General features: G+C 48.5%; 3 protein-coding genes and 1 non-coding gene across 8 annotated transcripts; all 4 read left to right on the forward strand.

Annotated features, from left to right (window-relative positions):
- Window positions 1-38,471: 38,471 nt before the first annotated feature.
- Window positions 38,472-50,673, forward strand: HPCAL4 (hippocalcin like 4). Its single transcript, XM_019957759.2, has 4 exons — window positions 38,472-38,852; window positions 44,689-44,858; window positions 45,002-45,217; window positions 46,543-50,673. The coding sequence occupies exons 1-4, from the start codon at window positions 38,693-38,695 to the stop codon at window positions 46,738-46,740; spliced, it is 744 nt and encodes a 247-aa protein (XP_019813318.2). The 5' UTR covers window positions 38,472-38,692; the 3' UTR covers window positions 46,741-50,673.
- A 5,027-nt stretch (window positions 50,674-55,700) lies between these two features.
- NT5C1A (5'-nucleotidase, cytosolic IA) lies at window positions 55,701-80,657 on the forward strand. Its single transcript, XM_019957760.2, has 6 exons — window positions 55,701-55,999; window positions 63,715-63,882; window positions 64,915-65,044; window positions 66,492-66,614; window positions 69,001-69,185; window positions 70,750-80,657. The coding sequence occupies exons 1-6, from the start codon at window positions 55,874-55,876 to the stop codon at window positions 71,113-71,115; spliced, it is 1,098 nt and encodes a 365-aa protein (XP_019813319.2). The 5' UTR covers window positions 55,701-55,873; the 3' UTR covers window positions 71,116-80,657.
- A 12,240-nt stretch (window positions 80,658-92,897) lies between these two features.
- Window positions 92,898-92,970, forward strand: TRNAG-CCC (transfer RNA glycine (anticodon CCC)). Its single transcript has one exon. It is a non-coding gene; the product is annotated as a tRNA-Gly (tRNA).
- Window positions 92,971-94,824: 1,854 nt separating this feature from the next.
- On the forward strand, window positions 94,825-110,404 carry HEYL (hes related family bHLH transcription factor with YRPW motif like). 5 transcript variants are annotated; one of them, XM_019957762.2, is made up of 6 exons: window positions 94,864-94,972; window positions 96,598-96,727; window positions 102,395-102,457; window positions 103,476-103,559; window positions 104,805-104,886; window positions 107,446-110,404. In XM_019957762.2, exons 2-6 carry the CDS (start codon window positions 96,671-96,673, stop codon window positions 108,117-108,119), a joined length of 960 nt encoding a protein of 319 aa, XP_019813321.2. In that variant the 5' UTR covers window positions 94,864-94,972; window positions 96,598-96,670; the 3' UTR covers window positions 108,120-110,404. The 5 variants fall into 5 exon arrangements, with proteins under 5 accessions (XP_019813320.2, XP_019813321.2, XP_019813324.2 ...); XM_019957761.2 differs by lacking the exon at window positions 96,598-96,727 and having other exon boundaries at window positions 94,825-94,972; window positions 102,391-102,457; XM_019957765.2 differs by lacking the exon at window positions 96,598-96,727 and having other exon boundaries at window positions 94,875-94,972.
- The last annotated feature ends 24,980 nt before the right edge of the window (window positions 110,405-135,384 follow it).

A 135,384-nucleotide genomic window follows, 5' to 3' on the forward strand; every position in this document is an offset into this window, starting at 1 on the left:
ATTGTCTAAGTCAGGGGTCCCCAATCCCCAGGTCACAGACCAGACCGTTCCAGAGCCTGTTAGGAACCAGACCACAGAGCAGGAGGTGAACGGCAGGAGAGCAAATCTTCACCTGCCATATTTGGGGACTGCTGGTATAAACCAATTACTGTGGCTACTCTTGAACCTGTTTCCTATTAGTACATTTGAGTACTTATCTTTAATAAATATTGTATTCTGTTTAAAAGCTAAAATGGGAATCTATATGGTCAGTCCCCAAGACACCTGGACTCAGTTACGTGCACTTATTTGGAGAGTAAATTCTTAGTGGTTCAGAATGGTTTGTGTTCCTTCAAGTTCACTTTGGGCGCAGTTTGTGTCTCTAACCCTTGTGTAACTATGGATTCCTGCATTTAAAAAGTATTCAAAGAGATAGTTGCATGTGATTTTTCTCTTTCAAGTTACCTTTTTTTCTGGAGTGAAAGTTTAGATGAGGTTAATAAGACAAAAATATTTGCCAACTATAGGGTTCAGCTTTGAAAAATGTACAATAAAATATTGTTTTAAAATTGTCCCTTGCACATGGCCCATGATGCTGCTGCTGCTGCTGCTAAGTCACTTTAGTCGTGTCCGACTCTGTGTGACCCCATAGACAGCAACCCACCAGGCTCCCCCGTCCCTGGGATTCTCCAGGCAAGAACACTGGAGTGGGTTGCCATTTCCTTCTCCAATGCATGAAAGTGAAAAGTGAAAGTGAAGTTGCTCAGTCGTGTCTGACTCTTAGTGACCCCATGGACTGCAGCCTACCAGGCTCCTCCGTCCATGGGATTTTCCAGGCAAGAGTACTGGAATGGGGTGCCATTGCCTTCTCCAAGATGGCCCATAGGCACACGTAAAGATACACAGCATCACTAATTTTCAGAGAAATACAAATCAAAACTACAGTGAGGTATCACCTCACACCAGTCAAAATGGCTCAAATAAATGCTGGGAAACGTGTGGTGAAAAGGGAACCCTCCTACACTTTTTGTGGGAATGTATATCAGTGCACCCACCATACAGGACAGTATAGAAGTTCCTTAAAAAACTAAAAACAGAGTTACCATATGATCCAACAATCCCACTCCTGGGCATATATCTGGAGAAAATTCTAATTCAAAAAGATACATGTACCACAGTGCTCATAGTAGCACTATTTAAACAGCCAAGACATGGAAGCAACCTAAATGCCCATGAACAGACAAATAAATAAAGAAGATGAACTATATACATACCCATTGGAACACTACTTAGCCATAAAAAGAATGAAGTAATGCCATTTGCATTTGTAGCAACATGGATTGGCCTAGAGATGATCATACTAAGTGAAGTAAGCCAAACAGAGAAAGATAGATATCATATGATACTTGTATGTGGAACCTAAAATATGATAGAAATGAATTTATTTATGAAACAGAAACAGATTCACAGATGTAGAAAACAAACTTATGGTTATCACAGGGGAATGGAAGGGGATAAATTAGGAGTTTGGGATTAGCAGATACAAACTACTATATATAAAATAGATAAACAACAAACCTCTTACTGTACAGCACAGGGAACTATATTCAGTATCTTGTAATACTCTATCATGGAAAGAATATGAAAAAGAATATATGTATGTGTAATGGAATCACTTTGCTATACACCAGAAAATAATACAACATTGTAAATCAACTATACTTCAATTAAAAAAACAAGCAATTGAGAGATACTGTCAAAAATGTCAACTATTGGCAATAGTTTCTTAAAGTTTCTTAGATATGCTTTTCTCACCAAAAGCATAAGCAACAGAAGAAAAATAGGTAAATTAGACTTCATCAAATTTAAAAATTATTATGCATCGAAGAACAGTATCAGGAGAGTGAAATGATAAGCCACAAAGTGAGAGAAAATGTTTGCAAATAATACATATGATGAATCTTCTATCCAGAATATGAAAAGAACTCTTACAACCCAACAGCAAAAAGGCAAATAACCCTATTAACAAATGGGCAAAGGACTTTTCTCCAAAGAGACACAAATGATCAAAAGTGCATGATCAGATCAGTGTCATTATATCACTTATATGTAGAATCTCAAATAACTGAACTCAGAAACAAAGCGTAGATTGGTATTATCAGGGGATAAGGAGTTGAGGAATGGGAAGATATTGTCAAGGGGCGCATTTTAAGATGAATAAGTCCTGAGGATTCAATGTTAATAATATGTAAAGATTACCAAGAGAGTAGATCTGTTCTCACAACAGAAAAGAAATGGTAATTATGTGACATGATGGAAGTATTAGTTAACTATGGTGGTCTTCCCTGCTGACTCAGAGGGTAAAGCATCTGCCTGCAATGCAGGAGAATTGGGTTAGATCCCTGAGTCAGGAAGATCCCCTGGAAAAGGAAATGGAACCCACACCAGTATTCTTGCCTGGAGAACCCCATGGACAGAGGAGCTTGGTAGTCTATAGTCCACGGGGTTGCAAAGAGTTGGACACGACTGAGGGACTTCACTTCATGGTGGTAATAATTTTGCCATTTATAAGTGTACTAAATCAAGACGTTGTAGACCTAAAACTTACACGATGTTATAAGTCAGTTATATCTCAGTAAAGCTGAAAAAAAATCAATGTCATTATGTCATCAGTAATTCAGTTCAGTCGCTCAGTCATGTCCGACTCTTTGTGACCCCGTGAATCACAGCACGGCAGGCCTCCCTGTCCATCACCATCTCCCGGAGTTCACTCAGACTCACATTCATCGAGTCATCCTCTGTCGTCCCCTTCTCCTCCTGCCCCCAATCCCTCCCAGCATCAGAGTCTTTTCCAATGAGTCAACTCTTCCCATGAGGTGGCCAAAGTACTGGAGTTTCAGCTTTAGCATCAGTCCTTCCAAAGAAACCCCAGGGCTGATCTCCTTCAAGATGGACTGGTTGGATCTCCTTGCATTCCAAGGGACTCTCAAGAGTCTTCTCCAACACCACAGTTCAAAAGCATCAATTCTTCGGCGCTCAGCTTTCTTCACAGTCCAACTCTCACATCCATAGGTGACCACTGGAAAAACCATAGCCTTGACTAGACAGACCTTTGTTGGCAAAGTAACGTCTCTGCTTTTGAATATGCTATCTTGGTTGGTCATAACTTTCCTTCCAAGGAGTAAGCGTCTTTTAATTTCATGGCTGCAGTCACCATCTGCAGTGATTTTGGAGCCCCCCCCACCAAAAAAAAAAGTCTGACACTGTTTCCACTGTTTCCCCATCTATTTGCCATGAAGTGATGGGACTGGATGCCATGATCTTCGTTTTCTGAATGTTGAGCTTTAAGCCAACTTTTTCACTCTCCTCTTTCACTTTCATCAACAGGTTTCTTAGTTCCTCTTCACTTTCTGCCATAAGGGTGGTGTCATCTGCATATCTGACGTTATTGATATTTCTCCTGGCAATCTTGATTCCAGCTTGTGTTTCTTCCAGCCCAGCATTTCTCATGATGTACTCTGCATAGAAGTTAAACAAGCAGGGTGACAATATACAGCCTTGACGTACTCCTTTTCCTATTTGGAACAGTCTGTTGTTCCATGCCCAGTTCTAACTGTTGCTTCCTGACCTGCATATAGCTTTCTCAAGAGGCAGGTCAGGTGGTCTGGTATTCCTATCTCTTTCAGAATTTTCCAGAGTTTATTGTGATCCACTCAGTCAAAGGCTTTGGCATAGTCAATAACACAGAAATAGATGTTTTTCTGGAACTCTCTTGCTTTTTCCATGATCCAGCAGATGTTGGCATTCTGGTTCCTCTGCCTTTTCTAAAACCAACTTGAACATCTGGAAGTTCACGGTTCACATACTGCTGAAGCCTGGCTTGGAGAATTTTGAGCATTACTTTACTAGCGTGTGAGGATAGCCATATAATGCAATGCTATTCAGCAATATAAATGGATAAAATTTGCATGCTGCAACATGGGTTAACTTCAAAACAAAATGGTAACAACCATAAAAGACCACATATTATATAAAAATACTTTTATAAAATGTCCATAAAAGGCAAACTTATAGACACTGAGAGCAGATCAGCTGGGTGCCTGGACCTGAGGGTGGCAGCAGAATTGACTGAAAATGGGCACAAGCAAACTTTTTGGGATGATGGAAATCTGCTCAAATCGGATTGTGATTTACAGAGTTGTCAAACTGTAAATTTACTAGAAATCATCAAGTTACAGATTTATAATGGGCATATTCCATGATATGTAAATTATATCTCAATAAAGTTGTTTTAAAATGAATCACATTCAACTGGTACACAAAAACTGTGGAGAAAGCCATTATGTATGGAACAACAAAATGCGAGGAAATGGAAGTTTGCATAGAAAAATCGAATTTAATTTTGAATGCTCAAAGAAACAACAAAAGATGCTGGTCTTCACTCGGAAGAAATAAAAAAGATAATGCTTGAAGGACTAAATTGTTTTCACCAGGAACTAGACACTCATTCTAAACCAATGGATCACATAATTTTGTGTTTATTATTCAGCCAATTTCTCTGATTTTTGCAGAAGAAGACTAAGTAAAACAGAAATGCTCAATAAATGTCCTTGGAGAAGGAAATGGCAACCCACTCCAGTGTTCTTGCCTGGAGAATCCCAGGGACGGGGGAGCCTGGTAGGCTGCCGTCTATGGGGTCGCACAGAGTCGGACACGACTGAAGCGACTTAGCAGTAGCAAACATATTTTGATGGAAATTTTTTGACTGTGGAGACATTTGAAAGTTACTAAATTCCAAATAAATCCATAGATAGTGTATTAGACATGGCTCTCCAGAGAAACAGAACTAACAGGATGTATTTATCCCATTTTTATTATTTTTTATAAAGTGTAAATCATATATAAATTAACCATAGGAATTGGCTCAAGTAATTGTAGAAGCCACAGCCTGCCATCTACAAACTGGAGAGCTAGGAAAGCAGGTGATATAAACCAGTTGTGCACTAGGGCCAGAGAACCAGGAGAACTGATGGCCAAGGGCCAATAGAAGACAAATGTCCCAGCTCAGGCAAAGAGCAAATTTGCCTTCTTCTACCTTTTTTATTCTATTTAGGCCATCAGTGGATTTAGGACATAGTCTATCCTTGACCTGGGAGGTAACATGGTTAGATTGTCTTTCAGAAAATCACCCAGGTTTTTGTAGAATGAAGAGGGAATGGGTGAGATGGGGGTGAGGGAGTGATGTATATGGTCTCTGCCTCCCTCCTGTTTACAGGCTTTTGCAGCCTGAAGGAAGCCAGAGGCTGCAGGGGGCAGAGAATGAGCCAGGAGGCAGGACAGAAGGGGCTGGGAGGTCCCTAGGATAGCTCTCTGGCTTTTGCTTTCACGAATAGAAGGTTGGCAGTGCCATTTACTGTGGTAAAGGAACAGATGCACAGGAAAAAGGAACAGATGCTGTTTGGGGGGGTGTGCTGAGTGTGAGATGAAGACAGGAATTTGGGAGTTTGTGAAGCTGACATCACGGAAGTGGATGAGCTCACTCAGGTGAGGGTGAGTGGAGTGAGAAGAGGAGAGGGTGCAGGATGGAGCCCTGGGATGCCAGCATTTAATGGGGGAACAGGAGGAGGGGGAGCAAGAACAAGAGCCTGCAGAAGGCCATCAGGGGAGATGGAAGGCTTGGGGCACAGGTGGCAAACCAGATGTTTGGGCAGGATTTTCTGATAGGTATCTGTAGTTAGTTGGGTCAATTCTGTTTTTTGTTCTCATTTCGTTTTGCTTGAAAGGTGCTTAACATGTTCTTCATTGAGACATAATTCACATACCATAACATCACCATTTCAAAGTGTACAATTAGTGTTTTCTGGTACGCTTACAAAGTTGTACAACCGTCACCACAGTCTAACACCACAGTCTAATTATAGGACATTTTCATCACACCTCCAAAGGTGCCCCGTACCCATTAGTGGCCACTCCCTGTTTCCCCTGCCTTCAGCCGCTGGCAACCACTAATTGACCTTCTGTCTCTGTGGGATTTGCCTATGTGGGATATTTCATATAAGTCAATCGCATAATATGTGCTCTTTTGTGAGACTGGCTTCTTTCACGTGCATAATTCTTTCAAAGCTCCTCCGTGTTGTAACATGTGTCTGTACTTCATTTCCTTTTACTGCTGCGTAAGAATCTGCTATCTGAGTATACCACATCTTATTTATCCACTCATCAGTTGAACTATGAGCTATTATAGATTACACTTTTATGAACATTCATATACGAATTTTTGTGTGAACATATATTTTCAATTCTCTTGGGCATATACCTAAGAATACAATTGCTTTATTATATGGTAAATCTGGACTACCCTGGTGGCTCAGACGGTAAAGAAACTGCATACAACACAAAAGACTGATCCCTGGGTCAGGAAGATCCCCTTGAGAAGAGATAGGCTACCCACTCCAGTATTCTTGCCTGGAGAAGTCCATGGACAGAGGAGCCTGGAAGGCTGCAGTCCATGGGGTCGCAAAGAGGCACCCATGACTGAATGACTAATATATGTACACGTGGTTACTCTATGTTCAGCTTTTAGAAGAACTCTAAGTCTTGTTGTATCACTAACCAGATACAGGACTGTGGCTGAGGTCCCTCATCTGTAAAAATGAAACAATAAAGGACATTTTTGCCGTTTCCAAAGTAATTGCACTGTTTTACACTCCCACCAGCAATGTATGAGGAGTCTAGTTTCTCGCATCCTTGCCAACACCTGTTGTATGTCTTTTTTTTACGATAGCCAAGCTGGCTAGTGTGAAGTGGTATCTTAATGTGGCTTTGACTTGTGTTTATTGGAATATTAATGATTTTGAGGATGGCCATGGTGTTTTCCTTTGTTGAGATTTGCTTGTACATATCACTAGACTTTCCCCCCACTGATTTGCTTTTCTCTTGTTGATTTAGAGATTTTCCAGCTGATTGTTTCTATACTATAGTTCCTATGCTATTTAATAACATGGTCCCATCCCTCCACTCCATCATCCTGTAGGATTGATTGTGCCCTTGCAATCATATAGTGTCTCCAATTTCTTTAGAATGATCCCGAATTAATTCTATCCTATTTAATTTCTATAGTTTAAAGAAAAATCTTTATATCTTGTATCTTGTTCTTTTTTTTCTGAATTATCTTGGATATTCTTGGATGTTTAGTCTTTCACATGAGTTTTAGAAGCTATCTATCTAGTTACATGAAAAATCCTCATACATTTTTATTGAAATAAATTGAATTTGTAGGTTTATTTTAAGGAAGAATTGACATCTTTACGACAGTGAGTACTCTTATGCATAAACATGTTATATTGCTCCATTTTAAAAATATTCTTTTTATAACTCTAGAACTATTTTGTATTTTCCTCTGTAAATGTCTAGTGCATTTTTTTATAAGCTATATTCTCAGACACATGAGAGTTTTTACTGACATTGTGGACCGTATTATTTTGCCTATCACATCTCTAGCTTCTCATTCTTATTACAATCAATATGATAATCTATTGATTTTTGTATATAAATTTTGTATCTTGTATCCCTGCTAAACTCCTCTATTAGTTCAAATAGTTTTTCTCTAGATTTTCTAAATTGACAATAATGTAACCTGAAAACAAAAACTGTTGTCTCTTCCTAAGTTTTCTTTTTTTTTTTCTGACTGCTGAGTCTTCATTGCAACACGCAGGTTCTGGGACCTTAATTCCCAGACCAGGGATCAAACCCATAGCCACTGCAGTGTAAGGCAGATTCTCAAGCACTGGACTGCCAGAGAAGGCCCTATTTCTTCCTAATTCTTATCCCTCTGATTAGTTTTGCTCATAATGTAATGATCAAAACTAATCAGAGGGATAAGAATTAGGAAGAAATAAGGCCTAGCTAATGTAAGCTAGAAAGTTGAGATGGTGATGAGTAGTAAGGTGACAGACAGCAATCCTTTCTTGTTCTTGACTCAGTGGATATCCTTCCAAACTTTCATCTTAAGTATAAACTTTAGGTTTTGGGCTCAGTTCAGTTTAGTTCAGTCGCTCAGTCGTGTCCGACTCTTTGCGACCCCATGAATCGCAGCATACCAGGCCTCCCTGTCCATCACCAGCTCCCGGACTTCACTCAGACTCACGTCCGAGTCGGTGATGCCATCCAGCCATCTCATCCTCTGTCGTCCCCTTCTCCTCTTGCCCCCAATCCCTCCCAGCATCCAGTCTTTTCCAATGAGTCAACTCTTTGCATGAGGTGGCCAAAGTACTGGAGTTTCAGCTTTAGCATCAGTCCTTCCAAAGAAACCCCAGGGCTGATCTCCTTCAAAATGGACTGGTTAGATCTCCTTGTAGTCCAAGGGACTCTCAAGAGTCTTCTCCAACATCACAGTTCAAAAGCATCAATTCTTCGGCGCTCAGCTTTCTTCACAGTCCAACTCTCACATCCATACATGACTACTGGAAAAACCATAGCCTTGACTAGACGGACCTTTGTTGGCAAAGTAATGTCTCTGCTTTTGAATATGCTGTCTAGGTTGGTCATAACTCTCCTTTTGACCTTTTAAAATTTCCTTTCTATTCTTAATTTGCTAAGCATTTTTATAAGGAATCTATGTTTCATTTTGTTGAACAGTGTTTCTGAATTTTTGAAAGGATAAATGGATTTTCTCCTTTATCAGTTAGCAAATCACAGTGATAAATTTTCTAATGTTAAATTATCCTTTGGTGAGTAAACAAAATTAATATCCATCCTGGCCTGATGCCAGCCTGCCTGACACTGACCTTGATCTTCCACAATAATGTTTCCTTGGAAACAGCAGAGTTTGAATAAAAAAGGGTTATAGTGAATACCTCCTTTGTTGTGTGCTTAAATTTAGGGGGGTTGTCAATGGGCTTACACAACCAGAATGATGTAAATTATTGATGGGAAATAGAGGCTGCAACTTCTATGAGTAGTGACCCTCACGTACCTTGGCTCTACTGTACATGACCTATGAGTAAGTGACAAAAGAACCTGTGTGCTTGGGTAGCTGCTGGGCCGCCCAGGAAGACGCCATACCTCCTGCTTTGTGTTCTAGATTAACATCTATTGTGTCTCATGAGTCTGATTGCCGTGAGACCCGAACCCACAATCACAGCAGTGGTACTGCACCTTCCATTCCAGTTGTCATGATATATGATTTTTTAAATATGTTGCCAGATTCAAATCTCTAGCGTTTTATTTTAGGGTTTTTGCAAATATATTCTTTTCATGTACTAGCATCCAAGTTTGGTTTGGCACCAGTTATAGAAGTCGACGATTCTTATCTGCAATTCCAAAATTTGAAAAGTTCTGAAAACTAGCAATAAGTATAGGGAAGGGACACATTTTCAGCAAACTCACCTGGCCACTAAACCTGATCTGAACTAATGTGAGACTATTTATAGATTTTATTTTCCCCACTTAATATGTTTTATGGTAGAAACAGTAAACATATTTGATTGTAGGGAAGTGGTCCCAACTGTGCTAAGGGAGTTAAATACAAATTACTTACTGCATCATCTTTCTAAACTTCCGAACCCTAAAAAGTTTAAGATGAAGGATATTTTATCATAATAAACTGGTCTGATTTCCTCTGGTTTGTGTGTGTGTGTGTGTGTGTTTTGTTTTGTTTTCTTTTTGGAGGGGATGGGTGTATTTGAAGTAGTTTGCATAAGATGGGGATTATTTTTTTTTTAAGTGTGGAAATCTTGTGAAGCCAGTTGGGCTTAATGGTGTGTGTGTGTGTGTGTGTGTGTGTGTGTGTTATTGTTGGTGGTATGTAACTTATTTTTCATGGCAATTAATTCTTTGGTTCCATTCTGCCCTGCATTGCCCAACTGGGCCAAGCCTTCCTGCTTCCCCTTGTGAAAGGTTGATACTGAAATTCAAAAATATTGGAAACACATTAAAACCTGTTGTTGTTGGACAATTTGATTTGCAGAAATTACCGCTTTGGGGCTGGATAGTTTGAGAAGAAAAAGACTTTTCAGGGATTTCATTTAGCATGGTTACGGAGGCCAAGTTTTAGTTTTACCTCTAGAGGGCAGTCATAGATCATAAATTGGTAGGACTGTTTTAAAAGACCGTTGTGGGAGGTACGGCGTTTCAGTCGTGTTTGACTCTGTGCGATCCTACGGACTGTAGCCCACCAGGCTCCTCTGTCTATGGGATTCCGTTCAAGCAAGAACACTGGAGTGGGTTGCAGTGCCCTCCTCCAGGGGAACTTCCCTATCGAAGGATCGAACCCAAGTCTCGTGTCTCCTCATTGGCAGGCAGGTTCTTTACCACTAGTGCCAACAGGGAAGCCCCAAAAGACCATTACCTAAAAATAGATTAAACGGAGTGCCCGATTTTGGTATGTATTATGTATTATTGGTATGTATTATTATTTCTTCCACTTGATAGATGAGGAAACTGAGCCTTAAAAAACGAAGTAATTTGCTTATTTCATGAGATGTAAGTCACATAAAGCAGATTTGGGATTTTAACCTAGATCTATTAACCATTAAAATCCATGCTCTTACCCACACTATATTCTCAGGCTCTCTCTCATTCTCCCTGTCTCATTCTCCTCCTGCCCCCTTTCTCTTCTCAGTAGAAACAGTATACCAAACTGGTTAAATGTACCAACTCTTAACAATTCTAAACTCAGTCTGCTGGACTAGAAAGGCGGCAGGGCAGAATGACGTCAGGGAAGTGAGTCTCATGAAGAGCAAGTCGTCTACCAAACCTCCCAAGCTCTGGCTCTAATGCTTGCCAGCTATGTGACCAAGAGGAAGTTAACTGCTCTGTGGCTCAGGTTCACCATCAGCAAAAGCGATATGATAAAGGAAATTTTTGCTGAGTCTTGAGCATATGCAAGTACACTGTATGACTCTGAACCTGTATTGCTAATAAAATGCAAGAAAACAATCAGGTAGGGTCCCAGAAGAAGGAGCCAAAGCAACTCCCTCTTAGAGAACTGATCAGAATCAACATAAAACAAAACAACAACAACAAAACCTGCCTGATGATGAACTTACTATGCTTGTGATTTGTGTCTTAGATGTACTACTTGGACTCGACCTAATGGACCTATTGGGTTAATAAAGTCTTAAAAAGCCACAAATGGAATTGGGGCTCTGCTTCATTACAAACCAAACAGTTCTGTGTGGACAAGCTAAAGACTTGCTTAAACCAGCCGATCACGTCTCTTTATTTGTTGTTGTTCAGTCGCTCAGTCATGTCCATCTCTTTACAACCCCATGGACTGCAGTATGCCAGGCTTCCCTGTCCTTCACCATCCCCTGTAGCCTGCTCAAACTCATGTCCATTGAGTCGGTGATGCCATCCAGCCATCTCATCCTCTGTCGTCCTCTGTCATCCTCTGTCATCCCCTTCTCCTCCTGCTTCAATCTTTCCCAACATCAGGATCTTTCCCAATGAGTCAACTCTTCGAATCAGGTGACCAAAGTATTGGAGCTTCAGCTTCAGTACCAGTCCTTCCAATGAATATTCAGGACTGATTTCCTTTAGGATTGACTGGTTTGATCTCCTTGCAGTCCAAGGGACTCTCAAAAATCATCTCCAAAACCACAGTTCAAAAGCATCAATTCTTTGGCACTCAGCCTTCTTTATAGTCCAACTCACATCCATACATGACCACTGGAAAAACCATAGCTTTGACTATACAGACCTTTGTCGGCAAAGTAACATCTCTGCTTTTTGATACGCTGTCTAGGTTTGTCATAACTTTTCTTCCAAGGAGCAAGAGTCTTTTAATTTCATGACTGCAGTCAGCATCCACAGAGATTTTGAAGCCCAAGAAAATAAAGTCTGTCACAGTTTCCATTGCTTCCCCATCCATTTGTCATGAAGTGATGGGACCGGATGCCATGATCTTTGTCTTTTGAATGTTGAGTTTCAAGCCACTTTTTTCACTCTCCTCTTTCACTTTCATCAGGAGCCTCTTTCATTCCCCTTTGATTTCTGCCATAAGGCACTCCTTATAAACAGTGCCTTTTCCTCTCAGAAGCTCATCTTTGCTTTTGGACTGGGAGCCAGTCTTCATGAGTCCTGTTCTTCCTTGTAGATTACCTTTGTTGCTGTTGTTTAGTTGCTGAGAGTAAACCCTCTGTGCTTTAGCTAATTGTCCTGAGTTGTTTGCTGACTTTTAATATGAAGACCCAATCTTACATGGCCTAACTTCTGTTCTAGATCAAATCTCCCTGCCTTACCTGGCAGTACAGTCTTTAACACTCACTGCATATCAGTGTTTATTTTTCTTTTAGTAGGGATTAGGGTTACTATCGGAGAAGGCAATGGCACCCCACTCCAGTACTCTTGGCTGGAAAATCCCATGGACGGAGGAGCCTGGTAGGCTACAGTCCATGGGGTCGCTAAGAGTTGGACACGACTGAGTGAATTCACTTTCACTTTTCACTTTCATACATTGGAGAAGGAAATGGCAACCCACTCCAGTGTTCTTGCCTGGAGAATCCCAGGGACGGGGGAGCCTAGTGGGTTGCCGTCTACAGGGTTGCACAGAGTCGGACATGACTGAAGTGACTTAGCAGCAGCAGCAACAGGGTTACTATCTCATGAGATTATTTTGATAATGAAACAAAATGATACATGTAGGGCACTTAGAACAAAGCCTGAGATGGTAAGAACTCAGTAAGTGTTATTGTTATTTGTAAAACAAATATTTTTTTGAGTATCTATGACATCACTATTCTCCATTCAAAGGACACTTTGAAAGCTGTGTGTATAACAGGGAGAGTCTGATCAGGAGATAGAAACTACATTGGTTATTTGAGCACAGAGTTTAAAAAATTGTTAACAGGGACTTCCCTGGTGGTCCAATGGTCAAGACTCTATGCTTCCAATGCCGGGGGCTCGAGTTTGATCCCTGGTTAATGAACTAAGATCCCATATACTGCATAATGTGGCCTAAAAAAAAAAAGACTTGTTACCTAGGTATAAAGTTATTAACTGGATAACTGACAATTCTAGAAAAGGACAGTAAGGTATCTTGGAAGCAGCAATAAAGGAAGCATCTACCACCTCTTAAGCTGGGAGAACAAAGGGAGGTATGTATTTAAATGATTAAAACTCAGGTTTAGTGGAGTGGTATCTCTGAGGTGGGGGTACAGTTCAGCTGTTGCTGGATTTTCTGGGTGAAGCACAGTAAGGCTGGTTTGCAAGTACTGGAAAAACTGCAAACTGAATTCAGCAACCTCCCCAGGAAGGAAGTACTGTGGCCAGGGTAAAGAAGCATTGCTGGGAGATGCTCACAAGTTCAGGAAGTCCAAGGGAAGAAACCAGTTCCTTCTTCCTCCTCCAGACTTGTAGACACCTCTCTCATACCACCTCTGCACAGAGTCTAAGAGGAACTTGCTTTTGGCAAAGCAGAGATACAGTTGCTCTGGTCCCTGCCCCAGCACCATAATGCAGAGTGTAGGAGGGTGGGTTGGAGCTAACAGACAACAGGTTAATTAATATACAATCCATTCCTTCATCTCTTCAGCATCCCCACATATCTTCTTCACATATTTCAACTTCCATGAGACAATAAAAATAACTTGATCTTTCTTTCCAACAAGATACAGCTGTCCTTTATTCAAAGGAAGATATCTAATTCTCTCCTTCAAATAAGAAGATGCAAAGTTACAATAATCATTATGTCCATCTTTGAGAGACACTCATACCATCCATTTCTTTTTTAAAAAACATATGTATTTATTTATTTGTGTCGGGTCTTAGTTGCAGCATGTGGGATCTTAGTTCCACGCCAGGGATTGAATCCCCATCCTCCTGCACTGGAAGGCAAATTCCTAACCACCTGACTGCCAGGGAAGTCCCTCATACCATCCATTTCTAAGATATGTTACTTACTTCTTAAATGTAGCCTTAATCCCAAATGATTATTCACTTGAGCTTGTCATTTCCTTTCTATATGCACTCTAGGGCATTCAGAAGGATCCATCCCAGACCACAGTCCTTGCAGTCATCATTACTGCCCTAAGACCAAGTGAAACAGCCCCTCTGTCCCATGCGTTTCAATGGGCACTTCATCACTATCAACCACAGGTGACAACTTAATCTGTTACGATGTCACTGCATGCCATGGATTGCTAGTACTTTCGATCATTAAGGAGCTCAGCACTGAGTTCAACTCTAAGAACACAACCAAGGCAATGTCAAAAAGTTCCTCTTCTGGTACCAATTTCTCAACCAGCTAGGGTTTGTTAGGAGACAGACCCCATCAGTTATTTGGACAGAGAGAGCTGATCATAAATCATTGCAAAGTAGGTATAAACTTGTTGATGTGGTAATAACTAAAAGAGCAGTAAAAAATATACCAACTCATCATAGATTGTAGTATTTGGAGGAAGCAGCTACTATCAGGGCTGAAGGACCTAAGAGAAGAGGTGTGAATAATCAGAACATTTAAGTGTAGAGAAGGGGCCCTGTAGCTGAAACTCAGACCCCTAAGAATGGGTCACTGCTTAGTGTCTCTGAACCTGGAAGAGGGTCCCATGGGGCTGAGACTCAGACCCTTAGAAACAGGGCACCGTCTGGCTGATGCTGGTATCTTAGAGACGAGCACAATTGGAGCTGTCTCTGCAAGTGATGGAGATTGTGATTGGATGTAGCTTCTGTTACCAGGGGATAGGAGCATCGCTGGGGTAATATTCAGAAAATGTAAGCCATCAGAGAGCCCAAAGGAAGCCAGAAGCAAGTTTATTCTTCTCCCTGTGTCCTTGCATGTTCTCTCTCCCTGTATATTAATCATGCCTTTTAATTTTCTGTTATTTGATGCTTGGGCATTCTGGGGCCTTATGGACCCTGGAAGGAGTGCTTCTTCTAGGGCTAGCTAAAATCCCCTTTAGAGACAGCAATGTGCTTTTCATATGCAAACCAACTGATCCAGAGCCTGTGATCCCAGCCACCTTCGCTGTTGGGCTCCCACACTCTGGGCCACTATCTACCCACCCAAATCACTGGAAGGCCAGGTTCAGTTCAGTTGCTCAGTCATATCCAACTCTTTGTGACCCCATGGACTGCAGCACGCCAGGCCTCCCTGTCCATCACCAACTCCCTGAGTTTACTCAGACTCATGTCCATTGAGTGGGTGATGCCTTCCAACCATCCCATCCTCTGTCATCCCCTTCTCCTCCTACCCTCAATCTTTCCCAGCATTGGGGTCTTTTCCAATGAGTCAGCTCTTCGCATCAAGTGGCCAAAGTACTGGAGTTTCAGCTTCAACATCAGTCCTTCCAATGAACACCCAGGACTGATCTCCCTTAGGATGGACTGGTTGGATCTCCTTGAAGCCCAAGGGACTCCAAGAGTCTTCTCCAACACCATAGTTCAAAAGCATCAGTTCTTTGGTGTTCAGCTTTCTTTATGGTCCAACTCTCACATCCATACATGACTACTGAAAAAACCATAGCCTTGACTAGACAGACCTTTGTTGGCAAAGTGATATCTCTGCTTTTTAATATGCTGTCTAGGAATGCCAGGTATTAGACAACTAAGGAGAGTCCCTATACACCAGATCCCACTGAAATTATTCAAACTAGCCAGTCCTAAGCCTGCTTACCCTGCCTTGTCCATTCCTTCCAGTGAAAACCACAGTAAAGACTCTTTCCACATATCCCCCTCACCCCTTCTGCCTCCTGGCCCACCCTGGTGCTTCCCCATGAGACCCTGGGTGGCAGCCATGCCTCCTGTTTCTAGGGAACTGTGAGCAAACTTCTTCTTTCATGATGATCCGTTCCATTATCTGTGTGTCATGATTGAACAAGTTCCAGGTACCCTTAAAACATTCTGCAGCACCTCCTAATGACAGAGCCTAACAGGAAACCAGCTAGCAAAGCAGAAATGTGGGCTTCAGAGGCCCAGCTCCAGCCTCACAAAGGAGGGTACATAAGGGAGGGTCTGAAGCGGAGAGACCACAGTGGATCGTCTAGCCGGTGTGCGAGTTAAATAAGGTCCGTTTGTGAAGGAGCTTCTAGTCTAGGACAAGATTAGTTTATGACTGTACTGTAATAGTGAAAACCGCACCTTTGAGACATGCTTCGCCTGAGACCACCACACAGGGAAGTCCAGCAGGGAGGGCCTGGGAGAGCTGGGGCTGGTGGGGGTGGTTTGTAACTTGAGATGGGGCTGTCAGAGAAGGCTTCACTGAAGGGACAAGGAGCAAAATCTGCAGGAGGGGAGGGAGTGAGCTGTGCGGTTGTCTAGGAGCCATGTGGATATCTGAGAGCAGAACATTTGGGGAGTGAAAAGAGTAAGGGCAGGGACTTACTTCCCTGGTGGTCCAGTGGTTAAAACTCTGCTTCCTGCAGGGGCCCGGGGTTCCATTCCTGGTGGAGGAACTAGGTCACACATGCAGCAAATAAGAGTACATGTGCTGCAGTTAAGATCCACTGCAGGCAGATAATTAAAAAAAAAAAAAGAGTATATAGCACAGAAAATTTTTTAAAAATTAATAAGGGCAAGGCTCTGAAATAGGATGGCCCTGTCAGTATTCTTGGGCTTCCCTTGTGGCTCTTTTCCCCAGTAAAGAATTTGTCTGCAATGCGGGAGACCTGAGTTCAATCCCTGGGTTGGGAAGATCCCCTGGAGAAGGGAATGGCTATCCACTCCAGTATTCTGGCCTGGAGAATTCCATGGACTGTATAGCCCACATGGTTGCAAAGAGTGTCAGACACCACTGAGCAACTTTCACTTCATTTCACTTGTCTTCAAGAAATGACAAAGAGAGCGTGTGATGGTCATTTTCTGTGTCAGCTTGGCTAGGTTATGGTGCCTAATTCTTTGGTCAAACACTAGTCTAGCTAGTGCTATGAAGGCATTTTTTGGTTGTGGTGAACGCTTAAATCACTCGACTTTGAGGAGAGAAGATGACCCTCTATAACATGTATGTGTTTGTTGGGGTGGGGGGGCGGGGCTCATTCAGCCAGCTAAAGGCCGTAAGAGCAAAAACTGAGGTACCCCTGAAGAAGAAGGAATTCTGCTCCCAAACTACACAGAAATTCTGTTTGAGTTTTCAGCCCTCAGACCCAAGACCACAACATCAACTCTTGCCTGAATTTCCAGCCTGCCCTGTGGATTACAGGCTTGCCTGCCCCTACAATTTAGTGAGCCAATTCCTTAAAATAAATCTCTCTCTCCATAGTTATAATGTGCACCCTATTGGTTCTGTTTCTCTGAAGTCCTCTGACTAATACAGGCCAGGGTAGCAGAAGAGAGTGACTAATGGGCTAAGTACCGTGAGATGGAGCCAGAGATGAGGGGTGGGAGGGAGGAGCCATGGCGTAGGGCCTTGGAGCCAGCAGGAGGGCTTTGGCCTTCATGTGGGCTGGGAAGTCACTGGAGGGTTCTGAGCAGAAGGGTGACACCTTCTGACTCGTGTTTTCAAAGCTTCCCGGGCTGCCATGAGGAGAATGGGCAAAGGGCAAGGGCAGAGGCAGGGAGCCCAGGAGGAGGCCACTGCAGGGAGGGACACGTGGTCTGGAGGGTCGGGGAATGGCAGTGCAGGTGCTCAGAAGTGAAGAGATGCCTCTTAGACACTTGGCTGTTGGTCTGCCAAATCTGGACTTCAGGGGCCTGGTCTGGAGATGTAACTCTGGTGGCTTTGGGCCGGCCCCGGCCATGACCACACAGGGATGCCGGCCAAGCTCTGCCCAGGACTGGGGCCTGGGTTCTCCACTCAGCACCTCGAGTGTGGGCTGTGTGCTAGGGAGCCTGCCGCAACACCCACACCTCCCCCAGGCAGGTCTCCCAACAGAAGCACTGGCCTCTGTGTCCGAGGCTATCACCCAAGCCTCGGCCCCACTGTTCACGGCACAGGGTCATTCCACTGCAGGCCAGTTATTCACAGAAAACAGAAACAAGCTTGGAAAACCCTAAACCCAGTTGTCTATTAACCCAGCCCTGGGGGAGGGCCAAGCAGACAGTCCTGATTTTCTTACCAGAACTGGTTTCTGTTAGTCCTGGCAAGGCAAACAGGTTTCATCTCATGTGCAAACCTAGATTAGTTAGGCTTGCATGTTGTTGTAAGTCGTGTCCAACTCTTTTGCAACCCCGTGGTCTGTAGTCCGCCAGGCTCCTCTGTCCATGGGGTTTTCCAGGCAAGAATCCTTGAGTGGGTCGCCATTTCCTTCTCCAGGGGATCTTCCACCCAGGGATTGAACCCGTGTCTCCTGCATTGGCAGGTGGATTCTTTACCACTGAGCCACCTGGGAAGCCCCTTGGCTCTGAATAGAGCTATATTAACCAGAGGGAAGTGGCGTGGTCATCCTTCAGGAATGGAGACACGGAAAATGAACAGGGGCAGAAGAAAGGAAAGGCTGCTCTTCCAATACCCGTGACATGGCCGCAACATTTAGCTCTGTCCTCTCAAAGCAGCCCAGGTAGGGGATCTGCGGATTGGCATGGGGGTGGCAGATAGCTAAAGCAGTGGGCTAAGTAGGGAGAAGTTTGTGTGGAGCCCATTCATTTATTCAGCAAATAATTACAGCCTACATGTAGCAGTCATTAAGCTCAGTGTAAGGGATGAAAAAGTAGCAACAAGCCGACTCTGTAAATCTGCTGTGCTGTCTTAGTCAGCTCCAGTTGCCATAACAAAGGAGCACAGACTGGGTGGCTCAAGCAGCAGAACTGTATTGCTCACAGTTCTGGAGGTCAGAGGTCCAGGGTTAGGTGCCGCGGCCAGTTCAGTTCCTGATGAAAGCTCCTACCGGCTTTTGGACAGCCATCTTCTCATTGTGTAGTCTTCTTCTGGGTTCTTACATGCCTTTCTTCTGTGTGTATTTTCTAGGGGAAAGAGAACTCCCTCTCTTCTTTTTTTCCCTTTCCTTTTTGGTCATACAGCTTGGGGGATCTTAGTTCCCTGACCAGGGACTGAACCCAGGCCCCCTGTAGTGAAAGCACAGAGTCCTCACCACTGGACTGCCAGAGATTTCCCTCTCTCTTCCTAAGGTCAGCAGATCTATCGAGGGATTAGGGTCCCACCCTTGTGACTTTGTTTAATCTTGTGTGCATGTGTGCTAAGTCGTGCCCGACTCTTTTGTGACCCCATGGACTATAGCCTGCCAGGCTCCTCTGTCTGTGGGATTCACCAGGCAAGAATACTGGAGTGGGTTGCATGCCCTCCTCCAGCGGATCTTCCTGACCCAGGAATCGAACCCACATCTCTTCTGCCTCCTGCATTGGCAGGCAGGTTCTTTATCACTAGCACCATCTGGGAAGTCCTTATTTAATCTTAATTACCTTCAAAAACCCTATCTCCAAATAGTCACATTGGGTGTTAGGATTTCAACATGAATTTTATGGGGATAAAATTCAGTCCACAGCACCTGCCCTCATGGAGACTATAGTTTCATGAAGACTGACAATTTAACACTATAAGAAAGTAAACAAAGATATAATTACAAGTCCTCTTAAAAAAGTAAACAGAGTGGGGGACTTCCTTGGTGGTTAAGAATGCAGAGCATGCAGGTTTCGTCCCTGGTCTGGAAACTAAGATCCCACAAGCTGTGGGGCAGCTAAGCTGGTGAGGACAACTACTAAAGCCCATGCACAACAGCTAGAGAGAAGCCTGTGCACTGCGACAAAGAACCCATGGGCTACAATGAAGATTCCATGCAGCCAAATTAATTAATTAATTAAAAACAATAAACAGGGCACTGTGATCGAGAATAGTAGAGGGAATCTAATTTCTACAGGGAGGGAAGTGCTCTGTGAGGGTGTGACATTTAGGTCTGGACCTGAAGGATTAGAACTACCCATTCAACAAGCAGGAAAAAGGTGTTCCCGGAAAAGACATCCACAAGTGCAAAGGCCCTGGGGCACGAAAGAACTTAGTATGTTAGGGGAACTGTAAGCACAACGTTGGCTTTTAAAAGATCGCTCTCCTTTCTGTGCAGAAAATAGACCATATAGGAACAAGAGTAGAGGAAGGCAAACCAATTCCAAGGCTATTGCAGTCATCCATATAAAAGATGATGGTTGGAACTAGAGTCTTAAAAGAAGAGATGGAAAGAATTGACTGATTTTAATATCTCTCAGTTGAAGCTAGACTTGATAGGATTTGATGATTGATTAGAGTTTGGAGACGTGAGAGCAAAGTGAAGAGAATGCTTCCTAGGTGGCTGGCCTGAGCCACCAGATAAATTGTGGTGCCATGTATTGGTGTGGGGATGCCTGTGGGAGGCACACATGTGGCAGGGTTATTCACGAGTTCTAATGGGGATGTGTTTGACTGGAGATTACTAATAAATACCTAACTGAAGAGCCTGCAAAAGAGTCCAAGGTGAGGCCAGTGAGTTACAGAAAAGGTGTGTGGCAGAAGTTGATGAGGAAAGTATTTCAAGGAGGAATCTGTTCAATTGCATTGAAAGCTGTTGAAGGGATTAAGAGGGACAAGAATGTAAAATTGATATTGGATTTGGTAGAGTGGTGGACTTTTGTACTCTGGACTGCCTTTAGGTAGGAAATGAACACTTTGCATTTGCATAGGGACAGAAGAGATAAATCCAGACAGGAGCGGTTTGTAAACTTGGTGATAGAAGGAGAACAGAGTTCCTCTTTTGTCCTAACAATATGTCAATAAAATGACCTCATGAGTTGTGGCCATGAGTCAAAAAAGGCATATGAGATCATAAAAATGCCATCAAACACATTTTAGGTAACATGACCTACGAGACCAACCTGTGACTATAAAAAGGGCTTATGTAACAGTCATGATGGTGAGAAAAACCACCATGGATGTTCCCAGTGCCAGGTCTCACCATCTGAACGTCTCCAGCCATTCATAACTTCAATAAACGACTGGAGATGGTTGTTCGTTAGGATGAGTAACATTCACTGTTGCAACAAACATCCCCAAATGTAAGTGGCTGAACTTAATAGAAAGATATTTCTCATGCATGTCACCGTCCAATGCAGAATGGTGAGGGCTTTGCTCTATAGTCAGAGACCCAGACTTCTACCACCTTAGGAGTCTGCCTTCAAGGTTCCCGAAGTCCTCTCCATTCAGCTGATAGATGGAGAAGACAAAGGGTCATGCTTGGAGGTCTGTGTGAAGAAGTGAGGCACATCACTTCCACTCACATTCTGTCTGTTAGTTCTCAGTTGCATGCTTACACCCCAACAGCCCCACGGGGGGTTCCCACCAAGACCAGCATCAAGCCCCCAATGTGTGTGTGAGGGTGTCTCCAGATGACTTCAGCCCTCAGCTGTTGAATTTTCCCAATTGAGGACCCAGACACCAAGGAACTGAAACCCACTGCTTCCCACTCTGCCCTGAACAAAATCCTACAACTGTATACATTTTAATCCTTAATAAATTCCTTTTCCTATACTAGTCTCATATTTCTATTTATATGATCCAAATTCTAACCAGCTATGGACTTGAACTGAACATAATTGTCACTCCCAGTGGTAAGAGCGCTGCACCCGTGGGTTCTGTATCTTTTAAGAAAACAAAATCCTACTGACTTACTACTTATACAAGTGTTAGAACACACCCACAATAAAACCAAAGTAAAGGGTAAATTATTTAGGCGCACTAACAAGTGAGTAATTGGAGGATAAAGATAACCTGATGATTCCTCTGAAGCACAGAGCAGAGTTCTCCCTAAAGAATGAGCAATGTGGTGTGTGCTGTGGGCAGGGACGTGGGCGAAGCAGCAGAATGCCATCAATTTTTCTCAGAAGTGACTATTTTAGGAGGCCCATTTATCAATGTTCATGATGATATACCATCAACAGATGAACTTATATTTATAAATAATTGATTGTACTATTTATTGCAGTTGCTACTTACCGTTTCCCAACTAATATCTTCATATTTCAACATTTCATCCACTGTCACAGGCTGCACAGGGCACACCCACCCAGCAGCCCTGCTAGAGCCTGCTATTTTGGGGGGCAGGGGGCGGGGTGAACTGGTCATCTAGTTAGATGTCTCCCCACCTGCAAGTCTTCCTTTCAGAATTCAAATTGTAGAAACATTTTGCTTGATCTTTTCAAACAAGAAAAACATTTCCCAGATGCAGGCCATTCCCATGTCCTTACCCCATGCACATCTGGTTTATTCTGGGGCCCTTTCTTTCCCATCCAATGCTCTTCACCTGAGGGCACAGACTACCCTGCTTTTATTTCTCCTCCCTGGGTCTCCAGTTTTCCTGAATGTAAAATGAATAAGATGGACAGGTCAGCAGTTTACAAACTTTATCACAGTAGATTGACTACAGTTCTCTGTGCCAGTAGGACTTTGCTGTTATCTGTGCTGTGTATAATGGCTTGATCTGCTATCCCAAACTCCAGTCCATCCCTCCCCCAGCCCCTTGGCAAGCACAAGTCTGTTCGCTATGTCTGTGAATCTGTTTCTGTTTCATAAATGAGTTCATTTGTGTCCTATTTCAGATTCCACATATAAGTGATATCACATGGTATTTGTCTTTTCCTGTCTGTCTTATTTCATTTAGTAAAATAATGTCTAGGTCCATCCATGTTGTGGCAAATGGCATTATTTCCTTCTTCTTTATGGCTGAATAGTATTCATTACACACACACACACATCTGTATATATGCCACATCTTCACATCTTCTTTATCCAGTCCTCGGCCAGTGGAAGTTTAGGTTGTTTCCATGTCTTGGCCTTTGTAAACAGTGCTGCTGCAAACATAACAGGGGTGCATGTATCTTTTTGAATTATAGTTTTGTCTGGGCATATGCCCAAGAGTGGTATTGCAGGATCATATGGCAACTCTAGTTTTCTGAGGAGCCTCCATACTGTTTTCCATAGTAACTACATTGATCCACATTCCTACCAACAGTGTAGGTGGGGTCCTGGGACCATGATTAATCCTACTTCTGAAAGGAGGACACCAAACATCAGTGAAGCCCGAGTAGGGAATGTAGGGCAGAGTCGGGACTCCATTCAGACCTGTCCTGAAACCTTCTCTTTTCTTTCCTACGTGCTCACCCAAGAGCAGGAGCTGGAACTGGGGTCCAGAAGTGACCCTGAAACTCACTCTAGCTCCCTGTTGTCCATCAGGAAGAGCGGGATGAGCTTAGCACTTCCCTCTCCATGGCGACGACTCTCCCCCAGGCTTCCCCACTCACCCCCAGCCTCCTAATGCACAGACACCCCTCTGCACCCACAAGCCAACTAGTCCCCAATATCAGGAATGGGGAGCCAGGCTCCTGATCACCTTCTGTACTCTAGGTGTGGCAGGTCTGCAGACTCCCCTCCCAACAGCGCTCATGTGCTCACCCCTCTCCACCACGTGGCAGCACTTCCGGTCCAGGCCCCCATCCCCTGAACCACTCCAGCTCTCGGGCCCCCAGCTCACTCTACACCTGGAAGCCTGAGAAATCCTATAACGCGTGATTCAGGTTGTTCACCTTACCTACCCCCAGCCACAGAACAGCCCGGTGGCACTGGATATAAGACTCAACCCCTCAGCCGAAGTCTTCTCTCAGGGAACTCACCTCTCTCCGGCTGCAAGGGTCTCCTCTGAGCTCATGTGAGAAGCCACTCTTGCCCCACCTCAGGGTCTCTGCCCACGCAGTCCCTCTGCCTGGCACCCTCTTCCTCATCTCTCACCAAGCTGGCCACTCACAGACCTTTAGATGCCATCTTCATTGAGGAGCTTCCCCACACCTCCTGTTTGGCTCCAGATTCCACACCGCCTTACTCCTTCAAGCACTCTGTTGTTTCCCTCAAGGCCTATTATAACAATGCGGAATTATACAGTTATTGGCTTACTTTATGTTTATTGTTCCTGTTTGACTGTAAACTGTGAGAGGGGTTGCCATGTTGGACTTTATGATGGTTAATGTCATGTGTCAACTCAACTGGGCCATAGAGTATGCCTGGGAGAGTGTTTCTGGATGAGGTTAGCATATGACTCAGTGGACTCAGTAAAGCATCTGGGCTTCCCAGGTGGCGCTAGTGGTAAAGAACCTGCCTGCCAATGCAGGAGACATTGGTTTGCTGGTTTGATCCCTGAGTCGGGAAGATCCCCTGGAGGAGGGCATGGCGACCCACTCCAGTATTCTTGCCTGGGGTGTCCAGAATCACATGGACAGAGGAGCCTGGTGGGTTACAGTCCATGAGGTCGCAAAGAGTGGGACATGGCTGAAGTGACTAAGCACGCATGCACGCCCTCAGTAAAGCAGTGGGCCTCAATCCCTAGCCTGGTGGGCCTCATCCAATTCACAAAGGTTCAAATAGAATTAAAAGCTGAGGGAGAATTTGCTCTCTCTCCTATCTCTGAGCTGGGACATTGGTCTTCTTCTGCCACAAACTAGGACTGGGACTCACACCACTGGCTCTTTTGGGGCCCCGGCTTGCTGGTTGCAGACGTGGAAGATGCTCCTTCTCTCCTTCTCTCAATAGATAGACAGATAAATGCTTTTAGTTCTGCTTCTCTCAAGAACCCTGACTAATACAGTCTGCTTCACATTTGTATCCCCAGAGTGTAGTACTTAGTACTACTTTAATCCAAAAATGTGTATTAAATGAATGAATGATGCAAGTTAAGAGAAGAATGATGGAAGAATGATGCAGGATCCGCATAAAAAAGGAGGCTCGGGGTTGTGAAGGTGGCGGGGCTGAGCCTCTCTCATCAGACCCTCACTGAGCCGGTGGCCAGCTTCACAAAGATGAGAGGCCCGTGTGAGGGGAGGAAGTCTCTCAGCTTACACGCCTATCCTCAGTTTTCCAGTATTTGTCCTAATTTCCCTTCTGATCACCTCAAAGGAGAGTGTGTCCCCATTTCCCTTTCGCAGATGGTTCTTCCAAGCTTTGCCGTCAGAATCTTCCTTTTACCCCTTCTCTTCTGCACCAAGAACCCTTTCCCTTATCTCAATAACATCTCTGTCCTCTAGAAGCATCTGAAGTCAGTGACCACTGTCCAGGGGCCCTCTTTTGTTGTCACTTATCATTTTCTGGCTCTGTCTCTGGCCTTTTCCTAAGCACTTAAGATGCATTGTTGCAGACTCACAGATAGAGAAAACAAGCTTACAGTTTCCAAAGGGGAAAGAGGGTGGGGAGTAAATTAGGAGTATGGGATGAACAGGTATACATCACTATATATAAAATAAACAACAAAGGTATACTGTATAGCACAGGGAATCATATGCAATATCTTATAATAATCTATAACGGAACAAAACTGAAAAATTACATATAATGTATAACTGAATTGCTTTGCTATTTACCTAAAACTAACATGGCACCCCACTCCAGTACTCTTGCCTGGAAAATCCCATGGACAGAGGAGCCTGGTAGGCTGCAGTCCATGGGGTCGCTGAGGGTCGGACACAACTGAGCGACTTCACTTTCACTTTTCACTTTCATGCACTGGAGAAGGAAATGGCAACCCACTCCGGTGTTCTTGCCTGGAGAATCCCAGGGACAGGGCAGCCTGGTGGGCTGCCATCTATGGGGTCGCACAGAGTTGGACACGACTGAAGTGACTTAGCAGCTGCAGCAGCAACACAATATTGTAAATCAAGTATACTTAAATTTTTTTAATGCATTTTTACATTTACTCTTCATAACAACTTTGTAAGGTCAGTTCTAATTTTATCTCATTTTCACAAATGAGGTAACCAGAGAGGTAAGGTGACCTGCCCAAGGTCACACAGTGAGTGAAGTTAACGATGCAACCATGGCTGGAAAAGAGGCTTCAACTTTTCGTCTCACCATCTGCTCATGCACCCTCCCTGCTCTTGCTAGAATAAATACTTGAAGGAAGAGCCACCCATCTCTGCTTCAAAGGCCTCAGAACCTTTATGAAAGTGTAAGTCTCTCAGTTGTCTCCGACTCTTTTCAACACCATGGACTGTTGCAAAGAGTACCTTTGCGTGGAATTCTCCAGGGAAGAATACTGGAGTGGTTTGCCATTTCCTTCTCCAGGGGATCTTCCCAACCTAGGGATCAAACCCAGATCTCCTGCATTGCAGGCAGATTCTTTACCATCTGAGCCAAACCTTTGGGGCCACTAAAAGGCCCCCTTTCAAAGTTAGCCCAGAGTGCCCTCTGCTGACACTGCTTCTTATTGCGCCTCCTGTCTCTGACCTTATGTGGCCTACATTAATTGAGAGTGGTTTGGCTGCAAGCCCTAGAAACCAGCTCTGGCTAACTTAAGGTGAAGAGGGCAGGAGGTAGGTGGGGCGAGCAGGGGATGAACATTAGAAGGGTCAAAGGATAGCTCATGGATTCCAAGACAGGGTTGAACAGCCAAGAAATTGCCACAGAAGGGCAGACCTGGAGACCTCCCAGCAAGAGATTACAGGGCTTTTTTCCTAGAGCATTGCCATCAATGGGCTTCTTGTCCACTGACACTGAGATTTCTATGCCTCTCCATTCAAAATTCCAAATTCCTAGCATTTGATCAGTTATTTCCACAAGCCGTGGGGCCGCATGACAGCTCTCTCCTCTAATGGCCAGGCTGGCCCCTGTATGCTTTGATCTGTTCCAGTATCCCCAAAGGCCCTTGGAAGTGTTAAGAGGCAGCCAGACATGCTAGGATGTGTGTGTGTATGTGTGTGTGTGTGGCCAAAGGACAGGGCTTGTCATGGGTTCAGTGGCTGAGCATCCCAGGGCCAGGGAGAAAGAGGAGACGTGCCAGAGATGCACAGTGGCAGACAGGAGAAGATCAGCAACTGGATCACGGAGCACATTCCTTGCACCTGCCCAAACCACTCTTCAGTCCACCCTTTCCATCACCTTTAAAGATTGAAATCCAATTAAAGTTGCAGTTTCCCAGCTCTACTCCAAGAAGGGCAGACTTAAAGCTCCAGCTCCTGGGGGTAGGGAGGGAGCTCTTACACACCCACCCCCTTCCTTGTGATTGCTTCTCTGCTGTGAGTTTCAGGGAGGAGGGAGAAAGGAAAAACAGGTTTCTCATGTGACTGCCCATGGTGAGTTTGGGCAGGCCTCTTTGGGCAGGTAGGGTCATAACCGCCCTTCCCCTGCACAAGTAACCACAGAGCAATTGCTGTGCTTTCAGTGGACTAAACCAGGGGTGATGCTCCAAGCATCTAACAACCTCAGTGGCACAGGCACCAGCCCACCGGAACAGTGGCTGGCGAGTTGCCAGTCCTGAAAGCCCCTTTCTGTGTCAGGCCAGAGGCAGATGGGCAGGGCTGATTCCGCATGGTGGTTCAAAAGTCCAGGGAGTCCTACTGGGGTTGGGGCAGGGTGGTAGGGGTGGCAGGTGGCGCTTGAGAAAATGGCTATTTACCAACTGATGTGGAAATGTCTCAACGTTTTAATGATTGGTATATTGTTCTGGTAAATTTCAGCCTTTCCACCACTAACCCAACTCACTGACTATAGCCTCAGAGTCCATAGTGACATCCCTACAGACTGCTGTGAGAGATTTGACCCTAAACCATTCTCTTGGATATGGATGGACTCTTTTTTTAATTTATTTTAATTGGAGGCTAATTACTTTACAATATTGTATTGGTTTTTCCATACATCAACATAAATCTGTCACGGGTGTACACATGTTCCCCATCCTGAACCCCCCTCCCACCTCCCTCCCCGTACCATCCCTCTGAGTCATCCCAGTGCACCAGCCCCAAGCATCCTGTATCCTGCATCGAACCTGGACTGGCGATTCGTTTCTTATATGATGTTATACATGTTTCAATGCCATCCTCCCAAATCATCCCACCCTCTCCCTCTCACACAGAGTCCAAAAGACTGTTCTATACATCTGTGTCTCTTTTGTTCTCTTGCATACAGGGTTATCATTACTGTTTTTCTAAATCCCATATATATGCGTTAGTATACCGTATTGGTGTTTTTCTTTCCGGCTTACTTCACTCTGTATAATAGGCTCCAGTTTCATCCCCCTCATTAGAGCTGATTCAAATGTATTCTTTTTAATGGCTGAGTAATACTCCATAGTGTATACGTACCACAGCTTTCTTATCCATTCATCTGCTGATGGACATCTAGGTTGCTTCCATGTCCTGGCTATTATAAACAGTGCTGCGATGAACATTGGGGTACACGTGTCTCTTTCAATTCTGGTTTCTTCGGTGTGTATGCCCAACAGTGGGATTGCTGGGTCCTAAGGCAGTTCTATTTCCAGTTTTGTAAGGAATCTCCACACTGTTCTCCATAGTGGCTGTACTAGTTTGCATTCCCACCAACAGTGTAAGAGGGTTCCCTTTTCTCCACACCCTCTCCAGCATTTATTGCTGGTAGACTTAGATCGCAGCCATTCTGACTGGCGTGAAATGGTACCTCATTGTGGTTTTGATTTGCATTTCTCTGATAATGAGTGATGTTGAGCATCTTTTCATGTGTTTGATAGCCGTCTGTATGTCTTCTTGGATGGACTCTTGAAACATAGTCACATTTTTCTGTTGACCTTCAGCTGGCAGCACACTAGGTTCCTCTGCAATAGTCCCAGCAAGCCTACAGCTCCCAATCTTAGGTAGCCTTTTTATTTTGAACTTCAAGTTCTGCAGCAGGTGCTGTCCAATCTAATAACCACAATTTTTATGTGATTGTGAGGCTTCCCTCATGGTTCAGCAGTAAAGAATCTGTCTGCAATGCAAGAGATGTGAGTTCCATCCCTGGGTCAGGAAGATCCCCTGGAGAAGGAAATGGCAACCTGCTCCAGTATTCTTACCTGGGAAATTCCATGGACAGAGGAGCCTTGCGGGCAGCAGTTCATGGGGGTCACAAAAGAGTCAGACAGGACTTAGTGAGTAAACAACAAATGACAATATGCGATTATTTAAATTAAAATTAAATAAAAATGTTAAATTTATTTCTTCATTAGCACTATCCACATTTCAAGTACTCAACAGTCATGAGTGGCTAGAAGCTACCGTATTGGATAAGCATGGAGGTATAACATGCTCATTGTCACGAAAAGTTCAGTGGATCACTGCTGGACTACAGGTCTGTTTGCTGTAATCCTCGGGAATTGACCACTCTAGGGCACACTGTTTTCTCTCTCCAACTGGCACTATCACTACATCATCTCTCCACAATGCTTTTTCCTATATTGTCCTACCCCAGCCATGGAAGTAGTGACAGATGATACATTAATTTTATTAATACCTTATGGGTCAGCGGAGACAGAACTGAGAAATGAGTTGACTCCCCTTCCTGATTGTGTGAATTATAATAAATATGTATATTTTGTCTTTAGTGTCCACCTCCACAGTTTCCAAAACCCTTGGAATTTCCTAAATGGATAGAGAATGGTGTCTTTCATCACGTTAATGAGGTGACTTTTAGCATGCACTTGGGTTACCTAAGGATGGAGCTGGTTGCCAGGGGAACCAACTTTTTGGTTGTAAGATTGGAACTTTCTGTCCCTCCCTGGAAGGGGAGGGGGCTGGAGATTGAACTGATCACCAATTACAAAGTTGTTGTCCAGTTGCCAAGTTGTGTCCAACTCTTTGCAACCCCACGGACACCCAGCTTCCCTGTCTCTCACTATCTCCCAGAGCTTGCCCAAGTTCATGTCCACTGAATTGGTGATGCCATCCAACCATCTCATCCTCTTTTCTTTCTGCCTTCAATCTTTCCCAGCATCAGGGTCTTTTCCAATGAGTCAGCTGTTCACATCAAGTGACCAAAGTATTTACAGCATCAGTCCTTCCAAAGAGTATTCAGGGTTGATTTCCTTTAGGACTGACTGATTTGATCTCCTTGCTGTCCAAGGGGCTCTGAAGAGCCTTCGCCAACACCACAGCTTGAAAGCATCAATTCTTTGGTGCTCTACCTTCATCATTGTCCAGCTCTCACGTCTGTATATGGCCACTGGAAAGACTATAGCCTTGACTATACGGACCTTTGTCAGCCAAGTGATGGCTTTGTTTTTTAAAACAAAGTTTAACACATGTCTTCCCTGCCGAGAAGCAATTGTCTTCTAATTTCATGGCTGCAGTCACCAGCTGCAGTGCTTTTAGAGCCCAGGGAGAGGAAATCTGTCACTGCTTTCACCTTTTCCCCTTCTATTTGTCATGAAATGATGGGACTGGATACCATGATCTTGGTTTTTTTAATATTGAGCTTTAAGTTGGCTTTAAGAAAATTAATTTGTTTATTTTAATTGGAGGCTACTTACTATACCCTATTGTGGTGGTTTTTGCCATACACTGACATGAATCAGTGTACATGTGTCCCCCATCCCAAACCCCCTTCCGGCCTCCCTCCCCATCCTGTCCCCCTGGGTTCCCCCAGTGCACCGAATCTGAGTGCCCTGTTTTATGCATCGAACTTGGACTGGTGATCTATTTCACATAATACATAAGTTGCAATGCTGTTCTCTCAGATCATTCACTCTCCTCCTTCACCTTCATCAAGAGGCTCTTTAGCTCCTCTTTGCTTTCTGCCATTAGAGTGGTATCATTCGTGTATCTGAGGTTGTCGATATCTCTCCCAGCAATCTTGATTCCAGCTTGTAACTCATCCAGCCTGGCACTTCACCTGATGTGCTCTGTGTATAAGTTAAATAAACAGGGTGACAACAAATAGCCTTGTCGTACTCCTTTCTCAATCCTCTTCCATATGGGGTTCTAACTGTTGCTTCTTGACCCGCATACAGGTTTATTACATAGCTAATCATGCCTATATAATGAAGCCTCCATAAAAACCCAAAAAGGAGAGGGTTTGGAGAGCTTCTGGGTCGGTGAACACCTGGAGGTGCTGGGAGAGCAAGGTACCTGGACAGGATGTGGAAATTCTGAGCCCTTCCCACATACCTTGCCCTGTGCATCTCTTCACCTGGCTGTTCATCTGTATCCTTTACCATATCCTTTAATAAATGGATAAACCTAAGTATTAATATTTCCCTGAGTTCTGTGTGGCACTAGCAGATTAATCGATCCCAAGGCACTGATCTGTAGCCAACTGGGCTAGAAATTGTGGGTGATCTGGGGATCTACTACTTGTGATTGGCATCTGAAGTAGGATGGGAGAAGTTGGTAAGACTGAGCCCTTAACCATAAAATCTTCCAGCTTCTATGTCCAGGTAGACAGCATCAGAATTGAGTTAAATTTTAAGACACCCTGATGGTGTTACAGAGAATTGCTTTGGTGTGGGGACCAGAGGGTCAAAAGTGAAGTCTTCTGGGTGAGTGTGATAGTAATGTGAATGTAAAGGAGACACACAGTGGGGCTTCCCTAGTAGTCTGTTGGTTGAGATTCCACACTTCCACTGCCAGGGATGTGGGTTCAATCCCTTGTTGGGGAACTAAGATCCTGCATGCTGTGCAGTACAGCACCTCCCCCTCCTGACCAAATTTTTTTAATTCTAAAAAAAGAAGACACACAAGAAAAAAAGATGCATGAGGCAGAAAACTGAGGTTCTTCCTTTATACTGAGGATACCCCAAAACTCCATGAGCTAATTGTTGGGATTCCCCCTCCAAGAACTATCAGAAAGGAACCATATGAATAGACTCAAAAGGAAAGAGGGGCGAGGGCAGTTTGTCTCCATCTTCATAATCCTAATCTGTTCAGGTCTCAGTATTCTTTACAGAAACCTACTGGGAGAGTAGCAAGGTTCTCTGGCTAGTTTTGAAGTTGGGCATCTCTCAGTAAACACTGAGGAAGGTGGCTGAAACTAAGTACTAAGTCTTAGTACTTTGAATTTACAATACCAGCCACTTACCTGCTTGCTCTCTCTTTTCTCATCTTACTATGCCCTCCTCTGTATAGCCAGGGGCTGGAAGCCTACAAATGACATTTCTCAGACTTCTTTATCAACTGGCTTCCCATACAATTCCATTTATTTAAGTTGCTCCATTGTGTCTAACTATTTGTGACCCCATGGACTGCAGTACCAGAGAAGGCGATGGCACCTCACTCCAGTACTTTTGCCTGGAAAATCCCATGGACAGGGGAGCCTGGTAGGCTGCAGTCCATGGGGTAGCGAAGAGTCGGACACGACTGAGCGACTTCACTTTCACTTTTCACTTTCATGCATTGGAGAAGGAAATGGCAACCCACTCCAGTGTTCTTGCCAGGAGAATCCCAGGGACAGGGCAGCCTGGTGGGCTGCCATCTATGAGGTCGCACAGAGTCAGACACGACTGAAGCGACTTAGCAGTAGCAGCAGCAGGACTGCAATACACCAGGTTTCCCATTACCAATTCCTGGAGCTTGCTCAAACTCAAGTCCATCGAGTTGGTGATACCATCCACCCATCTCATCCTCTGTTGTCCCCTTCTCCTCCTGCCTTCAATCTTTCCCAGCATCAGGGTCTTTTCTAATGAGTCAGTTCTTCACATTAGGTGGCCAAAGTATTGGAGCTTCAGCTTCAGCATCAGTCCTTCCAGTGAATATTCAGGACTGATTTCCTTTAGGATTGACTGGTTTGATCTCCTTGCAGTCCAAGGGACTCTCAAGAGTCTTCTCCAACACCACAGTTCAAAAGCATCAGTTCTTCAACGCTCAGCTTCCTTTATGGTCCAACTCTCACATCCATACATGACTACTGGAAAAACCATAGCTTTGAATAGATGGACCTTTGTTGGCAAAGTAATGTCTCTGCTTGCAGCAGCAGGTTGGTCATAGCTTTTCTTGCAAGGAGCAAGTGTCTTTTCATTTCATGGCTGCAGTCACCATCTGCAGTGATTTTGGAGCCCAAGAAAATAAAGTCTTGTCACTGTTTCCATTGTTTCCCCATCTATTTGCCATGAAGTGATGGGACCAGATGCCATGATATTTTTGAATGTTGAGTTTTAAGCCAGATTTTTCACTCTCCTCTTTCATCAAGAGGCTCTTTAGTTCCTCTTCACCCTCTGCCATAAGGGTGGTGTCATCTGCATATCTGAGGTTGTTGATTTTTCTCCTGGCAATCTTGATTCTAGCTCGTGCTTCCAACCCATCATTTCGCATGATGTACTCTGCATATAAGTTAAATAAGCAGGGTGACAATATACAGCCTTGACGTACTCCTTTTCCTATTTGGAACCAGTCTGTTGTTCCATGTCCAGTTCTAACTGTTGCTTCTTGACCTGCATACAGATTTCTCAAGAGGCAGGTAAGGTGGTCTGGTATTACCGTCTCTTGAAAAATTGTCCACAGTTTGCTGTGATCCACATGATCAAACGCTTTAGAATTGTCAATGAAGCAGAAGTAGATGCTTTTCTGGAATTCTCTTGCTTTTTCTGTGATCCAATGGATGTTGGCAATTTGATCTCTGGTTCCTCTGCCTTTTCTAAATCCAGCTTGAACATCTGGAAGTTCTTAGTTTACATACTGTTGAAGCCCAGCCTGGAGAATTTTGAACATTACTTTGCTAGCGTGTGAGATGAGTGCAATTGTGCGGTAGTTTGAACATTCTTTGGCATTGCCTTTCTTTGGGATTGGAATGAAAACTGACCTAGCTGTGTGTGTTTTTATAATTTAGGAACTTCTATTGTCCTTGGTAAGAACACCCTCTTTCCCTACTCTGGATACACATGCTTTAGGAGGAATTGAACTTACCTCCCAGTTCTAGGGGTGGGTAACCCAGCCCTAGCTAAGGAGAGCACTGGATCCCCCTGTTTTCAAAAACTGATTCTGAGTTTAGCCTGGATCCCAAATCAGGCCAATGAGAACCAACCCAGGTGTTGACTGGCTGCTCTGCAAAAGAGAAAGTCTGCTTTTCTGTAGGACTCCCCTGGAAAGGATGGTGGCTAGAGATGATAGCAGATATCCTGCCTTTATATGGATCCCAAGAACCAAAATTGACACTGACACAGGAGAGCGAAGCCACGCCCCAGAAAGAGGTCAGATATTAATCACATTGCTTAAGCCTCTGAATCAAGTCACCCCCTGAAGTCCAATCTACTTGTGGAGTTTTCCCTTGCTAGAGCCACTTTATCCTATTTTTGCTTAGCCCATTGTGAGTTGGATTTTCTGTCTCTTGCAACCAAGAGTCATAACTGATAGAGAAATATGACAAACTCACATGTACTTCCTGCAAGCAAACAAAAGTCACCTCTGGGGAGCTTAAGTTTAAAAAAAAAAAGAAAATAAATTTGAGGGAGGGATGTGAAATGGCTCACAGAGCCAAAGGAAAAGCAGAAGTAAGTCTTTGGAAGAAACGTGTACCAAAGTGGTTCTGAGGATTCAGATAGCAGGAATGAATTATAGCATCATCAGGGCGCTGCTCTGGAATAAACCAGAGCTAATCATTTACCACCCTTGAATCACTTTACTCAAGATTCAGATTAGCTTGAGAGGAACAGCGAGAGAGACTATTTAGCCTTATTTGAGTCTTATGACCAATCCTTGTCCATAGGAAGGCAGGACACTTAGATTGATAGTCCCACCAAGACTGTATACAATGGGGAAGGAGTGATTCCCCAAAGTAAAATCTGTTCTAAGCACTTGGCATGTATTAACTCATTTTAATTCTTAGAGTAGCCCTTGGTATAGGTACTGTTACTATTATCCTTGTTTTATAGATGAGGAGATTGAGACGCAGATAAAGTAACCTGCCTGTGGTCACCCTGCTGGAAAGTGATAGATGCAAACCCAGGCAGCCCGGCCCCAGGGTCTATGCATTTGACCCACTACACCGTAGGGCTTCTGCAGCAGAAAATAAATGAGAGCAGGGCCATCAAAACACAAGGTCTCCTGTAGGTAATGCTCAAGGGAGAGAGTATGGGGAATTTTTTAGCCACTGTGTATTAACAAGAAAAAAAAATAATAGATTTCTATTTTGAAAATTAAAAAAAAAAATCCTGCTTAGCCAATAGAGAAAAGGAAAGAGCCCAAAGCTGGTGATCTCACTCTCTCCCAGCCACTAAGAAGACTACAAAATATCTAGAACCCAGGGGAATTCCAGCTGTCACCAGGCTGCACTGAGAAGGCTGAGGAAACCCAGGGAGTCAGGAAGCGTTATTCATCATAAAGGCACCGTTTGGGACCAGCAGGGGAAGAACGCTAGCATTTCAGCAGAGCAAACTGAAGCGCCGGCCACTGCCTACAAATGTCTGCCCTCACCGAAACCCCGCTGGACTCAGTTCTTCTGTGCCCCCTTTTGGGGGTCTCCTACACAACCACACTGCTCCTTTTTCCCTTCAGGCTGCTCTGCCCTCCTCATTCTGCCGAGCCCCTTCCTTCAACATACCTCACAGGTGCTGCCAAGCCTGAGAACAGATCGGTCACAGCAAAACTCCAGAACTTAAACCTCACTCCTCTGGCTCAGCCTTTAGCTGCAGAACAGTGGAAACAACAGCTCTGTTCTGAACACTCTCCTTTCCCAGGAACACAGGTCAGTTAGTGGTCAAGAGCATGCACTTTGGGGACTTCCCTGGTGATCCAGTGGCTAAGATTCCAAGCCCCCAGTGCAGGGGCCTAGGTGCAATGCCTGGTCAGGGAACTAGATCCGCATGCTGCAACTAAAAGATACTGCCTGACCCCACTCCAGTACTCTTGCCTGGAAAATCCCATGGATGGAGGAGCCTGGAAGGCTGCAGTCCATGGGGTCGATGAGGGTCAGACACGACTGAGTGACTTCATTTTCACTTTTCACTCTCACGCATTGGAGAAGGAAATGGCAACCCACTCCAGTGTTCTTACCTGGAGAATCCCAGGGACGGGGGAGCCTGGTGGGCTGCCGTCTATGGGGTCGCACAGAGTGGACACGACTGAAGCGATTTAGCAGCAGCAGCAGCTGCAACAAAGATCAAAGATCCCACATGCCACAGCCAAGACCCAGTGCAGTCAAATAAATAAATATTTTCATTTAAAAAAGAGTGTGTACTCTGGAGTGGACCGAGGTTGGAATCTCTGTCACTGATGGGCTGTGTTACAATGGGCAAGTTCTCTAACATTTCTGAGCTGCCATTCACTGTCAAGAAATAAAATAATGATACCAGGACTGAAATTTAGTCTGTACACACTGGTATAGCAGGTTGTTAAAACATCAAAATATTTCTAAATTGATTGGTAAATGGTTAGCCTAGCCTTGGGCCCCTATCTTCCTAGCTTCTCTTTTGCCTGCTCCCCTTGATCCAGTAACTAAAGTGTTCATTTTTGGAAGAACAGAGTCCTTGATCTAAAACTAAGGCCAGCATCCGTTCTGACTGGTAACGCTTGTGCCTGAACTGGTTGTTAGATATTTTAAATGTCACCCTTGGCAGAAGTCATATTTGGGATGATACAGATAAAGGACTTGGCAGAGTGTCTGGTACATAGTGAAGCAACTCAGTCAATGTCAGTTGCTATTGCTTTAAACATCTAAAGGGCAGAGGCAGGATCAAGATCAAGTCTCAAGTGTCATAAGCTGGTGAAGATGGGTTATGACTGGCAGTTCAGGAACAGTCACAGGGCCTGTGATGATTCATGGGCAAGGCTGGCTAGATGTCCTGCCTGGTTTAAAGAGCCAGAGGAGGACCAATATATCCCACTGGGCTTTGCCTTTCTAATGCCTTGGGGGATCAGAAAAGAATATTCCAATCCAAAGCCCTTCCCATTGAGGATTTGAAGGATCTTAAAGAGAGACAATACTGTGTACTGGCTACAAGTGTGGACTCTGGAGCCAGACTGCTTGAATTTAAATCCCAGCTCTGCAGCTTACCAACTATGAGAACTTGAGCTAGTTATTTAACTGTTAAATGCCTCAATCTATTAAATGGGAGGGATAGAAGTACCTGCTCTGGGGTACTTTCCTGGCAGTCTAGTGGTTAAAACCGCGTTCCAATGCAGGGGTTGCAGGTTCCATCCCTAATCAGGGAGCTAAGATCTCACATGTCTCAGGGCCAAAAAACCAAAACATAAAATAGAAGCAATACTGTTAACAAATTCAATAAAGACCCAAAATAGTCCACATTAAAAAAAATCTTTGAAAAAATGTACCTGCTGCAAAGAGTTCTTATGAGGAAAAAAAATAGGCAATACATATAAAGTGTTAGAATAGTATTTGACACAAAGTAAGCTCTCTATATGTCACCTATTGTTAAGAAGCTCATAAGTGTAGCAGAAAGCAGTCGGATTCATGTCCACAAAATTCTGTCCAGAATGACAGTCTTTCTTCAGCCTCCTAGTTGAAATTCTTCCCCTGCCTCCTGTGTCCCTGGGCCTCCTGTGTCAGCTCCCAATTTTACAGACTGAGGAAGGCACAGAGAGGGAAGGGTCTTGCCCATGCTCATCTGTGGACTCCCTGGCAGAGATGGGATTCCACCTGAGTTCCAGAGTCCGTTTCCAGCATCTCACGCTGCTTCTCCCCACTTGCTTATGCCTTGGTTATGATACCTGTGAGCAGGAATGAATTTTTGCTCTTCTCTGGGTTCCCAGGGCCAGGTGCTCAGGACGTGACAAAGTCAGGGTTTTCAAACACCTGTCTTGGGATGTCACCCAACTAAGGGGCCAGGGACGTGCCAGGTATGCTGTCATTCTGCTAGTACCTCAAAGAGAAGACAAAGCCTGCAGCTGGGAGGATGGGACGGCAAAACAGATTCAAGGGGGAACGGACGCTTCCTAAGGAAAAAGAGAGAACTCCACTGGCTCCTCCCCAGGGAGTTTGGCTCTGAAGTTTCTGGGATCAAGCCTCCACTCTCGGCAAGGTTATCCTCATCCCCTATCGCCCCTCCCACCTCAACGCCCTCAAAATTGGCAAAAGGCCCCGCCTCCCTTTCAGCCCCCTGTCCCCCAACATTCTCTCTCCGATTCAACCAATCCCCAGAAGCCCCGCCCTACTTTTGACAGATCCCTAGACGCCCCTCCCCGCACGTGGCCCAACCCGAAGCTATCTGCTCCCCTTTCGCCCCCGATTTGGAGTAAAAGGGTTCCTTATTATCGCCTTGGGTTGGAAGCTCTCAGCTGCCAGTGCAGCTGGGGCGGGCGGCTGGGCCCGGCATTGGGGAGACCCCCAAATGCGGGGAGGAGGTGTTCCCAGGGCCCTGAAACCTTCCAGACCCGCTCAGTGTAAACCGCCTCCAGCTTGTGTCAACATCCGAGGCCAGAGACTGGCGGGGGCTGGGGACAGGCTCCGTCTACAGGACGGAAGACGGGAGGGTGGGAAATGGAGGGGTTCATGGGGCAGGCAGAGAGATACCTCTCCGGGAGATCCCGTGAGGCCTCCTAGGACTCCGTGAGAAGTAACGAAGGCCTGTGTGGGGGAAGGATCGAAATTCTAGCGTGGGGTTAGGTCGAGGCTGGGTACTTCGCCATCCTCGCCCACCTGCCATGGCTTGGGGGGAGTGGGTGTGTTGGGGGAGGCGATGAATGATGTGAAGGCGTGGGCTGCTGACCACCTCATCTCTTCCCTCCCCACTCAGTTCCTCGTGGCCCTTCTCCGATTTTGGGTGGGATGTGCGGGGGAGGGGGGATCACATCTTGTGACTCATCCCCTTTTCCATCCCCACCCTCTCTGGGCCCAAGAAGGAAAGGCTTAGAGCCTCTGCTGTGGTTCTTCCGTTCCCATAGCAACCGTGCAGTTGTTTTTGCGAATCCACTTCAATCGTGGACACTTTTAACCTCAGACGATGGCCTGGGGTCTGAGTCTCGGGGCGGGATACAGGCGAAGGTACAGCCCTCCCCTTTTCATCGCGACTCTGGGAAGGTCAGGGAGGGCGGGCGAGGCGCGCTCCTGTAGCGGGGCCTCACTGGCCACCCGGTCCCCACCTGAAACCCCGCCTGCCACTCCGCCTCAGCCGACCCAATCAACGCCCAACATGCCCGGGGTGAGGCGGGGCTTATGCAAATCGTGTCGCCTCCGAGCGACAGAGTGATCCAAGAGCTGGGAGGCGGCTTCGGAGCGGACCTTGGAGAACCTGGAGGCCGGCCCGCGAGCCCGTCTCGGTCCCCGCGACCCGCGGAGGCTCAGAGTCATCCAGCGACCCGGCGAGCGGCCTCAGGTAACGCGGGTAGGGCCGGGCGGAGGCACGTATCCCCTCCCCCTCCACTCTCCATTCCCTCGTCTTCTGCTCCCTCGGATTCATCTCCCTGACCCCTGATTCCACCATAGGCGGCGGCTTATGGGGGTCCCGCCCCTGGCCAGGGGACCACCCACTCGAGTCCTGGCCCCGCAGGTCCCAGGGAAGCAGGCAAAGAAGCCTCCTTAACCCCAAAGCAACAACTGCTCTGGTCCCCAACACACACACACACACACACACACACACACACACACACACACACACCACACACACACACACACACACACCCCTGGGGGTGTGGTGGCTGATGCTAGAGGAACCCATCCCCCTCCCCCATGGGTAGTCAGCTCAGCCCCATGACCACCTCCCACCTCCACAGACAGCCCCTAGCCACACCACCCAGCCCCAGGAGCAGCTCACTGCACTTCACACCACAGTGTCCCTGTCCCGAAAGACAGCCTCCACCTCCACAGAGAGCCCACTCCCACTTCACACAGCTCCTCAGACCATCTCCACCTCCACTTCTCAAGCTGACAGAGCTCACAGCATACCTGGGGGCCACCCAGTTCTCCTCCTCATGACTCTCTCTCAGCAGGCCCCCCTCCCCATGGTCTCAGTGAGAGACAGAGGCCCATCTTCCGCCTCTTTCACCTGGCTTCAAGATAAACACTACCCCTCAGCAGACCACCCAGACCTGTCAGTCACTGCTGCCAAGGTCCCAGCCTCCTCCGTTCCCCTCACCCCTCACGGCCAAAGCACCAAGTTTTCTCATTCCACCTCTCAAATATCGTTCTAATTCATACCCTCTCTGGCCTTCTTGCACCCAGCCAGCCGCTCCCTCTCCCGTCTTCCTTCTGCTCAGTGGGGATCATGCCAAAGCTCCATGGACTGTTTGGCTCTTTCCCTAAGGCAGCCTGAGTCTGGAGGGCAGAAGAACTTGCCTTTGCTGTTTGACCAAGTCAAACTTCCCTCTCTGATCCTTCATGAGATAGGAGACAGAGGGTGGGTGGGCAGGACAGAGAGTGGATCTGATGAGACGATCTTGGATAACCTTCCAACTCTGACGCACTCTGATTCTATGGCTAATTATGAGAAAACAGGACCCTTTTTTTCTTTTCCTGAACCGTTAGGACATTTCAGAAAGGAGGTCTGAGGGGCTTTAGTCCTCACCAAAAGGACATTGCTTCTTACCCAGGCCTGGGTATGGGCCTCCCCCTTCCTACACACTCTCCAGGCTCAGGCTCCTCCTTAGCAATTAGGAGTCCCTTCTTGACCAAGAGCCCACATGACATGGGCAGCTCCAAGGTGGAGGTAATCAACAAGCCCACCTTTGGTTTATCATCCCCTGCCACTCACTAATAAGAAGGAGAAGACCTAGCTATTGCCGCCATGGCTGCTGCTTGGAGAAGAGCAAAGGGAGGAGAAGAAAAAAATCTCCTGACCAGGGAGCTATTGTCACCATGGCAACAGTCTCAGCACCAGCTCCTCTGAAGCTTGGTGAGGGTGTGGGATTATTGCCTCCCTCAGTTCCTCCCACCCTCTCTGCCACCTTCCCATTTGGAGCCCACAACTCTGAGTTCTGCCCTCTGAAAGAAACCTCTGAGCCCAGAGGCACAGTGTCTTCACGCATGGGGAAGAGCCAGCTTCTTCAGAGCTGGAGGCAGCCCTCAAGAGGAGCCTGCCTACGTTCAGCCAGGCCACAGCTCCAACAGAACATGCCCCCGCAGGTTCTGGCCTTCTTCCTGCTGATGGACTCCACTTGACCTTGGGTGAACTCTTCCTTTCCTCAGATCTAGGTTCTGTTGTCTCTAAGAGGGTGCAACGGCAGGAGAACACAGATAAACAGCCTGATGCTGTTCCAAGGAGAAAGAAGGGGGTTCTGCCCCTTGAGTATAATCCACAAAGGGACATTCATTGAACATCTCTGGGTTCCAGAGTAGGTCTCTGCAGGGCACCTCTGTCCTGCCACAGAGGGCAGAGTGGGAACCTGTGTGGGCAGCTACAAGAGGGAAAATAGGAATAAGGGAAGATGACTTTTCTCACTGTCCGAGCTGCTCCCAAGCAGACAGGGTTAATACTGGGAGAGGATAAGCTCTTTACCATTGAGCAAAATGTCTGGAGAAATGTTTCCAGCCCAGACAAGAGAGTAATGCAAAACTCTTCCCCAAATCAGGCTCCATTCTGGAATTCTAGAACACCAGGTGAGAATCAGAGAGCTCTGGAGTCTACACACCTGTCAGGATCAATTCTGTGGCCTCACAGGGTCTACTCATGCCCAGAATGCCAAATCCAGGCTGCTGACTGTCTGCTCTCCAGTCTGGGAGAGGCTGATCATAAGGAAGTGGGCTTTAGTCAGCCCTGAAGGCTGATTGTAGCTGCATCAGCCCAGAAGAGAAGGAAGGATTATGAACAACAATTGAAGTAGGTTCTGACTGAAGTATGTAGTTGTGAGGGGAGTAGTGGGAGGTAAGGGTAGACAGTTGACTCGAGACATGAGATTTTAGAGGGTTCTGGGGTTTAAGGGGACCCATGGGTAGGGCAACCCTTAGCCTACATTGTACCTCTGGGCAAAACTAGAAAAGACATTCTGTTGAACAGAGGAATCACAAGGAAAGCCCTCCTTCTGAGGCAGCTGAGTCCATAGGATGGCTTGGCAAACAGTGCCTCAGCTGGGTTTCAGCCCCTTTGGCTGTGCCCCTGACCCTGACTATGCAGTGGCGGGGGCGGGGAGGAGGGGCATGGGGAGAAGACGTGGTGTACATTCCAGGAGCACTTCAAAAGAAGGAACAATAGGCCTTAGTAGCAAGTGGGATCTAGGGAAAAGGAAGAGGGGAAACTAAATGTAACTATGATTGTATTCCCTCCCTGATCCCAGGGAGGGAAGGAAGGGTCATGGAGAGAGAAGGACCATCACAGGTTGAGGGTGAATCTGGCTGTAGGTGTGCTGAGTCAGAGGCCCTGGTGGTCCACCCCAAGGATGGATATTTCCTAGGTATCAGATAGTGTGACTTGGAGCCAGCAAAATGGTCCCATCTATGCCAAGAGGCAGAGCAGAGCCATAGTTTTCCTGGAAGGCAGGTAGGAGTCTGTAGTGGACAAGAGGTGATTCAGAGAGGGCAGTCCAGGCAGGTGGCATAGATTCAGCCTGGGTGTAACTCTGAGCCAGTTTTCTTCTCCCTCTGGCTTCCAGTTTTTCACTAACATAAGGGGATGATCTTAAAGGGGATGATCTTAAAAGCTTTGGCCTGCTGACCTAAGAGTGGTAGAAGGAATGAAGAGAGATGAAGCCTCCTTCTTAGTCCCTGGTGGGCCAGGAATCAAATGGGGACTGAGAACAGGTATGGCCAGGAGACAGAAAATGGTGGGAAGGCAGCACAGAGCGGGGGAGAGAAAAGGGGCAGAAGGTAAGAGCCACATAGACTCCATCACACACACAAACACACACACACATACGTGTGTGTGTGTGCGTTCTGGCAGATTTGCAGTCTTATACACTGACGTGCTCCCACCCACTCCTACTGCTTACGCAGACACTTGGGTACGTCTCACAGGAGACAGAGGGAGAGGCTCTGCCTCCCCCACCAGACACCACTACCTCTGCATTCTCGAACTTTCTTGACGGTACCTGAGCCTTCAGTGTGCTTTGGAGGAGGGGGCAGCTGAGAATGGAGCCCGCCTCCTTCTGCCCAAGTGTGTTTCAGTTGTGCTTTTGATTCCGGTCCCAGGACAGCTGTGTGGGACCCCCTGGTTTCAGGTTCCTGAAGATGGCATGCCTCCCCGTCCCTGGCTTTCCCTGGGAGCGTATAGGATTCATCATCCTCTAGGGGTGGGAGGCAGGCGAGGATGTTGCTGCCTCCACTGCTTCTTGATCTTCTTGATGGCCCTGTGGAGGGTCTGAGATCCAGAGGTATTCTATAACTCAGGAGTCCCCAACCTCTGGGATCTAACGCCTGATGGTCTGAGGTGGAGCTGATGTAATAATAATAGAAATGAAGTGCACAATAAATGCAATGCACTTGAATCATCCTGAAACCATCCCCCCACCCTGGTCTGTGGAAAAATTGTCTTCCATGGAACAGGTCCTAGGTGCCAAAAAGGCTGGAGATCATTGCTTGAAGTCATGAAGCGAGGAGAGAGGGCGTGGAACTGACCAAACTCAGACCTGGCTGTCTAGGGTACTCCCAGCAGTAAGGATTAGAAGCCACACAGGCATGCACTGGGCTGTGGAAGTGGAATTCCTTCTGCAAGCCTGCGGGTGTCCTTTTCCAGAGTGTCTTCATGACAGGCTACCCTGCAGCTGGGGTCTGGCAGTCTTCCAAAGAGACTCAGAGTGGGTCAAATTCACCTCCCAGGTCATGTCCTGGGGAAGTCAGGCTCTAGCAGGACGTTCCCCCCATGGAGGTCTGACAAGAATGTCAACTCAGCCTTCAGGGCCTGCCAGAGGCCTCACTCCAGCCAGGCTTCCTGGGGAGGGTTTGTACCTCCCTCTGCAGGAACTTCCTCAGGCACAAGATACTTGAGGGGCTCATGGTCCCACTGGGGCCTGATTCTTCACCCTCCCCAAACCTGCTTCTCAGAAATACCACCTCTATCCATTCAGCCCCGGTTCTGAGCATTGGCAGCAGTCCTCTGTCACTCTCAGCCCCACATCCATTCAGTCCCCAGGTCCTGCCAGTGCCTCCTCCTAGCATCTCTCAGTCCATCCACATCCCTCTACCACCCCACCCTATTGTCATCGCCTCCCACCTGAACTCTGCAGCAGAGCTACTCCTCCTCTCCCGACCCAGGTCATGTCCAGGTCATGTCTTACACTGTAGCCAGGGAAAAATCTGAAAAATGCATTCCTTCTCTGTGGGTTCCCAGCACCATATTGTAAACAATCTATAAGTATTTATGTAAACCACAGGAGCTTCTGTGCCCCACGCCAAACTCCCTGGCATGGATTTAAGGTGCTTTACAATCAGCCTCTTTGATCCAATTATGAGTTAGTGAAGTCTGGCTCATGTTGACTTTATCCCCATCATCAGCACAGGGCCTGGCACATGGTCAGCCTCAATAAATGCTCAGGGAATGAATGAACTAATGAAAAGGAGAAGACAGTCAGGGTCATCAGGGCTACCAGCTAGGATTTCTGTTGTACAAAGGAAGGAGGGAGAGAAGCTTCTTGCTCAGGTGCCCTGGAAAGTCTTGAGGAAGGACTTGGGAGACAGCGCCAGGGGAATACATGAGGAACCTGCCAGGTAGGAGAGGAGCTTGTAGTGGTGGGTAGAAGCTGAGTGCAGAGAGCTCTGAAGAGCAAGGAGAGGATTACGACTATTCTATGGGTGTAGGGAGCTATGGAAGGTGTAAAGAGGAGAGGAAAGAATGAAGACTGTGATTTGCAAACCGGTCAGTGAGAAAGAGGAGAGCTGAGCCCTGGGAGGCTAGAGACCCTGGTTGCTGTGAGGATAGGGGAGGGGCCTGCTTGGAGAGGAGGCCCTGTAATCGGGATGTAATAAGGGGAAAGCCCCCACTTTGTGTGCGGGGAAAGAGGGGAGCAGAGGAGAGGCAGGAGCTTCTATGGGAAGGAGTGTGGTGGAATGACAGAACCCGTCTGTAGGAGGCGGGGGTGTCCACCGTGTAAGTGAGAAGAAGACCCCTCCCCCTCAACCCCCGGCTGTGGAAGGAGGGGGGGTGGTCCTGGCTGTGGGAATGTGGAGTTGGTTAGAGGAAGGGGCTGTTGTGGAGACAGGGAACCCCTTCCTAAAGAGACTTGGCGGAAGGCTGCTGAGGTGACGGCCTTGCCCTGGACCAAACTGAGGGAGCCCCTCTCCGCCAGGCCCTGCCATGGGGAAGACCAACAGCAAGCTGGCCCCAGAGGTGCTGGAAGACCTGGTTCAAAACACCGAGTTCAGTGAGCAGGAGCTGAAGCAGTGGTACAAGGGCTTCCTGAAGGACTGCCCCAGCGGCATCCTCAACCTGGAGGAGTTCCAGCAGCTCTACATCAAGGTAAGCGGAGCCCAGCACTCCGGGGGCGGGCCGGACGGGAGGGGGCGGAGCCAGGCAGCCAGGGGGCGGGGCCAGGCAGCCAGGGGGCGGGCCGCGAGCGCGGGGCTGTCGCTGGGCTCCAGCCCCTCGTGTCCTCGCCTCAGTTCTTCCCTTACGGCGACGCCTCCAAGTTCGCGCAGCACGCTTTCCGCACCTTCGACAAGAACGGCGATGGCACCATCGACTTCCGGGAGTTCATTTGCGCCCTTTCGGTCACCTCCCGCGGCAGCTTTGAGCAGAAACTCAACTGGGCCTTTGAAATGTACGACTTGGACGGTGACGGGCGCATCACGCGTCTCGAGATGCTGGAGATCATTGAGGTGGGTTGGGAAGACACGCTTCCTGTCTTCGCTGCGAGGGCCGTTCTCCAGCCACCCTCCCCTCAGGCCTCGGGAGCCCACCACTCCCTCCTCCCTCTTCCCTCCTCCCAGGATCCAGCGGCTAGCCTTGGTTGGGTGTTCAGAGTAGGATCGGTCTTGTGCTAAGTACTTTACCCAACAAGTCTAGGGGGTAGGTACTGTTAGAAACCCCATTTTACGGTTGAAGAAATGTATCAGGTGATGGTTCTTGATCCCAAATCTAAGGAGTCTGACTCCAGAGTCCCAAGATCTTAACTCAGTGTTCTTTCAACAAATATATATTCTTTCAACAAGAGTCCAAGTTCTTAACTCATTCTTTCAACAGAGACTGCCACAAGCCAGTCTCTGTTCAAAGTTCTTGCTTTCACAGGGCATTCCTTCTACCAAGAAAATTTAACAAAACAAAGCCTATGCTATGTCAGGCAGTAAGTATTACAAACAAGATACGCAAAGCAAAATAAGGGGAGAGGGCAATGAAGTAAAAGTGATTTTGTGTAAGGTGAGATTTGAGGAGTAACCTGGATAAAGTGAGGGAGCTAACTGCATAGGTGTCAGGGGGAGGAGTGTTCTGTGCATGGGGAAGAATAAATGCAAAGACCCCACTAGACTGTGTTTCCAGTGTTCAAGGAGTGGCTGGGAGCCCAGGGTGGTGGGAGAGAAGTGAGCAAGGGGAGAGTGGTAGGAAGAGGTCAGAGAGGTAGTCAGGAGGCCGTTTCTTAGCATCATCTGGGGTAGAGACTTGACTTTCTTCGAAGTGAGATGTGAAGCCCTTAAGGGCTCTCTCTATTCTCCATGTGGAGAACACACTGAGCAGGTGGGAGGGCAGCAAAAGTAGGGAGAGACCAGTTGCGAGGCTTCCAACAGCAGTCCGGTCACAGGGGGATGGAGGCGACAGCCACGGAGCAGTGGAAGTAGCAGGCGGTGGCTCGTTATTGGACCTATTCAGAATTAGGGCTGACAAGATTTGCTGTAAGATTAGACATGGGTGTGAGAAAAAGAGAGTCAAGAATGGTGTCGAGGCTTTTGGTCTGAACATCTAGAAGAATGAATTTGCTGTTCACTGAGACAGGGCCCTCTGGGGCAGAAGCAGGTTGGAGGTGAAGAGTTGGGTAGTAGACATGTTTGGTGTGAGACGCTGATTAAATAGCCAGTCTTAGTGACTATACATCACCTTCCAGTATCCTCACACGGCCCCTTGTTCTCCATGCCACCCCTGGGTCCCTTCGTACATCTCCCATCTCCTGTCCCCGTTGTGAGTGTTCACATCCCCCTTCTTGCCCCACCAGGCTATTTACAAGATGGTGGGCACTGTGATCATGATGCGCATGAACCAGGATGGGCTCACGCCCCAGCAGCGTGTGGACAAGATCTTCAAGAAGATGGATCAAGATAAGGACGACCAGATTACACTGGAGGAGTTCAAGGAGGCGGCCAAGAGCGACCCGTCTATTGTGCTGCTGCTGCAGTGTGATATGCAGAAGTAGAGGCTGGTGAGGGGCAGGGCCTCTGGCCAGGAGGGGCGTGGCCACCTCCCAACCCAGTGACCTCTCTGGCTGGCCTTTCCTTAGGGGGAGGGGGACTCCAGCCTCACTCTCTGGCCCACCCACCCCTCTGCCCAAGCCCTTGCTCTCCTCAGTCAAGATCTTTAAGGGACCACCTCACCCTGGAATAGAGAAGATCCTCAGGTATTTAATGGCCTAGCCCCAGCCCCAGTCTTGGCCCAGAACCAACATCTGCTGGGCATAGGGGAACTGGTTTTTGCCCCAAGGTTCAGGGTAAAGGCAGGGGGGCTGGGTTCTGCTTTGAAATTCTGTTCTTCTGGGATTGTGCTTTATAGGATGTGGTCCTACAGACCCCAGTTAAAGGGCCAGATTGGGTCTGTCCTTCACTGAGGACCCAGAACCCTTAAGGGTGGTCTGTGCCCTGTCCCACAACTCTACCTGGCCCCTCCGGCCCCAGCCTTTGGAGTGTTCACTCAGTCCTTTCTTCAACTAATGTTTATTGAGCACCTATTCAAGGCCAGGCACCGCTAGGTGCTAAGGCTATGGTAGTTTACAAGACACATTCTGGCCCTCTGGCAGCTCATAGGGTAGTGGTCAGGGACTCAGACGGACATTGAACTCAGGTGAGGAGAGGGTACAGCTGGTTAGTTTGAGAGGAACAGTTAAATCTTTCTGCTCAGCTCCACACAGAGCTGCAGAAGGATGAAAGGGAAAGTATTTGGAAATCTAGGAACCACATCAGTGGGGATTTTAAGAAAAATTGAAGTTGATGTAATACTTATTTTTTAATACCCTTTAAAAGAGCTAAACTCATTTTATTAGTTGAGGATGTTAAAACATACTTTATATTACTTGGTTTCTTGTAAAATGATTAAATGAATATAGAAAGTGCTAATTTTCAGGGGGTAAAAAAGAGCTGAGAGAAAAAGAGGAAAATATCACCCAGCTTACCAGATGACACATTTTCTTATCAGGCTACATCCTGAACTGTCACTGTCAGCAGCTTCTGCTGCTTCCTTTTAAATGGTCTTTTTTTCAATTCAGTGAGCAACCCTCTACTGTGCACTTAATGCTGGTTAGGTGCTGACTTCAGTAACAGAGAACACAAGGCTTGCCAAGAGTGAGACAGAAGTAGTTCCCACATCTGGATTTGGTCTAGTTTAAGGATGGGCTTTGTTCTTTCACTGCTCCAGAAGCAGAAGGAGCTAGAAGAAGAGGACCAGCCGGCCACTGTTTAGGCTGCCAGGCTGCATTTATGGATTAAATGCCTAAAAGCGTGCCGGGCATGCTCCACTTGAAAGGCTTTTTCTAACTCCCAATCCTGAATCTGCCAGGTAATTTGTCATCTTCCAAGTACACTGGCTTTGCTTTTCAGTGTCTGCTTTTCAATTCTGGATCAGTGAGCTCTACAGCTGCATGCTTTGACTGCCGGAATATTAATCTTGCTTCTTCATCAAGTCTTTCACTTTACTTTCTCCTGTACTTATAATCAGAAGTTAGCTTTGATGTGCAGTGACAGTGGATTTCCTCTTGAACTGCTGGTGAAAACAGTCTAGTTCACAGGTGCTGTCAACCCAGTGTGGGAGCAGGGAATGATTGCTGGGTTGGGGAGTACAAGAGTATATCTTCAGGAAAGGGATGCAGCATACCTCTTACTTCTGAGTCCTCCCTCTCTGCAAATGGAGACTCGGGGAAGCTGACTTTTCCCCTCAAACTCTCCTAGACCTTCCTTCTTGCTGCCCTTGGAGATGGCAAGTCCACTGAGTTGTCACCCTCTTTTCATCCTTCTGCCTATGACCAGCCACATGGTCAGGCTGGGGAATTCACATCCTTGGGCAGTAACCAGCAAGTTTTTATCCAGTAATGCCTCAAGGGATGTTCCATTACTCTCAGGAGCTGGCTGTTAAGTCTGTTTTATGCTGCCAGTCAGCACCAGAGATACATAGGACTCTACAGCCCAGCTCAGCTTTGACTTCCAGTGGGAGACTTTTTACAAAGTGGGGTTCCTATCCCCCAAATGTTGACGCTAACCTAATTCACAATCACACAGAACTTCATGCTTTAGATCTTGCCATTGACCCCATCTCATTCTATCCTCACAGCCTAGGGAAATAGGATTCTTCATTCCATGTCTCCACGCTAGGAAACTGAGGCACAGAGTGGAGTTCCTAGCGCATGAGCACAGCCAGGAGGTGGCACAGTGCCCAGACTTGAGCCCGGGGCTCTATGAGGATCTCTTCCCTGCTCGTTCCTCTGACTCTGAGTGGTACAGAGGTTGACCGTAAAGAAAGCTAAGTTGGTTTTGATCCTTTACAAGCTTCCTTCTAAGAAGTATCTGAGGCTCTGGTCTTCCAAAAAGAAATAGGAGCTTGATTGAAGCCCCCACGTTTTCAAACATCTTATTTTCTATTTCTGGGCAGCTCTGCTAACAGGTCAGTGCTGTCTTAGGAGGCATCTGACTCAACCTTGGAAGCATCTTGCAGTGTCTTTACTATTTTCCTCCCTAAGGGAACTTTTTTTTCCCTCTCTCTTTCTTTCTTTCTAACTGGCGGGAAAATCCTACTCATGAAAGCATGATCACTCCAAGCTTCTGGACACATACCATGGGTGATACTTGCTGTTCAGGTCAAAGGTTCTCAGCCATCCCAGCAGGGTGAACACATAATGTCAGGCTGGGAACTGAGACCCCCATCTTACTCATGGGAGGAGCCACAGGCAGGCCAGGCTTTGCTCCCACATGCTCCTGGATGTCCTAGGGACTGTGTGCTTGGGAATTCCTGTGGTAGAGCACCAGCCCTGCCTTGAGAAGAGAGGCAGTCCTCCTATCCCTGCCCCAGCAAAGAAGGGCTTGCCACAGAGTTAGCAGAGTATGAAGTATGACTTGCATAGACACGAAAATATATGGACAGTTAAAATGTTGATATAGCCAAACTCTCCCTTGAAGTTCTGTATCTTTTTGCAGCAGCTCTGTGAATTGCAAGGTCCCCAATCTGCCTTCTAACTGTATTTTGCCCTCATTCATCCTTTTGGGCTAACTGATGAGCCCTTTGTTTCTTCTCTCTGAAAATCATCACTGGGACTTCATGGCGATCCAGTGCTTACGATTCCACGCTCTGACTGCCAAGGATCCGAGTTCAATCCCTGGTTGGGGAACTAAAATCCCACAAACCAAGTGACTCAGCCAAAATATATATATATATATCATTATGAAGGGGAACTTCAGATGTCCACTCTAGTCTTTTGAGTTGTAGTCAAGATTATATGACTTACCTTTAAATCAAAAGTTAAGAAAAAGGAAGCCCGTAAGCAAAGGCACTGAAGTGTTTCCTGACAATAGCACAGTCCCTCGAGGAAGAAATTCATCAACAGCAGATCAAGAGAGGAGGAGAGGGGAGAAAAAGGAAAGAGAGAAGAGGCTGGGCAGGGGAGTAAGCTGACCCTGTAAATACTTTTACACAAAAATTTACTAAAACAACAAGTATTTCCTGAAGATCCACCCTGGGTGAGGCTTTGTGCTGACTTTGGAGATCACTGTGGGGGCAAGAATACATTGCTTACATATTTTATTCATCAGTTTTGAAAAAATGTCATTCGAAGCTGCAATTGAAAAGTCTCAGAAAAATGTGGAATTTTCTTTCCAAAACTTTCAGGGTTTTCTTTTACTTTTTCCAGAGGGTGGAACAGGACTGGGCCTCCCAGGGCATCTGGCCCTGCTTGCTTTGGTGGAGGCCTGGAGAAGTAGGGGGCGCTGGGTGGCAGAAGGGGGGCCTCCCAACCCATTCTCCAGCGTGGCCCCCTCTCTCCTGATGTGCTGCTCCTGGTTGTGCCTGCAGTGACTGTCCTCACTGTTCAACCCTGTGCTGTGTCGTGTATTTTTTTTTTTTCACTGACATTGAATAAAAAGTGTGACCGTGCTGGGGGCCTCTTCTCTTCCTCCATTGGAGACAGGGCTGGGGTGAGGAGAAAAGGGGAGAAGAGACCTGAGGGAGCTCACACAATAGGGGAACCTCGGCATCCTCCTTGGGGCAGAGGTCCTTGTTCCAAGTTACAGGGGACAGAGACCCACTCAAGCTAGTTCACAGCAAGGGGTGAGCAGATTACAAGGGACCCTAAAGATGGAAATTCAAGAATGACTGGGCCTCAAGAGAACAGGCACTGTCAGTGGGACCTCTGCCCTCTCATCTCTGGGCCTTGAGGGTTCTCATCCTTTTGGCAATGTTCGCGTCTATACTCTTTTCTTTAGTTTCTCTTAAGACCCCTTTGGTTTCCCTGCACAAAGTGGCTGCTTCTTCAGCTCTGTATCCAGACTCACCAGTGACTAACAGCTCCCTTCCGTGTCTCTTAATTCAGTTTTCAAGCAAGGGAATCTGATTGGTTCAGCTTAGCTTTTCCTGGGAGCCCTTGGTCCATTCATCGGCGCTAGACCAGATGCTGATTTGGGGGGCCTGGGGGCAGGAGTACTGTCCCCAAAAGGGAGCTAGTGGCGGCAGACCTTGGACTCAGTTTCTCCCTGTGTCCAATGGAAGACGTGGTCAGAGCCCACATGAGTTAGTGGGCAGAGGGCAGCGGGGACAAAGGCCGAGAGTCGGGATTACAATTAGTCCACCTGGTGCTCTTTGCACATGTTAGGAAAAGGTGCCCCTTTGAATGTAGCAATCCCATAAGCAAGCAGCTAGGCCAGTAGATGGCACATTTGAGCTAATGAGAACGATCTACCCCTTTCTGAACAGTCAGCCTGTCATGCCCCAGTTCACAGCTTGGCAAGGGGCACACAGCCTGGATCTCAGCCCCTGCTTGCCCCCCTGGTCAGGGGTGTTGTGCAGACACTGTTCCACCATCTACAGGAGCCCGGAGCCCTGAGACCCGCTTACGCTGACCCAAAGGTGGTGGGGTGGGGATGGGAGTTGGTGGCAAAGTGTTTTTCTCAGAACATGCCCCCCTCAATAGCCAGAGAAGCACTGTTCCCTGCAGGGAGTAGGGGCCAGTGAGGGGGGAGCGGTCAGCTGCAGGTGTCTGCTTCCTCCTGAAACGCTCAATTACTTTCACAAGGGTTTTCTCAAGGACGCTTGGAGGGGGCCAGCTCCCTTGACAGGAAGCAATTAGGACAGAGGAGGGAGGCTGACCTGGCCTCAGGGCAACAGAACCTAAGGAGGTGACTCAGAGGCCTGAGAACTGGGGGGGCTGCTGTTTCCAGCTGAAGCCACACTGGAGGGAGGGAGAGCCTTGTTCCTGCCTAGTTTGAGGGCGCAGATCAGTCCACCTCCTGCTTTCACATTTGCCTTCTGCGCCATCTGGCCCTGAGGATCCAGAATGTTCCTCCTAAAGCGTGGATGTTACCACGTCAGCTCTCCAAGCCCTGCTTCTTCCTCCAGTATAATAAGCTTCTTCAAAGTCCCTCTCTGCCCCGTCACCTGCTGACCTCAGAAGCCAGCTGTGCCCCCTACCATCCCTCCTGCACATGGATCACTGTGAATTGCCCTCCATTTCCCTAAGGGATCTCTTAGGCTTCTGTGCTTCTGCGCAAGCCACTGCCCCTCCCTGGGCCAGCCATGCCCCCATCTCAGTGATCTCCTCTGTGAAGCCCTCCCAGATCTCAAGCAACTGGCCCCTCGCGTCCACACAGTCCATCATAGTCACCAAACAGCTTCCCATGCGATTCCATGTCAGCTGAGCTGAACGCACACTTACGTCTCTGTTTTAAAAAATTTTTTAAAGGAAATGAAGGCTCAGAGAATGAATGGTAAGGCCAGGACTTGAACTCAGATATCTTAACCTCAAGGCCACTATTTATCATGCATTCTCATCCGTGGCGAGTGAATCCAAATCTGAATGTGAAAACGGAGGTAACAGACCTCAAGTTCTGTGCTTCAGAGGAGGGAGAGTCTTCCCTGGCAGGCCAGGGGGTAGAGGAGGGGTAGGGGAGGAGGACAGGTGAAGGATGAAGCTCCTGTTCATCAAGAGAGCGGGAGGTGGTGTCCACCCCTGGTCTTGCTAAAGACCAGCCCACAGGGGAGCAGTTCAGGTAGAATCCTGAGTCCTCCCTAGATGGGCTTTTCCTGTGCTTTCACCTGCCACAGGGAAAGATGGATTCTCAGCTCATATTGTCCCAAATTAATAACCCTGGAGAAGACAGAGGCAAATCTCCCAGCACCTGTATATAAGAGTATAGGAGAGTGAGTGATGCAGCTGAGGTCATGTGCCCATCCTGGCTCAATCACTGTGTCCAGGGAAATAGGGTTCTCCCATTGGGCAGGTCTATGTCACATGCCTATTCCTGTGACCAGGGAGGCAGGGCCTGTTACTAGAAGAAGAGAGTGGGAAAGGATGCTAGTCAGCAAATCCAATAGCCACCAACTTCTGAGGAACATTTGTAGAAGTGATGTGGAGAATCTCATGGAAATTTAGAGGTGGGGACTATAGCCAGGCTTCAAGCTAGGACTTGGGAAACTGTCAGGACCAGAAGTAGCTCCCTCTCAGGGCAGCATGGTTTCTCTTTCATGGAGTCTCTGCTGCCTTCTGCTCATTGCTTCCATCTTTATATCCTGGTGGGCTCAATCTGCTCACAGAGTTTTTGCCTCCTCTCCGCTTTATGTTGCACATAACTACAGCTTGCTAAGGCCCATCTAGGTCTCTTAGAAGCCAACTATATTTTGTAGTATTCTTAGCTTCTTTTCCTATGGTTGACTAGCCAGCCTCTGTTTCCCAGTTCCCAGTTCCCGAGGAAGAGAAATCTGATTGGCCCAGATCTTTCCTTTCAACTCCGGCTACACAGGTCAGAGGTCACTAGACAGCAAGGGGATGGTTCACCTTTGCATCAGGTACTCACTGCCAGCCAAATAACGACTATACATTCTCCTCCTCCATGAGGCACCTGAGAATAATGGAAACCCTTCCTAGAATTTCATTATTTATTGTTGTGTAGCAAGACACCTCAAAACTTAATGCTGGAAACAACAAAAATGTATCATTTTTCATGATTCTGTGTGTTGGCTGGGCTCACCTGGGAGATTTTGTTGCTTCACACGCTGTTGGCTGGGGTTACTCATCCCACAGCACCCCACTAAGAGATGGGCTGCGACTGAAACCGTTAAGATGGTCTCATTCATATGTCTGCAACTGAAAGCTGCCTGAGAAATCATTGGCTTCTGATCCTCCAGGGCCTCACTGCTTCTGCATGTGAACTTTCCAGATTTCTTTACACTGTAACTGGCTCCCAAAAGGGCATAAAAAAGATCTGCAAGGCCTCTTAAAGCTTAAGCTTGGAAACCGCACATCACTTCTACAGCACTCTATCAGTCAAAGCAAGACACTGGGTCGACTCAGATTCAGTGCCACCTCTGGAAGGGAGGAATATTCAAGTCACACCGCCAAGGGGCAAGCAGGATGGGAGTTTGGGGTCATTTATGGAAACAATCTACCATGAGTGGAGAAAGACAACTCTAAACATACTTCCCTCAATCTTAAAATGTCTTGTTATGATTACAGTAAGTCCCCTACATACAAACCTTCAAGTTACGAACACAGATGTGAATGTACAATCACCTGGCCAATCGTGTCAGTTCATGTGTCTGGTGTATATTGTCACACGGGTGCCTCCTGTACAAGTGGTTGTGCTTTTGTGTATTTTATAGCACTGTATAGAGCACAATAGTACAGTATCTATTTCAAGCCCAGAATGGCCAGAAGCAAGCATAAAAACAGTGGTGATGTAGCTGGTACTGCTGTACTCTACTGTACTGTAAGATTAAAAATATTTCTTTCATTTTTTGTGTTTGTTTTATATGTATTATTTATGTGAAATATATTATAAACATAGTACAGTGCTATATAGCTGATTGTGCTAGTTGGGTACCTAGGCTAACTTTGTTGGACTTACAAACAGATTGAACTTACAAATGTATTCTTGGAACGGAATTCGTTTGTATGCAGGGGACTTACTGTATTTCTCCCTTCCTCCCATGCAGTTTGGTTGGTTCCTCCCAGGTCATGATGGAGAGTGGGCAGACCCCTGCATTCTGTACCCCATCCCAGTCATACTTCCTCCAAGCTCAGCCGGTATTTTTCTCCTGCTGCCCCCATCCACCTTTGCACTCTTTTAGACACACACAGAAATGTCCCTTGTTCGCTTCCTAACCCGTGCCTTGGAATGAGTGGCATCAGTGTCTACACCTCGGGCTCTGCATCAAGGAGGACAATGCTCTAGAACTCCAGGACGGTGGTCCAAGACTCTTGGTTTCCTAGGCTTTTCTATCCTCCTTGCATCTCACCACTTTAAGGCCAGTAACTAACCAAGCTCAGCAGGTGGGACCTGGGAGGGTGCGCCCCCTGCTGGCCATCGATGTCTGGTCTGGGTTCCTAGCCCCGCCAAGGGGAGCCTGGTGTTGCCACCGACTTCAAGGGTCCCTCCGCCTTGTTGGGGAGGAGCTGACGGGCTGGGCCCTCCAATGTGGCTCCCGCTAGAAGCAGGTTCCTGCTCTAGCAGGAACTGTCCATCCTGCTGGATGGAGCTGTCCATCCACCACCTCCTCTCCCTCCACGAAGTTGACTAGGATCCCAGGAGACATCGCTCAGGGTTCCAAGGTCCTGGCATCAGAGAGGAAATACGGTGGGGGCGGGGGAGGGGAGGGGAGAATAGCTTTTTAATTTTTTTTGGGGGGGGTGGCTAGAATTTCATTTTCTCCTTTGTGGATCACCATTCTGGGTTTAAAAAAAAAATAGTAGTCAGGCTTCCCCTTCTTTCGGTGCCGTTGACCGCCTGCGAAGAATAGGATTCCCGCAATCCCGAAACCTCAGCAGCCCGAAGGCCTGGTTTCAGGCTCAGTCCTGCGAGCCAAAGGGTCTAAACCCTCAGTAGGGGTGGGGCGGTCGGGGAAGGAGAGCTCAGTGTCCCGAAATATAACTCCACCAGCAACAGCAGCTACACACCGACTGCCGACTGGTCGGGTTGAGCACCCAGCGCACTGCCCCCCCTCCTGCCGGCCCGCACGCGCACTCTCCCGCGGCTGCCCGCCCCCTTCTCACGCCCTGGACGCGCCTCCCTCCCTCCCGCAGCCCAGTCCCGCCGGCTCCGCTTTCCGCAGCCTCCTGCTTCGGCCAGGCCGGGTCAGAGCCGAGCATGGAACCAGGGGAGCCCCGGGAGCCCCGCGAGCCCGGGCCAGGAGCAGAGACCGCCGCGGCCCCGCAGTGGGAGGAAGCCAAGACTTTCTATGACAACCTCGCGCCCCAGAAGAAACCCAAATCGGTAAGACCAGGGCATGGGTATGGGGCAGGGCAGGGTGAGGGTCACTCTAGGAGGGGTCGTCAGCCCTTCGGAGAGGGACCCGTGGTGCCCCTCCTAGAAGGGACGCAGGTCCTCATCACCAGCATATGCCAGGCCGTTGGCACAGGCTCCGTTTTATTTTGAGAGCTCTGGTCGGGTGTTTTTTTTATCTCGGGACTCCAGTTCCACGCCAGGATCCTCCTCCCCCATGCTGTCATCAGGGCCCAGCTCCGAGCCGTGGCCCAGCCGGGGGCACGGGGGCAGCACTTGTTGGCAAAGCCGGTCAGCGGCGCCTGCAGAAGCGCCGGGGCTCAGGTAACCGAACTCTGTAAATCCGGCTCCTTGCTGTGCGCTCTGGTTTCTGCCATCCTGCGCACAGGGCTCCGGCTCGGGGTGCCAGGCTCCCTGGGTTTTAAGAGAAGGGAGCTGCACTGGAATCTGCGCTCTGAGCTTAGGGCTCTGCGTCCCTGACTCTGGGGTCCCAGCGCTGGACTGTGCCCCAGCTCCGGGCTCTCCTCCCCTCACAGGGTAGCCCTCGCTGGCATCAGTGTTTCTGCTACCTAGGTGGTCGCCTCAGCCCTCCAGGACTCACACAGAGGAGGAGTCTCCTCTCCCCTTGGTTCCTGGGCCTTGCTCACTCCAACTTCCCCAATCTCAGAGCTTGGGAAGGGGATGGAGGATGGAAGCTAGCTCAGAGCATCCTCCAAAGAGCTCCAAACTGACCTTAAAGCACCCTGCTGCTTCCCTCCAAAGACCCCTTCCATGAGGCCCACCTGGTCACCAGTCATTCCCTGCTGCACCTCCAGTCCTGCTCAGCAGTGCAGATTGAGAGATGAATTAGGCTGAGTCCCTGCCCCAGGAGCTCACAGAGACCCTAGATATGGTGAATGCCCAGGTGAAAACCTTAGCAGTGGGAGCATAAGGCAGTGACTGCCAACTCAGGAAGTCTTGTAGAGGTGGCTTGGTTTGAGCTGATCTTAAAGCCCGAGTAGGTGGACCTTCCCAGACAGGGAAACAGGATGAGCAAAAGACACACGGTCGATGTCTTTGAAACTGAGTGAGAAAGTAAAATGCAGGATCTTTAGGAGAGGAGTTGGGAAGATGCCAGAGACCCACAGAGGGCCTTGAGTGCCGCATTAAAAAGTCCAGATCTTATTCAGTGGGGTTGCTGCTGCTGCTGCTGCTAAGTCGTGTCCGACTCTGTGCGACCCCATAGATGGCAGCCCACCAGGCTCCCCCGTCCTTGGGATTCTCCAGGCAAGAACACTGGAGTGGGTTGCCATTTCCTCTTCCAATGCATGAAAGTGAAAAGTGAAACTGAAGTTGTTCAGTCGTGCCCGACTCCTAGCGACACCATGGACTGCAGCCTACCAGGCTCCTCCATCCATGGGATTTTCCAGGCAAGAGTACTGGAGTGGGGTGCCATTGCCTTCTCCAGTGGGGTTAGAGGTCTTAAAATTAGGCTCCATGAAGACCCATGTTTCAGGGTGTCTGCTTACAGATGAAGTCAATTCATTTTCTTTCTTCCTCAAACTATGTTTTACAAAAGTAAAAATATGTGATAAAACTCAGCTCACTCAAATGTGTTGGTGGACATGTTAGCACCTTGGAGACCGCCAGTGTGTTACCTTATGCTACAGGTCGATGATCTCTTTTAGCAAACCTCAGAATGAAGTTTTTATGGTGATCTGTTTTAAAAGAAGAGTATCGTGAGATTGCTGACAACTGTGGTTGAGTTTCCTGAGGCTTGTAGTTTAAAATAGAACAAAACAAAAAAGCCTTTTTACCATTCGCAGCCACTTATTGGTATGAATCAGGACTTTCTCAATGCTGTGCAAAACCCAGCAAATTGAAACATAAACAAACTGACTAGATGATGAAGTTTAAATTCTCACTGGCCTCCTGTATTCATTGGTGGACATTAAATATAAATTGGTACAAACATCTGAATACATAATACATTTGAATTTATGTGTGTGAAAGTGAAAGTTGCTCAGTTGTGTCTGACTCTTTGGGACCCCATGGACTGCACCATGAAATTCTCCAGGCCAGAATACTGGAGTGGGTAGCCTTTCTCTCATCCAGGGGATCTTCCAAACCCAGGTCTCCCACATTGCAGGTGGATTCTTTACCAGCTGAGCCACCGGGGAAGCCCAAGAACACTGGAGTGGGTAGCCTATCCCTTCTCTAGAGGATCTTCCTGACCCAGGAATTGAACCGGGGCCTCCTGCATTGCAGGCAGATTCTTTACCAACTGAGCTGTCAGGGAAGCCCTATTGAATTCATGGTATGAATTTATACCAATAAAATATGGTACTATATGGTTTACATATTGGGGCTCTCCCAAAAAGTTTATTTGCATCAATGTCAACCTACTTTTTAAACAAGTATGAAAACCATTATGAGCTACTACAGGATTTTTCAACAAGGGATTAACTTGGTTCGTTTTCATTTTAGCAAGGTCACTTTGCTAAAGTGAGGCTGTGTTTGTGGATGGCTTGGAGAGGGTGTGCCTGGTAACAGGCAGAGCAGTGAAGAGGCTGGTTCCTGCCTGGGGAGGAAGCTGGACTAATGTCACAGCCTCAGGGATGGAAAGAAGGGGATGGAGACTAGGGTGGTGAGTGGAGCTCACCAGTCCGTTTCCTCCGGGAGCTCAGGCCCAGTCGTCAGTTATGACCTCTCGGTCAGTCCCTGGACCTTGCTGTTCTCTGGGTGGCAAGGAGACTGGCGGCTTCCTGGCCCCTACTCCTTCCTGTGGGAACCCCTCCCCCCACTGGCTATTTTGGGGGCTTTGGGCCTCCTGGGCTGGTCTGGCCTAGACTTATTCTCATCCCCCGGCTCCTGAGTGAAATAGTTAACCCTGAAGGTCTATATGAGGCCCTCACCTCAAGAGGTCAGAGGACTTCCTAAGTCCAGACCTATCTTGTTCCCCTCTCCTCCAGCAATTCTTCTGTCTCTAAGTCCTTCTAGAAACAGCAGTTTGTGGCCATGTTCCTATCTTGGGCCCAACAGGCAAAATCCCAGGGCCTCAATGCGAGCTCTTCGGGCAGGCAGGTGGGGCCAGGTTGCCCTGCATGACGCCTCAATCTTGTCCCTGAAGCAGGAGTAACCAGCCGGTTCCCCAACACCACTCCAGTGAAAGACAGAGAGAGCTGGAGGGACCTGGCTTCTTGGAGTCCAGAGCTCTTAAACTGAGACCTTGGTCTGGCATAGAGGGTCTTTCTGATCCATGGTTCAGTCCGATGTCTGGACTTCTTCCTGATTTCTGGAGGAACTGCCCTGAGGTACACCTGATGGCATTTGACAGGGTGGCCTCCCTCTGCAGCGAGGTCCAAGGACATCTCTAGGTGCTTGGCTTCTCCCCAGCTCTGAGCAGCCCCTTTCCCCTGTTCTTTCAGCTCTGCCTGGAGCCTGGACAGGCTGTTCCTCTCTTCCAGCTGGGATCTGAATTTTCCACAGCATCTAAGGCCCTCTAGGCCCTTAGACTCCTCCTCACTTGTACAGAGTCAGAGCAGGCTAAGCAGGAGAGCAGGGTCCCATCCTGGGACTCTCCATTTTGGGGGTAAAGAGTCCTACCCTTTGAAACCTCCGTCTGAAGGCATGGTGCCCCTCACCAGTTCCCCCAGATCTGGAAAGGGAGGCCAGGAGGGTAGGGAAGCATCCAGGACAGTGGATGTAGCAGGGGTTGGGGTCTTCCAGGAGTGCTTGAGGAGGGGAGTAGAGGTGGGTGGTGCTGCTGTGTGGACGGAGGCCAGAGGCTTAAGATCTTATCCTGGCTCTGCTGTGGCTTTGCTGGATGACCTCGAGTAATACTCTGCCGTCTCTGGGCCTCTTTCCCCATCTGTCAAAGAAGGAAGTGGAGACTCCTGGGACTGAGGCAGCTGGGATCTTTTTCTTGCAATGGCCAGAGGTGGGATGCGATGGGATATGTGCAGGTCAGCCGGAGAAGACCCAGGACACAGCAGTCTGGCAGGGACTGTGGGACAGAAAGTGAGGAGCGAGACCTTGGCTGGCTGCCTGGGCTGGAGCGGCTGCTTGGGAACCTGCCTGAAGGGGCTGGGAGGGCAGCTGGCTCTCTGTCCTTGAAGGGGTGATGGGCTGTCCCTGGGGCAGTAAGTCCAGGGGGCGAGGCAAGCTCAGCTCCTGCCTTGAAGGCCAGCAGACCTCCTGGGTTTATGAGAGCGGGTCTCCCCACCCCCCTCGCAACTGTACTCTTACCGTCCCAGGCCATCCCTCTATTACCCCTTTTCTTTAATTTTTACCTTCCTTCCTTGAAGGCTCACAGTGGCTAAGGGGGTTGGGAGGTACCCAGCCCAAGGACACACAGACACTGGGGGTGGTTGGTGGCTGACAGAGTTACTGGGTTGAGCCCCAGACGACGGTCACCTGTCCTGCCAACACCTTGGACTCGCCCTGCTGGCCCCACACACTGTCTTGAATGGGGTAAAAGTCAAATGCAAACTGAGGTCTGCCTCATGAGTCTGGGGACTCTGGTCTTCTGTTCCTACTTTGAGGTTCTAAAGCTTCATTAGCCACTATGGCTACTTAAGTTTAAACTGATTAAAATTATATGCAATTAAAAATTCAGTTCCTTCTTCTCACTGGCTGCATTTCAAGTGGCTCTCTAGCCACATACAGCCACACAGACAGTGCTGGACATTTCCTTTTTCACAGAGAGGTCTAATGGACATTGTTCCTCTAGAGGAGGCATGGACCTCTGCCTTGGGGATAGATCATAAGCTCCCTGGGCGGGGGGGATCACATCTGTATGGTCCCCCAATCAGTGCCTGTCACATGGTCATCACTCAGTGTTGTCAACTGATTGGGACCCAGGCTTGACTCCAGAGAGAAAAATTGGGATTGACTGCGTGGCTGCCAGGGCTGCTAGGAGCAGGCCACAATGCAAGGTCCATTTATGAGCCTTGCCCCCAACTTGAGTCCCTGCTTCCTCATCTGTCGAATGGGAACCATGGTCCCAAGATTGCTCAAGTCACAGAGATGTAGTGGGACTCTCTAGACAACTGTGAGTCCCTTGGGGACCTGCATTCTCATCCTCCGCAGGGATTATGCAGGGTCCGGCTGCTGCCTGTGGCGGCATTCCCCTCTCCCTATTCCACAGGAGGTGCTGAAGGAGTTCTGAGACCCTCGTGGGCCCCTGAAAGAAAGCCTTCTGGCATCTGGCACCTGCCTACTCTTCTGGGCTCAGCTACACTCTGCCCCCATGCACAGGGCTCTGCTCACCTTTGTGAAGGCACGGCATGTGTTCACAGCTCCTCATGCCTTCCTTCACCCCACTCCTCCTTCAAGGCTCTGCTGAGACGCCACCTCTCCCATAGCAGCTTCCTCTGAACTTTGCTTTCGCCTGGTTCTAGCATTCATTTCAGGCCCTTTTGCACCTCTGTTTACCCATCTTTCTCCCCCACCAGCTTCTGACTCTCAGGGCAGGAGCCGAGTCTCTACCAGGACCATCCTCAGGCAGAGCCCAGGTGCTTGGCACAAAGAAACAATAATAAATGTTTATCAAATCTGCGTCAACTCAAACAGTATTCTCTGAGCGTCTACTATATTTCAAGCAATTTGAACAGTTAAGGGCACTGCAGTGAAGTTTCTTGTTCGTGTTAAATTTGTTATGGCAAATACTGTCTTTCATTAAAATAAATTGCTTAAAAGTTCAGAGACATTAAATATTTACTGAGCACCTACTATATGCTAAGCACAGTTTGGAGGACTAGAGATACAATAAATGAACAAGATAACTCTGGTTCCTGCTCCCTCATAACTTAAGCATGGTTCCTGCTTCTAGAACTCTGCCTAGAAACGGAAATAGTTAAATAAGCAATTGCACTTCCCTGGTGGCTCAGTGGTAAAGAATCCACCTGCTAATGCAAGAGACTCTGGTTTGGTCCCTGGGGTCAAGAAGAGCCCCTCGAGTAGGAAATGGTAACCCACTCCAGTATTCTTGCCTGGGAAATCCCATGGACACAGGAGTCTTGTGGATTACAGTCCTTGGGGTCGCAAAAGAGTCAGACACGACCTAAGGACTCAACAACAACAACAGATAAGCAATTATGTATATTAACATATATGCACATATATAGTTGTTGTCAGAGGTTTATTGAAAATATTACAGCAGAGCAGAAAGATTCAAATGGCTCCACATGGTCTTTTGAAATTCATCCCAGCTGTAGGCTGAGTGACCGGCAGATTGGACAGACTACCAAAGTCCAGGAGATTCAGCATTTCCTTAGTGTCAAGCATCTACATCAATGAATTATACTAAAAGGAAAAAATTTACTAAGTTTACTAAAATTTTACTAAAAAGGAAATCGGTAGGAAATGTAGCAAGCCCATTACTAGGGATAAGGGACAGTTTTGTAAAGATGATATGTAGTTTGAGACCTGAGGGTTGAGTAGAAGTTGGCTGGATGGGGAGTCAGGGAAAGAGCAAATCAGGCAGAGAAAACATCCAGTGTAAAAGTTCAGAGAAGGGGTGGGGGAAGATGTGCTCAGACATAGAAAGGTCAGATAGAGCAAAGCAGGGTAATGAGAAGGTAAGAGAGGAGACAGAGGTAGGAGTCTCATGAAGGGCTTCCTACTCCATCCTCAAGGCTGCTGATCTGAGTGTGAGAAGAATTTGATGACAGTGGGTGCATGTGTGCTAAGTCACTTCACTTGTGTCTGACTCTTTGCGACTCTATGGACCGTAGCCCACCAGGCTCCTCTGTCCATGGGGTTCTCCAGGCAAGAATATCGGAGTGGGTTGCCATGCCCTCCTCCAGGGGATCTTCCCAACCCAGGGACTGAACCTGGGTCTCTTATGTCTTCTGTATTGGCAGGCAGGTTCTTTACCACACAGAGGGCACTACTGAAGGGGGTGGGCATGATCAGATCTGAATTTGAGAAAAATCCCCTGACGACAATATGGACCACATATTGGAGGGAATAAGAAATGGTGATGGCTGGCCCATGGTAGGGAAGACAGGAAGAAGTGGATGGATTCTAGTAGAGTGGATAAGTTTTGGTGACTGATTGAAGGGGAAGGGAGCAGAGGAAGAGGGAAGACTTGAGGTTGACGTCTGGGCTCTGGGCTGGGGGATGAGTGATTGGTTGTGCGGAGCACTGAGATGAGGAAGAGGGGAGCGGGGTGAGGCTTGAGGGTGGACAGATTGCTGTCCTTGGGAATTCAGCCTTGGGCATGATGAGTTTGAGTGTTTGTTAGTCAACTGGGCAGTTAGAAATAACAGTCTGGAGCTCAGGAGAAAGATCTAGGCTGGAGACAGATTTTCTTCTATAATTGTCATGCTTCTGGGCGCCATTTCTTCCCAGGGGCGTGTAGCTCCCATTTTATAAAGGACACCTTCTGAAGACCATCTTGAGCATCAATCATACTCTGGCTGCTTACACTGTATTCATTTTTCTGTCATGTCAAGCTGGGCAGCTAGACTGCAAACTCCCTGAGGACATGGCCTCCCACCAGATTGTCCTCCTCCTTGGGGAGCCATCGTCTCTCCCCAGTCCCCAGCTGGGTCCTTCACAGAGGGGATCCTGATCTAGGTCTGTCCCTGCCCAAGACTGGGCTCCTTTAGGGCAGAGGCCAGGCCTGGGCTCTCTCCCTGCCCCAGTTCCCAGAAAGGCTGGTACATGAGACCCGCCTCAGGGAAGTCTGAGGGTAGACCCCTTCTCCTGCATCCCTGCAGCCCAAGCCCCAGAATGCCGTCACCATCGCTGTGTCCTCCCGAGCCCTGTTCCGCATGGACGAGGAGCAGCGGATCTACACGGAGCAGGGCGTGGAGGAATACGTGCGCTACCAGCTGGAACACGAGAACGAGCCCTTCAGTCCTGGACCAGCCTTCCCCTTTGTGAAGGTGAGGGCAGTCCCACCACTGGCCATACAAAGCCTTCATGGGCATTAGCTAAAAGCCCTCCCACGGGAGTTGGGGTTGGTAGATTGCATTTAGGATGGATAAACAAGGTCCTACTATATAACACAGGGAACTATATTCAATATCCTGTGATAAACCATAATAGAAAAAATAGGAGAAAAGGAATGTATAAAAAAGTATATTCTGCCGCAAATCTTGTTATAATTTCAGACATAGTATTCATCCAAGGAACACTGTTTTTGTTGTGTTTTAATCTTTATTTATTTGGCTACACCGGGTCTTAGCTGTGGCATGCGAACTCTTACTTGTCACATGTGGGATCTAGTTTCCTGTCCAGGGATCAAATCTGGGCCCCCTGCATTGGGAGCCCAGAGTCTTAGCCACTGGACCACCAGGGAAGTCCCCCCAAAGAACACTGTCTTTTATTACAGATTAACTAGAGAGGAACATAATAATGTAACTGAAAAATACCTTAATCTAATATATTGAACTATTTTATATTTTGTATTTACGATTATCTACTGAATTTGCTTTCACTTAAAGAAATCTTAATTACTTCTTATTTTTTTTAAAATAAAAGCACTCCCATAGGGGTTTGAGTAAAGGAAAAGGGTCCCCTCTGGGTAGTGCTACCCCACAGGAGCGTGACTTGGCAAGGGGACAGCCATTGTGAGAAGAAGAGTCCTCCCCATCCCCTGAACGAATGCAGCCCCACTTCAGATACCCAGCTTAGTTCATGGAACCTGAGATGAATTTCGACTTCCACTCACCCTTTTAGTGAGGTGTCAAAATCTAATAATTTACATTATTGAATGGGCAATAATCAACCCATACAAGGACAGAGATTAGGAGGTGATAGTCCATGTCCACTGATCTGACCTCGAGCCCAGCCCCTGACTTCCCCTCCCCTCCAAGCATTGGATCCCAGCCCACCCCTCATCCCCAACCCTGGCTACTAACCCCAGGCATCAGTCCCTGGGGAGTCTGAGCCCTAGGACCCACTTTCCCATCCAGGCTCTGGAGGCTGTGAACAGGCGGCTGCGGGAGCTGTACCCTGAGAGCGAGGACCTCTTCGACATCGTCCTGGTGACCAACAACCACGCTCAAGTGGGTGTCCGTCTCATCAACAGCATCAACCACTATGGTAAGCGTGACAGCTTTGGCCATGACATGATCCCTAGCAGACACCCAGGGTTGGCATCCCAGCTCTGCAGGGTGCAGGTATGCCCACTGGAATCTTAAGCCCAGTGGGGTTCTGGTAAATAGGCTCTTTCAAAAAACAAAACCACCCCTCCCCAGACTCTGATCATAGCGTTGCCATTTTCAGGGTGTTAATACTCCCATTGTGGCTGATGTCCAGCTATCAATAACTGAACAATCTAACTGGCTCCAAAAGTCCCTGAATGTTTGACATTTGGCCCTTGTAAGCTGGTACAAGCCAGCTCCAGCACATCCTTGCACAGGCCCCACTCCCTTCGCGATGCAATTGGATATTTGCTGCCTCTGTGTCTCAGTTTCTCTTTGCAGTGGGGCTGACAGGTCTTACAGGGCTGTTGGGGGAGGCAGGTGCAGTCGTCCGAGTGAACAGACTTTGTGTCTTAGTCCAAACTCTTGACTGAAAGTAATGGACCCTCTAGAGCCAGCCTTAGCTCAAGAGAATGATTTCTTACTAGGTTATTGGAGTGCCTCTTGGAACCACAGGGAAGGAAGTAAAACTGAGCCCAAAGGGCCTGAATCCAAGTACTGGTAATCTCTCCAGGGCTCTTTTTCTCTCTGGACCACAAGAGCCCTGATTTCTGCTTTTCTCAGCAAACCCATTCTTATTTTCCTTTGTTGTCTCTTTTTCTCTTTCTCCAAACTGTGTTTCTTTGCTTTTCTTGAATATGGCCCAAATTTACAAGTTTACGAGTCCTTGTTTTCAGCAAGCAAGAGAACCAGTTGGCATTGTTTTAATCCTAATTTCAAACTCTTGGAATCAGGGGTGATATTAAAAATATTTACCCACTTTGTGACACAAGCTCCGAGGAATCAAGATGGACACCACCTATGGTACCAAGGCAGGGTCCTGAAGGACCCCTGCTGTGCCCTTCCATGGTGGACAGTCGTGTGTGAGGGGCTGGGGCAATGATGCGGTAACTCCATGGGTTCAGAGCAGCAGCTGTTGACTGACAAGCAAAGTTTTACAACCTGCACAGACATGGGTACCAGTGACTATCAACCCAGGCTGGAAGAGAATCTGACTGGCCCAGCTTGAGGCAGGTGCCTACCCCGATACAATCAACTACGATCAGGAAGGATTGACCGCGAATCACATGGCTGGGGACCTGCCTTTGTAGTACTGTGGTTCCCTGACAAGGGGATGTTACTGTGAGCCAGGCAGCTCCTTCAGAGATGTGGTCATCCCCATTTCATGGATGAAGGATGGGGGAAGCTCAAAGAGGGGAACGCTGGCCTAAAATCGCTCAGAGAATCACTCTGCTGCCCCACCACCACTCAGAACCAAGATGGCATCCACTGGACACGGAGGGACCACTCTGAGGTGCTGAGGGTTGACCCAGACATCACCTGGCTCCTCTCTACCTCCTCCCCAGACCTGTTCATCGAGAGGTTCTGCATGACAGGCGGCAACAGCCCCATCTGCTACCTCAAGGCCTATCACACCAACCTCTACCTGTCGGCTGATGCAGAAAAAGTGCAGGAGGCCATTGATGAAGGTAAGTCAAGCTGGAGAAGGAGAGTGTGGGGGATCTGGCAAAAAGGAGTGTAGGGAGCCAGTGTCAGAGATGGGCATCCTGGTCCTAAAGCTCTGAGCAGGCTCTAGGGGTTGCCATGGTAACTGGAAGGGCAGTACCTCCCTTAATTCCTATGGCCTGTCCTGTAAACCCTGAGAACAAGGTCCCATCTGTTTCACTCATTGCCCATCTAGTTCCCTCTCCCACCTCCTGCCCTACCATGTTGAGGATGCTTTTACTCATCCACATCACCCAGCCGTCAGTTTCTGTGGGAACCCTCTTTGCAGCCCAGAAAGCTATTCCCTTCTAAAAAAATCCTCCAGATCAGTAGGAGTTCTGATTCCTGTGTGACCATGGGCAGCCTCTGTCCCTCTCTGGGCCAGTGAGGAAGGAGATCAGTACTTTTCCAGCAAAGCGTAGAGCAAAGTGAGTCAGTTATGCATATATTCATTCTTTTTTTAGATTCTTTTTTCATATAGTTATCACAGAATATTGAATAGAGTTCCCTGTGCTATACAGTAGGTCCTTGTTGGCGCTTTGTCTTGTATATAGTAGTGTGTGTATGTTCATCCCAAGCTTCTAATTTACCTCTGCCACCAATATTTCCCCTTTGGAAATATTGTTTCCAAATAAGTTTGCTTTGCAGCCAACAATGTGTTCGCTTACTTCTTCCTCTCTCATGCTATCTCCTGCCTAGAAGCCTGGCCTCTCTCCCTGCTGAGGCTTACTCACCTGAGCTGCATGGGGCTCCAAGAGGCTTTCTTTAAGCCCAAAGCAGAACCCATTTTCCTAGACAGATGTCACACCCTCTGGTTGGGACCTTGGCACTGTCCTGCTTGAGTCCCTCTATATGTCTTTAAGTTAAGCCCAGGCTGGGGAGCAGGGCATAGTCAGAAGGGAGGCCCTGCTCAAGATCAGATGATTCTGGTTCATCCTGGCTCTAGCACTGGCAAAGCTGAGAAGGAAGCTGGCCTGATGTCCAGGGCCTGAGCTTGCTTATAGCATCCTCAGGCTAAGTGAAGGTGAGGTGAAGTCGGCATTGCTCACTCCTCCCAAAGCTCTGCCTCTTCCCAGGCCTAAGGACCCTAGATCCCCAAAGAGCAGGGCTGACGTGGCCTTTGGAGAGGTAAACAATCAAGGATGGGCTGAGCACATTGGCCAGGTCTCCAGCCTCCTGAAACTGCTCTCTGTCATCCAGTGAGCTCTAGTCTGGAGCTAGGGTTCGCAACAGGCATACTGGACCCCATGGAGAAGTCCAGAGTCTGTACTGAGTCACATGTCAATAGTGCTGCCTCCCATGGCCACCCGGGTTACCCCAGGGAAACTTTAAAGACCAGGCAGCCCTAAGGAGGGCATGTAGGGGTGGTTTACCTGCTAAGTCGTGTCCTATTCTTGCAACCCCATGGATTGTAGCCTGCCAGGCTCCTCTGTCCATGGGATTTCCCAAGCAAGAATATTGGAGTGGGTTGCCATTTGCTTTTCCAAGGGGTCTTCCTGACCCAGGGATCAAACCAAGATCTCCTGTGTTGCAGGCGGATTGTTTACCATACCAGGGAGTAAGGCATACCTGGCTGTAGACTAGGAGCTGCCCACAGTGCCCCCACCCCAGACTGAAGCCTGGGATCCCTGGACAGAGATGAAGCATCCTTAATTTTATCTGGGTCTAGAGAGGGTGAGGGTCTTGCAGGAACCAATAGTAAGAGAGTAACTGAGGCCCAGCCAGGGTCAGGAGTCCTTCCTGTAGATCTACATCAGGGGCCTGTGAGGAGCCCCAGGAAGGACAGTGGTGACCTGGGGGGCCCTGCCTTCTACTCAGGACTGATATTCAACTGTCCACACCAGTCTGCCCTTTCTAGAGTGTCGAAAGGCCCCCATACTGATGCATAAAGATAAATAGCTCCTGCCCTGTGCCTTCCAAGTGCCCTCCTGTTCGCTGGGAGCCCCTCGCCCCAGACCTTCCCTCAAAGCAGCAACTAAAGGGGAAACCCTGGCTTAGTCTGGGGTCCTCAGAGCCCTACTCAGAGATAAAGCCACTTTCCATTCCTTTTTTTTTTTTTTGGCCTCATTTCATGTAGCATGTGGGATCTTAGTTCCTCAACTGAGGATCAAACCTGCATCCCTGACATTGGAAGCCCAGAGTCTTAACCACTGGACTGATAGGAAACTCCCTCCGCTGTCCACTCTTACTGGCCTGTTTTGTAATATTCTGAATGTTGGCCCTCCTTTGCTGGGCCCTGAGTCCTGGGTGAGGCAGATGGGGCGACGATAGGGTGAGATAGCCCTCTCCTGGCCCCCCAGGCAGCTGAGGTGGGTGTCGGGGTGCCTATTACCCAGATGAGGGGGGACAGTCTTGCCTCTCTCCATGCAGGGATCGCAGCGGCCACCATCTTCAGCCCCAGCAGGGACGTGGCTGTGTCCCAGAGTCAGCTGCGCGTGGCCTTCGACGGGGACGCTGTGCTTTTCTCGGACGAGTCAGAGCGCATCGTGAAGGCCCATGGGTTGGACAGGTTCTTTGAGCATGAGAAGGCTCACGAGAACAAGCCTTTGGCCCAGGTGCTCCACACACTCCTGGGAACCCCTCGGTGGAGGAAGGAAGCTCCCCAGAACCTGCCCTTGGCTGGAACCTCCAGCCCAGAGTCAAACCCCAAGCTCAGCCCAGAATCCAACCAGGGCCCCTCCCCAGGCCTCCAGCGAGCCTTTCTCTCACCTTGACCCCTGGCCCCCCTCAGTAAGCTTCTACCTCTTCTCTGAGCCCCCACTGCTCTCATGACATTCCTACCCCCTCTTTGAAGCCCCCATTCTCTCTTGAAGCTGCTCTCTGAAGCCTCTGCCTCTTTGCAGCTCCTTTATGAAGTCTCTGTCCATTTCCTGGAGTCCCCATCCTCTTGCTAAATTCCCATCCCCTCTCTGAAGGCCTCTATCTTCTTTCTGGGTCTCCATCCCTTCTCTGAAGTCCCCATCCCTCTCTGAATGCCTCACCCTCTCTCTCTCTGAAGCTGCCCTTCCCTCTCTGAGATTCCCCCACCCCTCTGAGCAGGGTCCCATCCTCTAAAGAAGCCCCCGATTCCCTCACTGGAGGAAAGGAAGAGCCAGACAAGTGTCCCTCCTCGGGGCAGGGAGATCCAGCTGGTGTGGGGTCTGGGGCAGCCCGTCTGCTCTGGACCATACCAGCCCTTCTCACTTTCTGTCTTCCATCCATTGGCCAGGGGCTCGGGGATCCTCACTCACCCTCAAACTACTCAGAGTCTCCCTGAGAGCAGAACATGACCTAGAGCTGGTGGAAATCCCCTGGGGTCGGAACTACTGGGATTCTCCAGCCCTTGGGGAGCTCCTGTCTATGCCTTTAACAAAAATCTGGGTGCTCAGTAACCCCAAAGTCCCTCTCTCCAAGAGCTCAGCTGGCTTTAGCTATGACCCCTGAGTGTTCATTTCACTTCCTTTCTTGTTGGTCCTTCCTAAATCCTTGGGAATCCAGAGCAGGACGGTTTTGTGGGGTTTTTTTTGTTTGTTTGTTTGTTTTACATTAAGTGAGAGGCAGAGCCCCAGGAGACCTCTGCTTTCCCCAGGTCACCCAGCAAGTGAGGGGTCTCCAAGATTAGAAGCACACCTTTCCTGATCCTTTCCCTGATCCTACGAAACTGGAGCACGACACTCTGAGCCACCCATGCGCCCCAGGAGCAGGGTCGATACTGGGCAGTGACACACTGGTCTGTCTGTCCCAGTAGTCTGCAACCAGAATCCATTCTGTTTAAAGGGTGCCCATGCCATAGTTACTAAATATTTTTAATCTCCTCCCTGCTGATGAGCACAAAAGCCACACTTACAGAGCTGTAGGACAGACACCCATATACCTGGTGGGCTGCTATAGTAACAGGGGCCCAGGTGTGTTTTTTCTGACACAGCAGTGTGGACACCTAGAATGCCGTGGGTACCTACAATCCAACTGATGCATGCAGTAGCCTGAGCAGGCAGAGCAGAACTGAGAGATTAATAGGGATCCTGCAAAACACTCCAACCACAAACAGCAAGATCTTAGTGCTGTAGGGAGCCCAGCTGGTGAGGGGGCAAAGTGTTTGGGAGATGGGTAAGCTCATAGCGTTCCTTCACCTTCTTGTAGGGCCCCTTAAAGGGCTTCCTGGAGGCACTGGGGAGACTGCAGAAGAAGTTCTACTCCAAGGGCCTGCGACTGGAGTGTCCGATTCGCACCTACTTGGTGACAGCACGCAGTGCAGCCAGCTCGGGGGCCCGGGCTCTCAAGACCCTGCGCAGCTGGGGCCTGGAGACGGATGAGGCCCTGTTCCTTGCGGGAGCACCCAAGGGCCCCCTTCTGGAGAAGATCCGCCCGCATATCTTCTTTGACGACCAGATGTTCCACGTGGCTGGGGCTCAGGAGATGGGCACGGTGGCCGCCCACGTGCCTTACGGCGTGGCTCAGACATCCCGGCGGACCTCACCTACGAAGCAGGCCGCCCCTGCGCAGTAGCTGAGCCACCAGCGCCACCCAATGGACCTTTCTGGTTCCCCACCTCTCTGCCCTTCTGCATGTCTGCCCTCATCCCTGGGAGTGAGGTACCTGTAGAACACTGCAGACGGGGCCAGCATCCTCACCAGCCCTCCTTTTAGGCAAACACTGTGCCATGATCCTGGCTCAGAAAGTAAGACTGTGCACAGTAGCTGGGTTTCAGGGGGAAGTTGATGAGACTGAGGGTGGGAGAGTCAGAGCAGCCAGGATGCTTCAAGGAGGGCTGCTGAAACTAGCTCAGTGTAGTACAAAGAAATGGGATCTGGCTTCTAAGCTCTGTCTTGGCAAATTAAGTGTATGACTTTAAGCTCCCTTGCAAGGGACTCTAGGATGAGGTGGCCTGCCCCTGAGGTGCACTGGTGAACACTCCGTCCTTGCAGGAACCCCTGCAGCCCCTTCGTCACCATCTCCGAGGAGAACGCTCACTACTTGATGAGTCAGTTTCCCCATCTTCTAGGTGGTCTTCAAACTCTCCTTTAGCTAAAGAAGCTTGGGTTTTATGAGATTGCCCTTTTTGAAGCAAGCATTGTATGCTGGGGCTGCTCCTGATATATATGGTGCTTTTGTACAAGTTATAGAAGGATGAGGTCTTTGGAATGAATTACGAAAAGAGAACCATTCCTGTGAACTGACCCAGACCACACTGGGGTGCACAGCTTGGTTAGCAGGATATAGGCTGGATTTCAGCACCTGCTGGCTCCTCAGCCCAGAGGCCTTTGTCAAATGGGCAAGATGCACAATCAACCACAGCCACTTCCCTACAGTTTTACACATTTGGGAACCACTGGACTAGACGACCTGTCTGCTTCCTGCGATCCCCTGAGTTATCAAGGGTCAGCAGACAGGTGCAGGAGTTTGTGGAAGGAGTGGAGTGAATTTAACCTGCATGCAAACTCTCCTATGGCCAGCAGGGGGCACTGCCTGATCAATGCTTCCTTTGCTTTTGTGTGTTTTTTTAGCCAAATTTGATTTGTTCCTCCCTGCCAACTCTCTCATCTCAGCCCTTACTCCCTCAGTGGTTGTATCCTGCTCTGCTGCCAAGCAGCCGTGTTGGTGGAGGAAGCAGTGGAGAACTGGTGTTTACCATGGCAATCCACTCCAGCACTCTTGCCTGGAAAATCCCATGGACGGAGGAGCCTGACAGGCTACAGTCCATGGGGTCGCAAAGAGTTGGACATAGGCTACAGTCCATGGGGTCGCAAAGAGTTGGACACGACTGAGCCACTTCACTTTCACCTTTCATTGTGAGCTCAAATGCATGGAAGAAAGCTCAATGACTGAAGTGGGAAGTCATCCAGGATTAGCCTGAGGGAAGGCCTGCCTGGGGTAATGTAGGAAGTGTGAAGAGGTCTGGTTTGGGCTGTGGCTGATTAGTGAGGAAGGAGTGAAATGTCCACTAGCAAGATTCTCCAGCGCTGGGATTCTGAGTGGAGGTGGTGAGCTCACTGTCTCTAAAGACGCTGCGCAGGGACTCCAGGATGAGGTGACCCGGTGGGCTTGCAGGATCCCCTGCGGCGCCTTTGCCACCACTTGCAGGGGAGAACTCTCATTGCTTGATGAATCAGCCTCTTCCTTTGCTGACAAGCCTGGCTCTCTCTGGAGAGAAAGTGGGAGCTCCAGTGATTAATCCCACAGGAAGACCCAGAGGGATAAGCAGACATCAGTGGTGGGGACTGATTGTCTAGCTCCCCAGGGGGAATCCCAGCTGTGAGCAACCACTTTATGAGGCAAGCCAAAGGTGCGATTGGAGGTGTGTGCAGGGGAGCTGGAATGCTTCTGGGGGCAGGGAAAGGAGTGATGGGCAATGTGGAGCCTGTCCTTTGTCCTTTTGAGGACTCAGCCCAGGGTCCGAACGGCCCAGGTTCTGGGCAATGTAGGGCATAGTAGCAGAGTCAGACAAATAACCCAGGAGGGAGAACAAAGCGAGAAGACTGAGCTGGCTCTGGAAATGAGCGGCAGTTTGTGTGAGAAGAGTCCTGGGCTCGCTGTCCCTCTCAGTGCTGGAGCAGCCAGGAGTCTGACTGTGGGGAGGAAGGGTAAGACCGTGCCGTGGGTGGGGAGTGGAAGGTGCTGAGGCAGCTCTGCTGACGCCTTATCAGGGAATGAGCAAGTGATAAAGGTGTCCTTGCACAAGGTCATTCCCAGCCACAGCCAGGATCCTCCCCGGCCTCCAGTCAGAGGCCCTGGTCGGGAGCTCTTTCCTCTGCCGAAGCCCTTGGCCCAGCCAGAGATACTGTGAGGCCTGAGGACGACCTCGAGGAGATGAAAAGGAAGTGAGGGAAGGAGCTCAGCCCCAGTCACCCTTGCTCTTGGCCGAACCACACCAAGGCCTTCTGCCTCGCCTCCCTCTGGGGTCAGAATCACCGGTTGGATGAGCCTCTGGGGCTCTCAGAGCTGGCCGGTAGCCATAAGAAGCCTGAGAGTCTGGGCACAACCGCGGCTCACTGCTTGGACTGGGCTGAGTGAGCAGGGTGGACACGTGCACTCCGAGGGCAGCACCAGATGTCACCTAATTAAGACACACCCCAGGGACTCTGAGGCCAAGAGGTCCTGCCTCTAGGGCCTCGTGATTACAGGGCTGATTCTTCCAGGGCTCTCGGGAAGCAGGAAGATATGACGTGGAAAGCAGCAAGATAAGGTGCGCTAAAAGCTATCTATTTCACTGGAGCACGGTTAATAGACTTGGACAGCCCTGGGCAATGAGAGACACGAGGGTCCAAAGTCTATAATTGAAACCATAAATGAGCATTTCAGGCCTGGAAGAGCTTTCAGTGGCTGCCATAAAAGGCCAGAAGTCCTGGGGGCAGGCTGAGGCAGCTGCCAGACACACCTTCTGATCATTTCAAGTGGTGAGGAGGTGTGCTGGGGAGAAGATTGTTAATTGTGTCAGCAGGCAAATTAAAAGTGAACGTGAAAGAGGAGAGTGAAAAAAGCTGGCTTAAAACTCAAGATTCAAAAAACAAAACAAAACAAAACAAAAAAACCTGAAGATTCAAAAAGTGAAAATCCAGTCCCATTCCAAAACCGGTGTCCGGTCCCATTACGTTATGGCAAATAAATAGAGAAACAATGGAAACAGTGACAGACTTTATTTTCTTGGGCTCCAAAATCACTGCAGATGGTGATTGCAGCCATGAAATTAAAAGACGTTTGCTCCTTGGAAGAAAAGCTATGACCAACATAGACAGCATATTAAAAAGCAGAGACATTACTTTGCCAACAACGGTCCATCTAGCCAAAGCTATGGTTTTTCCAGTAGTCACGTATGGATGTGAGAGTTGGACCATAAAGAAAGCTGAGCACCTAAGAATTGATGCTTTTGAACTGTGGTGTTGGAGAAGACTCTTGAGAGTCCCGTGGACTGCAAGGAGATCAAAGCAGTCAATCCTAAAGGAAATCAACCCTGAATATTCATTGGAAGAACTGATACTGAAGCTGAAACTCCAATACTTTGGCCACCTGATGCAAAGAGCTGACTCATTGAAAAAGACCCTGATGCTGGGCAAAATTGAAGGCAGGAGTAGAAGGGGATGAAAGAGGATGAGACGGTTGGGTGGCATCACTGACTCAATGGACATGTATTTGAGCAAGCTCTGGGAGTTGGTGATGGACAGGGAAGCCTGGTGTGCTGCAGCCAATGGGGTTGCAAAGAGTCAGACACAACTGAGCAACTGAACTGAGGCAAATTAAAAAGCCATACAAGCACCAGAGCCCCTGGCCCAGCCAGGGACTGAAGCAATAGAGCAGAGAGGACACAGCTTCTAGCCAAAAGCATGGCACTCCTGCAGAACATGTCCCAGGAAATACTTACCAACCAAGTCCCAGACCCAGCGGAAACTGCCACTTAATTAAAACAGAAGCCCTGTTACTACACACTGAGATTTCCAAGGTCACTGCAAAACAGTCCTCTCCGCTTTCTGAGAACCCAGTCAGAGCGATGGGGATGTAGCAGAAGATGCCAGAGGAAACTGAAATCAGAAAGAAGTCTAAATCCAAGGTGGATTCAGCATTATAATGATATTCAACTGGTGTGCACCAGTCCAGCCAAACTGGTGCTTATAATACTGAAATGCCTCCGTAACAGTTATAAATAGCATTGTCCTGAGCCCCTGAGTGCCCCCTCCCCGTTGCCCTGGCCCCTCTATCTTCTCACGTTTCAGCAAAAAGGGGCTGTGGGAGCATGATGGATGGCCAGTGTCCACTCTGGTGGTCTCCTGGGTCTGCTGGCTTAGAGAGGTAAAGTGAGTTGTCCAAAGTCACACAGCTGGGAAGTGGCAACAGGAGAACTCGAGCTCATGTCTGTCTGATGCTGGGAATCAGGCTCTTAACTGTTCTGCCAAATGGCCCATCCACGTGCATAGATGTGACGCTTCTTAACACCGGACAGTCTGTTGAACATATTGACTCCCTGCCTGGCAAAATGCCACAATAGACTTGAGTGGGTACATCTTTGTTGCAGCTTCCTAAACAGCAAAGAAGAATTTAAGCTAGAATCAAACATTTGCAGACTTTCTGAAGCACCTCCAGACACCCCCATGTTCTGTGGAATCCATATGTTTGGGCTGATGCTGGGTTTGGCAAACTGTGGCACCTTGGGCCAAATCTGCTGCTGCTGCTAAGTCGCTTCAGTCGTGTCCAACTCTGTGCGACCCCCTAGACGGCAGTGCACCAGGCTCCCCCGTCCCTGGGATTCTCCAGGCAAGAACACTGGAGTGGGTTGCCATTTCCTTCTCCAATGCATGAAAGTGAAAAGTGAAAATAAAGTTGCTCAGTTGTGTCCGACTCTTCGAGACCCCATGGACTGCAGCCTACCAGGCTCCTCTGTCCATGGGATTTTCCAGGCAAGAGCACTGGAGTGGGTTGCCATTGCCAAATCTAGCCCACCAGCTTTTCTTTCAAATGATTTTCTTTATGTCTGGCTGCACAGGGTCCTGGCTGCTGCGTGGGCTTTTCTCTAGTTTCGGCAAGCAGGGGCTACTTTTTAGTTGCGGTGTGCGGACTTCTCCTTGTGGTGGCTTCTCTTGTTGCGGAGCAGAGGCTCCAGGGTGCGTGCAGGCTTCAGTAGCTGCAGCACGTGGGCTTAGCAGTCGCGGCTCCAGGCTCTAGGGGGGCCTTTGGCAAGTGCCTCAACTTTCCTGGGATTATTTTCTCCCCTCAGTCACGTCTGACTCTTTTTTGTCACCCCATGGACTGTAACCCGCTAGGATCCTCTGTCTATGAGATTCCCAGGCAAGAACAGTGGAGTGGGTTGCCATTTCTTTCTCCACCTACCACCTGTTTTTGTAAAGAAATTTTATTGGAATATAGCCATGCCCATTTGTTTACATATGTCTTCAGCATTTGAACTACAGCAAGAGAGTTGAATTGCTTCAGCAGAAATCAAGGAGGTGAAAAATTTCCTCTGGATCTTTGTAGGAAGAGTTTGCTGACCCCTGGGTTAAGGCAAACATCCCTGGCCTACTCCTTAGTGGGAGAGACCAGCTTACATCCATTCGGAGGTAGAGGCTGGCTAGGTTGCAAAGGAGGGCAGCAGGAGTAGGTTCTGTGCCCAGCTGCGGGCATCATCAGGGGTTGTAGGCATTGGGAATCTTGATGCTAAACACAGTAGGCCCTTAGCATCCGAAGACTGAAGATTTCAAGGTCTGTTTTCAAGTGCCTTGGCACATAGTAATTTGGAATTTCGATGCACACGTATGACTTGAGTGCTGGGTGCAGGGCAGGCAACAGGACCCCTGGCTAAAGCTGAGCCCAGCTGGCTAGCTAGTATCTGCTCAGCACAGCCGTGTGGTTCTCAGCTCATGAGTGCCCCTGAGGAGTTTCTTGAGAAGTGATAAGTGCTGGTAGATACATGGGCCTTAGGTAAATATTAGTTTGGGATAAAGTGAAGTGCCCCCTGTTGACTTAAGGACCTGGATCTAACGAGTCATCCACATGCTGTCTGTGGAAGCAAGAAATAGCTCTTCACAAAGAGGATTCCAGGGAGAATTTCAGCTGGCTCGGAAGTTACTGATCAAGTAAGATAACACTCAGGTGAAAGCTGGAATGTCAGTTTCCTTGTGGTTGTGAGAGAGTCACAGACATACATACCCTCATGCTGGAATTGTGGGTCAGGGGAAATCTGGAGATTTAGGGAATGGCAAGTGTAGAAGTGGTGCTTACTGCCATGATCGCTGGTGCTGTTCCACAGTAGAAGGATACCCTTCAGTGCTAAGCGCAGACCTGGCTTCAGAAGCCTTCTCAACCCAGCATTCTAGGCAGCCACCACTGGTGAGCTGGAGTTGACACGGAAGATGAAAAACCTGTTTTGCCATCCCTGTTAGTGGTGGATATTGCTCTCCAGGGCGGTGTGCAAGGCCCTGAATGTTCGTTCTCCGATGCTCTGCTGCAGCTCTGAGGATGCCAGGGTCTCACCTGGCTAGGTGAGAGGAGGGAGGGGGGGGACGGAGAATGGCATGCTGGGTTGGCGGCTTACTTAGAAGGGGTGCCTGAGGACTTCCCTGGTGGTCCAGTGGTTAAGAATCTGCCTGCCAATGAAGGGGACACCGTTTCGATCCTTGGTCTGGAAAGATTCCACATGCTGTGGGTCACCTAGGCCCATGCTCCCCAACTGTTGAGCCTGTGCTCTAAAGGCTGCGGGCTGCAGCTGCTGAGCTTGCACGCTAGAGCCTGTGCTCTGCAACAAGAGGAGCCACTGCGATAAGAAGCCGGCGCATCACAACTAAGTATCCCCCACTCCCCACAACTAGAGAAGACCTGGTGCGGCCAAAATTGAAATAAAATAATTTTTAAAAAATAAAAGAAGAGGTGCCTGAGAAGCAGTGTCTCAGGTTTCACTGTCTTCAAGCAAAGTACAAATGCCCCTCCTACCAGTAGGGGGCACTGCAGGCCAACACTCTGCTGCTGGCCGCAGTTTCTGGTTTTCTTTGCTGATTACTTTTCTCTCCCATGTTACTTGGTGCTGTGCTGGACTCCTGCAAGTAGCTCAGTCAAAAAGGACTTTGGGTGCTTTGAAGATGTTCATTAAACATACCTTTGTGATGAGCTGCTCTTACCAACAACCACTGTGATGGTGTGTATGGACACACTCATATGAATATGTGCAACAGGAAAAAAACTGCACACATGCATGCTTTTTGTACATGTTGTGGTTTTGTGGGTTTGTATAATGTTTTGTGGGTGTGTATAACGGGGCAGATAACTCTGCTAATGACTGAATGTGTGTGTGTGTGTGTGTACAGGATGGTTATCTCTGTTAACCAAGGGGTCCTGGGTATACTGATGGCCAGCCCTGCTTCCTGGAACTAGTCCTGGCTCTTCCTGTCATCTCATGGGCCTTTGCACATGTGCAGTGTGGGGCCCTCTGAGGCCAGGCCCCTTATCTATTTCTCCAGCTTCTATCCTCTGGCAAACAAGGTCTTGGCTCCTCACCCTCTGCCTCCCACCCTTCATCCCTGCAGCCTTAAAGACAAAGCGGTAGAATCACTTCTGAATGCACCTGCATCACCATCTACATTTATTTCTTCCCTTCTCTTGACAGTCCCGAGGCCAACATGTACAGTCGGGCAGATTGTGCACTGCACAAATGCAAATGGAGCCATTTACACTGTGAGTGATACCTCCTAGGCATTTATAAAAGCCGCTAACAGTACCCAGCTTCCCTGGTCATCTCATGGCCATAGCTAGGAAAGCTGCTTTCTTCCCTGCCCTCCTGGTCCAGCCTGGCCTACACTGGGACTGTCCTCCACTTGGGTGTTCTGGACTGATCCAGAAGGGACTTACCCTTGGCCTTGATCAGGAAGTATCTGATGGGTCATCCCCCAAGAGGGCTTTGGATTCTGTTTATGAAATTGAAATATGGCTGGCAACTTTTCGGTCACAAACCAAAACTCTGCAGACAGGAACCCTGAGTTCCACACTCCTGGCCTGCAGGTGAATACATCTTCATGAGCCAACTGTTAAAATGGGTCTGCTCTGGAATTAGGGTAGAAGCCTCAAGGCTGGGCGTGTAGCTGCATCAGATAGAAAATGATGAGGTCACTATAGACTGGACATCTGGGCCAGGCCACAGACTCTGATGCCTCCAAGGGCCAGGCAGGAGACATGAATGAGCAAGAGGATTAGGCAAGGACTGTAGCAAAATGGGGAACACAGATACTGTCGTCTGACATGGTTGCTGCTGTGTGGGAATGTGGGCTGCTGTTGCCAAATATTCCTCTCCATTTTCCAAGAGAAGCTAGAAATTTGGACTTTTAAATGTTGGCAGATATTATGGATTTAGAAAACACTGTGCATGCCAAATAAAACACATCTTACAGGCCAAATCCGGCCTCTGAGTTTCCAGTTTGCACCCTCTGACCCAGGCTTGGTGAATTGGGTTTTTCAGAAACGAGTAATTAACAGTATGAAGATATAATACTCAGACTCACAGAGCTTTGGATCCTAAGAGACCCTGGAGATAACCTGGTTCATCCCTTTGTGTGTTTTAAACTGTGTGCATATAAACTCCTTTATTAACAGTACACATGTCTCTGGGCTTCCCAGGTGGCGCTAGTGGTAAAGAACCCACCTGCCTAATGCAGGAGACTTAAAAGATAGGTTTGATTCTGGGTCAGGAAGATCCCGTGGAGGAGGGCATGGCAAACCACTCCAGTATTCTTGCTTGGAGAATCCCATGGACGGAGGAACCTGGCAGGCTCCACTCCATAGGGTCACACAGAGTCGGACACAACTGAAGCAACTTAGCTTGCGCACACACATATCCTTACGTTCTAGTGGAAGTGTTAGTTGTCCAGTCGTGTCCAACTCTGTGGCCCTGTGGACTGTAGCCTGCTCGGCTCCTCTGTCCATGGAATTCACCAGGCAAGCGTACTGGAATGGGTTGCTATTTCCTAGTCCAGGGGATCTTCCCCACACAAGGATTGAACGCAGGTCTCCTGCACTGCAGGCAAGTTCTTTACCATTCAACCCACTAGGGAAGCCCATATCCTTAAGTTCTAATTTCTACTTACAAACATCTTGGTACCCCCACTTTAGAAGAAGATTTAAAATGAAACCTCTACACACAGTGGGCTTGTGTCTACCTGTCAGAAGCCCTATTTTATACCATTTGTTTTATAGTAGGTCTACTTCAGTCTTTTGCAAACATGGGCTGCCCTGGCCTTCCTTATAACCTAGCTTCTCTCGGTTACTTTCCGTGGTAGACCAGTAAGTGCCTCCTTAAACAGGTGGAGCTCGTGTTTCTTCATCTGTGGGGCTTCCCTGGCCTGGGGGTGAGACTGCTCCCACTCTTCCCAGCATGGCCCCTCCGTGGTCTGCCCTCAGCCCTCCGCAGGCCCCAGCCCTGTCTGGCTCTGTAACATTTACCCAGTCACAAAAGAAAGGGTGCTATGTGCTTGCTGGCGTGGGTTCCTCTCACTGCTCATGCTTGTCCTACTCCTAGTGTTACAATCTGGCCTTCTGCTTCTTAAAAGCCACTCAAATAAATAGAAGACTTTTAAAATAAACTTACATTGCCTTCTTGTCGCCCCCTCACAATTGTACTCACCAGCTGGCTCAGGGTCCCTTCAAGGAATGCCAATAGAGGGACTCCCCTGGTGATCCAGTGGTAAAGAATCTGCCTTCCAATGTAGGGGATGCAGGTTCGATCCCTGATCAGGAACTAAGATTCCACATGCTGCTCAGAGCAACGAAGCCCACACACTACAGCTAGAGAGCCTGCGCTCTGCAAGGAAGACCCAGTGCAGCCAACGTTTTTAAAAGATTAAACAAAGAAATGCCAGTGAGGACCCATGGAGTGAGCAGGCCTGGTATCTGTCCCATCCTTGAGTATCAGTCCCTTTCCATGGTCTCTCCCTATCCACTTGAATGCCAACTTGCAGGGAGATGGTGTGAGCCCATCAGAAGGCCAGCTTCCTCCAGAAGTGCTCTCGGTGTGGACTCAGTATCCCCATCTGAGACTACGAGGGGGTGGGGAGGGGGACGGAGTGGGAGGAAGAAGAGGAGCTAAGAGAGCATTCGAGCTGCAGAAGGAAGGGAGGAACTCAGATTCCAGCCTCGGCCCCCACGTCATCTGTCCTCCAGCACCTCCGCCCCCGCCCACAGCCCACCCAACCTAGGGTACCTGTCTTCTGCTCCATCCACCACCTTCATTTCTCCTGCACTCTCCTTTACCTCTGTCTGTTGAGGCCCTGTCCAGGCTCATCTCAAACACAACTTTCTCAGCTAGGCTCCCTCAAAACTCTGTGTATCGAGGGACAGATCACTTCCTCCCTTGAACAGTATTTAGGTCCACGCTTCTTTCTCCCATAGCCCAACAGGGCATCTTCAGCTTTGGTTTTGGTGTCCTCCAGCCTGAGTAGCTGTCAATCAACATGCCCATCATCGAATGGCTGAACTCAGGGCTGATGGGACTGAGCCAGCTGTTTGCAGCCGAGGTTGTTTCTGAACTGGTTGTAAAGTATTTTAATTATCTCTTCTCAAAAGGAAACCAAAAGCATGAGAATCTTATGGTGGATTAGTTTATCTGTTGCTATGTAACAAATTACCCCAGTACTTGGCTGCTTAATACAACAAACATTTGGTATCTCACAGTCTCCATGCCGCAGGAATTCAGCAGCAGCTCAGCTGCGTGGTTCTTGCTCAGAGTGTCTCGTGAGGTTGTTACTGAGCCAACAGCCGGGCTGCCATCATCTGAAGGCTTGACTGGGGATGGAGGGAATGCTCACAAGATGATGTGCTTGTATGGCTATTGGCAGGTGCTCTCAGTTCCTTGCCACAGGGTGGCCTGAGCGTTCTCACAACATAGCTGTTTGCTTCCCCTAGAGTAATCCAAGAGAGAGGAAAGCAAATTTGCTCTTAAAAACTGCCTTTTGGGACTTCTCTGATGGTCCAGTGGTTAAGAATCTGGCTTCCAAAGTAGGGAGTATGGGTTCAATCCCTGATTGGGGAACTAAGATCCCATATGCCACAGGCAACTGAGCCCATGTGCCCTCGTGCCCATGTTCCAGAAGCCAGCACACTGCAATGAAGACCATGCACAGCCCCAAATTTAAAAACCGTCTTTTATGACCTCGCCTCAGAAGTGACATAGTATCACTTCTACCATCGTCTACTGATCACAAAGACCCACTTGATCCAGTGTGAGACAGGACCATACAATGGTGTGAAACACTCGGGAGTGGAGATAATCAGGGGCTGTCTGAAGTCGACTCCCTTGTATTATTATACCCCCTTCAGCCTAGAATAACTAGGGGCCTCTGTGTTTATCACAGCTAGTTCCTTGCCTCTGGCTAAAACTAGACCCAAATTTTTAAAAAAATAATAAATTAAAAAAAGGAAACTTAAAAAAAAATTAGACTAGACCCAAATGTGCTTCCTCAATTCTCCAACATGAAGTCCCCACTTCCCACCCAGTCACCAGGGATAAGGTCCTTCTTTATACTCCTGCCCAGCAGACTCATTCAGGAGCCCTGGGGTAACCTACTTAGGAACGTCATGGAAACTTTGTGTTCTGAGTGTCTTGGTCTCACTGTGAAGTTTCTACAGCGTCCATGAGGCTAGTGGTACTGGAGCTGCTTACGCTGGTTTGTACCCAATGGACCATATCTAAGGTGAGTGGAAGGGCAGGGGTGGGGAGGGGCTGGCCCTTGCCTGCTAGGACCTTGGATGAACAGACTCAACCCTCTGGTGCCAGAATTGAATCTTCTATTTTCTGACATGATCTTAGACTAGATTTGGGAGCAAAAACCCAGCAACATGGTTGAGATGGAACTGTGGCTTACAACAGACAGAGAAGGAGCAATGGGATGGAGAAATGAGGGACACGCTTCTTTCTCCTCCTCTATTCTTTTCCTTTTCCACTTGCAAAGCTCTCCTAAGACCTGAGAGCTATGTGTTTTCTTCTTTTGTCTTTTTTTTTCTTATTGGTGGTCAGTTTCACTTGCTCATAAATTATTTTTTAAAAACTTTACAAACAGATCAGTCAAGAAATAAAATCACAAATTCACATCTTAACAGTGAACAGGATAGACTCTGTTCTAAACACTTAATCCAGGGACGTCCCTGGTGGTCCAGCGTTAAGACTCTGTGCTTCCACTGCAGGGGACACAGGTTCGATCCCTGGTCAGGGAACTAAGATTTCACATGCTGTGTGGTGTGACTGAAAAATTAAACAAACACTTAATCCAAATCAATCCATTTCATCTTCACAACAATCATATGAAGCAGTTACTATTTTTATCCTCATTTCGCAGATGAGGAAACTAGGGCTCAGAGAAGTATGTTAAGTCACTAGAGGTCCATAGATAGTTGCAGAGCTTGATTTAAGTTCAAGTTGTCTGGCTCCAAACTGCATATCTTAAGTGCTATACTATACTGATTCTCATGTACATTTTAAGATTAAACACATGTAAAAAACTTTGAGTTTACACTGTTAGTTTGAGATATGCCTCAGAGGTAATACAAATAATTTTTGGCCATTTGGATTACTCTAGGAGAAATGTTTGAGGAGTGGTCTTTCACAGGCACCTCTGGAAGAAGCTGAGCCATCTTTCCAAAGACAAAGCTACTGGTTCCCCTTGCCCCGTTGTTTTTGGATCTGGCAGGAGAGGCATGGCTGAGCTATTCTGTCCACATCTTGAAAAAAGTGAAAACCCCGTCTTCGAGACAGAAAACAAGTTGTCCGAGGACACATGTCTGTGATGCCAGGCTGTTGCTCCAAATTCAGTGCTTTTCTCTCTGAAACCCTGTAATTTCACCTGAATTTTCATTCATCTGTCAAAATCCCCCTTAGAAGCCTTGTGAAGATCCAAGTGGTTTAAAGCTCACCCCTGTGCTATGGTAGCAAAGCCATTGCCCAGGCTGCGAACTTGTCACCTGCTTGTTGGGCTGGGTGACCTTGCAAAGCACACAACCTCTGCAGCTGCCAGGAGGGTACACAACTTGTAGGTACCTTCAGGAGAACTGGTTGGGAATGCAAACTGGTACAGCCACTATGGAGAACAGTGTGGAGATTCTTTAAAAAACTGGAAATAGAACTGCCATATAACCCAGCAATCCCACTGCTAGGCATACACACCAAGGAAACCAGAATTGAAAGAGACACGTGTTCATGTTCATCACAGCACTGTTTACTAGCCAGGACATGGAAGCAACCTAGATGTCCATTGGCAGACAAATGGATAAGAAAGCTGTGGTGCATATACACAATGGAATATTATTCAGCTATTAAGAAGAATGCATTTGAATCAGTTCTAATGAGGTAGATGAAACTGGAGCCTATTATACAGAGTGAAGTAAGTCAGAAAGAAAAACACCAATATAATACATTAACGCATATATATGGAATTTAGAAAGATGGTAACGATGACCCTATATGCGAGACAGCGAAAGAGACACAGATGTATAGAACAGACTTTTGGACTCTGTGGGAGAAGGCGAGGGTGGGATGATTTGAGAGAATAGCACCGAAACATGTATATTATCATATGTGAAACAGATGACCAGTCCAGGTTTGGTGCATGAGACAGGATGCTCAGGGCTGGTGCACTGGGATGACCCAGAGGGATGGGTTGGGGAGGGAGGTGGGTGGGGGGTTCAGGATGGGGGACACATGTACACCCATGGCTGATTAATGTCAATGTATGGCAAAAACCACCACAATATTGTAAAGTAATTAGCCTCCAATTAAAATAAATAATTGATTTTAAAAAAGAGAGAGAGAGAACTTGCTGCAAGGAGTATCTTTAACTTCTTCAGCTACTGTCTCTGTAGATCTGCCTAGAGGGTGTGTTTCCCAGGCCGCTCTCTGTCAGTTACTGGGCCCAGTGGGAAGACCACAGCCAGGCTACATGGGGCTCCTCTAATGGACGGGTTTTGCCCTAGGCCTGACCAAGACTTTCTCAAAGCTGCATTGCAGCCTAGGGCTCTTCCTCCCCAATCCTCCTTCTTGCTCCCTCCCCTTCACAGGTGTCAGACCTCCATCATGGTCAGAAGGCTCTTCCTGCTTCCTCATGCTCACTCCCTCTTTCCTTAAGAGTGATTTCCTCAATAAGTCTCCTGCACCGCCAATTCATCTTAGTGTGTGTTTCTTAGGTTCTAGGACCTAGAAGACTTGAATGATATACCCTCTCTACGCCATAGGCCCTACAACCCATCTGCCCCTCAACATAGCTTGTGTCTGATGGTCTTACAATTCTCCATCATTGCTGAGTGGTGGAATAGAAGTGTGACTTCCCTGTCACCACCAGGGGACATAGTGGAATCAGTGGTAGCCATAGCCAGAGGCAAGAAACAGCTGCTTTCCACATCTGGGGTTCCCACCCTATCCATACTCTGTCTCAACACCACCCACTTCCTAGCCTCCAGACCCTCTGCCTGGAGGAAATTTCAGGGTAGAGAAAAAGGACCTCAGGGCTTTGGACTAGGGTAGGAGCCCTGAGTTCCTTTTTTAAAAAATTTACTTACTTTTTTTGGCGGTGCTGCACGGCATGTGGGATCTTAGTTCCCCAACCAGGATTCGAATCCTTGTCCCCTGCAATGGAAGCACAGATTCCTAACCACTGAACCACCAGGGAAAGTGAAAGTCACTCAGTCATGTCTGACTCTTTGTGACCCCGTGGACTATACAGTCCATGGAATTTTCCAAGCCAGAATACTGGAGTGGGTAGCCATTCTCTTCTCCAGGGAATCTTCCAATCCAGAGATCGAACCTAGGTCTCCCACCCTGCAGGAGGATTCTTTCCTAGCTTAGACACCAGGGAAGCCCTAGAATACTGGAATGGGTAGCCTATTCCTTCTCCAGCGGATCTCCTGACCCAGAAATTGAATGGAGGTCTCCTGCCTTGCAAGCGCATTCTTTACCAGTTGAGATACCAGGGAAGCCCGAACCACCAGGCAAGTCCTTCTTTTTTTTAAAAAAATTGATTTTTATTAGAGTATAGTTGCTTTGAGCTTCCCAGGTGGCGCTAGTGGTAAAGAACCCTGCCTGCCAATGCAGAAGACCTAAGAGACATGAGTTGATCCCTGGGTCAGGAAGATTTCCTAGAGGAGGGCATGGCAATCCACTCCAATGCTTTTGCCTGGAGAATCCCATGAACAAAAGAGCCTCGCAGGCTATAGTCCATGGGGTCGCAAAGAGCGGGACGTGACTGCAGCGACAAAGCACGCACAGACAGTTGCTTTACAATGTGGTGTTAGTTTCTGCTGCACAGCAAGGAGCCCTGAGCTTTAATCCTGTCCCTATGGCTAAGTTCCCTTCTCTGGGCTTCAGTTTTCCCCATCTGTACAGTGTGACTTTGGCTTGACTGGCCCGGGTAGGGGAAGGGGGATATAAGGGGGTCTGGGTTTAAGAAATGCCTTGGCAGCTAGTGATGACTAAGCTAATTCTTCTGCTTGTTAGGACTTCCCAGGCGGCCCAAGTGGTAAAGAATCCACCTGCCAATGCAGGAGATGCAAGAGATGTGGGTTCGATCCCTGGGTTGGAAAGATCCCCTGGAGAAGGGCATGGCAACCCACTCTGGTCTTCCTGCCTGGAAAATCCCATGGACAGAAGAGCCTGGTAGGCCACAGCCTGTGGGGTCACAGAGTCAGACATGACTGTGAGCATGCACACACACTCGCTTCTGCTGTTGAGACCAGACCAGACGGTACAGGTTGGAAGCTCTACCTGACAGCATCAAGGGAGGCCAGGCCTAGAACCATGCCTGACTATGGTCTGATCCCACAGGTTGCTGAGTGCCATGCCTGGACTCCTGGGGGTGGCCATCTACCCCGGGACCGACAGCTCCCTGAGGAGCCATGGTCAGGGGAGGTAAGCAGACAGTAGTGACACGAGGCGGTCAGGCTGCCATAGAGGGAAGCATGGAAGTACAAGGAGGCGGTACCAGCGCCCGAAGGAGGATGGACAGGCCTCTGAGAGAAGGACTTGTGCTGGGCTTTAGAGGCAGAGGACTTCCCTAGTGGCTCAGATGGTAAAGAATCTACCTGTAATGCAGGAGACCCAGGTTCTATCCCTGAGTCGGGAAGATCCTCCCGAGTAGGAAATGGCAATCCACTCCAGTATTCTTGCCTGGAGAATTCCATGGACAGAGGAGCCTGGTGGGCTATAGTCTATGGGATTTCACAGAGTCGGACACAACTGACTGACTAACACAGTTACATTTGAAGGCGGAATAGAATTGCCCAGATAGAAAAGGGAAAGCCTTTCAAAATGGACAGAATACAAAGACTCAGAGGCATGAACCTACGTTATTTGTGTGTCCTAAAACATAAGAGAAACGGCAGGGCGGGGGTGGAGGTCAGGGAAGCGCTGAAAGAGTAAGCTGTGCCCATAAAGGACCTGCAGTAAGGTTGAGGATTTTACAGCCTTTATATTGCCCTTAGACGGCTTAGCTCCATTTTACAGATGAGGAAACTGAGGCCTCCCCAGAGATGGTGAGGGGCTTTGACAGGAATGCTCTGGGCAGTGTCAAGACCAGATCAGGCTTGGGAGCCAGAGGCCAAGTGGTCCTCTCCTTGTTGGGTGGGCAGTACCAGGGACCAGGCTCTCCCCCACCCCTCATGGCCATCTGACTTCAGGGAGCAGGGTGTCCTCAGCCCCTCCCCTTCCCCCACTCCCCATGTCCTTATCCCGCTGACGTCATGTACACATGGAAGAGAAATTCGTGGAGATTCCAGAAAGGCCAGAGCGTGGGAACCCGGACAGACGCTGCTGGCGCCGCCCCAGCAGCAGAGTGTCTGGATGCTGCCTAAGGGGCTCTGGGATGCGTCCAGGGCCTCCAGGTTCCTCTGTTACAGGCCAACCCCCAGGGCTTGAGAAATCTAGGCAAGCCCTGACCACCTGGCCCCGGGGGGCCTATGTGGAGCTTTGCGCTGCCTGCACACAGGTGTGGCAGCGTGTGGGCATCAAGACAGTGGGCCAGGCTAGTTGCTCTCAGGGGTCCCAGGCTGAGCCTGCTATAGATGAAAAAGACCCCTTTGAATTCTGCAGCCCAGGGATTGGGAAAGGAACCAAAGCAGTATTGTCCATCACTCCCCTGGACAGGGAGCTGGGAGAGTGTGTGTGTATGTGTGTGTTATAGGCAGACAAACAGACATAGACAGATGGCCCCAGCCCCCACCCTGCTGGCCCCAGGGGTGGCTGTGCACCGCCTGTTCCGCACATGTGGCTCCCAGCAGCTGCACATTCCATTAGTGACCAGCTGTGGCGGCAGCTGGGGAGGTAGGGAGTGAGCACTGATGGGTCCCAGGGGAGCAGGGGAGGAGGGCAAAGGGAGGACAGGAAGGGCCTGGGAGGAGCAGGAGTCAGGGAGGCGGTGAGGCAAGGAGGCTCAGTTTGTTCTCAGGATGGAATACTGAGTAGAAAGGCAGTGATGGGGAATGCTCGACGTCTGGGCAGGAGGCCTTGGCAGTATGTACCTTGGCAAAGAGAGCCTGGGGGAGTTCCAGGGTGGCTAGGTTCTACTTGTTCGAGGTGTTGGCACACAGGTGGACCGACACGAGTGTAAGGAGAAAGACTGTGCAGTTGGATACATAGGTCTGGCTCAGAAAAAAGGTCTGCATTAGAGATTAAAAATTAGGGAACCAGGACTTCCCTGATGGTCCAGTGGCTAAGACTCCAAGCTCCCAATGCAGGGGGTCAGGGTTTGATTCCTGGTTAGGGAACTAGATGCCACATGCTGGAATTAAAAGATTCAGCATGCCTCCACTAATACCAGGTGCAGCCCAACAGAAAGAATTGGGGAATGATTGGCTTATAAGAGGTAAAGGCATGGGAGGAGATGAATCACCTAGAGAGAAAATACATGGAGACAGAGGCTGAGCCCAAATGCTAACATTACCAAGTACTCCTTCTAAACAACAGGCATGGCGCTATGCATCTCACTTCATCTAATTCTTACAACAAGACTATGGAGTGAGTAGTTTTGTTTTCATCTCATTTTACAGATGAGAAAACCAAGGCACGGGAAATTCTTTCTTATCCCAGCTCACCTCTTGCCTCACTGTGTGGCCGCTAGGGATGTTCTGTCCCTCTTTGGGTCTCAGTGTCCACAGACACATGGAGAAGGGCAAGGGCCTGCAGAGAGAGTGCTGAGTGGCACCCAGGTGCTCCAGCCACTCCTCCCAGACCCTGGACTGGGACTGCGCCTGTTGTAACTCTGCTGTTTTCCTGTAGAGACCTTCAGGAGCCCCCAGCTCCCTCCCCATCGCTTGTCATTCACTAATATTTACCAAACACTTATTATGTGCCAAACACTGCTTTGTTAGGAGAGGATGAGGAGCAAACAGTTTGGTTTTTGCCTTTATGTCCCAGAGACAGATATAAGTTATCACATGATTAACTACCAGCTTCCCAGGTGGCGCTAGTGGTAAGGAACCACCTGACTATGCAGGAGACATGGGTTGGATCCCTGGGTCGGGAAGATCTCCTAGAGGAGGGCATGGCAACCCATTCCAGTACTGTTGCCTGGAGAATCCCATAGACAGAAGAGCCTGGCTACAGTCCATAGGGTTACAAAGAGTCAGACACGACTGAAGCGACTCAGCACCCCCACACAATGGCTGTCCAGAGCATCTCTATGACAATCACCCTCTCCTCTAGGACGCCCAACACCTCTATCACTCTGCAGTTAGGCGCTCAGTGTCTGGCCCAGCAGAGGGCTCTGAAACCCCATTCCAACATATGGCCCATGTGCAATCTAACCACTGGCACCAAGCCATGTCTGTCTAGTTATTTGACTACCAGCCCTAGGAGAAGAAGGGGGCTGACCTAATGTGGGCTCAGGGATTACGAAAGTATCGTTTTGTGTTTGCACGTGTCTTTCTCTTAGATCCCCTGGACTGGCTGCCGAACCCGTGTTCCCGACCCTCTCTGACTTGGCCCCAGGTGCTCTATTCTTGTTCAATTTTCCTCTTCCACCCCCAGAGTTTCTCTGGGTATAGTTCACAGGGATCTAGGCTAAGTTCTCCTCCTCCTTGCTCTGCACTAGCTCTTTGAGACACCCCATGTACCCTGGAGCTTCAGCTGAGAGTCCCCAAATCCCTATTCCAGCTCAGACATCTCCCTGAGTTCTCCTCCTGGGTGTTCTCCATGGGTCACACAAGCAGTAAGGTCACAGTGCATTTACCTTCTCGTGTGTTTCTCTTTGGTGCCTGTCACCTTCACCCACTCAGTCATCCAGACAGAAGCCCTGCATCATGTGGATTTGTTTCATCTTTTTTCCCTTCTAAACCAGAACCTATTGCCTGGACTATTGTACGAGGCTTCTGATTGGTCCACCACACTCCAGGGCATGAATCTGGTGCCAGCCTACCTGGGTGGAGTCCCAACTTTACCATTTACTAGCTGTGTGATCTTGGATTAATTACTCAGCTTCCCTATGTCTCAGTACAATGGGATTAAAATAGAGTAAAAATAGTAACTTCTATTATAGGGTTGTTGTGAAGTTTAAATGGGCTTCCCTGGGCTCAGTAGGTAAAGAATCTGCCTGCAATGCAGGAGACATAGGAGAGGTGGGTTCGATCCCTGGGTCAGGAAGATACCCTGGAGGAGGACATGGCGTCCCATTCCTTGCCTGAAAAATCCCGTGGACAGAGGAGCTCGGTGGGTCCAGAGGGTTGCAAAGAGTTGGACACAACTGAGCAACTAAGAACACCTGTGAGGTTGAAACGAGTTAATACATGTCAAATAGTACAGTGCTTGATACCTGATGCAGTAAAAGCACAATAAAAATTTATTTTGGCGTTGGTATTATGATCATTTATTTATTTTACAAGTTTATTTTTAATATTTATTTATTTGGCTGCATCAGAGCTTTATTTGGCTGCATCAGAGCTCAGCTGTGGCATGCAAGATCTTCACTGTGGCCTGCGGGATCTTTTTTTTTTTTAGTTGCTGCATTCAAACTCTTAGTTGCAGCACGTAGGATTTAGTTCCCTGAGCTGTGCTCCGCTAAGTTGATTTTGTCGTCTCTGACTCTTTGTGACCCTGTGAACTGTAGCCCGCCAGGCTCCTCTGTCCATAGGATTCCCCAGGCAAGAATATTGGAGTGGGTTGCGGCGCGCTCCTCCAGGGGATCTTTCCGATCCAGGGATCCAACCCGCATCTCTTGTGTCTCCTGCATTGGCAGGCAGGTTCTTTATCACTAGCACCAGGGATCAAACACGGGCCCCTTGCATTGGGAGTGCGGAGTCTGAGCTATCAGACCACCGGGGATGTCCCTCACAACAATTTTAAATGTTTACTCTGCATGAGACACTTTACTAGGCACTAAGGGACATGATAATGAAAAACACAAGTGACTTCTACCCCCAAGAACTTCACAGTTAAGGTGGAAGCGCCTTCATAGAATCCACAGAGGGATAGTTTCCTGCTGCTCAATCCATGCCCTATTCACTTCCATCTTAAAATAAAACAAAAGCAAAAATAAACAAACCCAGATTCCACGTCTGCCTCCAGTTATTATCCTAGCTTACATTCCCATCGTAGTCAAGCATCTCAAATGAGTTTATTCTGCTCTCAAATATTTATTGCACATCTACCTAACGCCTGGCATTGTACTAGGTGCTGGAGAATCAGCAGGGAACAGGAGAGACAAGTGTCTACCCTCAATGAGTTTATCTTGTGGTGGACGACACAGATGATAAATAAATATCTCAACCTATCAGTGGTAAAGAATCCACCTGCCAATGTAGGAGATGGCAGATTTGATTCCTGGGTCAGGAAAATCCTCTGGAGAAGGAAATGGCAACTCACTCCAGTATTCTTGCCTGGGAAATTTCATGGACAAAGAGCCTGGCAAGCTACAGTCCATGAGATCGCAAAGAGACGGACACAACCGACTAACCAACAACCATGAGCTTAATAGATGTTGTAAAGTAAAATGGTGTGAGGCAGGGGGCACAAAGTGATCCGAGGATGTGTGGCCATTTTAGACAGGTGGTCAGGAAAGTCTTCTCTAAGGACGTAACATATGAACAAAGACCTGAATAAAGTGAGATGATGAGTCCGAGACAATTGGGGGAAGAGGATTCTGGGAAAATGGAACAACCAATTCGAAGTCCTGCAGCAACCACAGGCAGGAAATGTCAGCGGAAGGGCACGAAGGCTCTAGTGCATGGGTGAACAGGAAAGGGGCAGAACCCAGGGCTTGGGATGGCCTCACACCCAGGAACGCCCTGGCGGTCCTGAGAGTTACTAGGGTTGCTTTCTTTCACTCTCAGAGGTGCCCCAGTCTCACATGTCACCCTGTGTATAGGCCACGGTAAGCAGTTGGCATTTTATTCTGAATGTCATGGGAAGCTTATGGATGGTTTTGAGCAGGAAGTGATGTGATCTGACTGACGTTTTAAATGATCATGACCGAGTCCTTGAAACACCCTCTGGCTCCTGTAACCCCCACCCTTGGCTCTCCTCCACCTCCCGGCTGTTTCTTGTCAGCCTCCTCTGGCAGCTCTTTTTCTTCTACTCAGCCTCTAAATCTTGGGGGTTTCTCTAGACCAGTGGTTTTCAGTGGGTGGGGGGTGGGGTAGGGTGCAGGATTTCTCACCCAGGAGACATTTGGTATTATTATCTAAAGACATTTTTAATTGTTATGACCTGGGCAGGTACTGCTGGTATGGAGTGAGTAGAAACCAGGGATTCTACTAAACATTCTAAAGTGCACGGAACAGCCCCAGGCAATAAAGAATTTTCCAGCCCAAAATGTCAAGTGGGACTGAGGTCAAGAAACCCTGTCCTAGGGACTTCCTTGGTGGCCCAGTGGCTAAGACTCTGCACTCCCAATGCAGGGGGCCTGGGTTCAATCCCTGGTCAGGGAACTAGATTCCCATATGCCATAACTGAGTTTGCATGCCTGTACTAAAGATCCCGCGTGCTGCACGAAGACAGACAATCCTGAGTGCCACAGCTGAGACACAGCGCAGCCAAAAGAATAAATATTTTTTAAAAAGAAAGAAAACCTGTACTAGATTAGCACTGTCCAACGGAAATAGAATGGGGAGCAGCATATACAATTAAAATTTTTCCAGCAGCCACAAAAAAATCCTAAAAAGACAAGTTAACTTTTAATGTTTTATTAATCCAATATGTTTAAAAATTACAAAATCTCAACATGTTATGACTGCAAACCTCTCTTGGTTGAAGTTTCCATTCCACTAATGGGTGCCCACGGAAGCTGTGTGAGTGCCGAGGACATCTGGAGGAAGAGAGCCCACAGGTGTGGCTGGTGTGACCGTCAGGGTCTCCCGAGGAAGCCCAGGCTGTCAGTTCTGCCTGTGCACGCCAGCTGTGTTATCTGTGTGTCTGCATGTTTGGGTCTGTGTACTTGTGCTTAGTCGCTCAGTCACGTGCAACTCTTTGCAACCCTTTGGACTGTAGCCCACCAGGATACTCTGGCCATGGGATTTTTCAGGCAAGAATACTGGAGTGGGTTGCCATTTCCTCCTCCAGGGGATCTTCCTGACCCAGGGATCCAACCCACGTCTCCTGTGTCTCCTGCCTTTCGGGTGGATTCTTTACCCATTGAGCCATCAAGGAAACCTGTGTGCGTGTACCTGGCCATGAGATACTGTCTGTGGTCATGTGTGGAAGGGGGCATGGGATGGTTTCGTCCCGGACCATAATCAAGTGTCCCCAGGCAGGTCTTGCTGAGGGAGTGAAAGTGCAGTTATTCTCAGATGACCAATCCCACTCTCCCAAGTGGGGCTGGGGTGGGAGTGGCTTTCTCCGTGTCCTGGTGGGTGAGTCAAAGGGAAAGACTTCGCTGGTGTCTGACCCACCACATGGAGATGGCCTTCCCGTCTCCTCCTCCTCCCTGCTCATGAAGTCCACCTTCCAGGATGCCCCATTTGGTTTCCTTCTGAGCCCTGGGGGTCAATCCTCTGGTCCATGAGGATGGCAGATGAATCTCTGAGACTCTTCCTTGAGTCTCCCTTCCCAGGAGCAGAGCAGTAGGAGCCCCTGCCGAATGAACACTTTGGTCTGTTGTAGGGGAGTCCCATGAAGGGAGGCTGGAGACTGCCACCCACTCCTTTTTGAGGCATCGCTTCAGGAATGGGTCTTCTCCGAGACTTCTTGGCCTCTCAGGACAGCTTGGCCTCTAGTGAACTGATTCCCAGGGACACCCAGCACCCCCACCACCAAGACAGGTTCTCAGGCACCTTGGCCAGAGCCGGTCCTGCTCAGGTGGTGCAGCCTAAACTTCCGCCATCCCTTTTGGGATGACAGCCGCCCCCTGCCCCACATTGCACTTGTTCTCCACCCTTTCGAGAGAAACTGCTGGAGGATTCTGGTCGAGGATCAGGCCACCGCCACCCCCACCAACCTTCCCAAACCGGACGTGTCTGCCGCCCCCAGGACCCCAGCACGACTAGACCTCGGCAGTCTGGGGCATCGCGGAGTCAGCAGCGCCCCGGGGCGAGCCAGGGCCAGACGGGGACCCCCTGGACTCCCCGGGGGCCTCCAAGGGCACCTGCCCAAGGCCACCCAGCTCGCGGCGGCCGAGGCGGCGGAGCGGAGCCGGACCTCCCAGCCGTCGGTGGGGGCGGCAACCGCCCGGGGCCTTCCCACGGCTCGGCCAGCGCGTCACAGCGGGGGCGAGGGGGCGCCCGGGGCTGCGGCGCAGGAAAGGGCCCTGGGAAAGGGCGGCGGCGGCGCCCCCGGGGCGGGGCCGGGGCGGGGCCCGACTTCCCGGCTCGCCGCCCGCGCCGTCCGGCGGAGACCCGTGCAGCCCGCGTTCATGATGAAGCGGCCCCGGGAGCCGAGCGGCTCCGACAGCGAGTCCGACGGACCCATCGACGTGGGCCGCGAAGGCGAGCTGAGGTAAGGCGGGCTGGGGTTTGCGGGGCGCGCGGAGGCGAGCCGGCTGCGAGGCCGTCCGCCGGGCTGGCGAGCGCTGGGCGAATCCTGGGGCGACGCAGGTGTGGCGCCACTGTTACGCACACGAATATCCAGGATCCCGCGCGTCTCCGCCGTTTAGGGCTGGGGATGCTTCATGGAGGGAGAGTTCAGCTCGGGGTCTGAGGTCCGGTTGGCGATGTCTTTCTAAGTGCCCGGGCGAGGCTACTGGCAAGGACTTTCCCTGAAGATCTTAGGAACCCTCCCGGGCTGTTGGTATCACACCCCCGGTTCAGAATGCAGTGGCTATGAAGAGTAACCACACCTTCTTAATTCTACTCTAGCTTGGGTGCACTTTTCATATACTGCTGCTGCTGCTGCTAAGTCGCTTCAGTCGTGTCCGACTCTGTGCGACCCCATAGACGGCAGCCCACCAGGCTCCCCCGTCCCTGGGATTCTCCAGGCAAGAACACTGGAGTGGGTTTTCATATACTACACACAGAAAAATTTGCAGGGGAAGAAAATACCCCTTAAGCAAACTGGACTTTGGAATTAAGGTTTGAATATTGAAAAAAATAATCGCTGACTTGCCCATGGGCAATGCAAGGGCCTCGACTCCAGTCAATTCCAGTGCCCTTTCTACCACAAGAGCCTGTTGCCAATGTCTTTCAACTCTTGGTACATTTTCAGACCTGGTGTCAAACCTGTAGAACAAACTAGACTTGTAAAAGCTCTGCTACGTCCAAGTTTTGTGAACAAGCTAAGTTTCGGTTTCTTCATCCGTAAAATGGGTATAAATAATAGATCTGACCTCATAGGATTATTAGGAAAATCAAATGAGATAACCTATATCAAAAGCTTCACACAGAGCCTAGTACATAGCAAATGCTTAATTAGTATCAGGCACTCCATATGTGATACCCAGGACTTGAAAGAGCAGTGGGGACTGACTGTGAGCCTGCAGGCCTGGGTCCTAGCCTCAAATCTGCCATCAACTCACCGTTTGACCTTGGGCCATTGCTTTCTGTTTGTGAGCCTGTTTCCTCATCAGGAAATAAAGGAGAACAGGGAGTAGAAAAGGGAGGCCTCCTGGCTCATCTAAACCTGAATCTCTAGACTAGATTTGCAAAAGGAATTCCGTTCATTCTTAGGGATGTTTCTGAGAGTATGTCATAATTTCAGTGAGCTCCAGTTTTCTGAGACCAGGGGATCCTTTTCAATCACAAGTCCAGTAAAGGGCCACCACCTTCCAATTATTTCTAGCTTATAATAGGAGGTAATTTCCTGTCCATGAGGTTTGGGGGTATATAATACAATTCCCTATGCAACTTACTAGCCTTTAAAAATTGTTTAGCAGAAACTGCTATTTAAAGAATCAGTTCTCTGAGTCTGTGCCTGCTGGGAGCAGAGGAAGGGACCAACGCCATGTGGTGGGGGGGTGGGATGGGGGGGTTGGGGGAGGTGTCTCAAGCTCAGTGTCATTGGGTCTTCATGAATCAGAGGCGTGAAATTGGTGTCAGAGAGCTAGGCCAATGGGAGCTGGCTTCTGTCCTCCCAAGAATTTGCAGCCTGGTCAGTGACCTGCCAGGTCACACAAAGTCCATGGGCAGGATGGAAGATGGAAGGAGAGACAGACTGTGAGCTGTGAGGGCACCTGAACGGGGAGAGGTCACGCACAACCAAATGTGCCAGGAGGACTTCCTGAAGGCAGTGGCATTTGGACTATGGCATAAAGGATCGGTACGTAGTTGTTTTTTTTTCCTATACAACATTTTGTCCTTTCAACCAGAGCCCATTTTTTGAGACTGTCTAGATTCTCTGGCGAGCAGACCCCCTCAGAGGAGAGAAAGCAGTTGGACATCTGGCAGAGGCGGACTTATAGACCCCTCTTTGTAGCACTCACCAGAAGGCCCTCCCCCAGGCAGACATCAATGCTTTAATTCAGGGAGCGCTGAACGATGCCTGCTGTGGCCCAGACCCTGGGCTGGGTGTGGGTGGGAGGGGGGTGCCCAGATGTATCCTGCTCAGCCTCTGCCCTCAGGGAACTCTCTGAGAAGAAGAGCTTCATGGACAAAGAAAGCCAGATAAACAGTGGCGAGGGCCAGGGGACTGAAGCAGCCAGCCTCTCCCCAGGGTCAGAGGCAGGGCTCAAAGCCCTCCCCACTCAGAGTAAAGAGCAGGGCGTGTTCTGTTGTCACTGTGGGCATCTGCCTGGTGGCCGTGTCCTGCCCCACATGTGAGAATCACCCTCAGAGCTCCTATCTGAACCCAGCCCCCTGACACATGTGGGTCCAAACTGGGAATATACCTTTCCCCTTCCCCTCTGCAAAAATTTAATGAGCACCATGCCACATGTCAGGCACTGGTTCAGGGTCTGTGGGCTGCTTCTACATGATTTGAGGCACATGGTGGCCTTTGAAGTCAGACAGACTTGTGTGTGACTCTCACCACCATTAACTTAGGCAAGTGACTACCCCTTTCTGAATCCCAGTTTTCTTCCTTTACAATATGGGGATGCTAATACCTTACCTCACAGGATGAGGCTTTGATAGGGTAATGGACTTAAGGCATATCCAAATAAAGCTGCTCTCTAGGGATTTCCCTGATGGTTCAGTGGTTAAGAATCCCCTTTGCAATGCACAAGACACAAGTTCCATCCACGGGCAGGGACCTAAGATCCCACATGCCGTGGAGCCACTAAGCCCATGGGCCACAACGAGAGAGTCCTTGCACCTCAGGGAAAGATGCCCTGTGAGTCAATGAAGAGCCAATGCAGCCTAATTAATTTTTAAAAAAACTGCTTTCTAAGGGGTCACTGTTTAGTTGGAAGGTGCCATGTTCATGAGGCAGCATGGTCTGATGAAAAGCCTGGATGTCTGTAGACTGGACTTTGTGTCTCTGTCCCTTCAGCTATCAAATGATTATTTTTCCTTACGGTGAAATGGCCCCAATACTTAACGCACAGAGTTATTGTATGATAAATGAAACAAGCAAATGTGGAAGTGCTGTCTAGAACAGAAAGTACTGGCTATGAAGTATACACGGTGGGATGATGACTACATGGGGAGCAGTGGATGAAAAACCAGTAGACTTGGCTTCAGCTCTGGAATTTCGTTTAATTTGCTGTGTGACCTGGAGCAGATCCCTTCCCCTCTCTGAGTTTCCACATTTTACAAATGGGCTGAATGCTCTGTGAGAGCCTTTCACTGGAGACATTGTGAGTCTGCCTCTGGTTGATGGAAAATGAATGGGGTCACCTGCAAAGGCTCCTCAGGGTATTTCTCTAAAAGGAACTGAGGCTGACCGCTGACAGTGGTCATGACTGGTGGCCAGACCACCTGGAACGCTGCCTCTCCCTCAAGAGACCACCCCAGAATTCTGGCTAGGGATCCCTTGATGCCCATGGAACCGATCTTGGGACTCAATGTATTTTCTCTGAGTCCCTGAAAATCTGCTTTATTTTCAGGCTCTCAGTCAAGAAGCTCTCACACCCTCTCCCGGTGTCAGGGCCAGATCACAGCCTGGAAAAGAGCTCGCTCTGGCTGGGCTCTTGGGAGCTGTACGGCTAAGGGGACTGGAGGGCTATTCAGACAGACAGGAAGTAGGAATTAGGAGGGAAAACAATGCTGAATTTGGAGCCAGAAGACATGGATTCCCACGTGGGCTTTGCTTCTCAGCAGCTGCATAGGCTGGGCAAGCTGCTGTAGCTCCCCATGCTCAGCATCCTCATCCGTGAGATGGGGCTCTCCCTCAAAGGAGTGAAGTATTAATACCTGTGGTGATGCCCAGGTGAAATGGGGCTCTCCCTCAAAGGAGTGAAGTATTAATACCTGGGGTGATGCCCGGGTGAAATGGGGCTCTCCCTCAAAGGAGTGAAGTATTAATACCTGGGGTGATGCCTGGGTGAAATGGGGCTCTGCCTCAAAGGAGTGAAGTATTAATACCTGTGGTGATGCCCAGGTGAAATGGGGCTCTCCCTCAAAGGAGTGAAGTATTAATACCTGTGGTGATGCCTGGGTGAAATGGGGCTGTCCCTCAGAGAAGTATTAATACCTGTAGTGATGCCTGGAAAGCTGTGATATGAGGCATGCCTGTGGGATACAAGAGTGGAGGGAGAGGGATGACACTGCAGAGAATCAGGAGGGTGGGGAAAGGGATGGCTGAGCTCCCCTGAAAGGGGGGTGTCAGCCTCCAGCAGATGGTCCCTGAGGAGGGATCAGGCTGAGAGGCAGTGACGCGCACAGTGCTAACCCAATACCCCTGGAGACACCTTACCTACCCTGGAGGGACAAAGGCCCTGTTTCTTAGTAGACCTTGGCTCTTGTGGCTTGTCCGGAGTGAAGCTTTGTAAACAAGCCGCCCTACAGATCTCAGGATCTGGCCCCTTGAGCCCTGGGCCTAGCTTGCTGAGCCATCCCTCCCAGGAGTTTTCACCCGCCTTACATTCTTGTCCAGATGTTTGGATGGAAATAGCCTTTTCCAGATGTAGCTGGACAAAGCCAGGGCCATAGCAGTAGGTTTGGCAAATGTTGATCTGGTCTCCCTTGCAACCTTCTCTCTTTGAGCAGTGATGAAAATGATCCAGCCTCTAATGCCAAGAGCGTTGTCAAGTGGGCTAGAACTCTCCGGGTGAGCCACATATGCTGTTTCATGAAGGCCTAAGACGTCGATTTTATGGTGTCACCTCTCTGTCCTTCAGTGATGCCAAAGGCAAGGGCAGGAGACGGAGCTCAACTATGAGCTCTGTCATGTTCTAGGCTTTGCTGAGTACCGGGTACAACTGTGAATGAGACAGACATGGTTCATGGCTTCATGGAACTTATGGACTTCATGGAGAGATAGACAATCAAGTATCGGGTGGGAGGGGTGATGTCAGAGAAGACTGCCCCAGGAAGTTGGCATTTGAGTTGAGATCTGAAAGGTGGTAGAAGTTACTAGGCACAGGGGCTGGAGTTGGTGTGAGGAGAGGGGGTGGACCAGGGAAACAGTATGTGACACCACAAGAAGGGATTAGTGCATTCACAAGCTGAGCACACAGAGCCGAAAAGAGTTGCGTCTAGGAGGTGATGGGCCAGCGGGGCTACCTGAAAGATGATGGCCTTGATCTTTGGGAAGTCGTGAGGAGTTTAAGAGAGAGACATGATCTGATTTTTTTTTTTAAGATTAAAAAAAATTATTTATTTTTGTCTGCGCTCTGCCTTCGAAGCTGCACATGGGCTCTCTAGTTGCAGTGAGTGGGGGCCACTCTCTGGTTGCAGGACTCGGGTTTCTTATTGTGGTGGCTTCTCTTGTTACTGTCTTCCCAGGTGGCACCGTGGTAAAGAATCTACCTGCCAGTGCAGGAGCTGCAAGAGATGTGGCTTCTATCCCTGTGTCGGGAAGATCCCCTGGAACAGGAAACAGCAATCCATTCCAGTGTTCTTGCCTGGAAAATTCCAGGGACAGAGGAGCCTGGTGGACTATAGTCCGTAGGGTCGCAAAGAGTCGGACACGACTGAGCACAACACAACCACAGTAACCTCTGTGGTTACAGAGCGTGGGTTGCAGTGCTCGGGCTCCGTAGTCGTGGTGCAGGGAATCTTCTCCGAGCAGGGATCGAACCCGCATCCTGTGCATTGGCAGGTGGATTCTTAACCACTGGATCACCAGGGAAATACTAAAGAGTTTTTTTTTTTAACTTCTTTATTGAATTTGTTACAATATTGTTTCTGGGATTTTTTGTTGTTAATTTATTTGGAAGATAGATGCTTTACAATTTTGTGTTGGCTTCTGCCATAAAACAGCGCTAATCAGCTGTTAAGTATACATATTTCCCCTCCCTCTTGAACCTTACCCCACCCCACCCCTACCCCATCCTACCCTCTAGGTTGTCACAGGTTGAGTTCCCTGGTATACACCAACTTCCCATTAGGTATCTATTTCACCTATGGTAATGTATATGTCATTCCTTCTGTTTTATATTTTGGTTTTTTGGCCACGAGTCATGTGGGATCTTAGCTTCCCCGACCAGGGATCAAACCTGCACCCCCTACATAAGAAAGCAAAGTCTTAACCACTGGACCACCAAGGAGGTCCCAGTATTTGCATTTAGATGATCACTCTGCCTGCTTGTAGCGGGTAGTGGGATACAATAAACTCCTGCAGACTAGAAAGGTGATAGAGGCTTGGTCCTAAGATTGGCAATGGAAATATGGGGGACAGATGTAAAATATATTTTAGACATGAGTGGGCAGGTTTTGATGGGATAGGTGAGGACAGAGAAGGAATCAAAGATGGTGGCCGAGTGCTCACCTTGCAGAAATGGGAGATGGGTGCCTTTGCTGAGATGAGAACCCGGGCGGGGGTGGGGGGGTGCGGGGAGGTTTTAGGTGGAGAGGAGCTCTTGGGTTCCTGTTCAGATGTGTGTCTGAAAAAGCAGGAGTCCCCTTGTCTGCAGTGATTTGTGGCTGTGATATCTTCAATGGGAGCTGGGCTCTGGGGGTCTGGGGCCTGGCCGAGGGCAGCCAGTCCAGTCCTAGGTCTGAGTGGGGCCCCTGGCATGTTGGCCAAATGAATGATCCTAAGTGCAGCCCCGCAAATCCCCTTCACTCCAGGAGAGCCTCTGAAGCAGGAGACCCTTAAGACGGCAAGCAGTTGGGCTGAGAATATCAGACGGGCACAGAAAGCCCCAGAGGGCTGAGCCTCCTCCACGTGATGGGAACTCCTGGGGTGTGAGCAAACATCCATCCTTCAGCCAAGCGCGGCGGACCGGAGGCCCGAAGCGATGCGAGGCTAGGGCTTTCTGGGCAGGCCGGGGCCGCGTCCCCAGAGTCCGAGAGGGGCCTGTGACCCAGATGCTGCCTCCCCCTCGGCCTGGCCGCGCAGCGTGGGAGGAGGCGGCAGCTGCAGGCGGGCGGAGGGCGGGCGGCCGGCGCGCCCGGCCCGTGGGAAGCGGCGGCATCTGTTCTTTCCACGCTCGTTCCCAGCGGCTCCCTCTGAAACCCAACCCGCCGGCCCGGCCTTGCCGCCGCCGCCGCCCGTGCCCTCGCCCGCCCCGCCCGGGGGATCGGGTTGCAGGAGCCGGTTGGCTGGGTGCGGTTCTCCCGAGGGCGAGGGGCAGGGGCCGAGGCCCAGTGGGTCAGGTCCGGGCGAGAGTCAAGCCCCCCCATCCCATGGCCCCAGCCGCCGGCCACACTGGGGCAGGAAACTCGGTGCAGGGGAGGACTTGGCCCAAGGAGAAAAGAGCCCCCGGGGAGAAGGGGAGAGAAAGCGTCCCCACCCACGCCTGCCCTGTGCCTCCTATCCCCGGGCCTGGGAGACCTCGGGCGCTGGGAGGGGGCTGTGCCCGCCTACAGCCGGCTCTGAGGTCAGCCCAGGCCAGGGAGATGGTCCTCTAAAAAATCAGCCTTTCTCTTCCTCTCCAGCCAGATGGCCCGGCCGCTGTCCACCCCCAGCCCTTCACAAATGCAAGCCAGGAAGAAACGCAGAGGGGTGAGTGTCTTTCTCAGCAGATTTGCGGAACAGAGGTTTGCCCTGAGTTCCCAGGGGCCTGGCCCAGAAAACCCTGGTCAGAAACACCCCCCAGGGGGTGGGGGGAGCGGGGAAGTGATGCTGCCTGGGTTCAAGTCCCAGTTCTGCCGGTAGCAAGCTGAGTGACCTTGAGCAGGCACTTAAGCTCTCTGTGCCTCATTGTCTCATCTGTGTAACTGAAATCAGGATGGTACCTTCCTCAAAGGGCTGTTTTGAAGTGAATTAATGTAATGTGCTCAGAACAAAAGGTGACACGCAGCTAGCCATTATTAATTATCCCAGTCTTCCCCACTTATCTCTGAGCCTGGAACTTTCACTCCCTCCCAGTGTGCTGAGGGGTGAGTTAGGGGGACAGAAGAAGGATGTAGCCATGCTTCTGTCCTGGAAGTCCAGAGACCCAGAATCCGGCAGAGACCAGCCCCACCACTCATTAAACAAAAAACCTCCTCCATCGAGCCTCATTCTCTTTGTCAGTAAAATGGGCGTCATAATTTCCATCCTGAGATAAGCATTCCGCTACCAGTGTCATGAGCTGAGAAGGAGCTCTTGGGAATGAAAGGCCTTCCCAGCTGCAGAGAGCCATGCCTAGGACTCCTTGACTTCATGACCCAGCAACTGAAGGGGGTCTCCCTGGCCCAGCAGAGGTCTCCAGGGTCTGCTCTGGGGCTGTGGCTGGTGTTTGTATTCTAATTGATTGGTGCCCTGTTGTATCAATGGTTAAATGTGTTGAATACCACTCCTCAGATCAAGACAAGAGATCTGAGTTCTATTCCCAGCCTTGAACTTCCTTGCTGTGTGACCTTAAGCAAATTGCTGCCCCTCTCTGAGCCTTATTTTCTTCCTCCATAATGTAAAAATGGATTTATTGCCCTCACAGGAATATTGTGAAGGAAGACATGAGTCAGTGCCCATCAAAACATGTTGGAAACTGTGATGAAGTGCCTACTTGGTTTTTGTTTCTTTCCTCATTGCTTTTTAGATCATAGAGAAACGGCGCCGGGACCGCATCAACAGCAGCCTTTCTGAACTGCGGCGCTTGGTCCCCACTGCCTTTGAGAAGCAGGTATGTGACACTGCTGAATGTGCTCAAGGAAATACAGCGTGGGTTGCAGATAGGATTCACTTCTCACGGCATCTCTTATTGATTGGTGGCAGCTGCCTGAAGTGCCATGAAGTGCCTGTCGATGGCCAGGAATAAGGGTGATGGAAATTCAAATTGACCAAGGTGTCTTAGGGGCTGTGGCTTTTGGGGTGTCTTAGGGGCTGTGGCTTTATGTCCATCATCGGGTTGAATTCAGTCCTCAGAACGATGCCGAAGGATTGGGACTATGATGCCCATTGCACAGGTGAGGAAACTGAAACACAGAGAGGTGAGGTAAATTACTCCGTACTCCAGATCACACAGCTAGTAAATAGCAGAGTGGAACTGGAACAGACTGTGTGATCCTAAAGTGCCCTGTCCCTCGGCACTACTGACATTTCCAGAGCTATGTGAAAGTAGAACAGGCTGCTTGGGGAGTAAGGCTCTGTCATTGAACATGCTGGGGTGGAGGGACTCCAGTCGGGAGTCAGACAGTTGAATCAATCAGACAGCCTCAAAGACTCTCACTGTGTGCACTATGGCACCATCATAGGTCCTGTGACTTCCTTTTGCTGGAGAGAACAAGTGAGTCGTTCCACCGACCTTTACTAAAACCTTCACAAGCCCAGCCATGAACTAGACTCAGTACCTACCTTCAAGGGACTCGCATGGAGAGTCCAGCCCTTAGGTTTCACCTGGGAGACCAGGTGATGCTGAAGTCTCCAGAAACATTTCCCAAGAGAGAATGAAGGACGAGCAGGTGCTTTGGGGTAAGACTATGAGCCAGATCTTGGGTGTGTGTGTAGTGAGTATGAAGTTGGATTTCTGGAAAAGCTGATCTAGGAGGCAGGTGGGTATGCAGGAGTGACATTCTGGTGATGGTGCTGGAAGCCACGGAGGTAGAGGGGACCCTCTGAGGAGATTGCACAGAGCAAGAAAAGTGGGCCATCACCCACTGGGAACACCACTGTTTTAAGGGTCAGTTAGAGCAAGAAGACAGGGGAGGAGGGCGTTTAGGAACTGATGGTAGAGCAGGCTAAAATGAGAACCGAAGAGAATCTATTAGCTTTGGAAAGCTTGGCCAAAAGAGAAGCCCAGTTTCAGGCACTGGTGGAACTGGAGGAAGAGGGGAAAATTGAGGCAATGAGTGTTGATTACCCTGTGCAGGGGAGGTGAGTGACAGAGGTCAGCTAAAGACCATCGCTCTTCTGTCTTCTGTACACACAGGGCTCCTCCAAGCTGGAGAAAGCTGAGGTCCTGCAGATGACGGTAGATCACTTGAAAATGCTCCACGCCACTGGAGGCACAGGTACTGATCCTAAACTCTCCCGGAGTCATTCCTACAGCCAGTATTTGGGGGCTGGGCCCTGGGGATACAGTGGTGAGCAAAGCAGACACGGTCCCTGCCCTCGTGGAGCTCACTGTTCACAGAGGGGCTGAAGCAAAGCTTGTCTCTCTTCTTCCTTTGGCATCACCCTCTCTGCTTTCATTGTCTCCCTGTGTCCTGGCCTTTCTTCAGCTCCATTCCTGCCAACCTTGAACCTTGGAGGAACTCTTCTATAACAGACTACTGGTCCCTCCCTTCCTCCAGGGCCTTGTTAAGCATCGGCCTGAATGAGCGCATTCTCAGTGCAATCCCAGTGGGAGATTTTTAGCCATGGCGGTTCATTGGTGTGCCAACCCACTGATCTAGGCTTCTGGACTCTTGTGATCTTGGTGGTGTTGGGGGGAACTTGCCACACTCACAGTTAAAGATCAGTTGTGGGATGGTAGTAAGATGCAAATGTAATTCATTCTGTGATTTTGAGCTAGTCCACTACAAAAAAGTCACGGAACTGCGGTTTTTAAAAGACTTCTGGGCAAATGGAAATTTTGAAGCTGCTCTGTGTGTTTTCGTAATTTCACCGTTGGGAAACTGTGAAAGCTCCACAGACCTTGGCTGTGAAGACTTAAGCCCTGAAACCTTAACTTGCTACCCGTCAAGGAGACAGTTGCATTTTAAGTGAGCCAGCCTGGTGCCTCTCAAGCCTTGGTGTGCAGCGGTGTCATGTAGGCGCAGGCAGAGTCGTGGGTCACAGCCCAGCCATCCCAAGGCAGCAGGTCTGGATTGGAGTGTAGGAATCTGCCAGTTTAGCAAACATGCCTGGTGACCCTGCTGCAAGTAGTGACTTGGAAAACTTCCACTAAAGGAATGCATGGCTGACAGTGGAAACTGTCTCTAATCAACCAAGGGAGGAGACAGTTCAAGCTACATTTATATTTATCCAATTTAAAGAAAAATAGTGACTAATATTTTGGCATCATTTTATAGTTTCCAAAATGCTTTCTCTAATGTTATCTCATTTGATTCTCATAAGAATCTCGAGGGTGGGTGGTGGTGTCCTCACTGTATTCTGGCTAAGGGCTGATGGAAAGACAGAGAATTGTGGCTGAGAGCACTGGCTTTGGATCTGAACCCTGACTTTATTGCTTACTAGTTTTAGGACCTTAGATGATTGATTTAAGCCCTTTATTCCTCAGTTTCCTCATCTCTGAAATGGGACTAATGATAGGTTTTTATGAGGTTCAAATTAGCTAGTGCAAATTAAGTACTTAGGAAGAACCCAGCAAATGTCAGTGAAAAAAGAACAGTCTACAGAGAGAGGTGATTTACTTTGCTCAAAGTTGCACAACTAAGTAGACACCAGGGCCAGGTCTTGCCTCCAGGGAGGCCTGGCTCCAAACATAGTCTCCTGCCAAGCTGTCCCTCTGTGGGGGCCTCAACCATGAACCAGGGGACTGATATTTGTTGCCATGATCATGAGGCCAGTCCTCAATGGGGCTGTTCCATCCTTGCCCAGAAGGTGACTGAGAGAGGGCAGGAGTGGAGAGGCAGTGAGAATGTGAATACTCTTGTTGGCAGTCCCCCTGGTCACCCCAAATTAACAGGTCCCCAAAACAGGGTCTCTGGCTTGAGGGCAGCAGCTGAGGTCCAGGGTGGGATCCTGCTTCCTAGACTGCACTTTGTGCTGGGAAACAAACTCGAATACCTATGGGGGCCCAAGCAGTCATATAAATGATAGTTCACTTTTCATTTGTTAGGTATTTCTGTGCACCATTTCATTTTGTCCTCCCTTCTGTGTGTAGCAAGTACTGTTACATGCCCATTTCACAGCTCGGGAAATTGAGACATGGAAAGATTAAGAATCTTGTCTGTAGTCAGAGTGCTGGTTAAGTCCATGGTCAATCAGCTGGCCTCCGAAGACCTCACGCTCCATTGCTACTCTCCGCTCCCCTCTCCAAGGACTCTCCCAGCTCTGATGGCTCTTACACCACTGCCCAGCATCCACCCCATCCTCAGAGCTGTTCCACACCTCCGTGTACACCTGGCAAGCGTCTGCTTAAATGAAGTTATCTTGGCCACAGAGTTTCTTCTTTGGGTTAATCATGAGTTATGATGAAAACAATATATTTTATAACGCTCTGTGGTTAGTGAATTTATTTGGTCCTCAGACCTCACCTCCTCAACCCCAGGTGTGTGTGCGTGTGCTCATTTGTATCCAACTCTTACAAGCCCATGGATTGTACTCCACCAGGCACATCTGTCCATGGAATTTTTCAGGCAAGATACTGGGATGGGTTGCCATTTCCTCCTCCAGGGGATCTTCCTGACCCAGGGATCAAACCTGTGTCCCCTGCATTGGCAGGCGGGTTCCTTACCACTCCCACTTTACAGATGGGGAGACTGGATCTCAGAAAGGTGAGGTGACATGCCCAAGGTTACAAAGCGGGTGAGTGAGGAAAGCAGGTTCAGAACTCAGGACAGTCTGATCTCAGGCTCTGTGCTTGTCCCCTGCCCGGCATGCCCTCATCGTGCCTCACTTTTCAGGATTCTTTGATGCTCGAGCCCTGGCGGTCGACTTCCGGAGCATCGGTTTTCGGGAGTGCCTCACTGAGGTCATCAGGTACCTGGGGGTCCTGGAAGGACCCAGCAGCCGTGCAGACCCCGTGCGGATCCGCCTTCTCTCCCACCTCAACAGCTATGCAGCCGAGATGGAGCCTTCACCCACACCTCCCGGCCCCTTGGCCTTCCCTGCCTGGCCCTGGTCCTTCTTCCACAGCTGTCCAGGGCTCTCTGCCCCGAGCAACCAGCTCGCCATTCTAGGAAGAGTGCCTGGTCCCATGCTTCCCAATGCCTCCTCTCTGGCTTACCCCATCCCGGCCCTCCGAGCAGCCCCCTTGCGCAGAGCTGCTGGCACCCTCCTGCCAGCCCGGAGGAATTTGCTGCCCAGTCGAGGGGCATCTTCTACCCGGAGGGCACGCCCCCTGGAAAGGCCAGCTGCCCCCCTGCCTGCGGCCCCCAGTGGCAGGGCCACCAGGGGCAGCCACATGGCACCCCTCCTTCGGTCTCCTTCCCCTGTCTCCCCTGGCATGGTGGGGTCTCCTGCTTATATGGCTGTTCCTGCCCCCAGGCCCTCTTCCCCGGGGCTAGCTGGGAGGCCAGCAGGAGCTATGCTTTGCCGCTCCTGGGTCTCCGAGATCACTGAAGTTGGGGCTTTCTGAGCTGGCTTTGCCCCCAGGAAGGAGGAGAGTTCTTTTTCTAGGAGTTCTAAAAACGGCGTTGCCTTTTCTGCTCTGCTTCCTGGACTGGTTATGTATGAAGGTATCTTCACCCATCCAAGGAACCCTCCTCCTTTGGCCCATCTCCCCTCCTCACTGCTTGTCCCAGCTTCTCCTGGAGCTGTTCTGATCTCAGAGTCTGGGTCTCATGTCCTCCCTGGACAGAGGAGTCCCAGGAGAGTCCCCCAAGAACTGTGCCCGGACCCCCTTTCTGCCTGAGAACACAAGGGGCAGGAGGCGTTAATCTCAGGTCTGGGAACAACGCTTTAAAAGGCCCAATGACCTAAGGCGTGCTGCTTCCCCAGAGATCAGACCCCAGCCAGGCGCAGTGACTGCCTGGCTGCAGCCTTCCCAGGCCCCTGGGCCGGAACATAGTGTCTGTTTCACTTCCTGAGATAGAAACCGCACTGGGCCACTAAGAGGTCTCCTGGGAACCCTGTCTGCCCCAGCCCACCTATCTGCTCCCCATCCCAGTGAACCCCAGAACAGACCTGCTGTCCACCACAGCCAAGACTGGGGACTGGGAGCCCAGCAGGGCCGGCGCCTACGCTCTTCCCAGCTGCCGACACCCACCCTTCAGGTGACCACAGCTCTCTGCACACAGCTGGGAGGTCTCTGGGCTCCGTGACTGGGTGTCCTCACCCCCAGGCCTCAGACAGTGTCCCCAGACAGGAGCCAGGCTTGTGCAGCAGAGAACCCAGCTCCCTGCCTCCCGGATGGTCACCTCCTCCGGGCCTGTGGCCCCGTCGGATACACAGCACAGAAGCCGCGTTCCCACGTGACGGCGTCCAGAGAGGAATCCTCTTGGGAATCAGCACCAGACGTTTGTGCTGCCTGGTTTGCATCCGGCTCACGGAGCCCAGACGGCTGGGATCGCCAAGGGCTGTCAGGCTGGACAAAAATAGCTGTGAGGAGGGGCGAGAAGAAGGACAGTCAGAGGCGGCTCGGCCCTTCAAGGTCACGCAGTGGGTCGAGGGCCTGGGATCCTCTTCACCTGGGATTCCATGTGCTGGCCGGCTTTGCCCAAAGGCCCTTGGGTTCCCCAGTTCCCGCCCGCCACTTTCCCTCTAAGGGGACAAACGGCCCAGAGACGCCCCCAGTGGGACAGAAACTGAACAAGATGGGGAGGGCCAGAGCTGACACACTGCCCGCCCAGCGCTGCCAGATGCCTGTTAAAATGAAGAAGCACTTCTGTGCCTGTTGACAAGTATCTGCTTTCCCCGACTGCCTCCGGGTGCCCCCACCACGTGGCTTTTGCCCAGGACCCTGGGCTGGTTAACGCGTGGCTGCCCCAAGGCCTTGGGGCCCTCCCGCTGGCAAGTCATTGGTGCTGACTGTGCGGTTATCAAATGCTTCTATCACCCCTGGAGGAGTCTCCTACCCCTACCCTGTGATGGAACTACCATCCCCAGAGGCTGAGTTTGAGGAGACTGCATGGGCTTAAAAAGTAGAGTTTGCAAAAGCCCTGGGGAGAAAGGGCCCTTTCAGACAAGTGGGTAGGAGAGCAGAGATCATTTAAATGACCCAGAAAGCTCTTTTGAGAAGGCGAATTCCTCAAGGAGGGATAAAGAACTAAAGGCATTCTTTTACGCCTCAGTGTGAGGTGGTTGGATCAGATTCTGCTGTCTTCCACCTCTTTCTGTGTGGAGAGAGAGACGTCATTTCAGGGAACAGGTCCCTGGCCGGGATTGCTGCTGAGGGACACAGAGACGGAGGGGGGCTGCCAGCAGGTTCCCTGGAGTTGGGAGGGGCCACAGAGGTTGGTGGTGGAAGGCAAAGACCAACTTCACCTTTCTTACAGGGGGCAGGCCCCTCCCCCACCTCCTCTCTTCCCTGGCACCCTCCTCCTCCCCGGCCACTGCTCCCCGGACATCAGGTCAGTGCTCCAGTCCTGCAGTTTGACCACCTCCTAGCCCAAGAATCCAACATCTCATGGCAGGATAGTGGGAAACGTTTTTCACGTTTCAAATACCCTGTTTCAAAAGAATCAGTTGACACCGTTGAATGAGGTAGGAATGACCCAGAACCTTCAGCGTCTTAGTTGCTCTTGGGTTCATTCTCCCTGAGAGACTGTGGGGGAAACAGTGACTCTGTTTATTGGTTTCCATGGCTGAGGGCACGTGTATCTTTGTTTATGTTCCCAAACCTTTCTGGTGCCGCTGACTCCCACCCCATCGTTGGGGTTGTCACACATATTCAATAAAGTTTTTTTTTAGCTTTTCTGAAAACCTCTGCAAAGTTCTAGTTCTTGCATGTGTCTGGAGTCCGTCCATTTCTCTCTGAGCCCACAGCCCCGACCCTGTTATGACCACAGCACCTCTCCCCAGACCTCTGCCCTCCGAAAGGTCACTCTGCTTCCTTCTTGCTTTGCCAGTCAGTTCTCAGCACAGCCAGAGAGAGCTCTAAACATGCAAACCATAGCATATCAACCCTGGTTTCACGTCCTTACTCCACTTCCCTATTATTCTAAGGATAAAAGCCAAGCTCTTTTTTTTCTGCTCCCAAATTCACTTTCAGCCTTTTTCTTGCCAATCTCAAGCTTGTTGCCTGTGCTTCTCCCACCCTGGCCTTCCTTCATTTCTTCCTTACTCCAGCCTCATTCCCATTTCTAGGACTTCGCATCTGCTGTTCCCTTTGCCAAGGATGCTCTTCCTCTACCCTTTGCAGGCTGAAAGCTCTTCATACTCTCAGGCTTTGGCTGAAATGTCACCTCCTCAGAGAGTCCCACCCTGACTACTGGGCTTGACTCTATCTCAGAGTCCTCTATTCTTTTTTTCTCATATGGAATTTACCATTGCACATCCATTTGTGTGTTTACTTGCTGGTGAACTGTCTCCCCCACTGGCGCATAAGCTCCATGAGGCCAGGGACCATGCCTGGTTTGCACTCCACCCTGTATCCAGTGCCAAGCACGGTGCTGGGCTCAAAGTCAGGGTTCAATCAATATTTGTTGAAAAAATGAACTGGGGGAGGTGAGGAATCTTCTAGACTTGTGTTATTGGATGATTCGGGCTCCTCTGGGCTGAACCCCGTGCTGGTCAACTTCAGGGGGTGGCTGGAGAGCACATTGAGAGCCAGGGCCAGGGGACTGGAAGTTCTGGCCAATGGTGAGGGGACTCTGGCCAAATAAAAGCACGAGCGTGCTTGCTCTGGAGTGCACTCTGACAGCTGGGAACAGGCAGGCCGTTTCTGCCAGAAGGTCTTGTTCTCCACTCTTGGCCCGGTTCTCGTCAGTGGATTTGGCTTGTGGTGAATCCAGGCAAACATTTACAGAGGTCTGCTCCATGCCAGGCCAGGCATGGCAGAGCCAGAGGTGATGAGGACAATGTCCCCCTGAGGGGGTGCACCCTCTAAGTGGCAGCTGGGTGGAATGAGAGTGAGAGGGAGGTCTGTTGAGAAGGCTAAGGGGTATCAGCCTCTGCTTAGCAGGGGTCATGAGGGAAGGAAGTGCAGGAAGGAAGCCTTCCTGGAGGAGGATGAAGGGAGGTGTTCTAACCATGAAGGGAACATCCTTTGGGGCAGCTCTGGAAGATGGCCTGAGACAAGCACTGTTTTCAGTGGCAGAGTGAAAGACAGGTAGTCTGGGCACTGAAGCCAGACTTCTCAGGTTCAGGCCCCATTTCTGTTCACTTATCAGGACTGTGGTCTTAGGCAAGTTACTTAACACCCCTGAACCTTCTCATCTTTAGAACAGGGACGATAGCTGTCATAGCTACTGTTAACTGAGCAGTAGACTACATACCACTGTGCTAAATGCTTTTCTTGGAACATCCCCATCTTATTACAATATAGAAGCTGGGCAAGACATAGTCTACTACGGCTAGGCAACAAGTGAATGGATAACACACAGAAAGTCCTTGGTACAATGCCAAGGGGTATGTATGAAACATATGAAATGCCCGGTCCAAGCCATTAGTGTTATTGATGGAAAGAGGCTGGATCCAAATTGTGAATGTCATGCCGAGTTTGGACTTCAGCCTATAGGCAGTGGAAGCCATGGAAGGTTTTGCCAGGTGAATGCCAAGCTTAGACCTTGTCTAAGAAACTTCTCTTTGGTGTGGTGTGGACACCTGGGAGGAGCAGTATTCAGACTCAGTGCCACCTGTTCACTGGAGACACCTCAATCTTTTGAAACATCAGTGTCCAGGCTCTAGAGATGATGGTTTAACTTACCTGCAGTGGGATTTGGGCATCCCATAAGGCAATGTGAAGAATCAGGACTTCTTTCTTGGTCAAGGTAAATTTCAACTCAATAGGTGGTCTGGACTCCAGTTTATGAGCCTGAAAAGGCTGCTGCCTTCTGAAAAGTAGAGAAAAGTTAATTTCCACAAGGGCATCTCTGTTCTCCAGCACCATCCTAGTCCATGGCCCAGAGTAGATACTTAAGAAACTTTATGTGTTGAAAACTTTAGGGACTTACACAGTTGCCCTCTGTATCTGTGGCTTCCACATCCACAGATTCAACCAACCACGGATCAAAAAAAAATTTTTTTTTAATTCCAGAGGGACTTCCCCAATGGTCCAACAGTTAAGACTCCACGCTCCCATTGCAGCAAGCCCAGGGTTCAATCCCTGGTCAGGGAACTATATCCCACAAGCCACAGCTAAAAGGTCCCACATGCTACAACTAAGACCCAGAGCAGCCAAATAATAAAAGAAAAATAAATAAATATTTTTAAAAAGACATTAGCTTCCTTCCCTCCTTCCTAGAGAATGAGGGTGGGAAAAATCACATCTGGATATCATCTGATCCCATTAATAGCAGCAAACATTTTCAAGCCCTTGAGCTATATTATCTCATATAATCATATGGATGATATTTCATGTAGTAGTAGGTTCTATTATCATTTTACAGAAGAAATTGAGACCTAATTTGTTAGTGAAAGTATCCAAGGTTCAAAACACTAATGAATTTTCTAACCAAAATTAGACTTCCCTGGTGGCTCAGATGGTAAAGTCTGCCTACAATGTGGGAGACCTGGGTTCAATCCCTGGGTCGGGAAGATCTCCTGGAGAAGGAAATGGTATCCCACTCCAGTACTCTTGCCTGGAAAATTCCATGGACAGAGGAGCCTGGTAGGCTACAGTCCATGGGGCCGCCAAGAGTCACTGAGCGACTTCACTTTCACTTTCAACCAAAAGTAAAACCTAGGTCTGTCTGATTCCATCTTAAAAATATATATATATATATATATATTTATTTGACTGCACTGAATCCTAGCTGTAGCATATGGGATCTAGTTCCCAGGGATAGAACCCAGGTTCTCTGAATTGGAAGCTCATAGTCTTAGCCATCGGACCACCAGGGAAGTCCCTGTCTGATTCCATCTTAATACGGAACACAGCTTCTTTCCCCAGCGGCCTCTTGTAACACAAACCCAAACCATTCAGTGGCAGGTCATATAGGGCTGGTGGTCTGGCCTGCCATGTTAGCCTGGGAAGCCCTTCAGCTTGGCCATGCTCTTTTCCCCAGTGCTAGTCAGAGTAAAGCTCAGCAGCTGTAACAAAGAGGCCCACCAATAACTCCGTGGACAAAAGAAGATGGAAGTTTATCTTTCATCTAACTGCCTAGTTGACCATTCCAGAGCAGCCAGAAGCTATATCCATTGCAGACATTGTAGAGCCCAGATTCCTTCCATCATGATTCCCTGCCATTCTGCAGAGCATTCTCCCTGCATTGTTATGCTAGGTCTCCCTGAATTCAAGCCAGCAGGAAGGGAAAGAGAACTTGGCAGAGATGTGGCCACAGACTTAAAGCCTGGGCCTCGAAGTAACACAAAGGTGTCCTATCCATCCACATTTCCCTGGTGAGAACGTTAATGAATAGCCACATCGAACTGTGAAGGAGGTTGGGAAATGAATTTTTGCCCAATTCTCTGACATAAGTGTGAATAAATATTGGTAGATAGTTTCTATCACTTCACGCTTACCTCCTATCCTGGGAGGCTAAAAAGAATGTGGGAATCAGCGTCATCAGTAGCTACCACCTGGCTGGTTGTGTGTATGTGTGTGTGTGTGTGTGTGTGTGTGTGCGCACTTGATCTGGAAGACAATTCACTTTGAGTTGGAGGAACCAAGTATAGGGGCTCCACTGGGGTAGGTTGGATACCCATGAATAGCATTGTGTCCACTGGACCCAGGTCCCTGGAGAAATTGCCTAGGGACACACCGTGTAAGAAAGGAGCATTTGTTGCTCTAGGATGCCCAGTGGGTGCCCAGTGGGCGCCACGCTGGCTGATGATCATCACCTAGGGACTGTGTACCACACGGAACCCTAAGGGCCTTTCTGCATCCTGTCTCCCACTTGGGGAGGAGGCACGGATAAATGCTTACATCTTCCCTGACCTAGATGGCTGTTGTGTCTTTTTGTCTTCCCAGCTACCAGGGACACAGCCAGCTCAGGAGCTCTGGGTCTCACAGGGCTGTGGGTTCTGTTTATCTAAGTTGAACTTCACGTGAATAGAGCCTCTGAGATGCCTTCCATTAGTTACTTGACAGCAGGTGAAAGGGGGCCAGGTGCCGAGTCTCCAAAGACAGACATCCAGGCTCTGGATTCTTCTTTTCTGCTTCATGTATGAGTTAAAAGAGGGCTTCCCAGGTGGCTCAGTGGGAAAGAATCCACCTGCCAAAATGCAGGAGACACAAGAGACGCAGGTTCGATCCCTGGGTCAGGAAGATCTCCTGGAGTAAGAAATAGCAACTCACTCCAGTATTCTTGCCTGGAAAATTCCATAGATGGAGGAGCCTGGCAGGCTACAGTCCACGGGATCACACAGAGTAGGACACGACTGAGCGACTGAGCATGCGTGTAGGAGGTAAGAGAAGCCAGGCTGTTGTTCAGTCCGTGAGTCTCAGAAAGCTGCTGGCCCTCAGCCCAAGGGCCATTTTTAAAAATTGGAGGACAATTGCTTTACAATGTGGTGTTGGTTTCTGCTGTACGTTAATATGAATCAGTTATAAGTACACATGTGTCCCTCCCTCTGGAACCTGTCTCCCATCCCACCTCTCTAGGTTGTCACAGGGCGTTGAGCTAAGCTCCCTGTGCTACACAGCTGCTTCCCGCTAGCTGTTGTACACATGGTGATGTATGGGTGCCAATGCTGCTCTCAGGCTGTCCCACCCTCTCCTTCCGCTGCTGTGTGCGCAAGTCTGTTCTCTATTTCTGCAGTTAGTCCCTCAGTCGTGTCTGACTCTGAGACTCCATGGACAGAGGAGCCTGGAAGGCTACAGTCCATGGGATTCGCCAGGCAAGAATACTAGAGTGGGTAGCCATTCCCTTCTCCAGGGGATCTTCCTGACTCAGGGATAGAACCTGGGTCTCCCACATTGTAGGCAGATTCTTTACCATCCTAGCCACCAGGGAAGCCCTGAGACTACTCAAGTGGGTTGCCATGCCCTCCTCCAGGGGATCTTCTCCACCCAGGATCAAATCTGAGTCGTCTCTTATGTGTCCTTTATTGGCAGGTGGATTCTTTACCACTAGCTCTTGTCTGGGACGGAGAAGGCAATGGCACCCCACTCCAGTACTCTTGCCTGGAAAATCCCATGGGCAGAGGAGCCTGGTAGGCTGCAGTTCATGGGGTCGCGAAGAGTCGGACACGACTGAGCGACTTCATTTTCACTTTTCACATTCATGCATTGGAGAAGGAAATGGCAACCCACTCCAGTGTTCTTGCCTGGAGAATCCCAGGGACGGGGGAGCCTGGTGGGCTGCTGTCTATGGGGTCGCACAGAGTCAAACAGGACTGAAGTGACGCCCAAGGGCCATTTAAATTCATTCCTGCCAAGCTCAGCTCAGGTAGTAAAGAATCTGCCTACAATGCAGGAGACCTGGGCTCAATTCTTCTGTCGGGAAGATCCCCTGGAGAAGGACATGGAAACCCACTCCAGTATTCTTGCCTGGAGAATTCCATGGACAGGGGAGCCTAGTGGGCCCCAGTCCATGGGGTCACAAAGAGTTGGACACGACTAAGCAACTAACACACACACACTCGGGCCATTTAAATTCAGGCTTTGGGCAAAATCTGAATTCCATTCCTCTGCTCAAGGAAGTCCACTGTGGCAACACCCTGTCCCGGGCACCCCAGGTATTCTGTTGGAGCTTCTGAAAATTAACCAACCACTCATTGCCTACAACTCCAGCAACCCTGAAGGGAACCAGTCAGCAAGCATGAAAAGCAGTGATCCTTTATGTCACACATCAACAAAACATTTCAAAGTGCTTTCCTATGCATCACCTCACTTACAGCTCTCAACAGTTTGGTCAAGGGAGTCAGGGCAGGAATTATTATCTCCATGATGCAAACGAGAAACTGAATCTCATTTCAGGTAAAATGATCTGCCCAGATTGGAATAATAGTAAATGGCAAAGCTTGTTTGGACAGCAGAGGAAAGTCTCAGATTGTAAGCAGGCACAGAGAAGTCATATAACATTATCCAGTTACTACCAAGTATGTACCATATGCATATGGTCCTGAACCAAGTACCTTCCATGCAGAGTGTGTATTTATTTGCATAACTCCATGATTTAGACTTTGGTTCTATCATTATCTCCATTTTACATACGAGGAAACAAAGGCTCAGATATATTAAGTAACTTTCTCAGGTAACACAGCTATTAAGGGGCAGAGCTCTTAACTGCCAAGTTCCACAGTCTGTCAAGTGCTGTAACTTCCGTGTTCACCCCTTAAAGATATCAGAGGTGGTGCTCAGGCCTCCAAAACAGCTCCTAGTTTACACCTCAACGCTTTGGCCTCAGACCCATTGGTATAAACTCAGCCACTCCTCAGGACACCCCTCAGCTCTGTCTGCCTTCATAATAACACTCCATGTGCCAGGCATCCATCTAGGTTCTGGGATTCAGCAGTGAATAAAACAAACCCCTAGATTCCTGGAGCTGACATTCTTGTTAAGGGAGACAAACGATAAACACCTGGACAAAGACACACATGCGGAACTTCCCTGGTGGTCCAGTGGCTGGGACTCTGCGCTTCCAGTGCAGGGGGTCCAGGTTCGATCCCTACTAGGGGAACTAGATCCTGAATCCACAACAAAGATTTCGTGTGCCACAACTAAGACCCAGGACAGCAAATAAATAACTAAAAATATCTTTAAAAAAAAGAAGACATACATGAAATGCTTGATAGGAAAGAAGGATAAGGTGGCTAAGGGGGCAGAGAGTGACTGGGGAGAGGTGCTGTTTTATACAGGCTGGACAGGCAAGTCCAGAGTAGCCGTTTGAACAGACACTTAGAGGGAGGGAGGAAGCCACGAGGCCATCAGTGAGTAGGGCATTCCAGGCCAGGAACATCAAGGGCTAGTCCCAGAGGCCAGTGTAGCTGGAGTGTAGACAGTGAGGGGAGGAGGGTAGCTGAGGATGGTGGGAGGCAGGTCATGGAAGAGTGTTAGATTTTACTCTGAATGAGGCAGGAAGGCCTGGCAGGGTTAAGTGCAGAGAAGACTCATGATCTGATGAGCATATCAGGAGTCATGCAGTTAGGAACAGACTTAGACGGGGCCAGGGTAGGAGCAGGGAGGCCATCTGAACCTCCCCAATTCCATGACCTCCTTCACACTACCTAACTGCCTGCTCGCCAAGAACTCACCATTCCCCCAAAATGGCTCCTTTGGGGAAATCCTGACTTCATACAAGCCCTTCTCCAGCCACTGCATCTCACCTCAAGCTCCCTCTGCTCAACCTTCCCATGGTGAAAACTTTCAAACTTAAGAAGGTCTTTGGGAATTCCCTGGCAGTCCATGGGTTACGACATGGGCTTTCACTGCCAAGGACCCAGGTTTGACCCTGCTGGGGGAACTCGGATCCTGCAAGTCACTCAGTGTGGCCAAAATAAATAAATAAGTAAAACTTTTTAAACAGTCTTCAAATCACTGACCCCACCACCTCCTCTCCAGTCTTTGGTCATGACTGAGTGACTTCACTTTCACTTTTCACTTTCCACTTGCATGCATTGGAGAAGGAAATGGCAACCCACTCCAGTACTCTTACCTGGAGAATCCCAGGGATGGGGGAGCCTGGTGAGCTGCCGTCTATGGGGTCGCACAGAGTTGGACACGACTGAAGCGACTTAGCAGTAGCAGCAGTATACACACATCACATCTTCTCTATCTATTCATCTGTGTTTTATGTGAAAATCAGTGAAGATTCTATAGGCCCAGCAAGTAGAAGGCACTCACTATTATTACTGGTATTTTTTTCCCTATGTTGGCTGATATTCCAGAAAATGGGAGAATATTGATCAATATTAAGGAAAATATTATGTTCAAATATTATGAATAGTGTGTATTGACTGATTGCCATTCTCATTTAAACAATGAAGCAAATATAGGAAGTAACCTGGTCTGGTTAAAAAGATGCCTGGACTAGGAATCAATTAATTTAAATTCTAGTTTCATTTTTGCTACCCACGGTTAAATCTGTTAAGTTTTGTGGACCTCAGTTTCCTTGAGCTTAAACTGGATGATTACTGCAGGGCTTTCCAGCTGTAAAGTGATGCTCACAACTTATTGAAAAAAAAAGGGGGGGGGTCTGTCTTAACCAACTGGAGAGAGAGGCTCTCCTTGCAGGTTTGATGAAGTAAGTGGCCACTTTGGAGCTGTAAGTGGTCTCTAGGGCCTTGGGGGTGGCCTTCAGCCAACTGCCAGCAAACAGCTAGGGCTCCATCAGCCATCACACGATGAATTCTGCCAACAACCTGAATGAGGTTGAAAGTGCATTTTCCCCCAGGAGAGGCTCCAGATGAGCCTGGCCAACATCATGATTTCAGCTTCCTAAGACACTGAACAGAGGACCCAGCTAAGTCATGCCAGGACTTCCCACTTACAGAACCTTGAGATAAGTGTGTATTGTTTAATGCACTAAGTTTGTGGTCACAGTTACACAACAATAGATAATTAACACACCAGGCAAGACCTGAATTTTGGTTACAACCAACGTCCTGCCTGTCTTACACTTGCTAAAAAAGAGTCATTTGACCAACTAGAAAAGCCATTGGTTTGATTTGTTTCATAATCAGAAACCTGTTTGTTTCATTATCAGCTCTTCCACCAGGCTTTTCAAGATAACTACAGTATTACTTGGTCTCTCTCCTCACAACCTCATTGCCCTACCTGAGCCATCATCAGAAGATGATCCCCTCAAAACAAAAGAAAAAGAACCAAAAAGAGATATGATGGTCCTGCTTCATCCCTCACATTGAATATGGAGCTTTTAGGTGACCTTGAGAATCATTATTTTCTAAAGTCAACAGTATGGAGGTATAATTTACATCTGATAAAATTCAAAATGTACAGTTCAGTAAGTCTTGACGATGTATACCTGCAGGTAATCACCACAATTGCAGCATAGAACATTTCTGTCACCCAGAAAGTTCCCTTCTACTTACTGCTGTGAAGTCAATCACCTGCTCCTACTCTAGCTCCCGGCCATCACTGATCTGCTTTCCATCACTACATTTGTGCCTTTTAAAGAATTTTCATATAAATGGAATCGTACAGTGTATAACCTTTTGAGTCTGGCTTCCTTCTCTTCGAATCATGCTTTAGAGATTCATCAAGTTCTGTCCATCAGCTGTTCCTTCCTCTTTAGAGCTGTAGTATTCCACTGCAAGTATGGACCACACTTTGTTGATTCGTTCACCTGTTGATGATCATTTGGGTTGTTCTCTGAGAATACAAAAAGGTTATTTAGAAGTTTATTTTGGGAGTACACAATATGTTTCTATCATTAACGTTACTAATTCAAAACACTGCTGCTGCTGCTGCTGCTGCTAAGTCACTTCAGTCGTGTCCGACTCTGTGCTACCCCATAGACGGCAGCCCACCAGGCTCCCCTGTCCCCGGGATTCTCCAGGCAAGAACACTGGAGTGGGTTGCCATTTCCTTCTCCAATGCATGAAAGTGAAAAGTGAAAGGGAAGTCGCTCAGTCGTGTCCGACTCTTCGTGACCCCATGGACTGCAGCCTACCAGGCTCCACTGTCCATGGGATTTTCCAGGCAAGAGTACTGGAGTGGGGTGCCATCGCCTTCTCCACTAGTTCTTTCTTAACCTTTAAAACTCAGCCTACAAATCATGTTTGAGAATCTAGCAGATTTTAGCAAGTGTTATTAAGGGACTTCTTACAAACTTGCCTCTTCAAACATTTACAGTACATTTATAAATGAATACCTTTGATTTCCTTTTCCAGTATCTCATTTGCCTGATATAAACAAAACCTTCCTAAAGTTTCATTCTTATAAATCTAATAAATCCAACTTAAAATATGATGAGCCTTAAGTTCTCTTAAAAATCTATTTACATATGAAGCTAAATGTATGGAGATTTCTTTTTTAAACAGAAATGTTATTAATAATACTCAAGTTTTAATTCTTGTTTAGCATGCTGTACTTACTTAATCCTAAGGGGCTTTCCAGGTAGCACTGCTGGTAAAGAACCCGCCTGTCGATGCAAGAGACTTAGGAGACGCAGCTTCAATCTTTGGGTCAGGAAGATCCCCTGGAGAAGGGCATGACAACCCACTCCAGTATTCTTGCTTGGAGAATCCAATGGACAGAGAAGCCTGATGGGCTACAGTCCATAGGGTTGCAAGGAGTCGGACATGACTGAACGACTTAGCACACACACATGCACTTAATCCTAAATCTTCCTTAGCTAAGTTGTATACCCACATCAGGTACTCTCTAAAAGAGAAAGTTCCACCCAGGTAGCAGAACTTAACTCTTAACCTTCCTAGGGTTGAAAGATGTGTTTCTGCTTAAGAGGAAAAAAAAAAAAAAACCACGGCCGTCTCATCCATTGAGGTCACTGGTCCACTAAGAAAGACAGCTGTGAGGCTGTGGTCTCCAGCCACATCCTCACCAGGACCTCAAATTCCGTTTGTGAAGGTGAATCTCTGATTCAGTTCAAAGAGCTACGGAGAGGCCCTCAATACATAGCTGGTGGGGTGAGTGAAACTGTGACAGGTATTGGCTTTGGGGGCTCTTTCTGTTCGATTCAAGAAGGACTGAAAGCTTCTCACTCAATCTGAGAAGCTGGCAAGCTGACCACGCTACACAGTGGTCCAACAGGTCCTTTCAAGCAAAAACCTGTGAGTATTTGCAGGTAGATCAGGAATAACAAATATCTGGTACATGAACAACCACTCTCTGATCCTGTCTGCGTGGCAGACATTGCTAATCAATCACCACATGCCTTCCCCTTGTTAAGACAGTGCTACCGTGGGCCAAACCCAGTTAACTGAGGTTGGCATATAAGGTGCCTTCCCTGGACTAACCAACTTTGGTGAGAAAATGAGGCCTGTCCACTTGGCTGTTACTCGGGGCTGGGTTAATGGGTAACTGGGCTTGGGGCTTGTCCTGTCTTCTGTGAACAACTGTGACCTGCAGTGCAATGACCCCATGCAGTGAACAGTGGGGAGGAGGCCTGGGTGTTACCCACTCTTAGGGAGTGGGTGCTTCTGCTGAAGACCCCTTGTTGGGAGGTAGGGGGGCTGCAGCAGGCTCCCTAGGACACAACCCAGGCTTGAGGTTCTGAGTGGAGAACACAGGCCCCAGTCCCAGGCAGAGCTCCACTGGCCTCCCTGGGTGGTCGTGGGCGGAGTCAGCTCAAAGCCGCCGGAGTCACATCCCCAGCCCAGGCCCTTAAAGTCCAGATTCAGATGCCCAACAGCCAAGTGTCTAAGAAGCGTCCAAACTAACAGGCACAAAACCAAAGTCCCAATTCCCACCCTGCCCCCCGTCCCTGACACTGTCCTCCCTGAATCCTCAAGGTCCCAGGATTTGATAGTTCTGTCCTGCTAGTTTTTCAGGCTAAAGTCCCTGGAGTTGTCCTTGACACCTCTTTCTCTCACAGCCCACATTGGATCTGTCAGCAAATCCTATCAGCTCTGTCATCAAAACAGATCCAGAATCTGGCCACGTCTCACCACCAGCACCTCCAGCACTTTTATCCTCCAGTCCAAGCCCTCGGTGCCTCTCCATCTCTCCCCCGGATCTCTGCGGTGGTCTGCTCCCTGGGCTCCCTGCCTCCATTTTCCCTGCAGTCCATTCCCCTAACAGCAACTGCAGGGGGCTTGGAACACAGAAATCAGATGAGGCCCCCCGGTTTGCTCAGAACCTGCCAATGTCTTACCAGCCCACATAAAGTCCAAAGCGCTTGCCAGGCTTCAAGGCCCGACAAGATTGTCTCCCTATTCCCCGCCTCACCTCTGGTCCCATGTCATGGTAGTCATCCCATTGCCCTCCATCTTTTGCTACCCTGGCCTCTTTGCCACTCCTTGAAGACATTCTCTCTGCCCAAATGCTTGACTTCCAGACATCCACATGGCTCCTAGACATCCAGAAGTTGGCCCACTCTCTTCTGGTTTTTGCTGTAATATCACTTCGATGCAGCCTTCTCTGACAATCCCAGTTTATTTATCAAAGAATTTTTTTGATGCGGACCATTTTTTGGTTGTCCTGAGTCTTCTTTGCTGTGAGAAGGCTTTCTCTGGTTGTGGCGAGCAGAGGCTACTCTTCACTGTGGGGCACGGGCTTCTCACTACGGTGGCTTCTCTCATTGCAGAGCACAGCCTCTAGGTGCTTGGGCTTCAGTGGTTGCAGCACGCAGGCTCAGTAGTGTGGTGCATGGGCTTAGATGCTGTGCAACGTGTGGGATCTTCCTGGACCAGGGATCAAACCCATGTCCCCTGCATTGACAGGTGGATTCTTATCCACTATACCACCAGGGAAATCCCTGACAGCCCCGTTTTCAACTGCAAGTCCGCCTCAAGCCCCGTGCTCTGTCCCCTTCCATGCTCTATTTTTGGCCATCTTCATTACTTATGCTAAGACAAATACAAACTTTTTCTTATTTTGTTTATTATTCATCTCCCTCCCTTGAATGTAAGCTTCAGGAGGCAGGGAGGTCTGCGTGTGCATGTGTGTGGTTGCTCCATCCTTGGTACCTACAATGGTGGTAGTATTAGAACGCAGGAGCCACTTAATAAATATTTGCTGAGTTAATAATAACAGTAGCTAAAGTATTTACTGAGTGCCAGACGCTGTTTCAAAAATACTTTTCACATATCATCTCAGTTCATTTTTGCCATAGTTTCATGAGCAAATCCTAATATCCCCATAGACAGATATGGAAACTGAAGCACAGAGCTATTATGGTGCTTGCTAGTATGTGTTGAGGCCAGAATTTTAATCCAGATAGCTGACTCCAGATATTGACTTCTTAGCCACTCTGCTATATTGCTCTCAAATGAATGAATTAATAAATGAAAAAAAAAAATGAATGAGTTATTATTGCAACCACAGCAGAAACAATGAAGTTTAGAATCAGACAGAAGTAGGGTAAAATGCCAGATTTTCTGTGTACTAGAATACAAGATTTGGATAGGTTTCTTATCTTCTCTAAATCTCAGGGTCTTATGGGCCCAAATGGGAAAATCTACCAAATGTTTGCTGTTTCAGCCGTTTTGTTATACTGGACCTGTTTTTCACGTCGACTCAATGGTCATCAATTTGAGCAAACTCCAGGAGACAGTGGAAGACAGAGGAGCCTGGTGTGCTCCAGTCCACAGGGTCCAAGAGTCCTCACACCAGGCGGAACACCTGTGCTCAGTCAATCACTGCCCTCTAGTGGTCAGTCAAAATAACTCATACCTTCTATGTGAAACACAGTCTTAGTGTAGACCCAAAGCCAGTAGTTTCTGCAGGTAAAATAGTCCAGGGTTCTTGATTCCTTTGGTGTCCTAGATCCTATCAGTCTTCAGGGGCTAAGTGAGGATCAGGCTTCCCCAAAGGGAAGCAGAAAGGACTAGCCCAGATGGGTCCCTGAATGGCAGATTGACTCCAAGGACATGATCCTCATGAAAAATAAGTCACCCTAGGGACTTCCCTGGTGGTCCAGCACCTAAGACACGACCTCCCAAAACAGGGGGGCCAAGTTCAGTCCCAGATCAGGGAACTAGATCCTACTTGTCACAACTAAGAGTTAGCATCCTAAACGAAAACATCCCACATGCCACCACTCAAGATCCTGCATGCCACGACAAAGACGGAAGATCCTGCAGGCTGCAGCTAAGACCCAGTGCAGCCGAATTAATAAAAATACATATTTTGAAATAGATAAATAAAATAAGTTATCCAAGCTCTCCATCCAAACGTGTGTGTGTGCTCCGTAGCTCAGTCGTAATCTACTCTTTGTGACCCCATGGACTGCAGCCTGCCAGGCTCCTCGGTCCATGGAATTTTCCAGGCAAGAATATTTGAATGGGTTGTCACTTCCTATTCCAGGGAATCTTCCCCACCCAGGGATCAAACCCACATCTCTTGTGTCTCCTGCTTTGGCAAGTGTATTCTTTACCACTGCACCCCCTGGGAAGCCCCATCCAAACAAACACACAAAAAATTGTGGCAGGTTTTACAGTTGAGTTTCTCAGACCTTCCAAGAACATATTCTACGTAAATGACAGTTAATTTTATGTTAACGTGGCTAGGCCACAGGATATACAGACATTTGGTCAGATATTATTCTGGGTGTGTCTGTGAGAGTATTTTGGGATGAGATTATCATTGGAATTGGTAGATGGAGTCAGCAAATTGCTCTGCATAATGCAGGTGGGCCTCATCCAATCAGGTGAAGGCTTACCTGAGCAAAAGTTCTGAGTAAGAGGGAACTTGGCCTGTCTGACGGGTGGGCTGGGCCATAGGCCTTTTTCAGCCTCCAGAGTCAAACTAAAATGTCAGATCTTTCTGGGTCTCAAGCCTGCTCCTTTTAGACTGGAACTTATACTATTGATTGTTCTGGTTCTCAGGCCTTCAGACTCAGAGTGAAGCCACCAGCAGCTTTCCTGGGTCTCCTGCTTCCCAACTGCAGGTCTTAGGACTTCTCAGTCTCCACAATCATGTGAGCCAATTACTAATAATAAATCTCTTCCTCTCCTTAAAGATAGATAGATGCAGATAGATAGGTACAGACACACACACTGTCATACATACTATCGGTCCTCTTTCTCTTTCTCTAGAGAACCCTGATTATTTTATGCAAACTGTTTTAGGAGATGGAATAAAAGGAAACTACCTAACTCATTTTCTAGTGTTAGTGTGACCTCGACAGCAGACCAAGGCAAGGTACGTAGGGGCAAGAACGCCAGAGAATAAGCCTAATTGTAATTATAAGATGCAAAAATCCTATATAATAAAACAGAAAGCAGAATCCATATTGTACAAACATATAGAAACATATAGTAGGGTTTAGCCAAAAAAGTGAGGGTAGTTTAACACCAGAAAAAAATTCCTATATTCTGAACCTTAATATACTAAGAGATAAAAGGCATATTGAAAAAGCCCCTGATGCTGGGAAAGATTAAAGGTGGGAAGAGAAGGGGACAACAGAGGATGAGATGGTTGGATGGTATCACCAACTCAATGGACATGAATTTGAGCAAGCTCTAGGAGTTGGTGATGGACAGGGAAGCCTGGCATTCTGCAGTCTATGGGGTTGCAAAGAGTCAAACGTGACTGAGTGACTGAAAAAGCATATGATCACTTTAATAAATGTGTAAAAATAATTTGATGAAATCATTCATTTTTTAAAAAATCTTAGCAAATTAGGATTAATATGGTAATAAGTCAACCTGATAAGATATTCAATAAACATGTAGACATTTTACTTAAGGGTGAAACTCTAGCATTCTAGAATAAAGGTAAAAAATGAGATAAGAATGCTCTTTACTCTCAACTTTACTGAAACTTTTAGCTAAATGTAGTAAAAGAAAAGAAGAGGTTTAGAAAATAGAAAGGAAGAATTAACTCCATCCTTATATGCATACGGTTTATTCTCTTTCCAGTAAATAAAGGAATCTGCGTGTAAAGTATTAGAACGAATAAGAGTTTTTAGCAGAATTGTTGAATACTAGATGGCAACCCACTCCAGTGCTCTTGCCTGGAAAATCCCATGGACGGAGGAGCCTGGAAGGCCACAGTCCATGGGGTCGCTGAGGGTCAGACACGATTGAGCAACTTCACTTTCACTTTTCACTTTCATGCATTGGAGAAGGAAATGGCAACCCACTCCAGTGTTCTTGCCTGGAGAATCCCAGGGACAGGGGAGCCTGGTGGGCTGCCGTCTATGGGGTCGCACAGAGTCGGACACGACTGAAGTGACTTAGCAGCAGCAGCAGCAGAGCATCCTACATAAATCAATGACATTTTATTGAATGCTTACTGGATTACCAACAGGAAACAAGAAAATGTAATTAAAAGGATACCATTTCCTATAGCAACAAAAATTACAAGGCATCTAAGAATATATATACAAAAATTTCTAGATTTTTTTTTCAGAAAACTGTAAAACTTTTCTTAATGTAAAGAAATATGAAACTAAATGTACTCTTATGTTTAGTTTAATAATAATTTAATAATTTAACAATTGTTCTCCTGGACATTTACTCAACTGAGCTGAAAAGACGTCCACACAAAGACCTGCACACAGGTGTTTATAGCAGCTTTATTCATAATTGCCAAAACTTGCAAATAACCAATTTGTCCTTTAGCAGGTGAATGGATAAAGTGTGGTACATCCAGCCAATAGAATATTATTCAACTCTAAAAGGAAATGAGCTGTCAAGTTATGAAAAGACACGGAGAAAACTTAAACGTGTAGCGTTGCTAAGTGGAAGAAGTTAATTTGAAAAGGTACAAACCGTATGACTTTCTGGAAAAGGTAAAACTATGAAGACAATAAAAATCAATGGTTGTAAGGTGTCGGGCAGAAGCAGCTGGGGAGAGGCAGAGACCAGAGGATTTTTAGCACAGTGTAACTTCGATCCATGGGGTCGCAAAGAGTCGGACACGACTGAGCGACTGAACTGACTGACTGACTGAACTGAACTGCTCTGTATGATCACGGTGGATATATATCATGCATTTGTCCAAGTCCATAAAATGTACAAGGCGAAGGGCGAACCGCTTAGGCTTCCCTGATTGCTCAGTGGTCAAAAATCCGCCTGCCAATGCAGGAGGTACGGGTTCAATCACTAATCCTGGAGGATCCCACAAGCCATGGAGCACCTGAGCCCATGCGCCGCAACTGCTGAGCCTGTGCTCTAGAGCCTTGGAGCCACAACTACTGAAGCCCTCCCACCCTAGAGCCTGTGCTCCGCAACAAGAGAAGTGTCTGGATTAGTACGGTAATAAGTCGACCTGATAAGAAGCCTAAACACAGTGACTAGAGAGTAGCCCAACTAGAGAAAAGCCCTCACAGCAATGAGGACCAGCACGATCAAAAATAAATGAATAAACAAACATTTTTTTTAAAAGCAGTGAACCCTCATGTAAACTATGGATTTCGGATGATAGTAATGTGTCAATGTAGGTCCACTGATTGTTACAAATGGACCCCTCTGGTGGGGAATGTGCAGATGGGCAGGATGTTGATACTGGAGGAAGCTGTGCATGCAGGGAGGCAAAGAATGTTTGCGAACTCTCTGTACTTTCCATTCAATTTTGCAGTGAACCTAAGTTACTTTTTAAAAAATAAAGTCTATTTTAAAACATAAAGGGAGGAACTTCCCTGGTAGTCCAGTGGCTAAGACTCCCAATGCAGGAGGCCCAGGGTTCCATCTCTGGGGAGGGAAATAGGTCCCATGTTCTGCAACTGAAAAAAAAAAAAAGAAGGTCCTGCATGCCACAGTGAAGATCGAAGATCCCACGTGCCACACTAAGCCCTGGTGCAGCCCAATAAATAATATTTTTTAAAGTAAAGGAAGATCTATATAAATGGAAATATATTATTTGTTCATGGATGGGATTTGCTCATAGAATAAAGATGCCAGGTAACTTGCAAGTAAATCTATGATCTCACATCTGTTCCAGTCAAAAATCTAACAAGGTTTTTCATGGATCTAGACAAAGTGATTCCAAATCCATATGGAGGATAAAGATTCAAGAATAGTCAAGAAAATACCAAAAAGGAAAGGAAAGAAGGAATAAAGAGAGAAGGGGGGAAACAAAAGAAAAAATAGCTAGAAATAAAGGAAATACTAACTGGCACCCCATTCCAGTACTCTTGCCTGGAAAATCCCATGGACAGAGGAGCCTGGTGGGCGGCCGTCTATGGGGTCGCATAGAGTCGGACACGACTGAAGAGACTTAGCAGCAGCAACAGCAACGCAAATTAAAATGGCACAACCATCAGATAGGTAAAAGTCAAAGGTGGAAAATAACCAGGGCTTGGAATACTCACAAGCTGCCAGTGGGAATGTAACTGATACCACTGACTATATTGTGAAAAGTTATATTTCCTACAACCCAGCAAAGGTATGCCTTAGAGAAATTCTCCCCAAATGGGCCCCAGGAAACTGTCAAGGCTGTTCCTGGGAGCACTGCTTGAGTGAGAAAAAAGAGAAACATTTTATCACCAATAATGCCCACCAGTAGAAAAATAAATTATAGTATGTTCCTCCAATAAAAGATAACCGAGGAGCTAAAAATAAATGAACCAGATCTATACGTATCAATATCATGCTGAGCAAGTAAACAAGGTGCAAAAATATACCTGCAGTGTGAAATCACTTAGGAAAATATTTTAAAATCACGTTTCTTTTTTTTTTTACTGAGATAAAAGTCACACAACAAAATTTACCATATTAACCATTTTAAAGTGAACATTCAGTGATTTTTATTCTATTTACAGAGTTATGCAACCATCATCACCATCTCAGTCGTGTCCAACTCTTCGCAACCCCATGGACTGCAGCCTACCAGGCTCCTCTGTCCATGGGATTTTCCAGGCAAGAGTACCAGGGACGGGGGAGCCTACTGGGCTGCCGTCTATGGAGTCGCACAGAGTTGGACACGACTGAAGCGACTTAGCAGCAGCAGCAGCAGCAGCAGTAACAGCATCACCATCTACTTCCAGAACATTTTTATAACCCCAAAAAGAAACTCCATACCCGTTGAAAAGTTACTTGTCCCTCCTCCTTCCTCCCCACCTGGTCTCTGGCCACAGATCAGTTCAGTTCAGTTCTGTCGTCAGTCGTGTCTGACTCTTTGTGACCCCATGGACTGCAGCACATCAGGCTTCCCTGTCCATCACCAACTCCCACAGCTTGCTCAAACTCATGTTCATTGGGTCAGTGATGCCATCCAACCATCTCATCCTCTGTCGTCCCCTTCTCCTCCTGCCCTCAATCTTTCCCTGCATCAGAGTCTTGTGCAGTGAGTCAGTTCTTCACATCAGGTGGCCAAAGTACTAGAGCTTCAGCTTCAGCATCAGTCTTTCCAGTGAATATTCAGGGCTGATTTCCTTTAGGATGGACTGGTTTGATCCACAGTTCATCTGTTTTCTGCATCTGTGGACTTACCTGTAGATAAGAAATCATATAATATGTGGCCCTTTCTGTCTGGCCTCTTTCACTGATAATGTTTTCAAGGCTGGTCCGTGTTAGCATGGTAGCGGTGCTTTTTTTCTTATTGTTTAATAATATTCCATCATATGGACATACCACACTAGTTTATTTGTTCATCAGTTGATACACATTTGGGTTGTTTTCCACTTTGGGGCTGTTGTGAATAGTCCTGCTATCAACATTCTGTTTTGTGCATTGAAACAGCTTAGGAGGATACACATTAGATTAATAATAACAACTGTGCCTGGGAATGAAAGGGAGGAAGGCAAATTGCACCAGAGAGGGGAACAGAGTGACCTTCAGCTTTATCTGTGATGTTCTACTTATTTTATACAAAAAAATCTATCTGAAGCAAAAATGTTAATAGTTGGTTATGAGCACAGGGGTTTTCAGTACTTTATTCTCTGGGCTTTTCTGAAATATTCTTAAATGTTTCAAAGAAAAAGAACTTCTGGCATCAGGGGGCTGTGGGGGAGGCCAGTAAAAGCAAACACTGAGGGGTGGAGAGAGGCCAGGAGGAGGCCCAGCCTAGGGTCAGGAAGAAGTGACTGGAGGCCCACAGAAGCCTGGGGCAGAAGCCCCTCACCCCTCCTGCAGGTCTCTCCTGGGCCCTCCAGGGAAAGAGCTCAGATCTGGTCTCTAAGACCCCTGGAGAGAGAGTTTGAGATGCCCCCTCTTCCTTCCTTCTTAGCCACACTTCTGGAAGGAATCTCCATACTGGAATCCCACTCCCTTGTCCCCCAAATTCCTCAGGCTCCCACTTGGGACTTCCCTATGGCTTCCCTGGTGGCTCAGGTGGTAAAGAATCTGTCTGCCATGCAAGAGACCTGGGTTTGATCCCTGGGTTGGGAAGATCCCCTGGAGAAGGGAATGGCTACCCACTCCAGTGTTCTTGCCAGGAGAATCCCATGGACATACAAGCCTGGTGGGCTACAGTCCATGGAGTCACAAAGAGTTGGACTCGACTGAGCAACTCACACTTTCACTTTCAACTCGGCACCAGCTAATTATGATGCCCAGTGCACAGTGGGAATGTGGGGTACTTTGTTAAAAGACTGGTGAACTGGTGAGGAGCAATTCCTAACTCCACAAAGGCAGCCCCAGCTGGGCAATATCAGCATACAAGAGCCTCTATCACCGGATTCATTCATGCTCTCCTGCATCTTTAATTCAGATGAGTGCTTAGTACGAGCCTGGTGCTATGTTAGCTGCTGGGCTTACAGTGGTGAGCAAGGCACATTCAGCTTCAAGAAGCCTACCTTCTAGCAGAAGCCTCGGATTTAATCCCAGACGCAAAATGGGAAATGCTATGAAGGCCAAACAGGGGGCCCTGAGAAATAATCACTGCGAGCCCCTGACCACAAGATGCCCCCCACAAAAAAATGGCACTAGAGTGGAGGTCTAAGGGATGTTGCTGGTGTTGTTCACTTGTTCAGCTGTGTCTGACTCTTTGCAGCTCCATGGACTGCAGCACACCAGACTTCCCTGTCCATCACCAACTCCCACAGTTTGCTCAAACTCATGTCCATCGAGCTGGTGATGCCATCCAACATCTCCTCCTCTGTCGCTCCCTTCTCCTGCCCTTGATAGTGGATGTTATCTTAGCCAAAGAGGGGTGGGGGCAGTGGTGTGGGGGTGAGGCACAGGCCTAGTAGATAAGTGGGTGACGTCTTCAAGGACCTGCAGGCCAGCCCAGCTAGAGCCAGGGAGGGAGGGACAAGAGGCCAGATGAGACTGGAGAAGGGCCTTCATGGGCCTCCACCTGTACTCTCTGCCTTACATTTTTTCTTTCGTCGGCTCCCTTTGTATCCTTACCCTAGGCAAAAATATTCATGACATCAAAGGATTGGCATACCACGTATTTTTCCTAATACACAGTAGAAAAATTTTAAAAATGTTCCTCCCTGTCCCACCTAAAATCACCCCCTTTCCCATATGAGTTTGGAAAATACCATTTTATCAACAGCTCTATCTTAAGAGCCATGGGAAAACTTTAACAGTATTTTGACTGGGCGAGGCCAATAACATGGTCTCATTTACATATTTTTAAACGGATTCTGGCTGCCAAGTGCAGGGTGTATGGCAGGGCCTCCTGAAGGAGACAGAGGAGGAGGCAGGCCTCCAGGGAAGAGCCATGGGGACCTGAGGGGAGAGGGAGCTGGCCCTGCCCACCAGCGCCCACATGAGCCTCTCCCTTCACCCAAACCAAAAATCTCTTTTCTTTTATCTCCCTGTGCTGATTCAAGGTTTTCCCAGATAAGTAGGCTCTTCTGTGATCCTACCATTTCATATCAGCCCCAGAATTCTGGACTACTTGTTCATGAGAGCCCAGCTTCCTGGACTGGTTCAGGCTGATCACAGTTAGGACTCTGGGGTCACGTCTAATCAGGCCCTATGGTCTCCAGTTCAAAAACAAGAGACTGATCACTCTGCATGTTCAGGAACTAAGGTTCCATGGTTTCTATTACCTATATCTTGATGGCAAAAGGAGAAGAGGGAGACAGAGGATGAGATGGTTGGATGGCATCACCAACTCAATGGACATGAGTTTGAGCAAACTCCAGGAGATAGTGGAGGACAGAGGAGCCTGGCGTGTTGCAATCCATGGGGTCACAAAGAGCTGGACACAACGTAGCAACTGAATAACAACAATATCTTGATGACTCAGGCCCTGCCCTTAACCACTGGACCACATTGCTTCATTCATCCTCATGCCCTACCCTCCATCTCCTGACGGCCTCACTCAAAAGCCTTCTACCTTCTGGAAGACTTGACTCTCTCTGCCATTGCCTCCCTGAGGGGCTGTCTGCTCATCCTCCCACTCCTTCTAGAAGTGACCTGTCCTCATTGCTGCTGAAAAACCATGGCTCCTCAAGTCTCCTTTAAAACAAAACTGCCGTCCATGCCTCCAGTTCGTTAACTATTGGATTGGGAAGGGAGGAGCTTCTCCGATGGCTCAGCAGGTAAAGCATCTGCCTGCAACACAGGAGATGCAGGAGACTGGGGTTCGATCCCTGACTCAGGAAGATCCCCTGGAGTAGAAAATGACAACCCGCTCCAGCATTCTTACCTGAAAAATTCCATGGACAGAGGAGCCTGGCAGGCCATAGTCCACGGAGTCACCCGAGAGTCACACGAGTCGGACATGATTGGAACAACTGAGCACCGCACACAGAGAAGGAGGATGCTCCGTAACACCTTCTGCTAAAAACCAGAAATCAGGTGGTGAGCAAGACTGACAACCTGGCATTCCTGGGCAGTGGGGGAGGAGGCCTTTCCAGTATAGCTGCAGGAAGAAGGGAAGGGAGAGAGTTCTGAGCTGAAGATATCAAAAAGTTGGAACTATAATGGAAGGTGAAATTAAAAGATGCTTCCTCCTTGGAAGAAAAGCTATGACAAACCTAGACGGTATATTAAAAAGCAGAGATATCACTTTGCCGACAAAGGTCCGTATAGTCAAAGCTATGGTTTTTCCAGTAGTCATGTATGAATGTGAGAGTTGGACCATGAAGAAGGCTGAGTGCAAAAGAATGGTTGCTTTCGAATTGTGGTGCTGGAGAAAACTCTTGAGAATCCCTTGATAGCAAGGAGATCAAACCAGTCAATCTTAAAGGAAATCAACCCTGAATATTCATTGGAAGGACTGATGCTGAAACTGAAGCTCTAATATTTTGGCCACCTGAAGCAAAGAGCTGACTCATTGGAAAAGACCTTGATGCTGGGTATGGCATGAAGTCACTTTAAGATCTGGCCCTCTCTTGGACTTCCCTGATGGTCCAGTGGTTAAGAATCCACCTTGCAATGCAAGAAATAAGGGTTCAATCCCTGGTCAGGGAACCAAGATCCTGCACGCTGTGGAGCAACTAAACCCACACACTGAAACTATTAAGCCAGGGCACTACAGCCAGAGAGAGTTCGAAAGATCCCTCATGACCCATGAAGATCCTATGTACTGCAACTGCAACCAACACAGTCAAAAAAATAGATCTTGTCCTCTGTCCATATATCCAGCTTTTGTTTGTTTGTTTGTCTGTTTTATTCATGGCTGTGCTGGGTCTTCATTTTTGCGCGGCATGTGGGATCCTCCTGGACTAGAGATCGAACCTTTGTCTCCTTCATTGGCAGGTGGATTCTTCACCACTGAGCCATGAGGGAAGCCCAGATTGATCTGTTATTGTTGCTGTTATCTTGTCGATAAGTCATGTCCAATTCTTTGCAATCCCATGAACTGTAGCCTGTCAGATTCCTCTGTGCGTGGGATTTCCCAGGCAAGAATACTGGAGTGGATTGCCGTTTCCTACTCTGGAGAATGGAGAATCTTCCCAACCCAGGGATGGACCTAGAGTCTCTTGTTTGGCAGGCAGATTCTTTCCCACTGCGACACCTATCGACACTGCGACACTGGGAAGCCCTACCCAGTTTTTTTAAGGTATGTCCATTTTCATTTCCTCTCAGTTGTTTTTTTTTTCTTTTTTCTCCATACCTTTCACCTTGTGGGATTTTAATTCCCTGACCAGGGATCGAACACACATCCCTTGCAGTGGAAACTCAGAGTGTTGACCACTGGACCCCCAGGGAAGCCCCACATATACCCTGCCATTTCATCGTTTTATTTCCTGCCATTCTCATCATCCTGAAAAGTTTTCAACATTAAACCACTCATAATTCTCTCAACAGATTTCCTCCGCAGCTCTTTGCATAGACCCTCTGCATGGAATGTCTTCTGCTAAGGATCCCATTTGCTTTCTAAATGCCATTTACTTAGTTCAAAGCCAGGCTCAGTCACCTCCCAAATAAAGACATGGAAATGTCAATAACCATATGAAAAGGCAGTAACCCTAGTAGCATCAACAGCACAACAAAGAGATACCATTTTGCCTATCAGCTTGAGGAAAATGTTTTAAATTGATAACATTCAGAACTGGCACAGATGCAGAGAACTGGGCCTTTTCATACATTTCTCTTGGGAGACTGAATTAAAGAAAGCTTTTAGAAAACCCTGGTAGTGCCTCTTAAAACTTAAAATACATGTACTCGTTGACCCTTGTAATCCTTTTGAGACTCTGTTCAGTCAAATTAAAAGCCCTGCTAATTAAGGTCAAGTTTTTTATGCAATATTTTATCATGGCTCCAACCTGGAACGGAGAAGGCAATGGCACCCCACTCCAGTACTCTTGCCTGGAAAATCCCATGGATGGAGGAGCCTGGTGGGCTGCTGTCTTTGGGGTCACTAGGAGTCAGACACGACTGAGCAACTTCACTTTCAGTTTTCACTTTCATGCATTGGAGAAGGAAATGGCAACCCACTCCAGTGTTCTTGCCTGGAGAATCCCAGGGATGGAGGAGCCTGGTGGGCTGCCTTCTATGGGGTCGAGCAGAGTCGGACACGACTGAAGCGACTTAGCAGCAGCAGCCAACCTGGAAACACTGTGTGTTTGTGGGTAGAGAATGTTTGAGGAATTATGGTTCACTCTTATTGACAAGGAGTAAGTTAGATCTACCTGGGTTGATCTGTGTATGACAGGTCACACATGACACAGTGCTAAGTAGATACACATTTGTGTGACCACAGAGAGAAAGTATAGAAGGAATTCACAAAACCATGATTCCACTGGGGAGAGGGAAATTTGCCTTCATCTTTATTCTGTTCCTTACAATTTGGCTTATTTCAATAAGCAAGCATTGCTCTTCAGTTTGAAATGATAAGTAGGTATAGCAGAAACAAAGAGAAGGGCCCAGCTGCCCCCTTTTGGAGAGAACTTTTCTCTTTTTAGTTAGTCAGTTACACCCAT

Source organism: Bos indicus, chromosome 3, assembly GCF_029378745.1.
Source record: "Bos indicus isolate NIAB-ARS_2022 breed Sahiwal x Tharparkar chromosome 3, NIAB-ARS_B.indTharparkar_mat_pri_1.0, whole genome shotgun sequence".
Lineage (NCBI taxonomy): Eukaryota > Metazoa > Chordata > Mammalia > Artiodactyla > Bovidae > Bos > Bos indicus.

Bases quoted from the DNA above. Each gene is read 5' to 3' on its own strand.
- HPCAL4 (XM_019957759.2), top strand. From the start codon at position 38,693: ATGCAAATCGTGTCGCCTCCGAGCGACAGAGTGATCCAAGAGCTGGGA. The intron at 38,853-44,688 runs GTAACGCGGGTA...CCTCTCCGCCAG, and splicing joins GACCCGGCGAGCGGCCTCAG to GCCCTGCCATGGGGAAGACC. The intron at 44,859-45,001 runs GTAAGCGGAGCC...TCCTCGCCTCAG, and splicing joins TCCAGCAGCTCTACATCAAG to TTCTTCCCTTACGGCGACGC.
- NT5C1A (XM_019957760.2), top strand. From the start codon at position 55,874: ATGGAACCAGGGGAGCCCCGGGAGCCCCGCGAGCCCGGGCCAGGAGCA. The intron at 63,883-64,914 runs GTGAGGGCAGTC...TTTCCCATCCAG, and splicing joins CAGCCTTCCCCTTTGTGAAG to GCTCTGGAGGCTGTGAACAG. The intron at 69,186-70,749 runs GTGCTCCACACA...ACCTTCTTGTAG, and splicing joins AGAACAAGCCTTTGGCCCAG to GGCCCCTTAAAGGGCTTCCT.
- HEYL (XM_019957761.2), top strand. From the start codon at position 94,890: ATGATGAAGCGGCCCCGGGAGCCGAGCGGCTCCGACAGCGAGTCCGAC. The intron at 102,458-103,475 runs GTGAGTGTCTTT...ATTGCTTTTTAG, and splicing joins CCAGGAAGAAACGCAGAGGG to ATCATAGAGAAACGGCGCCG. The intron at 103,560-104,804 runs GTATGTGACACT...CTGTACACACAG, and splicing joins CCACTGCCTTTGAGAAGCAG to GGCTCCTCCAAGCTGGAGAA.